The 144,179-nt window shown below is 41.3% G+C and overlaps 1 protein-coding gene across 1 annotated transcript; it reads left to right on the top strand.

The window, feature by feature from the left end:
• Positions 1-55,442: 55,442 nt before the first annotated feature.
• LOC128639185 (etoposide-induced protein 2.4 homolog) lies at positions 55,443-141,595 on the top strand. Its single transcript, XM_053691412.1, is given in 12 exon segments — positions 55,443-55,591; positions 86,857-87,006; positions 88,446-88,591; positions 90,759-90,819; positions 91,226-91,292; positions 103,105-103,229; positions 110,560-110,679; positions 112,839-112,950; positions 124,445-124,556; positions 136,404-136,446; positions 136,448-136,479; positions 136,880-141,595. Coding segments are annotated over 11 exon segments (1,023 nt in total). The 5' UTR covers positions 55,443-55,591; positions 86,857-86,964; the 3' UTR covers positions 137,043-141,595.
• Positions 141,596-144,179: the final 2,584 nt, after the last annotated feature.

The following is a 144,179-nucleotide window of genomic DNA, read 5'->3' as shown; positions in this document are numbered from 1 at the left end:
CGCTCTCTCCCCCCTCTCTTTTGCGCTCTCCCCCCTCTCTTTTGTGCTCTCTCCCCCCTCTCTTTTGCGCTCTCTCCCCTCTCTTTTGTGCTCTCTCCCCCCTCTTTTTTGCGCTCTCTCCCCCCTCTCTTTTGCGCTCTCTCCCCCCTCTCTTTTGCACTCTCTCCCCCCTCTCTTTTGCGCTCTCTCCCCCTCTCTTTTGCGCTCTCTCCCCCTCTCTTTTGCGCTCTCTCCCCCTCTCTTTTGTGCTCTCTCCCCCTCTCTTTTGCGCTCTCTCCCCCTCTCTTTTGCGCTCTCTCCCCTCTCTTTTGTGCTCTCTCCCCCTCTCTTTTGCGCTCTCTCCCCTCTCTTTTGTGCTCACTCCCCCTGTCTTTTGTGCTCTCCCCTCCTCTCTTTTGTGGTCTCTCCCCCTCTCTTTTGTGCTCTATCCCCCCTCTCTTGTGCTATCTCCTCCTCTCTTTTGTGCTCTCTCCCCCTTCTCTTTTGTGCTCTCTCTCCCCTCTCTTTTGTGCTCTCTCTCCCCTCTCTTTTGTGCTCTCTCCCCCCTCTATTTTGTGCTCTCTCCCCCCTCTATTTTGTGCTCTCTCCCCCTCTCTTTTGTGCTCTCCTCCCTCTCTTTTGCTGTCTCTCTCCCTCTCTTTATCCCCCCTCTTCTGCTCTAGTCTCTCTATCCCCCCTCTTTAGAGCTCTCCTGTCGGCCCTGGCATCTGGCCCGGCCAGGCCCCGTGTCATGCCTGGCCCCATCCGTGCCACGCCCAGCCCCGCCCATGTCACGTCTGGGCTCCGCCCATGTCACACCAGCCTTGCCACGCCCACTCCACCACATGCCAGATCAGTTGGAAGGCCAGGTGTGTTTGTCCTTGCACGCAGTCTCTACTGCGCATGACAGCTTCGTACAAACACACTTGGCCTTTTATTATATAGGATAGTTACATTGTAGCTAGCTTAGGGTTTATTTTTATTTTACAGGCAAGTTTGTATTTATTTTAACTAGGTAGAATAGCTATTAAATAGTTATTAACTATTTAATAACTACCTAGCTAAAATAAAGACAAAGTTACACTAACACCTAACACTACACTATAATTAAATTAATTCCCTAAATTAAATACAATTAAATAAAATTAGCTAAAGTACAAAAAAAAACAAAAAAAACCCCCACTAAATTACAGAAAATAATAAACAAATTACAAGATTTTGAAACTAATTACACCTAATCTAATCCCCCTAACAAAATAAAAAAGCCCCCCCAAATAAAAAAAGCCCTACCCTACTCTAAATTACAAATAGCCCTTAAAAGGGCCTTTTGCGGGGCATTGTCCAAAAGTAATCAGCTCTTTTACCTGTAAAAAAAAAATTACAAATCCCCCCCCCAACATTAAAACCCACCACCCACACAACCAACCCTACTCTAAAACCCACCCAATACCCCTTAAAAAAACCTAACACTAACCCCTTGAATATCACCTTAACGGGAGAAGTCTTCATCCAACCAGGCCGAAGTTCTCAACAAAGCCGGGAGAAGTCTTCATCCAAGCCGGGTGAAGTGGTCCTCCAGACGGGCAGAAGTCTTCATCCAGACGGCATCTTCTATCTTCATCCATCCGGCGCAGAGCGGGTCCATCTTCAAGACATACGACGCGGAGCATCCTCTTCATCCGACGGCTAACACTGAATGAAGGTTCCTTTAAATTACCTCATCCAAGATGGCGTCCCTTCCTGATAGAATTCTTTCAGCCAATCGGAATTAAAGTGAATGTAAATTTTGATGTTTAAGTGCCCGGTTTAGACCCAGGAAGAGGCTTTGAAACAGGTGGAGGAAGCTGGAGCTGCTGTGAAGATTAAAAAGTAAGTTTATTTTCACAACAGGAGTGAAATGAAAATATTGATGAATTAAAGTGCCTCTGTTTTTAATCAAAGTTTTAAAAACCGGGCACTTTAGCATCAAAATTTACATTCACTTTAAGGTAGAAAAAATCCTATTGGCTGATGCAATCAGCCAATAGGATTGAGCTGGCATTCTATTGGCTGTTCCAATCAGTCAATAGATTGCCAGCTCAATCCTATTGGCTGATTGGATCAGCCAATAGGATTTTTTTTACCTTAATTTCGATTGATAGAATTCTATCAGCCAATCGGAATTGAAGGGACGCCATCTTGGATGACATCATTTAAAGGAACTTTCATTCAGTGTTAGCCATCGGAAGAAGAGGATGCTCCGCGTCGGATGTCTTGAAGATGGACCCGCTCCGCATGGATGAAGATAGAAGATGCCGTCTGAATGAAGACTTCTGCCCGTCTGGAGGATCACTTCGTCTGGCTTGGATGAAGACTTCTCCCGGTAAGGTGATCTTCAAAAGGGTTAGTATTATTTTTTTAAGGGGGTATTGGGTGGGTTTTAGAGTAGGGTTGGTTGTGTGGGTGGTGGGTTTTAATGTTGGGGGGGGGGGGGATTTGTAATTTTTTTTTACAGGTAAAAGAGCCGATTACTTTGGGGCAATGCCCTGCAAAAGGCCCTTTTAATGGCTATTTGTAATTTAGTGTAGGGTAGGGCATTTTTTTTTATTTTAGGGGAGCTTTTTTATTTTGTTAGGGGAATTAGATTAGGTGTAATTAGTTTAAAAATCTTGAAATTTGTTTATTATATTCTGTAATTTAGTGTTGGGGGTTTTTTTTTGTTTTTTTTTGTACTTTAGCTAATTTTATTTCATTGTATTTAATTGTATTTAATTTAGAGAATTCATTTAATTATAGTGTAGTGTTAGGTGTAATTGCAACTAAGGTTAGGTTTTATTTTACAGGTACTTTTGTACAGGTGGCCCTCGTTTTACAACGGTTCAATTTACACCGTTTCAGAATAACAACCTTTTTTTCCAGTCATGTGACTGCAATTAAAAATCATTGAGAAGCAGTTCATTTATTAAAATAACCAGTAGGTGGAGCTGTCCGCTTGTGTTGCAGCAAAGCCAAGCAAGCTGAAATTAATCAGTTTAACCAGACCTGAGCTATCGAGCAGATTTCAAAGGAACAAGATCTTCCTGTCTATAACTCAGTCCAGATTGGAATGCATAGAAAGAACTGTTTGCAGAAAATTGCAAGTGAAGTCTGTGTTGTGTGATTATTTTATTAGGTTTATAATGCTGTTTAGCATTTAAAGTCTACATTTCAAAGCTTTTAAAATAATGTATTAGGTGTTACTTATGACAATTTTGAGAGGGGCCTGGAACCTCTCTCCCTCACTTCCCATTGACTTACATTATAAACTGGGTTTCAGTTTACAACGGTTTCGATTTACAACCATTCCTTCTGGAACCTAACCCCGGCGTAAACTGAGGGCTACCTGTATTTATTTTAGCTTGGTAGCTAGTAAATAACTATTAAACAACTATTCTACCTAGTTAAAATAAATACAAACTTGCCTGTAAAATAAAAATAAACCCTAAGCTAGCTACAATGTAACTATTAGTTATATTGTAGCTAGCTTAGGGTTTATTTTATAGGCAAGTATTTAGTTTTAAACAGGAATAATTTAGTTAATGATAGGAATATTTATTTTGATTTCTTTTAATTATATTTAAGTTAGGGGGTGTTAGGTTTAATAACTTTAATATAGTGGCGGCGACATTGGGGGCGGCAGATTAGGGGTTAATAAATGTAGGTAGGTGGCGGCGATGTAAGGACTGGCAGATTAGGGGTTAATAATATTCAACTGTTTGCGAGGCGGGAGTGCAGCGGTTTAGGGGTTAATATGTTTATTATTGGGGCGGCAGATTAGGGGTTAATAAGTGTAGGTAGGTGGCGGCGCCATTGGGGGTGGCAGAGTAGGGGTTAATAAGTATAATGTAGGTGTCGGCGATGTTGGGGGCAGCAGATTAGGGGTTCATAAGTATAATGTAGGTGGCGGTGGTGTCCGGAGTGGCAGATTAGGGGTTAATAATTATAATATAGGTGTCGGCGATGTCGGGAGCAGGAGATTAGGGGTTAATAAATGTAAGACTAGGGGTGTTTAGACTCGGGGTTCATGTTAGGGTGTTAGGTGTAGACATAAAATGTATTTCCCCCTAGGAATCAATGGGGCTGCGTTAAGGAGTTTTATTCTGCTTTTTTGCAGGTGTTAGACTTTTTCTCAGCCGTCTCTCCCTGTTGAATCCTATGGGGAAATTGTGCACGAGCACGTTACACCAGCTCACCGCTAACGTAAGCAGCGCTGGTTTTGGAGTGCGGTAATGAGCAAAATTTTGCTCAACGCTCACTTCTTGTCTGGTTTGTAAAAACCCGTAATACCAGCGCTGTCTGTAAGTGAGCGGTGAGCATAAATTGCTCGTTAGCCCCGCTCAGCCTCTAACGCAAAACTTGTAATCTAAGTGTTAGTTTTTTGCGATGTGGAGTGCTGGCAGTTTAGGGGTTAATAGGTTAATTTAGTGCCTGTGATGTGGGAGGCCAGAGGTTTAGTGGTTAATAACTATTTACTGGCTGGAATGTTGGGGAGTGGCGGAACAGGGGTTAATAGCTTTATTATAGTGTTTTGCGATGTTGGGGTGCGAGGGAATAGGGGTTAATAACTTTATTATAGTGGTGGCGATATCAGGGATTGTCGGAATAGGGGTTAATAATTTATTAGAGGCGGCGATGTCGGGAGTAGCAGATTAGGGGTTAATAAGTTTTAAATAGTGTTTGTGATGCGGGAGGGTGGCGGAATAGGGGTTAATAGGAAGTTTATGGGTGTTAGTGCGAGTTTTGTGAAACATTTTTGTGGCGCAAAACTCATAACTACTGCTTTCAGATAGCGGAATGTATTGTGTCGGTATAGGCTGGAACGCAACTTGTAATACCGGCGCTATAGAAATCTTACGCAAAAACGTCATTTGTTTTTGAGTTCGGGATTGACGTTGCATTACAGGCTAAAATGCTTGCGGTACAATTATACCGACAAGACTCGTAATGGCTGCGATATTGTTTTTAAGCTGAAATGGCCATTTTTTCAGAATTAAAACCGTAACGCAAAACTCGTAATCTAGGTGAATGTCTTCTATCCACGCATGTGCCCACTGCATACACACAGCATAGTGTCTTCTATTCACACATGTCCCCAGTGCATACTCACAGCATAAAGACTTCTATTCACACATGTCTATCTATGCTCAGTGCATACACACAGCATAAAGACTTCTATTCACACATGCCTATCTATGCCCAGTGCATACACACAGGATAATGTCTTCTATTCACAGTGAGTGATAACGTCTAAGTACAGCAAATATTCTAAACTGAAAACTATTGTAGCTCCACATGAAATGCATTCACAGAACCAACCTCGTTTGTTGCTGGGGTTTAGTATCACTGCCTAAAACTCACAACGATAGGGGCTACTGTTCTATGTACTGTGCCTATTTACTGTCTATGTACTGTCGCCGATCTTCAGTTCCAGGTTCGCCGGTCTTCAGTTCCAGGTTCGCCGGTCTTCAGCTCCGCCCTCCGCCGGATTGTTCCTAGAAGAAGAAAGAAGAAGAGGTCGCCGCTTGGAAGAAGACTTCACTGCATGGAACAGGACCTTCTCCACCGGACTTCAGGAATGGTGAGTATCAACCTGGAGGATAGACTTAGTTTTTTTTTTTTTTTTTTTTTTTTTTATTTAGATTAGGGTGGGCACTTTGAAAAAGAGCAAAATGCCCCTTTAAAAGGGCAATGCCCAAACAAATGCCCTTTTCAGGGCAATGGGTAGTTTAGGTATTTTAGTGTTAGGTTCTTTTATTTTGGGGGGTTTGGTGAGTGGGGGGGGGGGTTACTTTTAGGGGGGACTGTGTATTTTTAATGTAAAAGAGCTGTTTATATTGGGGCAATGCCCTGCAAAAAGCCCTTTTAAGGGCTACAGTTAGTTTAGCATTAGATTAGGGGGCGTTTTTATTTTGGGGGGGCTTTATTTTCATAGGGATTAGGTATAATTTTTGTAAATTTGATAATTTTCTATTTTCTGTAATCTAAGGATTTTTTTATTTTATGTAATTGTAGATTAAAGGGACAGTCTACACCAGAATTGTAATTTTATCTAGACTGTCCCTTTAATTTATATTTAGTTTTTTTGTTTTTAAAATAGTGTTATTTTTTTTTTATTTTAATAGTAACTTTAGTATTTTGTAATGTGGGTTCTTTAGGGAGTATTAGGTTAGGGGGCTTAGTAACATAGTAACATAGTAGATAAGGTTGAAAAAAGACTGAAGTTCATCGAGTTCAACCTATACAAATCTAAAATACTTACAAAAAGCTCCAGTTAAGCTTAAATAACCCCATTAAAATGTGACCCATTTAATACTAGCAATCATATCCATGAATTTTGTTTATATACAGAAATTTATCCAGACTATTTTTAAATGAATCTATGGTATTGGCATTCACTACCTCCTTTGGTAATGAGTTCCACAATTTTATTGCTCTTACAGTGAAAAAACGTTTCCGTTGCAGGAGATTAAATCTCCTTTCCTCCAACCTTAAATTATGACCTCTTGTCAGAAACAATTTTCTTGGAATAAAAAGAGCTTCTGCCATCTCTGTATATGGGCCTTGAATATATTTATATAAAGTAATCATGTCACCTCTCAAGCGCCTTTTTTCTAAAGAGAACAGACCCAGTTTGGCTAGCCTCTCCTCATAGGTTAATTTCTCCAATCCCCTTATTAGCTTTGTGGCCCTTCTCTGAACTTTTTCTAGTTCTGCAATATCTTTTTTAGCAATCGGTCCCCAGAACTGCACTCCAAACTCAAGGTGAGGTCTTACCAGGGCTTTATATAATGACAGAATTATGCTTTCCTCCCTTGAATCAATGCCTCTTTTAATACATGCTAGTATCTTATTAGCCTTTGAAGCCGCTGCCCTGCATTGTGCACTCATCTTTAGCTTGTTATCTATTACTACTCCCAAATCCCTTTCCTCCTGTGTTTGGCTAAGTCTTGTCCCATTTAAAAAATACGTAGCCTGCTTATTTTTACTTCCAAAATGTAGAACCTTACATTTTTCCGTATTAAATCTCATTTTCCATTCACTTGCCCATAGTTCTAATTTTAGCAAATCCCTTTGTAAAGAGAGTTCGTCCTGCTCTGACCTAATGACCTTACTTAACTTAGTATCATCTGCAAAAATAGAGATGTCGCTATTTAATCCTTGCTCCTAATTTAATTAGTAATTTAATTATTTGCGTTGTGGGCTTTGGCGGTTTAGGGGGTAATACTTTAATAGGTAGTTTGCGTTGTGGGTTAATGGCGGATTAGTGGTTAATAGTTTTATTAGGTAGTTTGCGATGCTGGGGTTGGCGGATATAGGGGTTAATACTTTGGCCTCCATTACATATGCAGCGTCGCCCGCAAAATCCTCCGCAGCCAGATTTTATGCGATTTTGGTATTACATATACTGCGTAGCATACAAGTTACACGCGTATATTTCACCCGTCACTCGCAATTATTACTCCCATAGGCTAACATAGAACCGTGTCGCAAATCGGTATCCAATATCCGGCGCAAGGACTTACGTGGCGAAAATGGAGAAATCTTACTCCATTTTTACCTCGCCATAAAAGGCAGCCGTAGCAGGCCTTGCGCCGAGTATGGGAGCACCGTAACTCCCGAAAATGCCTGCAAAAATAAACTAACACCTAACGCATGGGCAATGTCTATCTACCTGTCAACCGCAATCCCCCACCGCAATAACAAATAAAGTCTATTAAACCCTAAACTGCCATAGCCCACAACGCAATAAACCGAACCCCTAACCTAACCCCCCCTAAATAAACTAAAATTACCTAATTTACAAAATACTAAAGTTACTATTAAATAGAAAAAAAATTACACTACTTTTAAAATACAAATAAACCAAGTATAAAAATTAAGGGGCAGTCTAATCAAAATTCAGGAGTAGACTGTCCCTTTAAGCAAGAATTACAGAAAATAAAATTACAACATTTTAAATAATTTACACCTAATCCCTATGAAAATAAAAAAGCCCCCCAATATAAAAACACCCCCTAATCAAATCAACTACCAGTAGCCCTTAAAAGGACTTTTTGCAGGGCATTGCCCCAAGATAATCAGCTCTTTTGCAAAAAAATACACACAGCCCCCCCTACCAGTAAACCCCCCCCTCACCAAACCCGCCCCCAAAAAATGCTAACACTAAAAACACTAAACTACCCATTGCCCTGAAAAGGGCATTTGTTGGGCATTGCCCTTAAAAGGGCATTCAGCTCTTTTGCTGCCCACCCTATCTAAATAAAATAAATTCCCCCAAAAACCCTAAGTCTAACCCCCAAGTGGTCTTCACCTGTCCTGAAGTTCCGCGGAGAAGGTCCTGTTCCAGGCGGTGAAGTCTTCTTCCAAGCGGCGACCTCTTCTTTCTTCTTCCAGGAACCAGCCGGCGCGGAGCGCGGAGTTGAAGACCGGCGACGCTGGAACTGAAGACCGGAGACTCTGGAACTGAAGACCGGCGACCGCGGAGCCATGGAGCGTGGAGGATCCTCTTCATACGATCTCCGCCGTACATTGAATAGGAATTCAAGGTACGCGATTAAAAATGGCGTCCCTTGAATTCCTATTGGCTGATTTGAGCCTTCAAATTCAAATCAGCCAATCGGATAAGAGCTACTGAAATCCTATTGGATGTTCAAATCAGCCAATAGGATTTCAGTAGCTCTTATCCTATTGGCTGATTTGAACAGCCAATAGGATTTCAGTAGCTCTTATCCTATTGGCTGATTTGAACAGCCAATAGGATTTCAGTAGCTCTCATCCTATTGGCTGATTTGAACAGCCAATAGGATTTCAGTAGCTCTCATCCGATTGGCTGATTTGAATTTGAAGGCTCAAATCAGCCAATAGGAATTCAAGGGACGCCATTTTTAATCGCATACCTTGAATTCCTATTCAGTGTACGGCGGAGATCGTATAAAGAGGATCCTCCACGTTCCATGGCTCCGTGGTCGCCGGTCTTCAGTTCCAGAGTCGCCGGTCTTCAACTCCGCGCCGGCTGGTTCCTGGAAGAAGAAAGACGGAGGTCGCCGCTTGGAAGAAGACTTCACCGCCTGGAACAGGACCTTCTCCGCTGAACTTCAGGACAGGTGAGGACCACTTGGGGGTTAGACTTAGGGTTTTTTAAGGGTTTTTGGGGGGGATTTATTTTATTTAGATAGGGTGGGCAGCAAAAGAGCTTAATGCCCTTTTAAGGGCAATGCCCAACAAATGCCCTTTTCAGGGCAATGGGTAGTTTAGCGTTTTTAGTGTTAGTATTTTTTTGGGGGGGTTTGGTGGGTGGGTTTACTGGTAGGGGGCTGTGTGTATTTTTTTGCAAAAGAGCTGATTATCTTGGGGCAATGCCCTGCAAAAAGTCCTTTTAAGGGCTACTGGTAGTTGATTAGATTAGTGGGTGTTTTTATTTTGGGGGGCTTTTTTATTTTCATAGGGATTAGGTTTAATTTATTTAAAATTTTGTAATTTTATTTTTTATTTTCTGTAATTCTTGCTTAAAGGGATAGTCTACTCCTGAATTTTGATTAGACTGCCCCTTTAATTTATACTTAGTTTATTTGTATTTTAAAAGTAGTGTAATTTTTTTTATATTTAATAGTAACTTTAGTATTTTGTAAATTAGGTAATTTTAGTTTATTTAGGGGGGTTAGGTTAGTGGGGGTTAGGTGGGGTTAGATTTATTGCGTTGTGGGCTATGGCAGTTTAGGGGTTAATACTTGATTAGGTTTATTGCGTTGTGGGTTAATGGCGGATTAGGGGTGAATAGTTTTAATAGGTAGTTTGCGATGTTGGGGTTGGCGGATTTAGGGGTTAATAATTTAGTTATTACTTGCGGTGTGGGTTTAATGGCGGATATAGTGGTTAATAGTTTAAATAGGCATATTGCGTTGTGGGGGGTTGTCGGTCTAGGGGTTAATACATTTAATATTAGTAATGAGAGGGGGGGATTGCAGATATAGGGGTTTTATGTGTCAGGCTTATTTTTGGGAGGCGTGACTTTTACGGGAGATTTGTTATTTTCTTTACTTTTCTTAGGCGCCGGCAGTTTCTAAAGTGCCGTAAGTCACTGGTGACTCCAGAAATTTGTATTTATGCTCATTTTTGGACATCGCTAGTTTATCAGATTTACGGCACTTTATGAACTGCCGGCGGGGTTTATGTAATACCCCGATGTGGGAGGTGAAATTACGGACGGCGCAGGTTCCCACGCTTGCGCCGAAACCTGCGCCGTATATTTGATTGCGCCCTTTATTTGTAGTTGCGTTGTGGGTTTGATGGCAGATATAGGGGTTAATATATTTTATTAGTTATTGCGGTGGGGGTTGGCAGTTGACAGGTAGCTAGATATTGCGCATGCGTAAGATATTCATTTATTTTTGCAGGTAGTTCCAGGAGTTACGGTGCTCCCATACTCAGCGCAAGGTCTGCTGCGGTTGCCTTAGTATAGCGAGGATAAAATGGAGTAAGATTTCTCCATTTTCGCCACCTAAGTCCTTGCGCTGAAAATTGGATACCGATTTGTGATGCGGTCCAATGTTAGCTTATGGGAGTTAAAATTGCGGGAGACGGGTGAAATATAGGCGCGTAACTTGTATACTACACCGTATATGTAATACCAAAATCACGTAAAATCCGGCGTCGTTGGTTTTTGCCGGCGACGCCGCATGTGTAATGGGGCCCCACATCTGAGAATTAACCTGATTTATAGTGGTGAGACAAATGCATTATTAAAAGGGACATGAATCCCAAATGTCTCGTTCATGATTCAGATTAAAATTATATTCTTTAACAACTTTCCAATTTACTTCTACGATATAAATTTGCTTCATTTACCTAGTATCCTTTGTTGAAGAAGCAGCAGTGTACTACTGAGTATTAGCTGAACACCAGGTGAGCCAATAACATGAGCCATATATGTGCAGCCACCAATTAGCAGCTCCTGAGCCTACCTAGGTATCCCTTTCAACAAAGGATACCAAGAGACCAAAACAAAACAAAACTGGATAATAGAATTAAATTGGAAAGTTGTTTACAATGCCGTGCCCTATATGAATCATGAAAGTTTAATTTTGACTAGAGGACCCACAGCCAGCAGGACCCACCACAGACCAAAGCAGGACTCACAGCCAGCAGGACCCACCACAGACCAAAGCAGGACTCACAGCCAGCAGGACCCACCACAGACCAAAGCAGGACTCACAGCCAGCAGGACCTACCGCAGACCAAAGCAGGACTCACAGCCAGCAGGACCTACCGCAGACCAAAGCAGGACTCACAGCCAGCAGGACCTACCGCAGACCAAAGCAGGACTCACAGCCAGCAGGACCTACCGCAGACCAAAGCAGGACTCACAGCCAGCAGGACCCACCACAGGCCACAGCAAGACCCATAGCCAGCAGGACCCACCACAGACCAAAGCAGGACCCACGGCCAGCAGGACCTACCGCAGACCAAAGCAGGACCCACGGCCAGCAGGACCTACCGCAGACCAAAGCAGGACTCACAGCCAGCAGGACCCACCACAGGCCACAGCAGGACCCATAGCCAGCAGGACCCACCACAGACCAAAGCAGGACTCACAGCCAGCAGGACCCACGGCCAGCAGGACCCACGACCAGCAGGACCCACGGCCAGCAGGACCTACCGCAGACCAAAGCAGGACTCACAGTCGGCAGGACCCACGGCCAGCAGGACCCACCACAGGCCACAGCAGGACCCATAGCCAGCAGGACCCACCACAGGCCAAAGCAGGACCCACAGCCAGCAGGACCCACCACAGGCCAAAGCAGGACCCACAGCAGGCCAAAGCAGGACCCACAGCCAGCAGGACCCACCACAGGCCAAAGCAGGACCCACAGCCAGCAGGACCCACCACAGACCAAAGCAGGACCCACAGCCAGCAGGACCCACCACAGACCAAAGCAGGACCCACAGCCAGCAGGACCCACCACAGACCAAAGCAGGACCCACAGCCAGCAGGACCCACCACAGACCAAAGCAGGACTCACAGCCAGCAGGACCCACCACAGACCAAAGCAGGACTCACAGCCAGCAGGACCCACCACAGACCAAAGCAGGACTCACAGCCAGCAGGACCCACCACAGACCAAAGCAGGACTCACAGCCAGCAGGACCCACCACAGACCAAAGCAGGACTCACAGCCAGCAGGACCCACCACAGACCAAAGCAGGACCCACAGCCAGCAGGACCCACCACAGACCAAAGCAGGACCCACAGCCAGCAGGACCCACCACAGACCAAAGCAGGACCCACAGCCAGCAGGACCCACCACAGACCAAAGCAGGACTCACAGCCAGCAGGACCCACCACAGACCAAAGCAGGACTCACAGCCAGCAGGACCCACCACAGACCAAAGCAGGACTCACAGCCAGCAGGACCCACCACAGACCAAAGCAGGACCCATAGCCAGCAGGACCCACCACAGACCAAAGCAGGACCCACCACAGACCAAAGCAGGACTCACAGCCAGCAGGACCCACCACAGGCCACAGCAGGACCCATAGCCAGCAGGACCCACCACAGGCCAAAGCAGGACCCACCACAGGCCAAAGCAGGACCCACCACAGACCAAAGCAGGACTCACAGCCAGCAGGACCCACCACAGACCAAAGCAGGACTCACAGCCAGCAGGACCCACCACAGACCAAAGCAGGACTCACAGCCAGCAGGACCCACCACAGACCAAAGCAGGACTCACAGCCAGCAGGACCCACCACAGACCAAAGCAGGACTCACAGCCAGCAGGACCCACCACAGACCAAAGCAGGACTCACAGCCAGCAGGACCCACCACAGACCAAAGCAGGACTCACAGCCAGCAGGACCCACCACAGACCAAAGCAGGACTCACAGCCAGCAGGACCCACCACAGACCAAAGCAGGACTCACAGCCAGCAGGACCCACCAAAGACCAAAGCAGGACTCACAGCCAGCAGGACCTACCGCAGACCAAAGCAGAACTCACAGCCAGCAGGACCCACCACAGGCCACAGCAGGACTCACAGCCAGCAGGACCTACCGCAGACTAAAGCAGGACTCACAGCCAGCAGGACCCACCACAGACCAAAGCAGGACTCACAGCCAGCAGGACCCACGGCCAGCAGGACCCATAGCCAGCAGGACCCACCACAGACCAAAGCAGGACTCACAGCCAGCAAGACCCACGGCCAGCAGGACCTACCGCAGACCAAAGCAGGACTCACAGCCAGCAGGACCCACCAGGAATAACCTTTACTGAAGCCAACTGGGAACAGATAGTGCATGTTCACTTCCAATTCTTGGCATTAGGAAAAAAACTTTGTTTTCAAAGTCTAATAGCAGAAAAGGTTGCAAAATAATGAAAGTTTTTTGCAAAAGGTGTTTCACTGGACTTTATTTAAAATGTTGTATTGTAATCTCAAAGTGTTTACATTCCTTAAATGTGGGTCCGTGGAATGTGCCGGCCAGGGGATTTTTTTTCCAGGGGTTAAAGGAAAGCTTTTTGAGCAGTTTTTTCTGCAATGATTTTAAACCACTGATTTTTTTAAAAATGTTTTTTAACACATTCATTGCCTCTTTAAAAATATGGTGACCATGTAGGCTGGTAGAATTGAAGGTCTGTACACACCAGATTAACAACTAAATAAAAAATGTAATATTTCTTCTAAGCTACATAAGCCTACAGTTAGAGCGATCACACGTTACCTATTATTTCTCATGCTGCATGGAGTGTGCAGCCCTCACGTACACCTCAAGCCATGTTGCTTTCCTATTTAAATGACTGATCTCGTATTAACACCTTAAATGCTACAATCACCGGATGCCAATGAGACAAAAGAGGAGCCCTACATGTATTCTAACCTAATAAACAGTAAATAATATAATATATAAATGTACATAGCACTCACTGCATCTCACACCAGCGCTAAAACCCAGAGGTTGGCGCCATAGTGCTGGGTAATACGCAGGGCCGCCACTAGAGCAGTGTCTAGGGTGAAGGTGATCTATAAAGCAGCTGGGCTCGTATGCTTACGTGCTGGTTCAGGAGCAGCAATGCACTACTGATTGGTGGCTGCATATATATGCTTCTTGTCATTGTCTCACCTGATGTGTTTATCTAGCTCCCAGTAGAGCAATGCTGCCCCTGCAAGAAAAGATACCAAGAAAATGAAGCAAATTTGATCAAATAATAAAAGTCACCTGGAATATTTTTTTAAAACTGTTTGCTCTCTGAATCATGAAAAAACAACATTGGGTTTCATGACCCTTAAAGTTACAGATTAATAATACTGCAAGAAAGCAAATGCAATCAAAAGCTCCACAATGTCACGTTTAATAACTTAAAGGGACATAAAAAACAATTTATTTATTTTAAGATTCAGATAGAGCAGACATTTCTAACAACTTTACAATGTACTTTTATTATCAATGTTGTTTCATTTTCTTCTTTTCCTTTATTGAAGGAGCAGCAATGTGAGCCAGCTGAACATAGAATATCTATTGTCATATCTATTAGATATATATGTGCAGCTACCAATAAGCAGCTAGCTCCCAGATTCTAAGCTTACCTAGGTGTCTTTTTCAGCAAATGATACCAAGAGAACTAAGCAAATTAAATAAAAGTAAATTAGGAAGTCGTTTAATATGGTGTGCTCTATCTGAAGCATGACAGTAAAATGATGGTTTTCATGTCCCTTTAATAAAAATGCTTCAGTAAACCTGTTTTTAGCTAATTCCTCCTAGTAACCAAGAAATGAGTAACAGAAAAAACAGCACAGACACAGCTTATCTGAATGAACACAGAATGCTTTAAAAAGAGAACATTCTTCCATATTCCCATGCAGCCCTGGGGAACACAAACTCCCATTGCAGAACTGTATATAAATGTGCAGCCTATAGCAAGGGACTGTTACCTACATCACACAGTAAAGCAATGCATAGGTGACAAATACTGCTGCTGTTTTATTATTATTTTCCTATGTAGGAGACCCAGATAATATACAACATAAACTGAAATGGCTTCAGCTAAAATAAAAGCTGCACACTACACAGTATTAGCTGTACATGAGGATCTTACTGCAGCCCCACACACTTGCTGAGAGCACATTTATACTTACTGTTTAATAGAGGTGGCCACACATGCTTCTGGCAGCTCACACTGATGCAAGCAGCCTTTCCCCCTCCATTCATTGAGACTGCGCTGTGTTAGACACTAGGGAAAGCCTGCCCTAAACCCTTCCCCCTCAGCACATGGCCTGTCAGTGCCATACAGAGAAGGGCTGATCCACTGCTGTTTATGTGTGTACAGCTGCTCCCCCTGCTGGCCGCTATTAAAATTACAATAAAAAAAAGCTGGTTTTAACATGATTTAAAGGGACACTAAACTCAAATTTTTTCTTTCGTGATTCAGATAGAGCATGCAATTTTAAGTAACTTTATAATTTACTCCTATTATCAATGTTTCTTCGTTCTCTTGCTATCTTTATATGAAAAAGAAGGCATCTAAGCTTTTTTTCTTGGTTCAGAATCTGGACAGCAGTTTTTGATTGGTGGATGAATTTATCCACCAATCAGCAAGGACAACCTAGGTTGTTCACCAAAAATGGGCCAGCATCTAAACTTACATTCTTGCATTTCAAATAAATGTACCAAGAGAATAAAGAACATTTGATAATAGGAGTAAATTAGAAAGTTGCTTAAAATGGCATGCTCTATCTGAATCACGAAAGAAAAAAATTGGGTTCAGTGTCCCTTTAAGGTAGCCTGTGGGGCAATTGCCCCCTGGCACAGTCCGCCCCTGTCCATACCGCACAAAATCCAAGCGCTGCTTAGACGTGCTCGTGCACACTTTCCCAAACACTCCCCAAAGAGAGTGTTAGAAAGAAAACTAACACCTGTGATTGCGGAATAATAAGCTCCGTAACGCAGCCCCATTGATGTCTATGGGTAAAAAATGTTATTAACCCCTTTTCCGCCGCTCCCCGACATTGCCGCCACTAATTAAATGTATTAACCCCTATTCCGCCGCTCCCCGACATCGCCGCCACTATAATAAAGTTATTAACCCCTATTCCCCCACACCCCAACATCGCCCACATAAGAATAAAGATATTAAACCCTATTCCGCCGCTCCCCGACATCCCCGCGACTAAATAAAGTTATTAACCCCTAAACCTCTGGCCTCCCACATCAATGCCACTAAATAAACCCCTAAACCGACAGCCCCCCACATTGCAAAAAAAAATAAATTAAACTATTAACCCCTAATCCTAACAAACCCCTAACTTTAAATTAAAATTACAAGATCCCTATCTTAAAATAAATAAAAACTTACCTGCAAAATTAAAAAAAAATAAGTTTAAACTAACATTAATATTATATTAAAATTAAACTACTATCAATTAAATAAATTAAATTACACATTAAAAAAATCTAACACTACTAAAAAAAAAATCTACAATTACAAAAAATAAAAAATACTAAATGACAAAAAATAAAAAATACTAAAAATAACAAACGAAATTATCCATATACTGAATCTTCAATGCAAGGGAGCCTTTTCAAAATGGTGTCCCTTGCATTCCTGTTGGCTGATTTGATTTTTGAAATTCAAATCAGCCAATAGGATGAGCTACTGGAATTCTATTGGCTATTCAAATCAGGGCAAGAAAAAGAGCTGAATGCCCTTTTAAGGACAATGCCCATACAAATGCCCTTTTCAGGGCAATGGGAAGCTTAGGTTTTTTTTAGAGTTAGGTTTTTTTATTTTGGGGTGTTGGTTGGGTGGTGAGTTTTACTGTATTTTACTTTGTATTTTTTTTCAGGTAAAAGAGCTGATTTCTTTAGGGCAATGCCCTACAAAAGTCTCTTTTAAGGGCTATTGGTAGCTTATTGTAGGCTAGGTTTTTTTTATTTATTTTAGGGGGCTTTTTATTTTTATAGGGCTATTAGATTAAGTGTAATTGTTTTTATTTTGGATAATTTCGTTTGTTATTTTTCGTAATTTAGTGTTTGTTATTTTTATGTAATTTAGTATTTTTTATTTTTTGTAATTGTAGATTAATTTTTTTTTAGTAGTGTTAGGTTTTTTAATGTGTAACTTAATTTATTTAATTGATAGTTATTTTAATTTTAGTATAATAGTAATGTTAGTTTAATTTATAGGGATCTTGTAATTTTAATTTAAAGTTAGGGGGTTGTTAGGTTTAGGGGTTAATAGTTTAGATTTTTTGCAATGTGGGGGGCTGTCGGTTTAGGGGTTAATAGGTTTATTTAGTGACAGTGATGTGGGAGGCCAGATGTTTAGGGGTTAATAACTTTATTTAGTGGCGGCAATGTTGGGGAGCGGTGGAATAGGCGTTAATATCTTTATTATAGTGTGGGCATTGTTGGGGTGCGGGGGGCCTCGGTTTAGAGGTTAATAGGTAGTTTATGTACTTTGTAATATTTTAGTTCTGAGTTTTGTGTAACAGTTTTGTGGCGCAAAACTCATAACTTCTGGTCTCAGATTGTCAGTATAGGCTGGAACGCAAGCATTTTAGCCTCACCGCAAAACTTGTAATGGCAGCGCTATGGAAATCCCCCGCAAAAACTTTATTTTTTGAGTGCGGGACTGACGTTGCGTTACAGGCTAAATTACTTGCAGTACAGCTTTACCGACAAGACTTGTAATGGCTGCTTTGGATTTTTAAGCTGAAATGGCCATTTTTTCAGCGTTAAAACCCGAACGCAAAACTTGTAATCTAGGTGAATGATAGCTCTCTGCTATGTAAAAGTTTGCGATGGAGGATGGAGTACACTACACAGGAAGAAACCCGCGTACGTGTAAACTTATATTACGCCTAATACAAATACGCTGCTTTTCAGTGCACTGTACCTTATATGCGCTGGTATTTATGTATACATAGGTTTTCCTTCCAGAGCAATTAGTGTTTTGATAAAGGCTCAACATCTTTTGCAAGATAAAGTTGCAAAAAAACAGTAAGATCTATAGGGTGGAAATGTTTACAGAATTACGCTGGGATTTGGGAGATAATTTTAATACACTCCCATGGAACGGCCATATTCAGACGATTTTATGATAAAATAATCATTACTCTTTGTATTTAGTACTTATATGTATGCATTGATATGTGTTTTTGCAAAACCAGCACACTTAACTCATGATTTACACTGTGCATATTTATTCCGATATATTCCTGTGTAATATACATAAACATTTTACGTGTTTGATAAAATACGATTTTTGGTGAAGAATTTTTTTGCAATGTTTGGTGCAGCTTAAAGGGATATGAAACCCAAAATTTTTCTTTCATAATTGAGATAGAGCAGGAAATGTTAAGCAACTTTCTAATTTACTCCTATTATCAATTTTTCTTTGTTCTCTTGGTATGCTTTGTTGAATGAGCAGCAATGCATTTCTTGCTCTTGACTGAACACATGAGTGAGCCAATGACAATCGGTATATATATGCATCCACCAATCAGCAACTAGAACCTAGGTTCTTTGCTGCTCCTGATCTTTCATAGATAAACCTTTAAGCAAAGGATAACAAAAGAAGAAAGCAAATTAAGTAATCGAAGTAAATTTGAAAGGTGTTTAAAATTGGATTCTTTATCAGAATCGTGAAAGAAATTTTTTTGGGTTTCATGTGCCTTTAACAATTTCCCTGCGTATTTTTGTGTGAATGGTTCAATTCTTCATTTTGTATGATAACTAAATTTACAATTTTCACTAAGCACTTTTTTTACGCATCTCCTACCCATATGAAAATGTAGTATAGGCCCCTTAGCGAGACACACAGTTTTCAGGGTAAAAAGTGGCTTTAGATAATTCCACCAGCAAAATAGAAGTACTGGCAGCATTCTTATAGACTCTCACCAGCCCAGAGAGCTTTAGATAATTCCACCAGCGAAATAGAAGTACTGGAAGAATTCTTATAGACTCTCACCAGCCCAGAGAGCTTTAGATAATTCCACAAGGGAAATAGATGTACTGGGAGCATTCTTATAGAGTCTCACCAGCCCAGAGAGTTTTAGATAATTCCACCACGGAAGTAGAAGTACTGGTAGCATTCTTATAGAATCTCACCAGCCTAGAGACCTTTAGATAATTCCACCAGGGAATTAGAAGTACTGGCAGCATTCTTATAGAATCTCACCAGCCCAGAGACCTTTAGATAATTCCACCAGGAGAATATAAGTACTGTCACCATTCTTATAGAATTTTACCAGCCCAGAGACCTTTAGATAATTCCACCAGGGAAATAGAAGGGCTGGCAGCATTGTTATAGAATCTCATCAGTCCAGAGACCTTTAGATCATTTAGCCAATGGTTATTGCTATTAGGAGTTATTACTGAGAGGCGACGATAAGGCTTTATTAATGACACATAATAACAACAAGCATAGGGTATGAGGATAGTGTATTAGCGGCTTCTAAAAAGGTAACCGCTGCTGCTACATTTATGTGCAGTTGAGTTTGATCACTTGTGATTGTACTGTGGGGGTTGTCACTATGTAGCAGATTGGTCCCTATGAGCGTGTACACCACGTCCCCTTATTCCCAGCATTAACCTCTATGCCTCCAGCAGCAGCTGAACAAGTCTATAGTGTGATCCACTCACTAATGCTCACACACTGCTCCATATATAACGGAGTTGGGACTAGAGTAGACACACTCTGTGCCATCACTATGTAACCTTTCACCACATGTTATTGCTTTATCCAAATATCAAGTTCTTAAAATGAATGTAAACTTTCATGAATCAGTGCCCAGTTTTTAAAAATACTATTAAAAACAGGGGCACTTTCATTCATGAAACTTTACATTGCAGCGTAATTTTAAAAATACTTACCTTTTTATGCAGCAAAGCCAGATCGGCGATTTCCCACCCGCAGTTCCTCTGTACTTACGTCAGCAATGACGAAACCGGCTTCCTCCAATCATGGCGTGCACCCTAGAGCGTTCAATCTCGTGAGGCCACGCCATGATTGGAGGAAGCCGGTTTCATCATTGCTGTACTAAGTACAGCATGAGACGCAGGCGGGGGATCGGCAATCCGGCTTTGATGCAGAAAGAGGTAAGTATTTGTAAAAAACTGCTGCAATGTAAAGCACAGAACTACTGACCAGACCTATCAGATAATCTCACCAGACCTGAGAGCTTTATACCACCAGCCCCCAGCACCAAACTACTGACCAGACCTATTAGATAATCTCACCAGACCAGAGAGCTTTATATCACCGGCCCTCAGCACTAAACTACTGACCTGACCTATTAGATAATCTCACCATACCAGAGAGCTTTATATCACCGGCCCTCAGCACTAAACTACTGACCTGAACTATTAGGTAATCTCACCAGACCTGAGAACTTTATATCACCATCCCCCAGCACTAAACTACTAACCAGAGCTATTAGATAATCTCACCAGACCAGAGAGCTTTACATCACTGGCCCCAGCACTAAACTACTGACCAGACCTATTAGATAATCTCACCAGACCTGAGAGCTTTATATCACCGGCCCCCAGCACAAAACTACTGACCAGACCTATTAGATAATCTCACCAGACCTGAGAGCTTTATATCACCGGCCCCAGCACTAAACTACTGACCAGAGCTATTAGATAATCTCACCAGACCTGAGAGCTTTATATCACCGGCCCCAGCACTAAACTACTGACCAGAGCTATTAGATAATCTCACCAGACCTGAGAGCTTTATATCACCGGCCCCAGCACTAAACTACTGACCAGACCTATTAGATAATCTCACCAGACCTGAGAGCTTTATATCACCGGCCCCCAGCACAAAACTACTGACCAGACCTATTAGATAATCTCACCAGACCTGAGAGCTTTATATCACCGGCCCCAGCACTAAATTACTGACCAGACCTATTAGATAATCTCACCAGACCTGAGAGCCTTATATCAACAGCCCCCAGCACCAAACTACTGACCAGACCTATTAGATAATCTCACCAGACCTGAGAGCTTTATATCTCCGGCCCCCAGCACTAAACTACTGAACAGACCTATTAGATAATCTCACCAGACCTGAGAGCCTTATATCAACAGTCCCCAGCACCAAACTACTGACCAGACCTATTAGATAATCTCACTAGACTTGAGAACTTTATAACACCGGCCCCTAGCACCAAACTACTGACCAGACCTTTTAGATAATCTCAGCAGATCAGAGAGCTTTATATTACCGGGCCCCAGAACCAAACTACTGACCAGACCTATTAGATAATCTCATCAGACCAGAAAGCTTTATATCAACAGCCCCAGCAATAAACTACTTACCAGACCTATAAAATAATCTCACCAGACCTGAGAGCTTTATATCAGCAGCCCCCAGAACTAAACTACTGACCTGACCTATTAGAAAATCTCACTAGACCTGAGTGCTTTATATCACTGTGCCCCCCCAGCACAGAACTACTGACCAGACCAATTAGATAATCTCACCAGACCTGAGAGCTTTATATCACTGGCCCCCAGCACCAAACTACTGACCAGACCTATTAGATAATCTCACCAGACCAGAGAGCTTTATATCACCGGCTCCCAGCACTAAACTACTGACCAGACTGTTATGTTCTCTGTGTAGTCAGGATTAGAACATTCAGTTATGTGCTGTTACCTTGTGTCTGATGTGTCTTGCACATATCATGAAGACTCTGCAGCAGGTACTTTAGACAAACTTTTATTCAGCTACAACCACATGGCTTCTTCACTAACAGGTTCATCAGTAAAACTAACATGACTTCTGATGATGTCACAGAGACCCAGACAACACCAGAGGGTGTGGTGAGCTGAGCTTAAAGCTGCAGCACTTCTAACATATAATGATGAGACAAGGTTAGTGCAAAGATACAGTAAAAGCTGCAGTAATCTTAACATCCCCTTTTTTCTAAAAACAAAAAATATATAAAAAAAATAAAGAAACATAAAGAACAGACAGTGGATAATATTGTAACATACAACATACATACATGCATGTTTATCACTAAACCACTTGAACTTAGAACAGTTTATCTCTATAGTCTATGTGCACAAGATCTAGGTCATAGCCTAGATTTTAGTCACTTTTATGTTTTCTGCGATAAGTCCGCCTTCGGATTAGGTCATTGTCACGAAAACCTCAGGATTTAGCTAAGAACGGGTTAATTCTGTGTAGCTTGAACTCAAAACAGTTATTTGTTTTTCAAGAAGAATTGTGACTTGTGTTTTTTTTTAACTGCCAGGAGTCTCCTAAATAGCCCCACCAAATGTTATTGTGTATGCATTGAGTCATAAAGCCACTCAAGCTCTTAGTCCCAGAGATACACAAGATAAAGTTTATGGCTTAGGCTGTCAATAGAATGCATGACGCAAAACAGGCCCTTCATCACAAAACTGACCAGGTCACTGAAAGGACATTGGTATATTATGTACATATCTGTGTTAAAACTGTTATAACTTTAAAGGAAGGTAAATATGACAACCTATGACATATTTGATATCCAACCGATTCTCCCAATAAAACTAAAAGGTTCTAGATATGTAAATATAGAAATTGAGTTACCTAGCAGAACTTATAATGGATTGTATAATTTCAGGCAAGAAATTAGTCTATTGAAGGTCATAAAGACAGGAGGGTTTTCTTAGCCCGCCCAAGAGGGTGTGTTCAGGCAACTTGATCTGTGGAAAATGGTATAAGAATTTTATGTTTTAACAATAAGATTGTCATTCTTACAAGGGAGGCTGTGACAACACAGAGTAAGGACCCAATTGCTTCATGCCATCTCTCTGGTAACAGATTCCAAAGACTAGTACAGTGTAAGGTTTCTAATTTTCTTCTTTTTATTTTGAAAAAACTGTTTGCATGTGTAATTTTATTTGTAACAACTTGTTTATTAATAATGCATTGTGCATAATATTTTTGGCATAATAAATAATTCCTTTATTAAGTTTGGCCTTTGTCTAATAATTGAACCACGTTACTGAAAGAGACTGGAATATTAGAACTGTATAATTTAGGTAATTTTCTGCTAAAATGTATTTCTAGAGTTAATGTGTAAAGTCTGGGTTTTTTCTTAGGATTTTCCCTTTAATAAATTTTAAGTGGTGGCAGTATTGGAGCTATAGGTTCATAGTTTATTGTGGGTGGCATAGGGAGTGTGGTTAACCCTTGCACCCACTAAACTGAATCACAAGCTTGCCTGGTGTGGGTAGATTGTGACCTATAGGTGACAGAAAAAGGGGGCTGATAACCCTTTCTGTGCCAAATAAGTGACTGGTGCAGGGTTGAGTAACCTTGGTTCGTCACAGTCATTCCTTGCTGAATAATCTCTCACTGAATCCTCACATTACCATCTAGAAGGTGGCCTTCTGTGTCTAAAGGGCCGTAGAGTATTTGGTTCAGGAGAAATTGTCTGTGGAGAAGTACCCAAAGGTTGTTGATCACCTGTGATATTTTGTTGTTGGACAGAATCATTCTGAGGTTGATCTGTTTCAGTTGTGTTCATTGTATTTTCATCCTCAGAAGACTCAGGTGGGCACCACACTCCGTGCCAGATATCCTCACCATCTGAATCATTGGATATTTGTGTAGCTGGTGAGATCTATGTCTCATTTGTTCTACATGGGGGAAACTGTACCACCAGCTAGTAGTTGAACTTTAAACATTCTGTTGCCTATGCCTTGTATTATGACAGCTGGAATCCATTTATTTGGGCCACGGTAGTTTCTAACCCATACTCTGAAGTGTTCAACTCTTGTTTGGAATGTTCTGGTCTAACTTTATCCAGTTGAGTTCTCAGGCGTCTTCCAAACATTAACATTGCAGGTGATAGCCCAGTAGTGGCATGGGGAGTGTTTCGATAGTTAAACAAAAAGTTAGAACGGGAGTTTGGATTAAATTTTGATTTGTGAGAGACAGCTAAGTGGCGTATTAAAGTTTGTACAAATCTTTCAGCCTGTCCATTAGAGGCTGGAAAATATGGAGCTGTCTTACAGTGTTTGATGTTATTTGTAGCTAGAAATGTTTCAAATTCATGTGATATGAACTGGGGACCATTGTCTAAGACTAAAGTTTGTGGCAGTCCAAATCTTGCAAAAATATTGACATTTGAACTACTTTTGGCCACTTGGAATGAGCATCCATAGCCACCAAATACATTTGTCCATCCACTAGCCCTGCAAAATCAAAATGGATTCTTGTCCAAGGTTCATTTGGCCATGGCCAAGTTTTTTTTTTTTAGGTGTCCCTGCTGGGATTCCGCTGTGTCTGTGCACATGCATTGCAAGCAGCTACATAAGAAGCAATATCTGTATCCAATTTAGGCCACCAAAAATATTCTCGTGCTCTTTGCTTCATTTTTACTATACCCTGATGTGAGCTGTGTAGTAACTTTAATGCTAATGTTTGCAGTAAAGTCGGAATTATCACTCGTGACCCCCATAACAGACAGCCTGAGTCATGCACAATTTCCTTCTTCTTGTAAAATATGGCTGAAGGTCAGCGCAAACTGCTTTAGGCCACCCATGTTGAACAAAAGACTTAATTTCCTGTAAGGTAGAATCAGAGCATGTATAAGTAGCAATCACTTTGGAATTTAGATTTAAAGGCTGTGGAAGGGTTTCTATGATTTTAGAAGATGCTGTCATGTGATGTACCATTGATAATCTTGAAAACATATCCAAATAAGTATGATCACTGTGGCATCGATATTTAATGGAGTAGTTGTAAGCCGCCAGCTGAAGTGCATAGCGCTGAAGTCGAGCAGCTGTTGTGTTGGAGATACCCTTATGGTTTATGATCCGGGATCAGAGTAAAAGGTCTGTCATATATATAAATGTAGAATTTCACAGCCCAAATTATTGCTAAAGCTTCCTGATCAATCTGGGCATAATTTCTTTCAGATGGAGTTAGAGATCTGGATGCAAAAGACACAGGACGTTCAGAACCATCGGGCATAATGTGTGAAAGTACTGTGCCTAAACCATATGGTAAAGCATCACAGGCTAGTACCAAAGGCTTAAGGTCATAGTGGACAAGCAGTCTTTATTCCTGAAGAAGCTTAGATCGTTCAAATGATCGTGTACATAAGTCAGTCCAGGCCCACTGGTTTTTACTATCTAAAAGGCGGTGTAGTGGATATAGTAAATTAGCCAAATTTGGTAAAAATATGTGATAGTAATTGAGCAACCCCAAATAAGAACGTAGCTGAGATACATTAACAGGGGTGGGAGCATGGACCAGCACTTTCCCGTTTTCAGCAGTTGTGTGGAGACTAGTCTTGTCCACTACATGTGCACAATATTCTAAACTTTCACGGAAGAACTCACACTTTTCCATGTTAACTTTCAGTCCCAATTCCTGTAGGCGCTGTAAAACAGCTTCAACATTGGCTTTATGAGCAGCATAATTTTCACCAGTGATAAGCATGTCATCTAACATACAGTGGGTATGTGGAATACCTGCCAGGATCTCATCCATTATCCGTTGCCACACTGCAAGTGCTGGGGCAATGCCAAACACCATCCGCGTATACTGAAAAAGTCCTTTGTGAGTGTTGATAGTTAACAGGTGTCTGGAGTCTGGATGCACCTCTAACTGTAAGTACTCTTGATGCAAGTAAATTTTTATAAATTTTTCACCCCCTGCCAGAGAACTAAACAATTCTTCAATCCGTGATAAAGGATACTGATCCACAAGTAATTGAGGGTTAAGGCCTACTCTGAAATCTCTACAGATGCCAATGTCCCCATTTTTTTCTGACAGGAGCTATTGGGGAAGCCCATTCACTGCTAGAAATTGGAACAATAATCCCCTGATTTCGTAGTCTTTCTAGTTCTGCTTCAATTTTAGGTGTAAGTGCAAATGGTACAACTCTTGGTTTACAACATTTTGGAATAGTTTTTTCTTTTAAGTGAAGCTGAATCTGCTTGTCTTTCACTAAACCTAGGGTCCCATCAAATACAGTCTTATATTTGTGCTTTAGTGAATTAATCCAAGAAGAAATTGAATTGCCACTTTGGTCCAGTAGCCCAATGCTTGGATCCAGGATCTACCAAACAAAGGAGGTCCTCCTCTAGGTAAAATGTAGAGGCATAGCTTTTTAGTTATACCATTAAATGTCACTGTAGGTGATACACACCCAAATAGGCTTTATTATTTAAAGGGACAGTCTAGTCAAAATTAAACTTTCATGATTCAGATAGGGCATGCAATTTTAAACAACTTTCCAATTTACTTCTATTATCTAATTTGCTCAATTCTTTAGATATCCTTTGTTGAAGAAATGACAATGTACATGTGTGAGCCAATCACACAAGGCCTTTATGTGCAGCAACCAATCAGCAGCTACTGAGCATATCTAGATATGCTTTTCAGCAAGTGATATCAAGAGAATGAAGCAAATTAGATAATAGAAGTAAATTAGAAAGTTGTTTAAAATGACATGCTCTTTCTAAATCATGAAAGAAAAAAAATTGGGTTTCATGTCCCTTTAATTTGAATATGTTTGCATGGTGACAACTGTTGGAACAGTTGGTTGCCTTAGTCCTCCCAGGCGGTTCCAATTAGCAGCTGTGATAACAGAGACTGCTGCTCCTGTATCAACTTCCATAATGAGAGGTTTACCATCTATATTCACCTTTGCTTGCAGTTCTAGAATTTTATTTTCAAGGCTGTAGATCTGTAATGTGTATAATGGTATGTCTTCCTCTGAATCTGTGTGTGGTGTATTTTCTTGCACATGAAAAGCTGCATGTGACTTGCTGCCTTTATTACTTTTATTTCTGTCTAAGGAACTTCTGCACACTCTCTTTGTATGACCAATCTTCCCACACCCACAGCAGGTGTTGTTCCTAAACCTGAAGGCATTTGCAGTATGATTTGTGTCACCACATCTGTAACATGCTGTCTGTGGCCCTTGTCTAGCTGGATACTGTTTATTTAGGTGCATACTTGTATGAAAAACATATTTTTCCTAATCACAAACTGTCTGTGCTGGGGCCTGGAGCATTTGTGCATCTTTAGTAGCAAATTCCATGACTGTAGCTATCTCTATAGCACGCTTTAGTGTTAAATCATCCTCTGCTAGTAGTCTCTTTTGTACTGAACAGTCCATGAGTCCAATAACAAACATATCACGTAAAGCAGTGCTTAAATAATCCCCAAATCTGCAGCTACTTGCTAGTTGTTTTAAACTGATCACATAAGTTTTAATGTCCTCATGCTGCAATTGCTTGCGTGTATAAAACTTAAAGCGTTCTGCTATCTCCAGAGGCTTAGGTAGGTAGTGGTCAGATAACAGGCAGATCAGGTCAAACAGAGGTTTATCTGGTGAGAGAATGTCCCTTAATGTAGTGTAAGCTGCTGAGCCTATAGTTGTCAGAAACACACCCGCTTGCTTATCAGCTCCTATGTTATTTGCTGTACAATATAGCTCAAACTGTTCAACCCATGTGTCCCATCTTTCTGTGTCTGCTGCAAACACAGGTAAGGTGCCAATAAGTGCCATTATAGGGTCAGACCACAGATGCTCATTGATAGCTGTTATATTCTCTGTGTAGTCAGGATTAGAACATTCAGTTGTGTGCTGTTACCTTGTGTCTGATGTGTCTTGCACATATCATGAAGACTGCAGCAGGTACTTTAGACAAACTTTTATTCAGCTACAACCACATGGCTTCTTCACTCACAGGTTCATCAGTAAAACTAACATGGCTTCTGTTGATGTCACAGAGACCCAGACACACCCAGAGGGTGTGGTGAGCTGAGCTTAAAGCTGCAGCACTTCTAACATATAATGATGAGACAAGGTTAGTGCAAAGATACAGTAAAAGCTGCAGTAATCTTAACACAGACCTATTAGATAATCTCACCAGACCAGAGAGCTTTATATCACCGGCCTTTAGCACTAAACTACTGACTAGACTTATTAGATAATCTCTCTAGACCAGAGAGCTTTATATCGATAGCCCCCAGCAAAGAACTACTGACCAGACCTACTAGATAATATCACCAGACCTGAGCTTTATATCCCCAGCCACAGCACCAAACTACTGACCAGACCTATTAGATAATCTCACTAGACCAGAGAGCTTTATTGCCAGGGTTTTTTCCCTGTTGTGTTTGCCATGTGCTGCTGGCAGCCATTTTACTCACCTCTCTTCCTGACTATGGTGCATTGTGGGGAATGCTGCTCAATTCCTGCACTTCCTTTTATGGCCAAACTGGAGTGCATCATCCATGTGAGACAGGATGCAGTCTCAGAATTGTGATGTCATCACGTATTATTTAAAGGGCCTCTGTTCAGTATGCTTTGCCTTTGCGTTGTCTCAGAACAGTTTGTGAGAGTTCCTGTGTATTACCTGGCTGCCTGACGTCCTTCCTGGTTCCTGATCCCTTGCTTGTTCCTGACTCTGCTGTTTTCCTTGTTCTTGATTCCGGCTCGTCTGACTATTCGCTTTGGCTCCTGACTCGGCTCGTCTGACTACCAGCTCTGGTTTTGACTCCTGGCTTGTTATTTGACTTGTGGACTTTTTATTATTTTTTGCTATTAATAAAGGTGTGATTATTTTTGCACTTCTCGTCTCAGTCTGATTCCTGGCACCCTGACATTACGAAAAGGCCATGAATCCTGATGGTGCTAATAATCCACCTTTACCTGCCATCATTTCCAGGATGGATGTACAGGATCACAGCTTGGATCAATTTGCCTAGCCCTGCAAACCCTGCTGACTCGCACTGCACATTTGGACCAAAGTGTCCCGCAAGTTATGGCTGCTCCTGTTTCCGCTGCTGCACCTATGCCTACCAGGAGCATGTCCAGTTCTGCACCTCTACCTCAGCGATATGGAGGCGATCCTTTTCAGTGCAGAGGGTTTTTGAACCAGGTGGGCATTTACTTTGAGATGTTACCTCAGGCGTTTCCCTCTGACAGAGCTAAGGTGGGATTTTTCATCTCGTTACTCTCTGACACAGCTCTTGCCTGGGCTAATCCCTTGTGGGAGACTAATAAACCTGTGATTTCAAATTACCCTGAATTTGTGGCCTCCTTTCGAATGGTATTTGATGTTACGGCTCGCTCCTCCTCTGCTGCTAAACGACTCATGTCCATTCAGCAAGGTACAAGATCTGTTGCTCAGTATGCTATTGAGTTCCATACGCTTGCCGCAGAGGTAGGTTGGAACAATGAAGCCCTTGTTGCCGCCTTCTTTCATGGGCTCTCTGATGCGATTAAAGACGAAGTTGCTGCCAGAGATTTACCAGAGGATCTCGAGGCATTGGTGTCTTTTTTTATCCTAATTGACATCAGACTCAGAGAGAGGCCCTCTTTCTAGGAGCGCTTGCGGAAGCCTCCTGTTTAGTTGTCTCCTACGTGTTCGTTCCCACCCGTGCCTCCCTCTCCTCCCATGCCTCCTGGTCCAGAGTCACCAGGTACTGCAGAGCCGATGCAGCTGGGATTCACGCGCCTCTCCGTGGCGGAGAGGGCCTTTAGGAGGAGGGAGGGGCTCTGCCTCTATTGTGGGTTACAGGGCCACCTTTTGAAGTCTTGTCCTACACGGTCGGGAAACGCTCACACCTAAGGTCCTGTCGGGGGCAGACCTTGGGTGGTTTATCCTCATCCCCGGAACTGCTTAAGGAGAAACATTTGGTCACTGTTGTCCTTTCCTGGGTGGACTCCTCCATAGTCACCCAGGCTCTTGTTGACTCCGGTGCTGCGGGCTATTTCAGTGACAGTGCTTTTGTATCAAAGCACTCCATTCCTGTTTTGCCTCGATCCATTCCGCTTGCTATTGAGGCCATTGATGGTAGGCCCCTTCAGCCCGCACTCATTCCTCACAAAACTGCTCCGTTGTCCATGGCTGTTGGGGCTCTCCATTTTGAACCCTCCAGTTCCAGGTGATAAACTCTCCACATTTTCCGGTTGTTCTGAGTTATCCCTGGCTCCAAAAGCACAATCCAAGTCTCGACTGGCGCAGGTCCGAAATTTTGTCATGGTCCCCGCAATGTATTTCCACTTGTCTTCGGAAACCAGTTGAAGTCTTGTGCTCTTCTTCGGTATCTCAATTGCCAGAGGAGTACTGAGAGTTCCTAGACGTGTTTGACAAGGTGCGTGCTGGTACATTGCCTCCTCACCGGTCTTACGATTGTGCCATAGACCTGCAACCCGGAGAATTGTGCTATGGAGGAGTATGTTGCCGATGCTCTGTCGCGGGGGATCATCTGCAAATCCTGCTCTCCTGCATGGGCTGGCTTCTTCTTTGTGAAGAAAAAGGGTGGCGAGTTAAGACCATGTATCGATTATAGGGGTCTTAGTCGTCTTACCATAAGGAATGCTTACCCTATTCCGCTTATTACGGAACTCTTTGACCGCCTCAAGGGAGCTACGGTCTTTACTAAACTTGATTTGAGAGGAGTGTACAATCTCGTTAGGATTAAGGAGGGCCACGAATGGAAAACAGCATTTAACACCAGGAGCGGGCATTTTGAGTATCTTGTAATGCCCTTTGGCCTATGTAATGCTCCTGCTGTTTTTCAGGAATTTATTAATGATGTCCTACGAGATATGTTGCAACAGTTTGTTGTGGTGTACTTAGACGACATCCTCATACACTCACCCACACTTGAGGCTCATGGTTCTGATGTTACACGGGTTCTTCAGAGACTACGTGAGAACGGCCTGTTTTGTAAACTCGAGAAATGTGAGTTCCATCAGACTCAAGTAACCTTCCTAGGTTATGTTATCTCCGTTGCAGGGTTCTCCATGGATCCTGACAAGTTATCTGCAGTTCTGCAGTGGCCTCGCCCAGTTGGTCTTCGGTCTATTCAACGTTTTTTGGGGTTTGCCAATTACTATAGGAAGTTTATTAAAAACTTTTCTTCCTTGGTCAAACCTATCACAGACATGACCCGTAAAGAGAATGATCCACTCCATTGGTCACCTACTGCAATTAAGGCCTTTGATAGTCTTAAGACTGCCTTTGCTGCCACTCCAGTTCTGGCTCATCCTTACCCTGTCCTGCCTTTCATTCTTGAGGTCGATGCGTCTGAGACTGGAGTAGGTGCCCTCTTGTCTCAACGTCCTACGCCTGACGGTTCCTTGCATCCGTGTGGTTTCTTCTCTAAGAAATTGTCTCCAGCGGAGTGCAATTATGAAATTGGCGACAGGGAATTACTGGCCATAATTTTGGCACTTAAGGAATGGAGGCATCTTCTCGAGGGTACTAGCGTGCCAGTGCTCATTCTTACTGACCACAAGAATTTAACTTATCTATCTGAAGCAAAACGTTTGTTGCCCCGACAGGCCAGATGGGCGCTATTTTTGTCTTGGTTTAATTATGTGGTCTCCTACCTGCCTGGTAGTAAGAATGTTAGGGCTGATGCCCTCTCTCGACAATTTTCGCCTCTGTCCAAGGAGGAGTCTATACCTACTCCTGTTATACCTCCTGATCATATTTTGGCTACCATATGTACTACACGTTTTTCTCTGATCCGTTCCTGTGAAGCAGCCCCAGCTCTAAGTCTGCAGCTACGAGTCTGGAGGTATAAGAGCAGAGGAACGTTACCACATAGCCGCTTTCTTTAATCTGCTTGCCCCATATTCCAGTGTTGAATCACAGGTACAATTACCACTGTTGTTCATGTCTGATGCCTTTGCATGAACTTCGTTTGGAGACACTTTTAACGGACATATTTTGACAACCGGGCTGTGTTTTGGAAAGCATTGGAGGGACACGCCAACTTTGACATCCTTGGAATACAGAAGGAGGCTGACATGAGACGATAAGTCTTGGGTGTTTTTGTTGCATATATGCTGAATTTTAACTTTTATCTTGTGAGTGGCCATTTGTTGTGTGTGTTATATTAAAACTGTTATTACTCTGCATTTGAGTCTGCGCTCCTCTCTTCTCTATTTTCAGAGAAAAACGTGTTTTGCAATCAAGGTCTGTGGAATCACCTGTTCCAGAGGAGCTGCTGGAATCTTTTGCCTTATTCATATGAACAAGTATAAAGAACTTTCCTTGCATTTATATCACTGGACATTTTGCTATTTGTATTTATATTTTATACAATAACATTTGGTATGTTTTACATATGATATTCAATTTATAATTTCCAGGATCATTGCGCTGCTTTGGTGTGTGTGTGCAAACACTCCCCAATTCTTTGTTTTATACCATACGTACTAATTTGACTTCTCCCTTGGGGGAGGAGATCCTGGCCGCACAAACCAATGCACCTCCTGAGAAACCTAGTGATAAGTGTTTTATTCCTGAGAATCTTCGAACTAAACTTTTGCACACTTACCACTATCCTAAAGCCTCAGGTCACCCAGGCAAGAACCAAATGATTTGGTCTGTCAATCGACAATTCTGGTGGCCAGGTCTTCATTCTGATGTTGCTCCGTATGTTGCCTCCTGCTCAGTTTGTGCACAGAATAAGACTCCTCGACGTCTTCCTGTGGGTCTTCTTCAACCTATTGCTAATGGTGAGCGTCCTTGGACACATCTTTCCATGGACTTCATTGTCGAGCTCCCTGTTTCCAATGACAATACTGTTATCCTTATGGTGGTTGACCGTTTTTCTAAAATGTCACATTGCATTCCCTTGATGAAGCTGCCTACCACTCAGGAGCTTGCTTCAATTTTTGCCCGTGAGGTCTTCCGTTTACATGGGTTACCCAAGGAGATAGTGTCGGACCGGGGTAGCCAGTTTGTCTCCAGATTTTGGCGTTCCTTTTGTGCTCAAATGGGGATCCAGCTTTCCTTCTCCTCGGCATATCACCCTCAATCCAATGGGACTGCGGAACGGTCTAATCAAGCTCTGGAACAGTTCATCCGTTGCTATGTCTCAGATCACCACAATAATTGGTCTGAACTGTTACCTTGGGCAGAGTTTGTTCGTAATAGTGCTATTAATGCTTCCTCCAAGATATCCCCGTTCATGGCAAATTATGGGTTTCTTTTTTTTTTTTTTTTTTATTATTTATAATTCAACAGCAATTATGGGTTTCAACCATCCTTGTTGCCCGATTCATTCATGTCTCAGGGTATTCCGGCTTTGGAGGAGCATCTCCGGCAACTCCGTTCCACGTGGGTGCAGATTCAGGATTGCCTTCATCGTTCTATGCAGCGCCAAAAGTTCCAGGCTGATCGTAGGTGTCTGCCCACACCTTCCTACCAGGTTGGTGAGAGAGTTTGGCTGTCCTCCCGCAACTTGAACCTTCGTGTGCCTTCCAATAAATTGGCTCCCCGTTATGTTGGTCCTTTTTGAATACTCAGACGGGTTAATCCTGTGGCCTACGCTCTTGACCTTCCTCCTGCTATGCGCATCTCCAATGTTTTTCATGTCTCCCTCTTGAAACCATTGGTTTGTAATCGGTTTACCACTGTGTTGTCTCGTCCCCATCCTATCTTTTTTGACAACCATGAGGAGTATGAGGTCAGCAGCATTATTGACTCTCGTATGTCCAGGGGCTGTGTACAGTATTTGGTTCACTGGAGAGGCTACGGTCTGGAGGAGCGTTCTTGGGTTCCCTCCTCTGATGTTCATGCTCCCGCCCTCCTCCGTGCCTTCCATGCCCGTTTCCCCAATAAGCCTTTTGTCCTCCCGTGGGGGAGGGGTCGTTGAGGGGAGGGTACTGTCAGGGTTTTTTCCCTGTTGTGTTTGCCATGTGCTGCTGGCAGCCATTTTACTCACCTCTCTTCCCGACTATGGTGCATTTTGGGGGATGCTGCTCAATTCCTGCACTTCCTTTTATGGCCAAACTGGTGTGCATCATCCATGTGAGACAGGATGCAGTCTCAGAATTGTGATGTCATCACTTATTATTTAAAGGGCCTCTGTTCAGTATGCTTTGCCTTTGCGTTGTCTCAGAACAGTTTGTGAGAGTTCCTGTGTATTACCTGGCTGCCTGACGTCCTTCCTGGTTCCTGATCCCTGGCTTGTTCCTGACTCTGCTGTTTTCCTTGTTCCTGATTCCGGCTCGTCTGACTATTCACTTTGGCTCCTGATTTGGCTCGTCTGACTGCCAGCTCTGGTTTTGACTCCTGGCTTGTTATTTGACTTGTGGACTTTTTATTATTTTTTGCTATTAATAAAGGTGTGATTATTTTTGCACTTCTCGTCTCAGTCTGATTCCTGGCACCCTGACATTTATATCACCGGCCCTCAGCAAAGAACTACTGACCAGACCTATTAGATAATCTCACCAGATCAGAGAGCTTTATATCACCGGGCCCCAGCACCAAACTACTGACCAGACCTATTATATAATCTCACTAGACCAGAGAGCTTTATATAACCAGTCCCAGCACCAAACTACTGACCAGACCTAATAGATAATCTCACCAGACCAGAGAACCTCCAGAACTAAACTACTGACCTGACCTATTAGAAAATCTCACTAGACCTGAGAGCTTTATATCACTGGCCCCCAGCACAGACCTACTGACCAGACCTATTAGATACTCACACCAGACCAGAGAGCTTTATATCACCGGCCCCAGCACCAAACTACTGACCAGACCTATTAGATAATCTCAGCAGACGAGAGAGCTGGTATATAATGTGAAGGCAGCAATCGCAGCTCCCCACTCCCCAGAATTCTTAAAAATGTGTTTTTGGCGCGTGGGTTAAATGTAAGGCGCACACTATGGCTGTGGAGAAGTGCAGAGATGACTGCTACACTTCTCCCGGTAGAACCTTTGAGACAGCTGGAGTTTATTTCAAACTGGCGAACTCCCCTGCCAAACGGAGTAGTAAAGACAGCAGAAGCGGGGGTTGAGTTGTCAGCAATCAGCATATAGAAGACACAGCGAATAGCGGTATGTTTACTTGCAAGTTGCTATGTTTCAGGCTCCTGGTTTTATGGCTTCCCTTAGATAACGACACATTACTTAGCAAGTAATGCGATCTCCCATGTGTTTCCAGCAAGCATCTCATACTTCTAGTTTATCTGCTGAAAGAGTGGGGAAGGGGGAGCAGAGAATGGACTTAGATGATATATAGTGACATGTTTCATTGCATTGGAACTAACTGAAGTATAAATCCTGTCGCCTAGATTACGAGTTGTGCATTAACAGGGGTGCGTTGCTAACTTGCAGTTTATTGTCACTGTTCACTTTCCTACAGCGCTGGTATTACGGGTTTTTATCAACCCGGCGTTAACAGGCAAGAAGTGAGCGTAGAGCAAAATTGCGCTCCACACTGCACTCCAATACCAGCGCTGCTTAAGTCAGCGGTGAGCTGGTTGTACGTGCTTGCGCACGATTTCCCCATAGACATCAATGGGGAGAGCCGGCTGAGAAAAAGTCTAACACCTGCCAAAAAGCAGCATAAAACTCAGTAACGCAGCCCCATTGATTTCTATGGGGACACTACATTTATGTTTACACCTAACACGAACCCCGAGTCTAAACACCCCTAATCTTACATTTATTAACCCCTAATCTGCCGTCCCCGACATCGCTGATACTATAATAAACATATTTACCCCTACACCGCCGTACTTCCGCATCGCAAACACTATTTAAATATTATTAACCCCTAATCTTCCGCCCCTAACATCGCCGCCACCTACCTACATTTATTAGCCCCTAATCTGCCGGCCCCAACGTCGCTGCCACTATATTATATTTATTAACCCCTAAATCTAAGTCTAACCCTAACCCTAACACCGCCTAACTTAAATATAATTTAAATACTATTTAAAACTAAATACTTACCTATAAAATAAACCCTAAGCTAGCTACAATATAACTAATAGTTACATTGTATCTAGCTTAGGGTTTATTTTTATTATACAGGCAAGTTTGTATTTATTTTAACTAGGTAGAATAGTTAATAAATAGTTATTAACTATTTACTAACTACCTAGTTAAAATAAATACAAATTTACCTGTAAAATAAAACCTAACCTAAGTTACAATAACACCTAACACTACACTACAATTAAATAAATTTCCTACATTAAATACAATTAAATAAATTAAATAAAATTAGCTAAATTACAAAAAACAAACACTAAATTACAGAAAATAAAAAACAAATTACAAGATCCTTGAACTAATTACACCTAATCTAAGAGCCCTATGAAAATAAAAAAGCCCCCCCAAAATAAAAAAAAACCCTAGCCTAAACTAAACTACCAATAGCCCTTAAAAGGGCCTTTTGCGGGGCATTCCCCCAAAGAAATCAGCTCTTTTACCTGTAAAAAAAAATACAAACAACCACCCCAACAGTAAAACCCACCACCCACACAACCAACCCCCCAAATAAAAGCCTAACTAAAAAAATTAAGCTCCCCATTGCCCTGAAAAGGGCATTTGGATGGGCATTGCCCTTAAAAGGGCATTTAGCTCTATTGCAGCCCAAAGCCCTAACCTAGAAAATAAACCCACCCAATACACCCTTAAAAAATCCTAACACTAACCCCCGGAGATTCACTTACAGGGAGAAGTCTTCATCCAAGCGGCAAGATGTCCTCAACGAAGCCGGCAGAAGTGGTCCTCCAGACGGGCAGAAGTGGTCCTCCAGATGGGCAGAAGTCTTCATCCAGACAGCATCTTCTATCTTCATCCTTCCGACACAGAGCGGCTCCATCTTCAAGACATCCGACGCGGAGCATCCTCTTCCAACGACATTTTCTTGATGAATGAAGGTACCTTTAAATGACGTCATCCAAGATGGCGTCCCTTAGATTCCGATTAGCTGATAGAATTCTATTAGCCAATCGGAATTAAGGTTGAAAAAATCCTATTGGCTGATGCAATCAGCCAATAGGATTGAGATAGCATTCTACTGGCTGTTCCAATCAGCCAATAGAATGCGAGCTCAATCCTATTGGCTGATTGGATCAGCCAATAGGATTGAAGTTCAATCCTATTGGCTGATTGCATCAGCCAATAGGATTTTTTCAACCTTAATTCCGATTGGCTGATAGTGATGTCGCGAACCTAAAAATTTGGGTTCGCGGACAGCGAACGCGAACTTCCCCAAAAGGTTGCGAACCGGCGAACCGGGCGAACCTCCATTGACTTTAATGGGCAGCCGAATTTTTAAACCCACAGGGACTCTTTCTGGCCACAATAGTGATGGAAAAGTTGTTTCAAGGGGACTAACACCTGGACTGTGGCATGCCGGAGGGGGATCCATGGCAAAACTCCCATGGAAAATTACATAGTTGATGCAGAGTCTGGTTTTAAGCCATAAAGGGCATAAATCACCTAACATTCCTAAATTTTTTGGAATAACATGCTTTAAAACATCAGGTATGACAAGATGTGAGTGGTGGCACTGGGCAAGTGGGCACAGTATACGCTGTGAGCCTGACACAAAAAAGCAGACTGATGTTTCACAGTCCAAAAAGTTTTTTTTTTTTTTTAAATGTACACTTACACTACTATTAAACAAGATATGAGTGGTGGCACTGGGCAAGTGGGCACAGTATACGCTGTGAGCCTGACACAAAAAAGCAGACTGATGTTTCACAGTCCAAAAAGTTTTTTTTTTTTTTAAATGTACACTTACACTACTATTAAACAAGATATGAGTGGTGGCACTGGGCAAGTGGGCACAGTATACGCTGTGAGCCTGACACAAAAAAGCAGACTGATGTTTCACAGTCCAAAAAGTTTTTATTTTTTTAAATGTACACTTACACTACTATTAAACAAGATATGAGTGGTGGCACTGGGCAAGTGGGCCTGGCACACACGCTGGCAGGCAGGCAGGCAACTGCAATTAGATTACACTAGCAGACTGATGTTTCACAGTCAAAAAACGTTTTTTTTTTTTTAAATTTACACTACTGTTACACCAGATATGAGTGGTGGCACTGGGCAAGTGGGCCTGGCACACACGCTGGCAGGCAGGCAACTGCAATTAGATTACACTAGCAGACTGATGTTTCACAGTCAAAAAAGTTTTTTTTTTTATAAATTTACACTACTGTTACACCAGATATGAGTGGTGGCACTGGGCAAGTGGCTTGGCAGGCAGGCAACTGCAATTAGATTACACAGGGAAAAAAACAAAACAGACTGATGTTCTAGCCCTAAAAAGGGCTTTTTGGGGTGCTGTCCTTACAGCAGAGATCAGATGAGTCCTTCAGGACTGTAGTGGACACTGAATACACTAGATTAGCTATCAATTTCCCTATTAAATCAGCAGCAGCTACACTGTCCCTCCTCTCACTAAGAATGCAGCTTCCAAATGAATCTAAAATGGATGCTGTCCAGGAGGTAGGAGGGTCTGGGAGGGAGGGTCTGCTTCTGATTGGCTGGAATGTGCCTCCTGACTGTAAGGTACAGGGTCAAAGTATTACTCAATGATGACGAATGGGGGGCGGATCGAACATCGCATATGTTCGCCCGCCGCGGCGAACGCGAACATGCTATGTTCGCCGGGAACTATTCGCTGGCGAACTATTCACGACATCACTATTGGCTGATAGAATTCTATCAGCCAATCAGAATCTAAGGGACGCCATCTTGGATGACGTCATTTAAAGGTACCTTCATTCATCAAGAAGACATCGTTGGAAGAGGATGTTCCGCGGCGGATGTCTTGAAGATGGAGCCGCTCCGTGCCGGATGGATGAAGATAGAAGATGCCGTCTGGATGAAGACTTCTGCCCGTCTGGAGGTTACTTCTGCCCGTCTGGAGGACCACTTCTGCCGGCTTCGTTGAGGACATCTTGCTGCTTGGATGAAGACTTCGGGGGTTAGTGTTAGGATTTTTTAATGGTATATTTGGTGGGGGTTTTTTTTAGGTTAGGGCTTTGGGCTGCAATATTAGATTAGGTGTAATTAGTTTCAAGATCTTGTAATTTGTTTTTTATTTTCTGTAATTTAGTGTTTGTTTTTTTTTGGTAATTTAGCTAATTGTATTTAATTTATTTAATTGTATTTAATGTAGGGAATTTATTTAATTGTAGTGTAGCGTTATATGTTATTGTAACTTAGGTTAGGTTTTATTTTACAGGTAAATTTGTATTTATTTTAGCTATGTAGTTAGTAAATAGTTAACTATTTAGTAACTATTCTACCTAGTTAAAATAAATACAAACTTGCCTGTAAAATAAAATAAACCCTAAGCTAGCTACAATGTAACTATTAGTATATTGTAGCTAGCTTAGGGTTTATTTTATAGGTATTTAGTTTTAAATAGAAATAATTTAGGTAATGATAGGAATTTGTATTTAGATTTATTTAAATTATATTTAAGGTTGGGGTGTTAGGGTTACGGTTAGACTTAAGTTTAAAGGGTTAATAAATTTAGAATAGTTGCGGCGACGTTGGGGACGGCAGACTAGGGGTTAATAAGTATAATGTAGGTGGCGGCGATGTTGGGGGCAGCAGATTAGGGGTTAATAATATTTAACTAGTGTTTGCGTGGCGGGAGTGCGGCGGTTTAGGGGTTAATATGTTTATTATAGTGGCGGCGATGTCCGGAGCGGCAGATTAGGGGTTAATAATTTTATTTTAGTGTTTGCGATGCGGGAGGACCTCGGTTTAGGGGTTAATAGGTAGTTTATGATTCAAGGCCTGTGTTTGTGATAGATGTGTATTTTGAGATGAGTGGAGCCAAGAATGTGGGTGTTTGATGGTATTTACGTGAATGTGGATGTAGATGGGTATGTATGTATGTGCATGACTATGGGTGCTGTTGTGTAAGTAAATCTCTATAGATGCCTGTGTGCTTGCATGTAATGTTGAAATTAAACGACAGCGAGGCAATGAAATCTCAGGAGGGAAAAGATTGCAGTTTAGAATTGGGGGGAGGGCCCATTTTTATATTTTGCCCTAGGAGCTAGATTTTCTAGAAACTGCCCTGCTGGCAGAATGTAACAAGCAGACAGGACATTATAGGCAATATATCACAGACAGTATATCACAGACAGTATATCACAGGCAGGACATCACAGACATTACTTTATTTTTAAACCATTTTACTTTACCTTGAGACAGTCTATTGTGCAGTAGTTAAGCATTCTGCCATATGCAGGCACTGGCCGGTTCCTGGGGGCTGTCATGGGTGCAAGCAGGATGGTCAATAGGCTATAGAGGTAAGATGGTCCCTGGAGGCTCTGTGACAGGTGACATGTTATGACAGCGTTCAGTGAATCCTGCATCTTCCAAAAAACCCTGCTGACCGACAACCCAGACTGCCAATACCCAAGTACAGAGGAGGTAGGAGCACTGGCAAGAGGGCCTTGGAAATTGCACTTAACTCTCTATTCCACGGCTTCCATCAGTGACAGCTAGTGACAGGTTTAAAAAAGCCCTCACTAAATCACATGAAATGTCCTAACCAATCATACATAATGTTCTAACCAATCACATGCAGTTTACTAACCAATTATACACAATGTCCTAACCAACCACATGCAATGTCCTAACCAATCATACACAATGTCCTAACCAACCACATGCAATGTCCTAACCAATCATACACAATGTTATAACCAATCACATGCAGTATCCTAACAAATCATACACAATGTTCTAACCAATCACAGACAGTATCCTAACCAATCATACAAAATGTTCTTACCATTCACAGACAGTATACTAACCAATCATAAAAAATGTTCTAACCAATCACATGCAGTATCCTAACAAATAATACACAATGTTATAACCAATCATACACAATGTTCTTTGAATCCCAACCGCAGTCCTCAAGTACCCCCAACAGGCCTGGTTTTCATTATAGCTGAACCAGTGCACAGGTGAAGTAATCAGCTGATCAGTAACCTCACATTTTCTCACATTTCTCAGGACTGCGCCAGTTTAGGAGCTGTGGGCTGTAGAACCATTTTCTCACATTTCTCAGGACTGTGCCAGTTTAGGAGCTGTGTGCTGTAGAACCATTTCTCCCATTTCTCAGGACTGTGCCAGTTTAGGAGCTGTGGGCTCTAGAACCATTTTCTCCCATTTCTCAGGACTGTGCCAGTTTAGGAGCTGTGGGCTGTAGAACCATTTTCTCACATTTCTCAGGACTGTGCCAGTTTAGGAGCTGTGGGCTGTAGAACCATTTCTCCCATTTCTCAGGACTGTGCCAGTTTAGGAGCTGTGGGCTGTAGAACCATTTTCTCCCATTTCTCAGGACTGTTCCAGTTTAGGAGCTGTGTGCTGTAGAACCATTTCTCCCATTTCTCAGGACTGTGCCAGTTTAGGAGCTGTAGGCTGTAGAACCATTTCTCACATTTCTCAGGACTGTGCCAGTTTAGGAGCTGTGTGCTGTAGAACCATTTTCTCCCATTTCTCAGGACTGTGCCAGTTTAGGAGCTGTGTGCTGTAGAACCATTTTCTCCCATTTCTCAGGACTGTGCCAGTTTAGGAGCTGTGGGCTGTAGAACCATTTTCTCCCATTTCTCAGGACTGTGCCAGTTTAGGAGCTGTGTGCTGTAGAACCATTTTCTCACAATAATCAGGACTGTGCCAGTTTAGGAGCTGTGTGCTGTTGAACCATTTTCTCCCATTTCTCAGGACTGTGTCAGTTTAGGAGCTGTGGGCTGTAGAACCATTTCTCACATTTCTCAGGACTGTGCCAGTTTAGGAGCTTTGTGCTGAAGAACCATTTTCTCACATTTCTCAGGACTGTGCCAGTTTAGGAGCAGTGGGCTGTAGAACCATTTCTCACATTTCTCAGGACTGTGCCAGTTTAGGAGCTGTGGGCTGTAGAACCATTTTCTCACATTTCTGAGGCCTGTGCCAGTTTAGGAGCTGTGTGCTGTAGAACCATTTCTCACATTTCTCAGGACTGTGCCAGTTTAGGAGCTGTGGGCTGTAGAACCATTTCTCACATTTCTCAGGACTGTGCCAGTTTAGGAGCTGTGGGCTGAAGAACCATTTCTCACATTTCTCAGGACTGTGCCAGTTTAGGAGCTGTGGGCTGTAGAACCATTTCTCACATTTCTCAGGACTGTGCCAGTTTAGGAACTGTGGGCTGTAGAACCATTTTCTCCCATTTCTCAGGACTGTGCCAGTTTAGGAACTGTGGGCTGTAGAACCATTTCTCACATTTCTCAGGACTGTGCCAGTTTAGGAGCTGTGGGCTGTAGAACCATTTTCTCCCATTTCTCAGGACTGTGCCAGTTTAGGAGCTGTGGGCTGTAAAACCATTTTCTCCCATTTCTCAGGACTGTGCCAGTTTAGGAGCTGTGGGCTGTAGAACCATTTTCTCACATTTCTCAGGACTGTGCCAGTTTAGGAGCTGTGTGCTGTAGAACCATTTTCTCACAATAATCAGGACTGTGCCAGTTTAGGAGCTGTGGGCTGTAGAACCATTTTCTTACATTTCTCAGGACTGTGCCAGTTTAGGAGCTGTAGGCTGTAGAACAATTTCTCACATTTCTCAGGACTGTGCCAGTTTAGGAGCTGTGTGCTGTTGAACCATTTTCTCCCATTTCTCAGGACTGTGCCAGTTTAGGAGCTGTGGGCTGTAGAACTATTTTCTCCCATTTCTCTGGACTGTGCCAGTTTAGGAGCTGTGGGCTGTAGAACCATTTTCTCCCATTTCTCAGGACTGTGTTAGTTTAGGAGCTGTGTGCTGTAGAACCATTTCTCACATTTCTCAGGACTGTGCCAGTTTAGGAGCTGTGGGCTGAAGAACCATTTCTCACATTTCTCAGGACTGTGCCAGTTTAGGAGCTGTGGGCTGTAGAACCATTTCTCACATTTCTCAGGACTGTGCCAGTTTAGGAACTGTGGGCTGTAGAACCATTTTCTCACATTTCTCAGGACTGTGCCAGTTTAGGAGCTGTGTGCTGTAGAACCATTTTCTCACATTTCTCAGGACTGTGCCAGTTTACGAGCTGTGGGCTGTAGAACCATTTTCTTACATTTCTCATAACTGTGCCAGTTTAGGAGCTGTGTGCTGTAGAACCATTTCTCACATTTCTCAGGACTGTGTCAGTTTAGGAGCTGTGGGCTGTAGAACCATTTCTCACATTTCTCAGGACTGTGCCAGTTTAGGATCTGTGTGCTGAAGAACCATTTTCTCACATTTCTCAGGACTGTGCCGGTTTAGGAGCTGTGGGCTGAAGAACCATTTCTCACATTTCTCAGGACTGTGCCAGTTTAGGAGCTGTGGGCTGTAAAACCATTTTCTCCCATTTCTCAGGACTGTGCCAGTTTAGGAGCTGTGGGCTGTAGAACCATTTTCTCCCATTTCTCAGGACTGTGCCAGTTTAGGAGCTGTGGGCTGTAGAACCATTTTCTCACATTTCTCATGACTGTGCCAGTTTAGGAGCTGTGGGCTGTAGAACCATTTTCTCACATTTCTCAGGACTGTGCCAGTTTAGGAGCTGTGTGCTGTAGAACCATTTTCTCACAATAATCAGGACTGTGCCAGTTTAGGAGCTGTGGGCTGTAGAAGCATTTTCTTACATTTCTCAGGACTGTGCCAGTTTAGGAGCTGTGGGTTGTAGAACCATTTCTCACATTTCTCAGGACTGTGCCAGTTTAGGAGCTGTGGGCTGTAGAACCATTTCTCACATTTCTCAGGACTGTGCCAGTTTAGGAACTGTGGGCTGTAGAACCATTTTCTCCCATTTCTCAGGACTGTGCCAGTTTAGGAGCTGTGTGCTGTAGAACCATTTTCTCACATTTCTCAGGACTGTGCCAGTTTAGGAGCTGTGTGCTGTTGAACCATTTTCTCCCATTTCTCAGGACTGTGTCAGTTTAGGAGCTGTGTGCTGTTGAACCATTTTCTCCCATTTCTCAGGACTGCGCCAGTTTAGGAGCTGTGGGCTGTAGAACCATTTCTCACATTTCTCAGGACTGTGCCAGTTTAGGAGCTGTGGGCTGAAGAACCATTTCTCACATTTCTCAGGACTGTGCCAGTTTAGGAGCTGTGGGCTGTAGAACCATTTCTCACATTTCTCAGGACTGTGCCAGTTTAGGAACTGTGGGCTGTAGAACCATTTTCTCCCATTTCTCAGGACTGTGCCAGTTTAGGAGCTGTGTGCTGTAGAACCATTTTCTCACATTTCTCAGGACTGTGCCAGTTTAGGAGCTGTGTGCTGTAGAACCATTTTCTCACATTTCTCAGGACTGTGCCAGTTTACGAGCTGTGGGCTGTAGAACCATTTTCTTACATTTCTCATAACTGTGCCAGTTTAGGAGCTGTGTGCTGTAGAACCATTTCTCACATTTCTCAGGACTGTGTCAGTTTAGGAGCTGTGGGCTGTAGAACCATTTTCTCACATTTCTCAGGACTGTGCCAGTTTAGGATCTGTGTGCTGAAGAACCATTTTCTCACATTTCTCAGGACTGTGCCAGTTTAGGAGCTGTGGGCTGAAGAACCATTTCTCACATTTCTCAGGACTGTGCCAGTTTAGGAGCTGTGGGCTGTAAAACCATTTTCTCCCATTTCTCAGGACTGTGCCAGTTTAGGAGCTGTGGGCTGTAGAACCATTTTCTCCCATTTCTCAGGACTGTGCCAGTTTAGGAGCTGTGTGCTGTAGAACCATTTTCTCACATTTCTCATGACTGTGCCAGTTTAGGAGCTGTGGGCTGTAGAACCATTTTCTCACATTTCTCATGACTGTGCCAGTTTAGGAGCTGTGTGCTGTAGAACCATTTTCTCACATTTCTCATGACTGTGCCAGTTTAGGAGCTGTGGGCTGTAGAACCATTTTCTCACATTTCTCAGGACTGTGCCAGTTTAGGAGCTGTGTGCTGTAGAACCATTTTCTCACAATAATCAGGACTGTGCCAGTTTAGGAGCTGTGGGCTGTAGAACCATTTCTCACATTTCTCAGGACTGTGCCAGTTTAGGATCTGTGTGCTGTAGAACCATTTTCTCCCATTTCTCAGGACTGTGCCAGTTTAGGATCTGTGGGCTGTAGAACCATTTCTCACATTTCTCAGGACTGTGTTAGTTTAGGAGCTGTGTGCTGTAGAACCATTTTCTCACATTTCTCAGGACTGTGCCAGTTTAGGAGCAGTGTGCTGAAGAACCATTTCTCACATTTCTCAGGACTATGCCAGTTTAGGAACTGTGGGCTGTAGAACCATTTTCTCCCATTTCTCAGGACTGTGCCAGTTTAGGAGCTTTGGGCTCTAAAACCATTTTCTCACATTTCTCAGGACTGTGCCAGTTTAGGAGCTGTGGGCTGTAGAACCATTTCTCCCATTTCTCAGGACTGTGCCAGTTTAGGAGCTTTGTGCTGAAGAACCATTTTCTCACATTTCTCAGGACTGTGCCAGTTTAGGAGCTGTGGGCTGTAGAACCATTTCTCACATTTCTCAGGACTGTGCCAGTTTAGGAGCTGTGGGCTGTAGAACCATTTTCTCACATTTCTCAGGACTGTGCCAGTTTAGGAGCTGTGGGCTGTAAAACCATTTTCTCACATTTCTCAGGACTGTGCCAGTTTAGGAGCTGTGGGCTGTAGAACCATTTTCTCACATTTCTCAGGACTGTGCCAGTTTAGGAGCTGTGTGCTGTAGAACCATTTTCTCACAATAATCAGGACTGTGCCAGTTTAGGAGCTGTGGGCTGTAGAACCATTTTCTTACATTTCTCATAACTGTGCCAGTTTAGGAGCTCTGTGCTGTTGAACCATTTTCTCACATTTCTCAGGACTGTGCCAGTTTAGGAGCTGTGGGCTGTAAAACCATTTTCTCACATTTCTCAGGACTGTGCCAGTTTAGGAGCTGTGGGCTGTAGAACCATTTCTCACATTTCTCAGGACTGTGCCAGTTTAGGATCTGTGTGCTGTAGAACCATTTTCTCACATTTCTCAGGACTGTGCCAGTTTAGGAGCAGTGTGCTGAAGAACCATTTCTCACATTTCTCAGGACTGTGCCAGTTTAGGAGCTGTGGGCTGTAGAACCATTTCTCACATTTCTCAGGACTGTGCCAGTTTAGGAACTGTGGGCTGTAGAACCATTTTCTCACATTTCTCAGGACTGTGCCAGTTTAGGAGCTGTGTGCAGTAGAACCATTTTCTCACATTTCTCAGGACTGTGCCAGTTTAGGAGCTGTGGGCTGTAGAACCATTTTCTCACATTTCTCAGGCCTGTGCCAGTTTAGGAGCTGTGGGCTGTAGAACCATTTTCTCACATTTCTCAGGACTGTGCCAGTTTAGGAGCTGTGGGCTGTAGAACCATTTTCTCCCATTTCTCAGGACTGTGCCAGTTTAGGAGCTGTGGGCTGTAGAACCATTTCTCACATTTCTCAGGACTGTGCCAGTTTAGGAACTGTGGGCTGTAGAACCATTTTCTCCCATTTCTCAGGACTGTGCCAGTTTAGGAGCTGTGTGCTGTAGAACCATTTTCTCCCATTTCTCAGGACTGTGCCAGTTTAGGAGCTGTGGGCTGTAAAACCATTTTCTCCCATTTCTCAGGACTGTGCCAGTTTAGGAGCTGTGGGCTGTAGAACCATTTTCTCCCATTTCTCAGGAATGTGCCAGTTTAGGAGCTGTGGGCTGTAAAACCATTTTCTCACATTTCTCAAGACTGTGCCAGTTTAGGAGCTGTGGATTGTAGAACCATTTTCTCCCATTTTTCAGGACTGTGCCAGTTTAGGAGCTGTGTGCTGTAGAACCATTTTCTCACAATAATCAGGACTGTGCCAGTTTAGGAGCTGTGGGCTGTAGAACCATTTTCTTACATTTCTCATAACTGTGCCAGTTTAGGAGCTCTGTGCTGTTGAACCATTTTCTCACATTTCTCAGGACTGTGCCAGTTTAGGAGCTGTGGGCTGTAAAACCATTTTCTCACATTTCTCAGGACTGTGCCAGTTTAGGAGCTGTGGGCTGTAGAACCATTTCTCACATTTCTCAGGACTGTGCCAGTTTAGGATCTGTGTGCTGTAGAACCATTTTCTCACATTTCTCAGGACTGTGCCAGTTTAGGAGCAGTGTGCTGAAGAACCATTTCTCACATTTCTCAGGACTGTGCCAGTTTAGGAGCTGTGGGCTGTAGAAACCATTTCTCACATTTCTCAGGACTGTGCCAGTTTAGGAACTGTGGGCTGTAGAACCATTTTCTCACATTTCTCAGGACTGTGCCAGTTTAGGAGCTGTGTGCAGTAGAACCATTTTCTCACATTTCTCAGGACTGTGCCAGTTTAGGAGCTGTGGGCTGTAGAACCATTTTCTCACATTTCTCAGGCCTGTGCCAGTTTAGGAGCTGTGGGCTGTAGAACCATTTTCTCACATTTCTCAGGACTGTGCCAGTTTAGGAGCTGTGGGCTGTAGAACCATTTTCTCCCATTTCTCAGGACTGTGCCAGTTTAGGAGATGTGGGCTGTAGAACCATTTCTCACATTTCTCAGGACTGTGCCAGTTTAGGAACTGTGGGCTGTAGAACCATTTTCTCCCATTTCTCAGGACTGTGCCAGTTTAGGAGCTGTGTGCTGTAGAACCATTTTCTCCCATTTCTCAGGACTGTGCCAGTTTAGGAGCTGTGGGCTGTAAAACCATTTTCTCCCATTTCTCAGGACTGTGCCAGTTTAGGAGCTGTGGGCTGTAGAACCATTTTCTCCCATTTCTCAGGAATGTGCCAGTTTAGGAGCTGTGGGCTGTAAAACCATTTTCTCACATTTCTCAAGACTGTGCCAGTTTAGGAGCTGTGGATTGTAGAACCATTTTCTCCCATTTTTCAGGACTGTGCCAGTTTAGGAGCTGTGTGCTGTAGAACCATTTTCTCACAATAATCAGGACTGTGCCAGTTTAGGAGCTGTGGGCTGTAGAACCATTTTCTTACATTTCTCATAACTGTGCCAGTTTAGGAGCTGTGTGCTGTTGAACCATTTTCTCACATTTCTCAGGACTGTGTTAGTTTAGGAGCTGTGTGCTGTAGAACCATTTTCTCACATTTCTCAGGACTGTGCCAGTTTAGGAGCAGTGTGCTGAAGAACCATTTCTCACATTTCTCAGGACTATGCCAGTTTAGGAGCTGTGGGCTGTAGAACCATTTCTCACATTTCTCAGGACTGTGCCAGTTTAGGAACTGTGGGCTGTAGAACCATTTTCTCCCATTTCTCAGGACTGTGCCAGTTTAGGAGCTGTGGGCTCTAAAACCATTTTCTCAAATTTCTCAGGACTGTGCCAGTTTAGGAGCTGTGGGCTGTAGAACCATTTTCTCCCATTTCTCAGGACTGTGCCAGTTTAGGAGCTGTGGGCTGTAAAACCATTTTCTCACATTTCTCAGGCCTGTGCCAGTTTAGGAGCTGTGGGCTGTAGAACCATTTTCTCACATATCTCAGGACTGTGCCAGTTTAGGAGCTTTGTGCTGAAGAATCATTTTCTCACATTTCTCAGGACTGTGCCAGTTTAGGAGCTGTGGGCTGTAGAACCATTTTCTCCCATTTCTCAGGACTGTGCCAGTTTAGGAGCTGTGGGCTGTTGAACCATTTTCTTACATTCTCAGGACTGTGCCAGTTTAGGAGCTGTGTGCTGTAGAACCATTTTCTCACATTTCTCAGGACTGTGCCAGTTTAGGAGCTGTGTGCGGTAGAACCATTTTCTCACATTTCTCAGGACTGTGCCAGTTTAAGAGCTGTGTGCTGTAGAACTATTTTCTTACATTTCTCAGGACTGTGCCAGTTTAGGAGCTGTGGGCTGTAGAACCATTTTCTCACATTTCTCAGGACTGTGCCAGTTTAGGAGCTGTGGGCTGTAGAACCATTTCTCACATTTCTCAGGACTGTGCCAGTTTAGGAGCTGTGTGCTGTAGAACCATTTTCTCACATATCTCAGGACTGTGCCAGTTTAGGAGCTTTGTGCTGAAGAACCATTTTCTCACATTTCTCAGGAATGTGCCAGTTTAGGAGCTGTGGGCTGTAGAACCATTTTCTTACATTTCTCAGGACTGTGCCAGTTTAGGAGCTGTGTGCTGTAGAACCATTTTCTCACATTTCTCAGGACTGTGCCAGTTTAGGAGCTGTGTGCGGTAGAACCATTTTCTCACATTTCTCAGGACTGTGCCAGATTAAGAGCTGTGTGCTGTAGAACTATTTTCTTACATTTCTCAGGACTGTGCCAGTTTAGGAGCTGTGTGCTGTAGAACTATTTTCAAACATGTCTCAGGACTGTGCCAATTTAGAAGCTGTGGGCTGTAGAACTTTTTCTCACATTTCTCAGGACTGCGCCAGTTTAGGAGCTGTGGGCTGAAGAACCATTTCTCACATTTCTGAGGACTGTGCCAGTTTAGGAACTGTGGGCTGTAGAACCATTTCTCACATTTCTCAGGACTGTGCCAGTTTAGGAGCTGTGTGCGGTAGAACCATTTCTCAGGACTGTGCCAGTTTAGGAGCTGTGTGCTGTAGAACCATTTTCTCCCATTTCTCAGGACTGTGCCAGTTTAGGAGCTGCGTGTGGTAGAACCGTTTTCTCACATTTCTCAGGACTGGGCCAGTTTAGGAACTGTGGGCTGTAGAACCATTTTCTCCCATTTCTCAGGACTGTGCCAGTTTAGGAGCTGTGGGCTGTAAAACCATTTTCTCACATTTCTCAGGACTGTGCCAGTTTAGGAGCTGTGTGCTGTAGAACCATTTTCTCCTATTTCTCAGGACTGGGCCAGTTTAGGAGCTGTGGGCTGTAAAACCATTTTCTCACATTTCTCAAGACTGTGCCAGTTTAGGAGCTGTGGATTGTAGAACCATTTTCTCCCATTTTTCAGGACTGTGCCAGTTTAGGAGCTGTGTGCTGTAGAACCATTTTCTCACATTTCTCAGGACTGTGTTAGTTTAGGAGCTGTGTGCTGTAGAACCATTTTCTCACATTTCTCAGGACTGTGCCAGTTTAGGAGCAGTGTGCTGAAGAACCATTTCTCACATTTCTCAGGACTATGCCAGTTTAGGAGCTGTGGGCTGTAGAACCATTTCTCACATTTCTCAGGACTGTGCCAGTTTAGGAACTGTGGGCTGTAGAACCATTTTCTCCCATTTCTCAGGACTGTGCCAGTTTAGGAGCTGTGGGCTCTAAAACCATTTTCTCAAATTTCTCAGGACTGTGCCAGTTTAGGAGCTGTGGGCTGTAGAACCATTTTCTCCCATTTCTCAGGACTGTGCCAGTTTAGGAGCTGTGGGCTGTAAAACCATTTTCTCACATTTCTCAGGCCTGTGCCAGTTTAGGAGCTGTGGGCTGTAGAACCATTTTCTCACATATCTCAGGACTGTGCCAGTTTAGGAGCTTTGTGCTGAAGAACCATTTTCTCACATTTCTCAGGACTGTGCCAGTTTAGGAGCTGTGGGCTGTAGAACCATTTTCTCCCATTTCTCAGGACTGTGCCAGTTTAGGAGCTGTGGGCTGTTGAACCATTTTCTTACATTCTCAGGACTGTGCCAGTTTAGGAGCTGTGTGCTGTAGAACCATTTTCTCACATTTCTCAGGACTGTGCCAGTTTAGGAGCTGTGTGCGGTAGAACCATTTTCTCACATTTCTCAGGACTGTGCCAGTTTAAGAGCTGTGTGCTGTAGAACCATTTTCTTACATTTCTCAGGACTGTGCCAGTTTAGGAGCTGTGGGCTGTAGAACCATTTTCTCACATTTCTCAGGACTGTGCCAGTTTAGGAGCTGTGGGCTGTAGAACCATTTCTCACATTTCTCAGGACTGTGCCAGTTTAGGAGCTGTGTGCTGTAGAACCATTTTCTCACATATCTCAGGACTGTGCCAGTTTAGGAGCTTTGTGCTGAAGAACCATTTTCTCACATATCTCAGGACTGTGCCAGTTTAGGAGCTTTGTGCTGAAGAACCATTTTCTCACATTTCTCAGGAATGTGCCAGTTTAGGAGCTGTGGGCTGTAGAACCATTTTCTTACATTTCTCAGGACTGTGCCAGTTTAGGAGCTGTGTGCAGTAGAACCATTTTCTCACATTTCTCAGGACTGTGCCAGTTTAGGAGCTGTGTGCGGTAGAACCATTTTCTCACATTTCTCAGGACTGTGCCAGTTTAAGAGCTGTGTGCTGTAGAACTATTTTCTTACATTTCTCAGGACTGTGCCAGTTTAGGAGCTGTGTGCTGTAGAACTATTTTCAAACATGTCTCAGGACTGTGCCAATTTAGAAGCTGTGGGCTGTAGAACTTTTTCTCACATTTCTCAGGACTGCGCCAGTTTAGGAGCTGTGGGCTGAAGAACCATTTCTCACATTTCTGAGGACTGTGCCAGTTTAGGAAATGTGGGCTGTAGAACCATTTCTCACATTTCTCAGGACTGTGCCAGTTTAGGAGCTGTGTGCGGTAGAACCATTTCTCAGGACTGTGCCAGTTTAGGAGCTGTGTGCTGTAGAACCATTTTCTCCCATTTCTCAGGACTGTGCCAGTTTAGGAGCTGCGTGTGGTAGAACCGTTTTCTCACATTTCTCAGGACTGGGCCAGTTTAGGAACTGTGGGCTGTAGAACCATTTTCTCCCATTTCTCAGGACTGTGCCAGTTTAGGAGCTGTGGGCTGTAAAACCATTTTCTCACATTTCTCAGGACTGTGCCAGTTTAGGAGCTGTGTGCTGTAGAACCATTTTCTCCTATTTCTCAGGACTGGGCCAGTTTAGGAGCTGTGGGCTGTAAAACCATTTTCTCACATTTCTCAGGACTGTGCCAGTTTAGGAGCTGTGGGTTGTAGAACCATTTTCTCACATTTCTCAGGACTGTGCCAGTTTAGGAGCTGTGTGCTGTAGAACCATTTTCTCACATTTCTCAGGACTGTGCCAGTTTAGGAGCTGTGTGCTGTAGAATCATTTTCTCACATTTCTCAGGACTGTGCCAGTTTAGGAGCTGTGTGCTGTAGAACCATTTTCTCCCATTTCTCGGGACTGTGCCAGTTTACGAGCTGTGTGCTGTAGAACCATTTCTCACATTTCTCAGGACTGTGCCAGTTTAGGAGCTGTGTGCTGTAGAACCATTCTCTCACATTTCTCAGGACTGTGCTAGTTTAGGAGCTGTGGGTTGTAGAACCATTTTCTCACATTTCTCAGGACTGTGCCAGTTTAGGAGCTGTGGGCTGCACAACCATTTTCTCACATTTCTCAGTACTGTGCCAGTTTAGGAGCTGTGGGCTGTAAAACCATTTCTCACATTTCTCAGGCCTGTGCCAGGTTAGGAGCTGTGGGCTGTATAACCATTTCTCAGGCCTGTGCCAGTTTAGGAGCTGTGGGCTGTAGAACCATTTTCTCACATTTCTCAGGACTGTGCCAGTTTAGGAGCTGTGTGCTGTAGAACCATTTTCTCACATTTCTCAGGACTGTGCAAGTTTAGGAGCTGTGTGCTGTAGAACCATTTTCTCACATTTCTCAGGCCTGTGCCAGTTTAGGAACTGTGTGCGGTAGAACCATTTTCTCACATTTCTCAGGACTGTGCCAGTTTAGGAGCTGTGTGCTGTAGAACCATTTTCTCACATGTCTCAGGACTGTGCCAGCTGTGTGCTGCTCTTATTCCTAGTTATGTTCTAGTATCTCATACCCCCTAACTGTCCCGATTTTAGGGGTCTGTCCCCCTGTCCCGGGTTGCTAGCCATCTGTCCCGATTTGCCCCATGCATTAAAAAAAAAAGTTTTTTTTTTTATTATTCTATTGGGACCATACTCAGAAGCAGCTGGCTTTGCTCTCATAGGGTTAGATACCTGTTAGATTCCCTGTGGAAAAGGAATGGTGTGTGGGTTAAGCAGGAGTAAGAAGGCTGTATACACTCTGACCACGGGTAATGGTGACCTCTCTAACCTACCTCTGGTAGTTATGATGTCTAACCCCTGGTGATAATACTAGCATGCCTTCAGTTTTATACAATGAGCAGTGCTAATAAAAGGGTAACGAACAGTGGCAGCTGCAGCCTGCCAGCTAATGTGCTTGCCAACCCCAGGACCCCATACAATGAATTACAGATACCCATATATGATGTAGTGTGTGTGTCTATCTGTATCCATAACTGTGTGTGTGTATCTGTATGTATAAGTTTATGCTATGTAGTGTGTGTGTGTCTGCATGTATAAATGTAAGCTATGTAGTGTGTGTATGTGTATCTGCATGTATAAGTGTGTATCTGCATGTATAAGTGTATGCTATGTAGTGTGTGTGTGTTTGCATGTATAAGTGTATACTATGTGGTGTCTGTGTATCTGCATGTATAAATGTAAGCTATGTAGTGTGTGTATGTGTATCTGCATGTATAAGTGTATGCTATGTATTGTGTGTATGTGTATCTGCATGTATAAGTGTGTATCTGCATGTATAAGTGTATGCTATGTAGTGTGTGTGTGTTTGCATGTATAAGTGTATACTATGTAGTGTGTGTATGTGTATCTGCATGTATAAGTGTGTATCTGCATGTATAAGTGTATGCTATGTAGTGTGTGTGTATCTGCATGTATAAGTATATACTATGTAGTGTGTGTATGTGTATCTGCATGTATAAGTGTGTATCTGCATGTATAAGTGTATGCTATGTAGTGTGTGTGTATCTGCATGTATAAGTGTATACTATGTAGTGTGTGTATGTGTATCTGCATGTATAAGTGTGTATCTGCATGTATAAGTGTATGCTATGTAGTGTGTGTGTATCTGCATGTATAAGTGTATACTATGTAGTGTCTGTGTATCTGCATGTATAAGTGTATGCTATGTAGTGTGTGTGTGTTTGCATGTATAAGTGTATACTATGTAGTGTCTGTGTATCTGCATGTATAAGTGTATGCTGCATGTATAAGTGTATGCTATGTAGTGTGTGTGTATCTGCCTGTATAAGTGTATGCTACGTAGTGTGCGTGTGTATCTTCATGTGTAAGTGTAAGCTATGTAGTGTGCGTGTGTATCTTCATGTGTAAGTGTAAGCTATGTAGTGTGTGTGTGTATCTTTATGTGTAAGTGTATGCTATGTAGTGTGTGTGCATCTGCATGTATAAGTGTATACTATGTAGTTTAAAGAATTTATTATTAAATGTCCAATTAAGATAAAAATATTTAATGTCTTTGCAAAGGCTAATTAAATACAGAGCTCACATAGCTATACCAGTGGTTTGAGCTTGTGTTTGATTTGCTACCTAAGTGTATTAAAATACAGGTGGCCCTCGTTTTACAACGGTTCAATTTACACTGTTTCAGAATAACAACCTTTTTTTCCAGTCATGTGACTGCTATTGAAAAGCATTGAGAAGCAGTGCATTTATTAAAATAGCCAGTAGGTGGAGCTGTGCACTGGTGTTGCAGCAAAGCCAAGCAAGCTGAAATTAATCAGTTTAGCCAGACCAGAGCTATTGAGCAGATTTCAAAGGAACAAGATCTTCCTGTCTATAAATCAGTCCAGATTGCAATGCATAGAAAGAACTGTTTGTAGAAAAATGCAAGTGAAGTGTGTTGTGTGATTATTTTATTAGGTTTATAATGCTGTTTAGCATTTAAAGTCTTAATTTCAAAGCTTTAAAAATAATGTATTAGGTGTTACTTATGACACTTTTGAGAGGGGCCTGGAACCTATCTCCCTCACTTCCCATTGACTTACATTATAAACTGGGTTTCAATTTACAACGGTTTCAATTTACAACCATTCCTTCTGGAACCTAACCCCGGCGTAAACTGAGGACTACCTGTATTTGACTTTATTTAGAATTTTATTTAAATTACATTGGTCTTATGATTTTTTTAAGTCCCACCCACCACATTTCAATTTTTTTGCAGGGTGGGGGTCCCTCTTTTGAATTTTGAAATGTTGGGAGGTATGGTATCACACAGTTACACCTGGGACCCCACCATTATAAAAATGACTGTCCCAGGCTGCAAACCTATTTAAAGGGATAGTACACATTGTGTAATTACAAGACATTTCTGTTGTGTTACTATAGAATAACATAACAACCAAGTCCAAACTATACTTTTCACTGAAAATGTTTTTCAATAGTCAAGCTCCACAAACTATTAACCTTATTTAGAGGCACCAATGTGGTCTTTAGTTCACAGAAAACAATGCTAGCCACTGTCATTATGATAGTATGAAGTATGTTGGTTTTCACCAGTTAGAATTGCCATTGATTCATTTTCAGAGCTAAATTACATGAAAGGGGTCAAATAAATTGTGGAAATATATTGTATTACACATAACAACATTTTATATAAAAGCCTCAGGTGTTTACTGTCCCTTTATTCCTGAAACTATTTATATTTTATGAGTGTAAAGCTCAGTGCATCAGGCAGCCGGCCGGGGCTGTAACATGAGGAAATACCCAGCGGTTATATTACACACTCAGCTCACTGCACCACCACTCGGTGAGTTTTGTTTTCAGGGTAATAAATGCACTTCCTGTTCCTGCTCGGATTGTCATGTTTGTCCTCTTGTACTTGCCGTATTGCTGCATAAAAAGACTACAGCTCCCAGAAATCACAAGGACAAAAACAGCTCAGGCCTCTCCCTTTATGAAGCTGCATTCTGGTACTTGTAGTCTGTACTTGTTTTGTGCTTGAGTAGGACAGCAGGCAATGATACTACATCTCCCATCATGCACCGGGCTACATGGGCTGTCTGTGGCCTGATGTACATGGGCTGCCTATTGTAATGCTGTAAGGAGAGAGACCTAAACAAACAACCTGGGCAGGAGGTGGCAGCTCAGGGCAGTCAGGGGCTTCTTGCAGGTGAGAGTCCTGGCATGGCCTGCTGTGCTGTCACTTTAATACATATGTGTATACATATATATATATATATATATATATATATATATATATATATATGTGTCTGTATCTGTGTATGTGTATATATATATATATATATATATATATATATATATATGTGTGTCTGTATCTGTATATATATATATATATATATATATATATATATATATATATATATATATATATATATATATGTGTATGTATCTGTATAATTATGTATATGTGATCAGTATATATATGTATGTGCTGTATATGTATCTGTCTGTATATGTGATGTGTATGTATTTGTTTATATATTTGTGTATGTATCTGTATATATGTATGTGTTGTGTCTGTATCTGTGTGTATATATATATATATATATATATATATACGGTATATATGTGTGTGTGTATCTGTATATATGTATGTGCTGTGTATGTATCTGTATATATGTATGTGCTGTGTATGTATCTGTATATATGTATGTGCTGTGTATGTATCTATTTATATGTATGTGCTGTGTATGTATCTGTATATATGTATGTGCTGTGTATGTATCTATATGTATCTGTCTATATGTATGTGCTGTGTATGTATCTATTTATATGTATCTGTCTATATGTATGTGCTGTGTATGTATTTGTATGTATGTGTAATCTGTCTATATGTATGTGCTGTGTATGTATTTGTATATATGTATGTGCTGTGTATGTATCTATTTATATGTAGCTGTTTATATGTATGTGCTGTGTATGTATTTGTATGTATGTGTAATCTGTATATATGTATGTGCTGTGTATGTATCTGTATATATGTATGTGCTGTGTATGTATCTGTATATATGTATGTGCTGTGTATGTATCTATTTATATGTATCTGTTTATATGTATGTGCTGTGTATGTATTTGTATGTATGTGTAATCTGTATATATGTATGTGCTGTGTATGTATCTGTATATATGTATGTGCTGTGTATGTATCTGTATATATGTATGTGCTGTGTATGTATCTATATGTATGTGCTGTGTATGTATCTATATGTATGTGCTGTGTATGTATCTGTATATATGTATGTGCTGTGTATGTATCTGTATATATGTATGTGCTGTGTATGTATCTATATGTATGTGCTGTGTATGTATCTGTATATATGTATGTGCTGTGTATGTATCTATTTATATGTATCTGTTTATATGTATGTGCTGTGTATGTATTTGTATGTATGTGTAATCTGTATATATGTATGTGCTGTGTATGTATCTATATGTATGTGCTGTGTATGTATCTATATGTATGTGCTGTGTATGTATCTGTATATATGTATGTGCTGTGTATGTATCTATTTATATGTATGTGTTGTGTATGTATCTGTCTATATGTATGTGCTGTGTATGTATCTATTTATATGTATCTGTCTATATGTATGTGCTGTGTATGTATCTATTTATATGTATCTGTTTATATGTATGTGCTGTGTATGTATTTGTATGTATGTGTAATCTGTATATATGTATGTGCTGTGTATGTATCTATATGTATGTGCTGTGTATGTATCTGTATATATGTATGTGCTGTGTATGTATCTATTTATATGTATGTGCTGTGTATGTATCTGTCTATATGTATGTGCTGTGTATGTATTTGTATGTATGTGTAATCTGTATATATGTATGTGCTGTGTATGTATTTGTATGTATGTGTAATCTGTATATATGTATGTGCTGTGTATGTATTTGTATGTATGTGTAATCTGTATATATGTATGTGCTGTGTATGTGTAATCTGTATATATGTATGTGCTGTGTATGTATTTGTATGTATGTGTAATCTGTATATATGTATGTGCTGTGTATGTATTTGTATGTATGTGTAATCTGTATATATGTATGTGCTGTGTATGTATTTGTATGTATGTGTAATCTGTATATATGTATGTGCTGTGTATTTATCTGTATCATGAAAGTTTAACGTTGGCTTTACTGTCTCTTTAAACATTTTCACTGATAACTTTGAAAGTGCACTTGGCCTTTTGCCCCCTTCACTTGCACATGCTGTGAGTTCTGGTCATGTGACATGTTACCTTCTGTGCTTGGTCCTCAGGTGAGTAGTGTGCACAGTTTTAGGCTGCACGTGCATGCTGCTTACTGCTGTATTGGCAACAAGCTTTGTGCACTCCTATAGTGATTATTGTGTTTGTACCACATTTTATAAATCTGAGTATCATATCCAGCTAAACAACATCTATTAATAGTAACTAATAGGACAACCCCCTTCATCATCTGTGTTGCGCCGCTTTCTCTGTGCGTGTGGTTTAATGACGTCACAGGCAAAGTGTCAGAATATGTATCCTCAAAACAAGTAGGGTGATGTATGCATGCATGGTGTACGTTATGTGACAAGGTGATGGAGCGGACACTGGATCATATCTCGTTATGTGTGATCATTTCATCTGTGATCCAGAGATCACATCTCATTATGTGTGATCATTTCATCTGTGACCCAGAGATCAGATCTCATTAGGTGTGATCATTTCATCTGTGATCCAGAGATCAGATCTCATTATGTGTGATCATTTAATCTGTGATCCAGAGATCAGATCTCATTATGTGTGATCATTTAATCTGTGATCCAGAGATCACATCTCATTATGTGTGATCATTTCATCTGTGACCCAGAGATCAGATCTCATTAGGTGTGATCATTTCATCTGTGACCCAGAGATCAGATCTCATTAGGTGTGATTATTTAATCTGTGATCCAGAGATCATATCTCATTAGGTGTGATTATTTCATCTGTGACCCAGAGATCAGATCTCATTAGGTGTGATCATTTAATCTGTGATCCAGAGATCACATCTCATTATGTGTGATCATTTCATCTGTGACCCAGAGATTAGATCTCATTAGGTGTGATAATTTAATCTGTGATCCAGAGATCAGATCTCATTAGGTGTGATCATTTCATCTGTGATCCAGAGATCAGATCTCATTAGGTGTGATCATTTCATCTGTGACCCAGAGATCAGATCTCATTAGGTGTGATCATTTCATCTGTGACCCAGAGATCAGATCTCATTAGGTGTGATCATTTCATCTGTGACCCAGAGATTAGATCTCATTAGGTGTGATCATTTCATCTGTGACCCAGAGATCAGATCTCATAAGGTGTGATCATTTAATCTGTGATCCAGAGATCATATCTCGTTATGTGTGATCATTTCATCTGTGACCCAGAGATCAGATCTCATAAGGTGTGATCATTTAATCTGTGATCCAGAGATCATATCTCGTTATGTGTGATCATTTCATCTGTGACCCAGAGATCAGATCTCATAAGGTGTGATCATTTAATCTGTGATCCAGAGATCATATCTCATTAGGTGTGATCATTTCATCTGTGACCCAGAGATCAGATCTCATTAGGTGTGATCATTTCATCTGTGACCCAGAGATCAGATCTCATTAGGTGTGATCATTTCATCTGTGACCCAGAGATTAGATCTCATTAGGTGTGATCATTTCATCTGTGACCCAGAGATCAGATCTCATAAGGTGTGATCATTTCATCTGTGATCCAGAGATCATATCTCGTTATGTGTGATCATTTCATCTGTGACCCAGAGATCAGATCTCATAAGGTGTGATCATTTAATCTGTGATCCAGAGATCATATCTCGTTATGTGTGATCATTTCATCTGTGACCCAGAGATCAGATCTCATAAGGTGTGATCATTTCATCTGTGATCCAGAGATCATATCTCATTAGGTGTGATCATTTCATCTGTGACCCAGAGATCAGATCTCATTAGGTGTGATCATTTCATCTGTGACCCAGAGATCAGATCTCATTAGGTGTGATCATTTCATCTGTGACCCAGAGATCAGATCTCATTAGGTGTGATCATTTCATCTGTGACCCAGAGATCAGATCTCATTAGGTGTGATCATTTCATCTGTGACCCAGAGATCAGATCTCATTAGGTGTGATCATTTCATCTGTGACCCAGAGATTAGATCTCATTAGGTGTGATCATTTCATCTGTGATCCAGAGATCAGATCTCATTAGGTGTGATCATTTCATCTGTGATCCAGAGATCATATCTCATTAGGTGTGATCATTTCATCTGTGACCCAGAGATTAGATCTCATTAGGTGTGATCATTTCATCTGTGATCCAGAGATCAGATCTCATTAGGTGTGATCATTTCATCTGTGATCCAGAGATCATATCTCATTAGGTGTGATCATTTCATCTGTGACCCAGAGATCAGATCTCATTAGGTGTGATCATTTCATCTGTGACCCAGAGATCAGATCTCATTAGGTGTGATCATTTCATCTGTGACCCAGAGATTAGATCTCATTAGGTGTGATCATTTCATCTGTGACCCAGAGATCAGATCTCATAAGGTGTGATAATTTAATCTGTGATCCAGAGATCATATCTCGTTATGTGTGATCATTTCATCTGTGACCCAGAGATCAGATCTCATAAGGTGTGATCATTTAATCTGTGATCCAGAGATCATATCTCGTTATGTGTGATCATTTCATCTGTGACCAGAGATCAGATCTCATAAGGTGTGATCATTTAATCTGTGATCCAGAGATCAGATCTCATTAGGTGTGATCATTTCATCTGTGACCCAGAGATCAGATCTCATTAGGTGTGATCATTTCATCTGTGACCCAGAGATCAGATCTCATTAGGTGTGATCATTTCATCTGTGACCCAGAGATTAGATCTCATTAGGTGTGATCATTTCATCTGTGACACAGAGATCAGATCTCATTAGGTGTGATCATTTAATCTGTGATCCAGAGATCAGATCTCATTAGGTGTGATCATTTAATCTGTGATCCAGAGATCAGATCTCATTAGGTGTGATCATTTCATCTGTGACCCAGAGATTAGATCTCATAAGGTGTGATCATTTCATCTGTGATCCAGAGATCAGATCTCATTAGGTGTGATCATTTAATCTGTGATCCAGAGATCAGATCTCATTAGGTGTGATCATTTAATCTGTGATCCAGAGATCAGATCTCATTAGGTGTGATCATTTCATCTGTGACCCAGAGATTAGATCTCATTAGGTGTGATCATTTCATCTGTGACCCAGAGATCAGATCTCATAAGGTGTGATAATTTAATCTGTGATCCAGAGATCATATCTCGTTATGTGTGATCATTTCATCTGTGACCCAGAGATCAGATCTCATAAGGTGTGATCATTTAATCTGTGATCCAGAGATCATATCTCGTTATGTGTGATCATTTCATCTGTGACCAGAGATCAGATCTCATAAGGTGTGATCATTTAATCTGTGATCCAGAGATCAGATCTCATTAGGTGTGATCATTTCATCTGTGACCCAGAGATCAGATCTCATTAGGTGTGATCATTTCATCTGTGACCCAGAGATCAGATCTCATTAGGTGTGATCATTTCATCTGTGACCCAGAGATTAGATCTCATTAGGTGTGATCATTTCATCTGTGACACAGAGATCACATCTCATAAGGTGTGATCATTTCATCTGTGATCCAGAGATCAGATCTCATTAGGTGTGATCATTTAATCTGTGATCCAGAGATCAGATCTCATTAGGTGTGATCATTTAATCTGTGATCCAGAGATCAGATCTCATTAGGTGTGATCATTTCATCTGTGACCCAGAGATTAGATCTCATTAGGTGTGATCATTTCATCTGTGACCCAGAGATTAGATCTCATTAGGTGTGATCATTTCATCTGTGACCCAGAGATCAGATCTCATTAGGTGTGATCATTTCATCTGTGACCCAGAGATTAGATCTCATTAGGTGTGATCATTTCATCTGTGACCCAGAGATCAGATTTCATTAGGTGTGATCATTTAATCTGTGACCCAGAGATCAGATCTCATAAGGTGTGATCATTTAATATGTGACCCAAAGATCAGGCATCATTAAATGTGATAATTTAATCTGTGACCCAGAGATCAGCTCTCATTAGGGCCCCAATGATCGAAAGTGCTACAAGGCGAGCGAGCCTTTCGATATATTCCAAGCTCCTGACATAGCGTCATCGCAGAGAGGCGTTTTGCTATACATGCCATTGGTCGGCGATGCTTAGTAAAGGATCCCTTGAAATAGAACTGCCTTGTTCCTAACCACTAATCCTAATCCCCCAAACCGAATTTCCGGAAGCTTGGAACCCCTTTAAATAGAGGTACCTCTTCATCCCTATTGGCTGTTTTTAAATCAGTCAAACCCTATTTGCGGATTCAAATCGGCCAATTGCAAGAAAGTATTTAATTTTAAATTCTATTATCCATTTCTATTGTATGGGGGTTGATTAGGTGCTTATTGATAATTTGCATTTAGTAGGCCTTAATCACCTAACCCCCCCATACCTGTATGGGGGTTGATTAGGTTAGTGCAGCTTAGGGGTTAATAATGCATTTATCTACTATGTTTAAAATATGCTTTCTTATGTATGATGCATATTTTTTTAAGTATTGTATATAAATTAATATGTATTTTTTTATTGTAAACATAAATATATTTTTTTAAATTTATATTTATGTTACAATAGTCATTAGTATTACAATTTTATTATTACATATCAGGCAAGTTATGTAATACTATAATTATAATACAACTGTCTTTTATAACATAGATATATATTCTAAAATTATATTTATATTTAAAATAATAAACGCAACAAGCAAGAATATCTACATTGTAATTTATATACCATACTTAAAGGGACAGTCTACTCCAGAATTGTTATTGTTTAAAAAGATAGATAATCCCTTTATTACCCTCTCCCCAGTTTTGCATAACCAACACTGTTATACTAATACACATTATACTTCTGTGATTACCTTGTTTCTAAGCCTCTGCAGACTGCCCCCTTATTTCAGTTCTTTCGACAGACTTGCATGTTAATTATACTCAGGTAGATTACGAGTTATGCGCGCTATGGGGAATTTAACCAAAGCAACAAAAGTTGCGTTGTTTCACCCTCTATTGCGCAGCCATTACAAGTTTTGAAACAGGCGGCTTGTACGTGCGATATGGTTGCGTTGAGCTCCATACCGCACAAAATACAAGCGCTGTTTTGATGTGCTCGTGCACGCTTTCCCCATAGACATCAATGGGGAGAGCGGGTTCGAAAAAAACCTAACACCTGCGATCGCGGAATGAAAAGCTCCGTAACACAGCCCCATTGATGTCTATGGGGGAAAAAAAGAAACTTTTAAACCTAACACCCTAACAGAAACCATAAGTCTAAACTCCCCTAATCTACTGCCCCCAACATCTCTGATACCTACATAATGATAATCTGCCGCTCCCGATATCGCCGCCACCTAAATAAATCTATTAACCCCTAATCTGCCACTCCTGATATCACCACCACTATACTAAAGTATTAAACCTCTGGCCTCCCACATCACTAAATAAACCTATTAACCCCTAAACTGCCAGCCCCCCACATCGCAACAACCTAAATTAAACTATTAACCCCTAAACCTAACCCTAACCCTAACACCCCCTAACTTTAACGTAATTAAAATAGAGCTAAATTAAAGTTATAATTATTAAAGGGACACTGAACCCAAATTTTTTCTTTCGTGATTCAGATAGAACATGTGATTTTTAACAACTTTCTAATTTACTCCTATTATCAATTTTTCTTCGTTCTCTTGCTTTCTTTATTTGAAAAAGAAGGCATCTAAGCTATTTTTCTGGTTCAGAACCATGGAAAGCACCTGTTTATTGGTAGATGAATTTACCCACCAATCAGCAAGAACAACACAGTGTGTTCACCAAAAATGGGCCGGCATCTAAACTTACATTCTTGCATTTCAAATAAAGATACCAAGAGAATGAAAATAATTTGATAATAGGAATAAATTAGAAAGTTGCTTAAAATAGCATGCTCTTTCTGAATCACGATAGAAAAAAATTGGGTTCAGTGTCCCTTTAACTAAATAATACCTATTTAAAACTAAATACATACTTACCTGTAAAATAAAACCTAAGATAGCTAACTAATAGTTATATTGTAGCTAGCTTAGGTTTTATTTTTATTTCACAGGTAAGCTTGTATTTATTTTAACTAGGTAGACTAGTTAGTAAATAGTTATTAACTATTTACTAACTACCTAGTTAAAATAAATACAAACTTACTTGGGAAATAAAACCTAAGCTGCCTTACACTCTAACCTAACATTACAAAAAATAAAAAACACTAAAATTACAAAAAATAAAAAACCTACCATTACAAAAAATAACAAACTAAATTATCCAAAATAATAAAAATTATTCCTACTCGAATAATAAAAAAACATAATCTATAATAAACTACCAAGGGCCCTTAATTTAAAAGGGCTTTTTGTAGGGCATTGCCCTAAAGATAACAACAGCTCTTTTCCTACAAAAGAAAAACAAACACCCCCCTAACAGTATACAACCCCCCAAACCCACAAAATAAAAATAAAGTAAAACCTAATCTACCCATTGCCCTGAAAAGGGCATTTGTATGGGTATTGCCCTTAAAAGGGCATTCAGCTCTTTTTCCTGTCCTTAAAAGGGCATTCAGCTCTTTTATGAAATGCCCAACCCCTAATCTAAAAATAAAAACCCACCCCAAAATGAAATTTTTTTTTACACAAAATAACAAATTATCCAAAATAATAAAATTATTCCTATTCTAATACCCATTTAAAAAAAAAAAAAAACCACCCCAAAATAAAAGAAACCTAATCTAGAATGAACTACCAATAGCCCTTAAAGGGGCCTTTTGTAGGGCATTGCCCTAAAGATATCAGCTCTTTTTCTGAAAAAAATAAAAAGACCCACTAACATTACAGCCCCCCACCCCCCCAAACCCACAAAATAAAAAAAAATCTAAAAAACCTAATCTACCCATTGCACTGAAAATGGCATTTGTATGGGAATTGCCCTGAAAAGGGCATTCAGCTCCTTTGCTGCCCTTAAAAGGTCATTCAGCTCTTTTAAGAGTGCCCACCCTAATCTAAAAAAAAACCCACCCCAAAAAAACTTTAAAAAAAACCTAACACTAACCCCTCTTTAGGTACTCACAGTTGTTGAGGTCCCGCTTGAACCATCTTCATCCCGGCGGCTCCATCTTCATCCATCGCGGGACCGGCATCTTTTTCATCCCTACGGAGGCGGAGCGGCGATGCACGGAGGCGGAGGTCCGGGGGGAGGTCCATCGATCCGACGTGGAGGTCCTCTTCATGTGATCGTCCGCCACACTGATTCGAATCAGCCAATAGAATGAGAGCTGCTTAAAGGGACACTGAACCCAAAATTTTTCTTTCGTGATTCAGATAGAGCATGACATTTTAAGCAACTTTCTAATTTACTTCTATTATCAAATTTTCTTCATTCTCTTGGTATATTTATTTGAAATGCAAGAATGTAAGTTTAGATGCCGGCCCATTTTTGGTGAACAACCTGGGTTGTTCTTGCTGATTGGTGGATAAATTCATCCACCAATAAAAAAGTGCTGCTCAGAAGTCTGAACCAAAAAAAAAGCTTAGATATTATCTTTTTCAAATAAAGATAGCAAGAGAACGAAGAAAAATTGATAATAGGAGTAAATTAGAAAGTTGCTTAAACTTTCATGCTCTATCTGAATCATGAAAGAAGATTTGGGTTCAGTGTCCCTTTAAGCAGCTCTCATTGGGTTCAGTGTCCCTTTAAATACTATTGGCTGATTTGAACATCCAATAGGATTTTAGCAGGCCTAATTCCTATTGGCCGATTCAAAAAATTTCAGCCAATAGGAATGCAATGGTACCCCCAGTATAAAAGGGGTACCTTGCATTTCAATCCTCAGTGTGCGGCAGACGATCGCATGAAGAGGACCTCCATGTCGGATCGATGGACCTCCACCTTGGACCTTCGCCTGGACCTCCGCCTTGAACCTTCGCCTGAACCTCTGCCTCCGCGCATCGACTGCTCCGCCTCCGCAGGGATGAAAACGATGCCGGTCCCACGATGGATGAAGATGGAGCCGCCTGGATGAAGACCTCTCACCGCCTGGATGTCCGCACTTCAGGAACTGTAAGTGGATCTTCAGGGGTTAGTGTTAGGATTTTTTAAACTTTTTTGGGTGTTTTTTTTTTTTAGTTTAGGGTTTTAAGCTTTTCTTAAAAGAGCTAAATGCCCTTTTGAGGGCAATGCCCATACAAATGCCCTTTTCAGGGCAATGGGTAGTTTAGGTTTTTGTTAGTTTTTTTTATTTTGGGGGGTTGGTTTGGTGGTAGGTTTTACTGTTGGAGGGTCTTTGTGTTTTTTTACAGGCAAAAGAGCAGTTTAACTTTGGGCAATGCCCTACAAAATGCACTTTTAAGGGCTATTGGTAGTTTATTGTAGGCTATGGTTTTTTTTTAATTTTGGGTGGGCTTTTTTATTTTATAGGGCTATTAGATTAGGTGTAATTCTTTTTTATTTGTGATAATTTCATTTATTATTTTTTGAAATTTAGTATTTTTTATTTTTTGTAATTAGATATTTTGTAATTTTTATAGTAGTGTTAGGATTTTTTTTATGTGTATTTTAGTTTTCTTTAATTGGTAGTTAGTTTAATTTTAGTTTAATTGCTAGTTTAAACTTAGTTTTTTATTTTATTTGACAGTTAAGTTTTAATTTAATTTAAGATAGGGAAATTGTAATTTTAATATAACGTTAGGGGGCGTTAGGTTTAGGGGTTACTAGTTTACATTACTTTATTGCAATGTGGGGGGCTTTCGGTTTAGGGGTTAATAGTTTAATTTAGTATATTTCGTTGTGGGGGGCTTGCGGTTTAGGGTTTAATAGGTTTATTATAGTGGCAGCAGTGGTGGGGAGCGGCGGAATAGGTGTTAATATCTTTATATTTATATGTGGGCTATATTTATATGTGGGCAATGTTGGGGTGCAGGGGAATAGGGGTTGATAACTTTAGTATAGCAGCGTCGATGTCAGGGAGCGGCGGAATAGGGGTTAATAAATTGTATTAGTGGTGGCGATGTCGGGAGCGGCAGATTAGGGGTAAATACGTTTAATATAGTGTTTGCGATGCAGGAGGGCCTCGGTTTAGGGGTTAATAGGTAGTTTATGGGTGTTTGGTGTACTTTGTAACAGTTTAGTTATGAGTTTTATGTAACAGTTTTGTTGCATAAAACTCATAACTACTGCTCTCAGATTGGGAAACGGATCTTGTCGGTATAGGCTGGAACGCAAGCATTTTAGCCTCACCGCAAAACTCGTAATAGCTGCACTATGGAAGTCCCATGAAAAAAACTTAATTTTTACGAGTGCGGGACTGACGTTGCGTTACAGGCTAAAAGGCTTGCGTTACAGCTATACCGACAAGACTTGTAATAGCTTCTGGGCTGTTTTAACGCTGAAATTACAATTTTTTCAGCATTAAAACCGGAATGAAAAAACTTGTAATCTAGGTGACTGTCTTTAATAGCAAATAATAAACACAACAAGCAACATTACATTTTAATTTATATTAAACTATTTAAATAATATGCATTCTACATAACAATGCATCGTTTTAAATATTGAATATGTGTAGGGCCTTAGCTTCTACAGTTAGTATTAGGTTATGGCAATTTAGGGGACAATGTTTAAATGATATGCATATTGTTTAAAGCATTGTATATATCTATAGATTAAAATGTATTTAATGATGCTTTCTATTAATTTAAACATATATTTTCAATTATATATTTGTGTTTGAAGTAATAGCAAGCAACAATCCCTTTTAAGATATCTACAATACGTTAAATAATCTACATTGTACGTGCATATTTTGTCAAGGAGATGTGGTAAAACCTTGCTGGCCTCCTGGAATGCCAGACAAGAATTGAGTCCCGGCATATCTTAAAAGGGGGGTGCCAATCGAGCAGGGTTCAGGGGATCAAGTCGTCCTTTTAGTATGTTGTTGGCAATTTGATGAGGCACCTGGGGATACCACTTGTTTGGGGGTGCTACCTTCAAGGTGGAATGTTGTACACTTCAGTTCCGTTCCCTCATTTTTCACAGACGGTAGCACCCCCAAACAAATGGTATCTCTAGGTGGCTCATCGGATTGCCAACAACATACTAAAAGGGCAACTTGATCCCCTGCTCAATCGGCATCCCTTTAAGATGCGCTTAATTTCCGGTCTGGCGATCAGTTCCAGGAGCCCAGCTAGGCAGTCACGGTTTTGCCGGCCCTCCAGAGGTCAGCAGCAGGCATTTTAGTGCATCTCTGTGACGCATCATTTAACCCTTTGGCTGCTAAGCCATTTCCCACCTGGGTGCTAATATTTTCTTTTACAGACCCCCAAGACTTACACTGTTGGAAAGGTTAGGCGATTACCTTTCCAGCAGTGGGTCTTGGGGGTCTGTAGCTGCTTAGATGCCTTAGATACAGGCTTCTAAGCAGCATGCCCCCCCCTCCTATACTTAACATTGTTAAGTATAAATAAAGTTGTGCGGTGACGTCATCACGTAATTGCACGTGACGTCACCGCACATCACGTGAAGCCCCGGCGATGCTTGTTACTCTACAGGCACGATCGCCAGGGTAGCAGCAGTAAGGAGCCCCCAGATCTCCCTCAAGGTGGGAGAGTGCTCATGACGGCTCTGAGCTGTCATTAGCACCAGAGTGAGAAACTCTGTGACGGCTCAGAGCCGTCATTAGCACTCAAAGGGTTAAACATTGTTTATCATTTTAGTGCCATAGCTCCTATAGTTATAATGGGGAGGATTACTATTTAGTATAGTTTATTATATGCAAGGTATTTTTCTGACAGTAGGCAGAATTTAGGAGTTAGGTGGGGCATTCCAGGGAAGTGTAGGTTAGACATTACGTAAGTGTAAGCAGTATTAGGGACTTAGCTGGGTGTTCCATGGGAGTGTAGGTTAGGCGTGATGTAGGTGTAGGCGGTCAGAGAGAGTTAGCTGTGCAGTGCAGAGGACGACGTGTAGGTTAGCTCTGATATAGCGAGTTGGAGCAGTGGGAGTGTAGCTTAGATGTGACGTAGGTATAGGCATTCAGGGACAGTTAGTGGGGCGAGCTAGTGGGATTAGGCTGCACTTTGATTCTGACAAATTTTCACCAATGTGATATGTTCCGAAGTGCAGGTTGCGAGAAAGGTAGTGGCCATGTTTGTCTCATCAGCTGTCGATACTACATTGCCTGAGGTAGTTAGTGTAGGTGTAGTAAAACTTATATCCCGCCGCCAATATTTGGAAACAATTTTTAGTTTCAGTGAGCACACTGTCTGCACTGTGTAGGCCCACTTCAAATAGGGCCCCCATCTGGCCACAGCAAAATGTAGACTAGCGGCAATGCTGGTCGTGACATCACGCTCCCATTAACTTCTATGGGAGAGACATTGCCACTCGCTTGCACTGCTTGGCCACACTCCTTTTCTTTGAAAATCTTGATAGACCAACAGACTGCTAGGCCAGTTAAAACAGTCTCGTCGGTCTGTCAATGTTTTGAATATCGGGGCCTAGGTATAATCATTTAATGTGTGGCCCAGAAAACAGCTCTCATTAGGTGTGATAGTTTAAGGTGTGACCCAGAGATCAGCTCTCACTAGATATGATTGTTTAATCTGTGACCCATAGAATAGCTCTCATTAGGTGTGATCCAGAGATAAGATCTCATTAGGTGTGATTGTTTAATCTGTGACCCAGGGATCAGCTCTCATTAGGTGTGATTGTTTAAGGTGTGACCCAGATATCAGCTCTCATTAGATGTTATTGTTTAAGGTGTAAACCAGAGATCAGATCTCATTAGATGTGATAATTTAATCTGTGACCCAGGGATCAGCTCTCATTAGATGTGATTGTTTAATCTGTGACCCAGGGATCAGCTTTTATTTAGGTGTGATTGTTTACGGTGTGAACCAGAGAACAGATCTCAGTAGGTGTGATTGTTTGGTTACGGTGTGAACCAGAGAACAGCTCTCAGTAGGTGTGATTGTTTACGGTGTGAACCAGAGAACAGCTCTCGGTAGGTGTGATTGTTTACGGCGTGAACCAGAGAACAGCTCTCGGTAGGTGTGATTGTTTACGGTGTGAACCAGAGAACAGCTCTCGGTAGGTGTGATTGTTTACAGTGTGAACCAGAGATCAGCTCTCATTAGATGTGATTGTTTAAGGTGTGATCCAGAGATAAGATCTCAATAGGTGTGTTTGTTTAATCTGTGACCCAGAGAACAGATCTCATTAGATGTGATTGTTTAATCTGTGACCCAGGGATCATCTTTTATTAGATGTGATAGTTTAATCTGTGACCCAGGGATCAGCTCTCACTAGATGTGATTGTTTAAGGTGTGACCCAGAGATCAGCTCTCATTAGATGTGATTGTTTAATCTGTGACCCAGAGATCAGCTCTCATTAGATGTGATTGTTTAAGATGTGACCCAGAGAACAGCTCTCATTAGATGTGATTGTTTTAGGTGTGATCCAGAGAACAGCTCTCATTAGATGTGATTGTTTTAGGTGTGATCCAGAGAACAGCTCTCATTAGATGTGATTGTTTTAGGTGTGATCCAGAGAACAGCTCTCATTAGGTGTGATTGTTTAAGATGTGACCCAGAGAACAGCTCTCATTAGGTGGGATTGTTATAGGTGTGATCCAGAGAACAGCTCTCATTAGGTGTGATTGTTTTAGGTGTGATCCAGAGAACAGCTCTCATTAGATGTGATTGTTTTAGGTGTGATCCAGAGAACAGCTCTCATTAGATGTGATTGTTTTAGGTGTGATCCAGAGAACAGCTCTCATTAGGTGTGATTGTTTAAGATGTGACCCAGAGAACAGCTCTCATTAGGTGGGATTGTTATAGGTGTGATCCAGAGAACAGCTCTCATTAGGTGTGATTGTTTTAGGTGTGATCCAGAGAACAGCTCTCATTAGATGTGATTGTTTTAGGTGTGATCCAGAGAACAGCTCTCATTAGATGCGATTGTTTTAGGTGTGATCCAGAGAACAGCTCTCATTAGATGTGATTGTTTAATCTGTGACTCAGGCATCAGCTCTCATTAAATGTGATAGTTTAATCTGTGACCCAGGGATCAGCTCTCACTAGATGTGATTGTTTAAGGTGTGACCCAGAGATCAGCTCTCATTAGATGTGATTGTTTAATCTGTGACCCAGAGAACAGCTCTCATTAGATGTGATTGTTTAATCTGTGACCCAGGGATCATCTTTTATTAGATGTGATAGTTTAATCTGTGACCCAGGGATCAGCTCTCACTAGATGTGATTGTTTAAGGTGTGACCCAGAGATCAGCTCTCATTAGATGTGATTGTTTAATCTGTGACCCAGAGAACAGCTCTCATTAGATGTGATTGTTTAAGATGTGACCCAGAGAACAGCTCTCATTAGGTGTGATTGTTTTAGGTGTGATCCAGAGAACAGCTCTCATTAGGTGTGATTGTTTTAGGTGTGATCCAGAGAACAGCTCTCATTAGATGTGATTGTTTTAGGTGTGATCCAGAGAACAGCTCTCATTAGATGTGATTGTTTTAGGTGTGATCCAGAGAACAGCTCTCATTAGATGTGATTGTTTTAGGTGTGATCCAGAGAACAGCTCTCATTAGGTGGGATTGTTTAAGAAGTGACCCAGAGAACAGCTCTCATTAGGTGGGATTGTTTTAGGTGTGATCCAGAGAACAGCTCTCATTAGGTGTGATTGTTTTAGGTGTGATCCAGAGAACAGCTCTCATTAGATGGGATTGTTTTAGGTGTGATCCAGAGAACAGCTCTCATTAGATGCGAATGTTTTAGGTGTGATCCAGAGAACAGCTCTCATTAGATGTGATTGTTTAATCTGTGACTCAGGCATCAGCTCTCATTAAATGTGATTGTTTAATCTGTGACCCAGGGATCAGCTCTCACTAGATATGATTGTTTAAGGTGTGACCCAGGGATCAGCTCTCACTAGATGTGATTGTTTAAGGTGTGACCCAGGGATCAGCTCTCATTAGGTGTGATTGTTTAATCTGTGACCCAGGGATCAGCTCTCATTAGATGTGATTGTTTAATCTGTGACCCAGAGATCAGCTCTCATTAGATGTGATTGTTTAATCTGTGACCCAGAGATCAGCTCTCATTAGGTGTGATTGTTAAATCTGTGACCCAGAGATCAGCTCTCATTAGATGTGATTGTGTAATCTGTGACCCAGGGATCAGCTCTCATTAGATTTGATTGTTTAATCTGTGACCCAGAGATCAGCTCTCACTAGATGTGATTGTTTAAAGGGACACTGAACCCAAAATTTTTCTTTTGTGATTCAGATAGAGCATGAATTTTTAAGCAACTTTCTAATTTACTCCTATTATCAAATTTTCTTTATTCTCTTGGTATCTTTATTTGAAATACAAGAATCTAAGTTTAGATGCCGGCCCATTTTGGTGAACAACCTAGGTTGTCCTTGCTGACTGGTAGAAAAAATCCATCCACCAATCAGAACCAGAGAACAGCTCTCGGTAGGTGTGATTGTTTACGGTGTGAACCAGAGAACAGCTCTCGGTAGGTGTGATTGTTTACAGTGTGAACCAGAGATCAGCTCTCATTAGATGTGATTGTTTAAGGTGTGATCCAGAGATAAGATCTCAATAGGTGTGTTTGTTTAATCTGTGACCCAGAGAACAGATCTCATTAGATGTGATTGTTTAATCTGTGACCCAGGGATCATCTTTTATTAGATGTGATAGTTTAATCTGTGACCCAGGGATCAGCTCTCACTAGATGTGATTGTTTAAGGTGTGACCCAGAGATCAGCTCTCATTAGATGTGATTGTTTAATCTGTGACCCAGAGAACAGCTCTCATTAGATGTGATTGTTTAAGATGTGACCCAGAGAACAGCTCTCATTAGGTGTGATTGTTTTAGGTGTGATCCAGAGAACAGCTCTCATTAGATGTGATTGTTTTAGGTGTGATCCAGAGAACAGCTCTCATTAGATGTGATTGTTTTAGGTGTGATCCAGAGAACAGCTCTCATTAGATGTGATTGTTTTAGGTGTGATCCAGAGAACAGCTCTCATTAGGTGTGATTGTTTAAGATGTGACCCAGAGAACAGCTCTCATTAGGTGGGATTGTTTTAGTTGTGATCCAGAGAACAGCTCTCATTAGGTGTGATTGTTTTAGGTGTGATCCAGAGAACAGCTCTCATTAGATGTGATTGTTTTAGGTGTGATCCAGAGAACAGCTCTCGTTAGATGCGATTGTTTTAGGTGTGATCCAGAGAACAGCTCTCATTAGATGTGATTGTTTAATCTGTGACTCAGGCATCAGCTCTCATTAAATGTGATAGTTTAATCTGTGACCCAGGGATCAGCTCTCACTAGATGTGATTGTTTAAGGTGTGACCCAGAGATCAGCTCTCATTAGATGTGATTGTTTAATCTGTGGCCCAGAGAACAGCTCTCATTAGATGTGATTGTTTAATCTGTGACCCAGGGATCATCTTTTATTAGATGTGATAGTTTAATCTGTGACCCAGGGATCAGCTCTCACTAGATGTGATTGTTTAAGGTGTGACCCAGAGATCAGCTCTCATTAGATGTGATTGTTTAATCTGTGACCCAGAGAACAGCTCTCATTAGATGTGATTGTTTAAGATGTGACCCAGAGAACAGCTCTCATTAGGTGTGATTGTTTTAGGTGTGATCCAGAGAACAGCTCTCATTAGATGTGATTGTTTTAGGTGTGATCCAGAGATCAGCTCTCACTAGATGTGATTGTTTAAAGGGACACTGAACCCAAAATTTTTCTTTTGTGATTCAGATAGAGCATGAATTTTTAAGCAACTTTCTAATTTACTCCTATTATCAAATTTTCTTTATTCTCTTGGTATCTTTATTTGAAATACAAGAATCTAAGTTTAGATGCCGGCCCATTTTGGTGAACAACCTAGGTTGTCCTTGCTGACTGGTGGAAAAAATCCATCCACCAATCAAAGTGCTGTCCAGAGTTCTTAACCCAAATGCTTAGATGGCTTTTATTTCAAATAAAGATAGCAAGAGAACAAAGAAAAATTGATAATGGGAGTAAATTAGAAAGTTGATTAAAATTCAATGCTCTATCTGAATCACAAAAGAAAAAAATTGGGTTCAGTGTCCCTTTAAGGTGTGACCCAGAGATCAGCTCTCATTAGGTGTGATTGTTTAAGGTGTGACCTAGATATCGACTCTCATTAGATGTGGTTGTTTATGGTGTAAACCAGAGATCAGATCTCATTAGATGTGATAATTTAATCTGTGACCCAGGGATCAGCTCTCATTAGATGTCATTGTTTAAGGTGTGACCCAGGGATCAGCTCTCATTAGGTGTGATTGTTTACGGTGTGACCTAGATATCGACTCTCATTAGATGTGATTGTTTAAGGTGTAAACCAGAGATCAGATCTCATTAGATATGATAATTTAATCTGTGACCCAGGGATCAGCTCAAATTAGATGTCATTTTTTAATCTGTGACCCAGGGATCAGCTTTTATTTAGGTGTGATTGTTTAAGGTGTGACCCAGAGAACAGCTCTCATTAGATGTGATTGTTTAATCTGTGACCCAGAGATCAGCTCTTATTAGATGTGATTGTTTAATCTGTGACCCAGAGAACAGCTCTCATTAGATGTGATTGTTTAAGGTGTGATCCAGAGATCAGCTCTTATTAAATGTGATTGTTTAATATGTGACCCAGAGAACAGCTCTCATTAGATGTGATTGTTTAAGGTGTGACCTAGAGATCAGCTCTTATTAGATGTGATTGTTTAAGATGTGACCCAGAGAACAGCTCTCATTAGGTGTGATTGTTTAATCTGTGACCCAGAGAACAGCTCTCATTAGATGTGATTGTTTAATCTGTGACCCAGAGAACAGCTCTCATTAGGTGTGATTGTTTAAGGTGTGATCCAGAGATCAGCTCTCATTAGATGTAATTGTTTAATCTGTGACCCAGGGATCAGCTCTCATTAGATGCGATTGTTTTAGGTATGACCCAGAGATCAGCTCTCATTAGATGTGATTGTTTAAGGTGTGACCCAGAGAACAGCTCTCATTAGGTGTGATTGTTTAAGGTGTGACCCAGGGATCAGCTCTCATTAGATGTGATTGTTTAAGGTGTGACCCAGAGATCAGCTCTCATTAGATGTGATTGTTTAAGGTGTGACCCAGGGATCCACTCTCATTAAATGTGATTGTTTAAGGTGTGACCCAGGGATCAGCTCTCATTAGATGTGATTGTTTAAGGTGTGACCCAGAGATCAGCTCTCATTAGATGTGATTGTTTAAGGTGTGACCCAGAGATCAGCTCTCATTAGATGTGATTGTTTTAGGTGTGACCCAGAGATCAGCTCTCATTAGATGTGATTGTTTAAGGTGTGACCTAGAGATCAGCTCTTATTAGATGTGATTGTTTAAGATGTGACCCAGAGAACAGCTCTCATTAGATGTGATTGTTTAATATGTGACCCAGAGAACAGCTCTCATTAGGTGGGATTGTTTTAGGTGTGATCCAGAGAACAGCTCTCATTAGGTGTGATTGTTTTAGGTGTGATCCAGAGAACAGCTCTCATTAGATGTGATTGTTTTAGGTGTGATCCAGAGAACAGCTCTCATTAGATGTGATTGTTTAAGATGTGACCCAGAGAACAGCTCTCATTAGGTGTGATTGTTTAATCTGTGACCCAGAGAACAGCTCTCATTAGATGTGATTGTTTAAGGTGTGACCCAGATCAGCTCTCATTAGATGTTATTGTTTAATCTGTGACCCAGAGAACAGCTCTCATTAGATGTGATTGTTTAAGGTGTGACCCAGGGATCAGCTCTCATTAGATGTGATTGTTTAATCTGTGACCCAGAGAACAGCTCTCATTAGATGTGATTGTTTAAGGTGTGACCCAGGGATCAGCTCTCATTAGATGTGATTGTTTAAGGTGTGACCCAGAGATCAGCTCTCATTAGATGTGATTGTTTAAGGTGTGACCCAGAGATCAGCTCTCATTAGATGTGATTGTTTTAGGTGTGACCCAGAGATCAGCTCTCATTAGATGTGATTGTTTAAGGTGTGACCTAGAGATCAGCTCTTATTAGATGTGATTGTTTAAGATGTGACCCAGAGAACAGCTCTCATTAGATGTGATTGTTTAATATGTGACCCAGAGAACAGCTCTCATTAGGTGGGATTGTTTTAGGTGTGATCCAGAGAACAGCTCTCATTAGGTGTGATTGTTTTAGGTGTGATCCAGAGAACAGCTCTCATTAGATGTGATTGTTTTAGGTGTGATCCAGAGAACAGCTCTCATTAGATGTGATTGTTTAAGATGTGACCCAGAGAACAGCTCTCATTAGGTGTGATTGTTTAATCTGTGACCCAGAGAACAGCTCTCATTAGATGTGATTGTTTAAGGTGTGACCCAGATCAGCTCTCATTAGATGTTATTGTTTAATCTGTGACCCAGAGAACAGCTCTCATTAGATGTGATTGTTTAAGGTGTGACCCAGGGATCAGCTCTCATTAGATGTGATTGTTTAATCTGTGACCCAGAGAACAGCTCTCATTAGATGTGATTGTTTAAGGTGTGACCCAGGGATCAGCTCTCATTAGGTGTGATTGTTTAAGGTGTGACCCAGAGATCAGCTCTCATTAGATGTGATTGTTTAATCTGTGACCCAAAGAACAGCTCTTATTAGATGTGATTGTTTAAGGTGTGACCCAGAGATCAGCTCTCATTAGATGTGATTGTTTAATCTGTGACCCAGGGATCAGCTCTCACTAGATGTGATTGTTTAAGGTGTGACCCAGAGATCAGCTCTCATTAGGTGTGATTGTTTAATCTATGACCCAGATCAGCTCTCATTAGATATGATTGTTTTAGGTGTGACCTAGAGATTAGCTCTTATTAGATGTGATTGTTTAAGGTGTGACCCAGGGATCAGCTCTCATTAGATGTGATTGTTTAAGGTGTGACCCAGAGATCAGCTCTCATTAGATGTGATTGTTTAATCTGTGACCCAGAGATCAGCTCTCATTAGATGTGATTGTTTAAGGTGTGACCCAGAGATCAGCTCTCATTAGATTTGATTGTTTAATCTGTGACCCAGGGATCAGCTCTCACTAGATGTGATTGTTTTAGGTGTGACCCAGGGATCAGCTCTCACTAGATGTGATTGTTTTAGGTGTGACCCAAAGATCAGCTCTCATTAGATGTGATTGTTTAATCTGTGACCCAAAGAACAGCTCTCATTAGATGTGATTGTTTAAGGTGTGACCCAGGGATCAGGTCTCACTAGATGTGATGGTTTAAGGTGTGACCTAGAGATCAGCTCTCATTAGATGTGATTGTTTTAGGTGTGACCCAGAGATCAGCTCTCATTAGATGTGATTGTTTAAGGTGTGACCCAGGGATCAGCTCTCATTAGATGTGATTGTTTTAGGTGTGACTGAGGGATCAGCTCTCATTAGATGTGATTGTTTAAGGTGTGACCCAGGTATCAGCTCTCAGTAGATGTGATTGTTTAAGGTGTGACCCAGGGATCAGCTCTCACTAGATGTGATTGTTTAATCTGTGACCCAGAGATCAGCTCTCAATAGATGTGATGGTTTAAGGTGTGACCCAGGGATCAGCTCTCATTTGGTGTGATTGTTTAATCTGTGACACAGAGATCAGCACTCATTAGATTTGATTGTTAAATTTGTGACCCAGAGATCAGCTCTCATTAGGTGTGATTGTTTAATCTGTGACCCAGGGATCAGCTCTCATTAGATTTGATTGTTAAATCTGTGACCCAGGGATCAGCTCTCATTAGATGTGATTGTTTTAGGTGTGACCCAGAGATCAGCTCTCATTAGATGTGATTGTTTTAGGTGTGACCCAGAGATCAGCTCTCATTAGATGTGATTGTTTAAGATGTGACCCAGAGAACAGCTCTCATTAGGTGTGATTGTTTAATCTGTGACCCAGAGAACAGCTCTCATTAGATGTGATTGTTTAAGGTGTGACCCAGATCAGCTCTCATTAGATGTGATTGTTTAATCTGTGACCCAGAGAACAGCTCTCATTAGATGTGATTGTTTAAAGTGTGACCCAGGGATCAGCTCTCATTAGATGTGATTGTTTAATCTGTGACCCAGAGAACAGCTCTCATTAGATGTGATTGTTTAAGGTGTGACCCAGGGATCAGCTCTCATTAGGTGTGATTGTTTAAGGTGTGACCCAGAGATCAGCTCTCATTAGATGTGATTGTTTAATCTGTGACCCAGAGATCAGCTCTCATTAGATGTGATTGTTTAATCTGTGACCCAGAGATCAGCTCTCATTAGATGTGATTGTTTAAGGTGTGACCCAGAGATCAGCTCTCATTAGATGTGATTGTTTAATCTGTGACCCAGAGATCAGCTCTCATTAGATGTGATTGTTTAAGGTGTGACCCAGGGATCAGCTCTCACTAGATGTGATTGTTTTAGGTGTGACCCAGGGATCAGCTCTCACTAGATGTGATTGTTTTAGGTGTGACCCAGAGATCAGCTCTCATTAGATGTGATTGTTTAATCTGTGACCCAGAGAACAGCTCTCATTAGATGTGATTGTTTAATCTGTGACCCAGAGAACAGCTCTCATTAGATGTGATTGTTTAAGGTGTGACCCAGGGATCAGGTCTCACTAGATGTGATGGTTTAAGGTGTGACCTAGAGATCAGCTCTCATTAGATGTGATTGTTTTAGGTGTGACCCAGAGATCAGCTCTCATTAGATGTGATTGTTTAAGGTGTGACCCAGGGATCAGCTCTCATTAGATGTGATTGTTTTAGGTGTGACTGAGGGATCAGCTCTCATTAGATGTGATTGTTTAAGGTGTGACCCAGGTATCAGCTCTCAGTAGATGTGATTGTTTAAGGTGTGACCCAGGGATCAGCTTTCACTAGATGTGATTGTTTAAGGTGTGACCCAGGGATCAGCTCTCATTAGGTGTGATTGTTTAATCTGTGACCCAGAGATCAGCTCTCAATAGATGTGATGGTTTAAGGTGTGACCCAGGGATCAGCTCTCATTTGGTGTGATTGTTTAATCTGTGACACAGAGATCAGCACTCATTAGATTTGATTGTTTAATCTGTGACCCAGAGATCAGCTCTCATTAGGTGTGATTGTTTAATCTGTGACCCAGGGATCAGCTCTCATTAGATTTGATTGTTAAATCTGTGACCCAGGGATCAGCTCTCACTAGATGTGATTGTTGAAGGTGTGACCCAGGGATCAGCTCTCATTAGATTTGATTGTTAAATCTGTGACCCAGGGATCAGCTCTCACTAGATGTGATTGTTTTAGGTGTGACTGAGGGATCAGCTCTCATTAGATGTGATTGTTTAAGGTGTGACCCAGGGATCAGCTCTCAGTAGATGTGATTGTTTAAGGTGTGACCCAGGGATCAGCTCTCACTAGATGTGATTGTTTAAGGTGTGACACAGGGATCAGCTCTCATTAGGTGTGATTGTTTAATCTGTGACCCAGAGATCAGCTCTCAATAGATGTGATGGTTTAAGGTGTGACCCAGGGATCAGCTCTCATTTGGTGTGATTGTTTAATCTGTGACCCAGAGATCAGCACTCATTAGATTTGATTGTTTAATCTGTGACCCAGAGATCAGATGTCATTAGGTGTGATTGTTTAATCTGTGACCCAGGGATCAGCTCTCATTAGATTTGATTGTTAAATCTGTGACCCAGGGATCAGCTCTCACTAGATGTGATTGTTGAAGGTGTGACCCAGGGATCAGCTCTCATTAGATTTGATTGTTAAATCTGTGACCCAGGGATCAGCTCTCACTAGATGTGATGGTTTAAGGTGTGACCCAGGGATCAGCTCTCATTTGGTGTGATTGTTTAATCTGTGACCCAGGGATCAGCTCTCATTAGATTTGATTGTTAAATCTGTGACCCAGGGATCAGCTCTCACTAGATGTGATTGTTGAAGGTGTGACCCAGGGATCAGCTCTCATTAGGTGTGATTGTTAAATCTGTGACCCAGGGATCAGCTCTCACTAGATGTGATTGTTGAAGGTGTGACCCAGGGATCAGCTCTCATTAGGTGTGACTGTTTAATCTGTGACCCAGAGATCAGCTCTCAATAGGAGCAATAATCTAAAGGTCTCTGGCCTGGGGAGTGCTGCCAGTTTCCCTGGTGGAATTATATAAAGCCACTTTTTACCTAAAAACATTGTGTCTTGCTAAAGGGAGCACACTGTTTACTTTAATTTTGTTATTAGTGTATTGTCTCTGTGTTCTGTATTGTCAGCCACAATCACATTCAGTTTTAAGAACCCTTAATTGAAATCATCTTAAATGACGCACAGCGCATTATGCAGGTTACCATGGTAACCTCCGCTTGCTGTACCTGTAAAAGGCTTTAATTATTGGATACATCAAACTTCATATTCTGCTGCTATACATTATTTATATACATTAATTGAAGCACAAGAGTCCTGGTTTCTTTTATTTGTTCATTTAATGTGATAATTTATTCAAATTCTAATTGTGAAAAAACATTCTGTGGGTAAAAAGTACATTTATTAATGTGCTGCTAATTTACAAATCTCAGAATGCAGCATATATCAGCCGGTAGAAGTGCTGTGTAAACCAGCATCTACATCTGCCTAATTGTAGTGATGTGTCCAAGAATGCAAAACATGTTACTTCTACTTCATTGATAGGCATTTTTGAAAAAGTATCACATAGCTATATTCAGGAGACATATATTACATTTTAGGGTCTGTCTGTGACTTTCTGGCTCCCAAGATTTGTCAAGCCCTAGTGTAGGTTATAGCTTGTGTAGGTCTAGTGTAGGGACCCCTAAATGTATTCTCTGACTACATTAACAACCCCTCTATCTGCCTCATATTACTCATACTAGAGAGCATGCCAGAGAGCATACTTATACTAGAGAACATACCAGAGAACGTACATATACTAGAGAACACACCAGAGGACATACTTATACTAGAGAACATACCAGAGGACATACTTATACTAGAGAACATACCAGAGAACATACATATACTAGAGAACATACCAGAGAACGTACATATACTAGAGAACATACCAGAGAACGTACATATACTAGAGAACATACCAGAGGACATACATATACTAGAGAACATACCAGAGAACATACTTATACTAGAGAACATACCAGAGAACGTACATATACTAGAGAACATACCAGAGGACATACTTATACTAGAGAACATACCAGAGGACATACTTATACTAGAGAACATACCAGAGAACATACATATACTAGAGAACATACCAGAGAACGTACATATACTAGAGAACATACCAGAGAACGTACATATACTAGAGAACATACCAGAGGACATACATATACTAGAGAACATACCAGAGAATGTACATATACTAGAGAACATACCAGAGGAGATACTTATACTAGAGAACATACCAGAGGACATACTTATACTAGAGAACATACCAGAGAACATACATATACTATAGAACATACCAGAGAACATACATATACTAGAGAACATACATATACCAGAGAACATACATATACTATAGAACATACCAGAGAACATACATATACTATAGAACATACCAGAGAACATACATATACTATAGAACATACCAGAGGACATACTTATACTAGAGAGCATGCCAGAGAGCATACTTATACTAGAGAACATACCAGAGAACATACATATACTAGAGAGCATGCCAGAGAGCATACTTATACTAGAGAACATACCAGAGAACATACATATACTAGAGAGCATGCCAGAGAGCATACTTATACTAGAGAACATACCAGAGAACGTACATATACTAGAGAACATACCAGAGAACGTACATATACTAGAGAACATACCAGAGGACATACTTATACTAGAGAACATACCAGAGAACATACATATACTATAGAACATACCAGAGAACATACATATACTATAGAACATACCAGAGAACATACATATACTAGAGAACATACTAGAGAACATACATATACTAGAGAATCTACTAGAGAACATACCAGAGAACATGCTTATACTAGAGAACATACTTATACTAGAGAACATACTTATACCAGAGAACATACTTATACTAGAGAACATACCAGAGAACATACATATACTAGAGAACATACCAGAGAACATGCTTATACTAGAGAACATACTTATACTAGAGAACATACTTATACTAGAGAACATACCAGAGAACATACTTATACTAGAGAACATACCAGAGGACATACATATACTAGAGAACATACCAGAGGACATACATATACTAGAGAACATACCAGAGGACATGCATATACTAGAGAACATACCAGAGAACATACATATACTATAGAACATACCAGAGAACATACATATACTATAGAACATACCAGAGGACATACTTATACTAGAGAGCATGCCAGAGAGCATACTTATACTAGAGAACATGCCAGAGAGCATACTTATACTAGAGAACATACCAGAGAACATACATATACTAGAGAGCATGCCAGAGAGCATACTTATACTAGAGAACATACCAGAGAACGTACATATACTAGAGAACATACCAGAGAACGTACATATACTAGAGAACATACCAGAGGACATACTTATACTAGAGAACATACCAGAGAACATACATATACTATAGAACATACCAGAGAACATACATATACTAGAGAACATACCAGCGAACGTACATATACCAGAGAACATACATATACTATAGAACATACCAGAGAACATACATATACTAGAGAACATACCAGAGAACATACTTATACTAAAGAACATACCAGAGAATGTACATTTACTAGAGAACATACCAGAGAATATACTTATACTAGAGCACATGCCAGAGAACATACTTATACTAGAAAACATACCAGAGAATGTATATATACTAGAGAACATACATATACTAGATAACATACTGGAGAACGTGCATATGCTACAGGCGATACCAGAGAACATACTTATACTAGAAAACAAACCAGACAACATACTTATACTAGAGAACATACATATACTAGAGAATCTACTAGAGAACATACCAGAGAACATGCTTATACTAGAGAACATGCTTATACTAGAGAACATACTTATACTAGAGAACATACTTATACCAGAGAACATACTTATACTAGAGAACATACCAGAGAACATACATATACTAGAGAACATACCAGAGAACATACATATACTAGAGAACATACCAGAGAACATGCTTATACTAGAGAACATACTTATACTAGAGAACATACTTATACTAGAGAACATACCAGAGAACATACTTATACTAAAGAACATACCAGGGGACATACATATACTAGAGAACATACCAGAGGACATACATATACTAGAGAACATACCAGAGGACATACATATACTAGAGAACATACCAGAGAACATACATATACTATAGAACATACCAGAGAACATACATATACTATAGAACATACCAGAGGACATACTTATACTAGAGAGCATGCCAGAGAGCATACTTATACTAGAGAACATACCAGAGAACATACATATACTAGAGAGCATGCCAGAGAGCATACTTATACTAGAGAACATACCAGAGAACATACATATACTAGAGAGCATGCCAGAGAGCATACTTATACTAGAGAACATACCAGAGAACGTACATATACTAGAGAACATACCAGAGAACGTACATATACTAGAGAACATACCAGAGGACATACTTATACTAGAGAACATACCAGAGAACATACATATACTATAGAACATACCAGAGAACATACATATACTAGAGAACATACCAGCGAACGTACATATACCAGAGAACATACATATACTATAGAACATACCAGAGAACATACATATACTAGAGAACATACCAGAGAACATACTTATACTAAAGAACATACCAGAGAATGTACATTTACTAGAGAACATACCAGAGAATATACTTATACTAGAGCACATGCCAGAGAACATACTTATACTAGAAAACATACCAGAGAATGTATATATACTAGAGAACATACATATACTAGATAACATACTGGAGAACGTGCATATGCTACAGGCGATACCAGAGAACATACTTATACTAGAAAACAAACCAGACAACATACTTATACTAGAGAACATACATATACTAGAGAATCTACTAGAGAACATACCAGAGAACATGCTTATACTAGAGAACATACTTATACTAGAGAACATACTTATACCAGAGAACATACTTATACTAGAGAACATACCAGAGAACATACATATACTAGAGAACATACCAGAGAACATACATATACTAGAGAACATACCAGAGAACATGCTTATACTAGAGAACATACTTATACTAGAGAACATACTTATACTAGAGAACATACCAGAGAACATACTTATACTAGAGAACATACCAGAGGACATACATATACTAGAGAACATACCAGAGGACATACATATACTAGAGAACATACCAGAGGACATACATATACTAGAGAACATACCAGAGGACATACATATACTAGAGAACATACCAGAGGACATACATATACTAGAGAACATACCAGAGGACATACATATACTAGAGAACATACCAGAGGACATACATATACTAGAGAATCTACCAGAGAACATACCAGAGAACATGCTTATACTAGAGAACATACTTATACTAGAGAACATACCAGAGAACATACTTATACTAGAGAACAAACCAGACAACATACTTATACTAAAGAACATACCAGAGAACATACTTATACTAGAGAACATACCAGAGAACATACATATACTAAAGAACATACCAGAGAACATGCTTATACTAGAGAACATGCTTATACTAGAGAACATGCTTATACTAGAGAACATGCTTATACTAGAGAACATACTTATACTAGAGAACATACTTATACTAGATAACATACTGGAGAACGTGCATATGCTACAGGCGATACCAGAGAACATACTTATACTAGAAAACAAACCAGACAACATACTTATACTAGAGAACATACATATACTAGAGAATATACCAGAGAACATACATATACTAGAGAACATACCAGAGAACATACATATACTAGAGAACATACCAGAGAACATGCTTATACTAGAGAACATACTTATACTAGAGAACATACTTATACTAGAGAACATACCAGAGAACATACTTATACTAGAGAAGATACCAGAGAACATACATATACTAGAGAACATACCAGAGAACATACATATACTAGAGAACATACCAGAGAACATGCTTATACTAGAGAACATACATATACTAGAGAACATACCAGAGAACATGCTTATACTAGAGAATATACTTATACTAGAGAACAAACCAGACAACATACTTATACTAGAGAACATACCAGAGGACATACATATACTAGAGAACAAACCAGACAACATACTTATACTAGAGAACATACCAGAGAACGTGCATATACTAGAGAACATACCAGAGGACATACATATACTAGAGAACAAACCAGACAACATACTTATACTAGACAACATACCAGAGAACGTGCATATACTAGAGAACATACCAGAGGACATACATATACTAGAGAACAAACCAGACAACATACTTATACTAGAGAACATACCAGAGGACATACTTATACTAGAGAACATACCAGAGAACGTACATATACTAGAGAACATACCAGAGAACGTACATATACTAGAGAACATACCAGAGGACATACATATACTAGAGAACATACCAGACAACATACTTATACTAGAGAACATACCAGAGAACGTACATATACTAGAGAACATACCAGAGGACATACTTATACTAGAGAACATACCAGAGGACATACATATACTAGAGAACATACCAGAGGACATACATATACTAGAGAACATACCAGAGGACATACATATACTAGAGAACATACCAGAGGACATACATATACTAGAGAACATACCAGAGGACATACATATACTAGAGAACATACCAGAGGACATACATATACTAGAGAACATACCAGAGGACATACATATACTAGAGAACATACCAGAGGACATGCTTATACTAGAGAACATACCAGAGGACATGCTTATACTAGAGAACATACCAGAGAACGTACATATACTAGAGAACATACCAGAGGACATGCTTATACTAGAGAACATACCAGAGGACATGCTTATACTAGAGAACATACCAGAGGACATGCTTATACTAGAGAACATACCAGAGAACGTACATATACTAGAGAACATACCAGAGGACATGCTTATACTAGAGAACAAACCAGACAACATACTTATACTAGAGAACATACCAGACAACATACTTATACTAGAGAACATACCAGAGAACGTGCATATGCTAGAGATAACAGAGAACGTATATATGTTAGAGATAATACCGGAGAACGTGCAAATGCTGGAGACGATCCTGGAGAATGTGCATATGCTACAGACGATACCAGAGAACATGCATATGCTAGAGAAGATACCGGAGAACGTGCACGTCCTAGAGACAATACCAGAGAATGTGCACATGCTAGAGAAGATACCGGAGAGCGTGCACATGCTAGAGACCATACCAAAGAACGTGCATACTAGAGAAAATACCGGAGGAAGCGAACATGTTAGAGACGATACCGGAGAACGTGCGTATGCTAGAGACAATACCGGAGAACGTGCATATGCTAGAGAAGAAGAGGTTGAACATATAACTAACTCCAGAAGCAGAATACCAATGTACAGCTGGTCCTGAGCTAAACAGCCAGTAATGGCCGGCATATGTGCATAGCTGCAAGTCAATGGCTGTGTTTAGCGCAGGGGTGGATGACCAGTCTGTAGCTGACTTTAATTGTGTTTCACCATCTGTAGGGGCTAAGCGTATAGTTCAGTACAAGCAGTAGCAAGCACATTAGAGCATTTTATTAATAAAATATATTATTAATTCTAGCAGTCTGATTGCTTCACCTTTTTATCTGAACAATAAGTATGCATTTCAGGTAGATTTAGGAAATGCTATTTATTTCAGCCCTCGGTTATAACTGTCCTGTATCAGAAGTGCAGATAAGATCTCTAGTAAGACAAGTTATGTATCCCAGGCAAGTCAGCAGACCAAGTGCACAGCACTACAGCTAAGCATTCTGGGTAGTGAGCTGTGTATAAAGCACAAGAAACCGCCTTATCATAACTACTTAGTGCAGCTGCTGATGTAGCTTTGTTTCTTCTCTTAGGCTTTGTCGTGGTCCTGTGGGGTTCATGATGAGACCTAGTGGGCCTCTAGGCTTCCTTTCTCCGTGCAGTTGATAGTTTGGGAGTCGGCGAAGGTCCAGGAGTGGACAATGGCAGACAGTCTAAAGAGCTTTCTTCAGGATCTTGCTCGGGTGAGTTGCTCTGATGTTACTATCAGCGCCATTAATGAAAAGCATTGCCTTAATTTGCTTGTATTATCCGGGTCAGGTCTTCAGTGACATTCCTTCTACAGTAACACAGCAAGATAACTGTGTACTGCTGGTTTGCATTGTATCTTTACTGACTTTAGCTCCTTCAGTGGTGTCACCAGCAGCAGGTATATTCACAGTACAGCTTTCTGTGCGCCTCTGCATCTCACAGTACACCCGGCTCTTGCACATGTGACTCTCACCATAGCTTCACAACTGGCACAAACCACTTTCATGCAGGAGTGATAATGTACACTGTACTGTTAACGTTCTGTGGGGGACTTTAAAAATGCCTGGGACAAGCATAAGGCTATCCTACGAACTAGATAAGTTTATACTGTTAGGTAAGGTCAGGCAGACTTGCTGGGCCTATATGGCTCTTATCTGCCGTCAATATCTATGTTTCCCCATCTGAAGGAATGTGGTCCCCAGACAATCTTCTTAAGCCAGGATATAAATGCCCTGTTACTCTATACAAGACTTGCTCCCATCTGACGTTATGGCTGAGAAAAGTTTTCACTGTTTAGAGGGGACTTTTATACCCCAGTGTAGGAGGGGCTTATTGAGAGCAGTTGTGGGTGTATCTGCTGCCACTTTTCATCCAAATCGCTGAAATGAGCATGACCTCTTGTTGCAGGACAGAGAGACGAATGCTCACTGTGATACTATGTGCCACTATTAGATACTAATACACTGTAGAGGAGCAGCTAAAGAAGGATCATGTGTAACATAGGAAGAACGTTTATTGTTTACAGCCACAGATGTTACTCTCAGCCCTTATAAACTAATTCATATTAATGTTCTGTTCATATCATTCAGGGCTGATCCGTGTCTGATTGTAAAGACACAGTAAGCACCTTATATTATAGGGAAATAACTTTGCTATAGATTTTCATTATTTCCCCCCTTTTCATGTAATTTATTTCTGAAAATCATGTATTTTCTAGTTAGATTTGGGCCTAGCTTCTTTTAGTAGCTCACTACAATACAGTGCACTTTATACTAACATAATGACTGTGGTTAGCCTTGTTGTCAGCAGTCTCAAGCTTAGCTTGGCTCCTCCAGATAAGGCATGGGGTCGGTGGAGTTTGGCTTTTGAAAAACAATTGCAGCAAGCAAGATATTAGATGTAACACGACAGAAATTTCCTTTAATGTATTTACTGTGCCTTTAGATTTATATAATCATTGATGTCAGATCCTTATGTTCACCTAGGACAAATAAAAGTTCCAGCAGTCACAATAGTCTCTTATAGAATTAAGTACAGGGGAGATTTAGAAGCCAGACGACTTCTTCCTCTGCCGTGGTTGTTAGAGGCTGCTTATTAATGTCTGTGCAGTCTGGTGAGAGGTTTGTGAGTGTGTTGTGCATTTATCTAACAGGGCATCAAGGACTCCATCTGGGGAATATGCACAATATCAAAGCTGGACGCTCGTATTCAGCAGAAGAGGGAGGAGCAAAGGAAGCGGAGAGCCAGTAGTGTCCTCGCACAGAGGAGAGCTCAGAGCGAAGAGAAGAAGCCCGAGAAGTGAGTATGTTAGTGTCTGACCCAGCAAAGAGAGAGGAACCATGTAGCAGAGGGGGTGCTAGGGTCACTAGAGGTTAATGTCATCTGGAGCTTAGGACGTCTCTTCATGAGTTTCCTTCCCATGCTGGTCATGTTGCACTGATTATCACCGGTAGGGCCCCTACAGTGTCAGTTAATTTACTATATTTATAACTCGCATTACATATCGCTCCTGTAGCTGTCCCACTGAGGGAAATAGTCACCCACCAGTAAGGACCCTAGAAAAAGGAAACCCAGCACGGGGCCACTAACAGGTCTTGGCTTCAGGATCTCCCTTCTCAGCTATATGTGCAGTTATCTGGTTAAGCTGCAGGGAGATCATGAAACCTCAGCTACGTTTAGCTTTTACCTTTCTATAGACATAAACTCACATTTCATGGTTCAGGTAGAACATACAGCTTTAAACAACCTTCCAATTTACTTCTATTATCACATTTACTTCATTCTCTTTGTGTCCTTTGTTGAAGGAGCATCAATGCATTACTGGGAGCTAGCTGAGCACATCAGGTGAGCCAATGACAAAAGCCACCAATCAGCAGCTAGCTCCCAGTATTTTACTGCTCCTGAGTCTCTCTAGGGTGTGCAGCTTTTGAGGCTATGCGGAGCAGGAGCATGAGGGAGCTGCTGACACACATTTAGGAAGCAGAAACTGCTTCTTTTTCTTTTACCGCAACCTCAGAAGTGGCGAAATCAATTGCCCCAACACTCGCTCGTGCAGGGTGATTGACAAGCCCTGCTCTAGCGCGATTGGTTCCCCCGGAGCGGGGGCACATTGTAATGTTACAGTTTGCCGTGTGATGAAACGTCACAAGCGGATAGGTTCACTACTTGCATATCTATCAGCCTGCAGGGATAGTAAATTTTGCTCTTGGTATACTTTTCAACAAAGGTTCCCAAGAGTATGAAGCAAGTTGGATAATAGAAGTACATTTTAAAGTTGTTTAAAAATGTGTGTTCTATCTGAGTAATAAAAGAAATATGTGATTATGTCCCTTTTAAGGTCTATTTCTCAGCTCTGTAAGTTTATTGTATAACATTTTCGCTGTGAAGAAGAGGCAGGTTATTTCTGCCGACACACAAATTCACTGCTCATATATGGATATCGAGGATACTTGAGGGTTAGGGTACAAATTGGCTACTGTTTTGTGCTTATTTTTCACATATATTTCATACACACCTAATTATTTTAGAACAGCTTAGTATGTAAATCTTTCTCTTATAACAAACATTTTTTAAAGAAATAATTGTTTAATTCCAAATAGAAATGAATATGATATTTTCCTGATTTAGCTTTGATTAAAGGGACATGAGACCCAACACTTTTCTTTCATGATTCAGACAGAGAATACAATTTTACATAACTTTCCAAATTACTTCTATTATCTAATTTGCTTCATTCTTTTTATATCCTTTGTTAAAAGCATGACTAGGTAGGTTTAGGAGCTCAGGAGCTGCAACACTCTACTGGGAGCTAGATGCTGATTGGTGGCCGCACATATATACCTCCTAATATTTGCTTATCTGATGTGTTCAGCTAGCTCCCAGTAGTGCATTGCTGCTTTTTCACAAAGAACACCAAGAGAATGAAGCAAATTGCATAATAGAAGTAAATTGGAAAGTTGTTTAAAATTGTATGTTCTGTCTGAATCATGAAAGAAACGTTGATGATAAAGTGCCCGTTTTTTAAAAAATTCGATTAAAAACAGGGGCACTTTAATTCATAAAAATTTACATTTCACTTGTGTTGTGAAAATACTTACCTTTTAATCTTGACAGCCGCTCCAGCTTCCTCCGCCCGTCGCAAAGCCTCTTCCTGGGTCTAAAATGAGGAATCCAGCTTCCTCCAATCACGGCGTTGAATCAGACACTGATTCCCCCGGGGGGGAAGCCGTGATTGGAGGATGACCAATCCGACCGCGGGAAGCTGGAGCCGCTGTCAGGATTAAAAGGTAACTATTTTCACAACACGCGTGAAATGTAAATTTTGATGAATTAAAGTGCCCCTGTTTTTAATCGAAATTTTAAAAAACGGACAGTTTATCATCACAATTTACATTCACTTTAATATGCTGGAACTGTAGCGTTTTTACTTTACTTTGGTCATAACTATAACCATCTCTGTCTCCAGTGAGCCGCGCATTGTAACCCGGATTTTCCAGTGTTGTGCGTGGAATGGAGGCGTATTCTGGGTATGTCATTTTATTGCCTTTTTATACTCGTATTTTAGTCTATGATGGAGCTGGTGTAGAATCTGTACTGAATATTATTTGCAGATTATGAGCCCTTCTAGGAAACAAAAGGATGATCAGTTTTTATACTTGTTGCTGACAGAGGATAATATTATTAGTTTTTATGCCATTCGCTATAATCGTCAGGTGAGCGATTTGCGTGTCATGTGCCTTTAATCATGGCGTAAGCAGTGTCTGAGGGTTTTTAGCTGTCTGAGAGCTCATACAGCTGGTAGGAATCAAAGCCCTTGTAGCATGTGCAGACCGGCTACATTGTGTGTAGAAACGTGTTATTTGTTTTACATTTGCTGTTAATGCTATTAACGTTGCACAATCTAATCCTTTCTCCTCCTCTTGTTTTCTTAAGTTGAGTCTTTTCTTGTTCTACCGAATGTTTATCCCATTGCTACAAACGGTTACAGCAAGGATAATCGGTAAGTCAGTACCTGAAAACACATGTAGAGAGCTTGTTGTTGCGAGTGTTGTGACAGCGCTATGTGTGAATGAAGATTTGTAGCCTGCCCCAAGGCAGAACATACAGTGATCTGAGATGTCATCGCAGAAAGAACAGGACACACACAGGAACTGTTACTACTTTAACTTTGTGGCACTGCTCCACATTAGGCTGTTCTCTTCAAAAAGAGCTTTGCTCTGGTAGCACTGTGTAAGTTTTCCTTAACACAGCGCATCCACAGCAAAGTGCTGTTTGAAGTGAAAAGTCAAATTTGCAGTATTGACTGGCTCTGCAGTACTGACTGGCTCTGCAGTGATGACTGGCTCTGCAGTACTGACTGGCTCTGCAGTACTGACTGGCTCTGCAGTATTGACTGGCTCTGCAGTATTGACTGGCTCTGCAGTGATGACTGGCTCTGCAGTACTGACTGGCTCTGCAGTACTGACTGGCTCTGCAGTGATGACTGGCTCTGCAGTGATGACTGGCTCTGCAATGATGACTGGCTCTGCAGTATTGACTGGCTCTGCAGTACTGACTGGCTCTGCAGTGATGACTGGCTCTGCAGTACTGACTGGCTCTGCAGTGATGACTGGCTCTGCAGTGATGACTGGCTCTGCAGTACTGACTGGCTCTGCAGTATTGACTGGCTCTGCAGTATTGACTGGCTCTGCAGTGATGACTGGCTCTGCAGTACTGACTGGCTCTGCAGTACTGACTGGCTCTGCAGTGATGACTGGCTCTGCAGTACTGACTGGCTCTGCAGTACTGACTGGCTCTGCAGTATTGACTGGCTCTGCAGTATTGACTGGCTCTGCAGTGATGACTGGCTCTGCAGTACTGACTGGCTCTGCAGTACTGACTGGCTCTGCAGTGATGACTGGCTCTGCAGTGATGACTGGCTCTGCAATGATGACTGGCTCTGCAGTATTGACTGGCTCTGCAGTACTGACTGGCTCTGCAGTGATGACTGGCTCTGCAGTACTGACTGGCTCTGCAGTGATGACTGGCTCTGCAGTGATGACTGGCTCTGCAGTACTGACTGGCTCTGCAGTATTGACTGGCTCTGCAGTATTGACTGGCTCTGCAGTACTGACTGGCTCTGCAGTGATGACTGGCTCTGCAGTGATGACTGGCTCTGCAGTACTGAGTGGCTCTACAGTACTGACTGGCTCTGCAGTATTGACTGGCTCTGCAGTACTGACTGGCTCTGCAGTATTGACTGGCTCTGCAGTATTGACTGGCTCTGCAGTACTGACTGGCTCTGCAGTATTGACTGGCTCTGCAGTACTGACTGGCTCTGCAGTATTGACTGGCTCTGCAGTATTGACTGGCTCTGCAGTACTGACTGGCTCTGCAGTATTGACTGGCTCTGCAGTACTGACTGGCTCTGCAGTGATGACTGGCTCTGCAGTGATGACTGGCTCTGCAGTATTGACTGGCTCTGCAGTACTGACTGGCTCTACAGTACTGACTGGCTCTGCAGTGATGACTGGCTCTACAGTATTGACTGGCTCTGCAGTACTGACTGGCTCTGCAGTGTTGACTGGCTCTGCAGTATTGACTGGCTCTGTAGTGATGACTGGCTCTGCAGTATTGACTGGCTCTGCAGTGATGACTGGCTCTGCAGTACTGACTGGCTCTGCAGTGTTGACTGACTCTCAGCTCCCTAACTTTTCCCAGTCTGCAAAGCTGTGTTTTCTGAATGACATTCTTATGAGCAATGCACCTTTTTATTACTACATTTCTATGTTAGATCAAGAGAAAAGGAAACAAATGTATTCAAGAGACATTTTACAATTATTATTTTTTTGTCTGCAGCTAATTTGCAATTAAATTTTCAACTGCTGCAATATATTATAAAACTTTTGCAATTATTCTCCAGTATTGCTGTCTAATTTAAAATTTTATTTTATTTAAAAATAACCTGCAGAAAAAATTTCCATTAAATAAATCTCATCGCAGAAAGTAAAAAAAAGTTCTGCCTCTGGGGTAGCCTGTTTTTATGACCAGTACAGTAAAGGGTCGCCATTAAGTCTGCTCACATTTTCTGTAATGCGGCAGACAGAAATCATTCGCTTTAGTCCTCATAACAACATGAATAGCTTGGTCATTTCTTAAGCCTTTTGTAGTTTGTTTTTTATTACAGAACATTAAAAACAGCTGCAGCAATGTCAGCAAGATGTTACTAATACACAATGTTAGCAAGATGTCACTAATACACAATGTTAGCAAGACGTCACTAATACACAATGTTAGCAAGACGTCACTAATACACAATGTCAGCAAGACGTCACTAATACACAATGTCAGCAAGACGTCACTAATACACAATGTCAGCAAGATGTCACTAATACACAATGTCAGCAAGACGTCACTAATACACAATGTCAGCAAGACGTCACTAATACACAATGTCAGCAAGATGTTACTAATACACAATGTCAGCAAGACGTCACTAATACACAATGTCAGCAAGATGTCACTAATACACAATGTCAGCAAGATGTTACTAATACACAATGTCAGCAAGACGTCACTAATACACAATGTCAGCAAGACGTCACTAATACACAATGTCAGCAAGATGTCACTAATACACAATGTTAGCAAGACGTCACTAATACACAGTGTCAGCAAGATGTCACTAATACACAATGTTAGCAAGATGTCACTAATACACAATGTTAGCAAGACGTCACTAATACACAATGTTAGCAAGACGTCACTAATACACAATGTTAGCAAGACGTCACTAATACACAATGTCAGCAAGACGTCACTAATACACAATGTTAGCAAGATGTCACTAATACACAATGTTAGCAAGACGTCACTAATACACAATGTCAGCAAGACGTCACTAATACACAATGTCAGCAAGACGTCACTACTACACAATGTCAGCAAGACGTCACTAATACACAATGTTAGCAAGACGTCACTAATACACAGTGTCAGCAAGACGTCACTAATACACAGTGTCAGCAAGACGTCACTAATACACAATGTTAGCAAGACGTCACTAATACACAATGTTAGCAAGACGTCACTAATACACAGTGTCAGCAAGACGTCACTAATACACAATGTCAGCAAGACGTCACTAATACACAATGTTAGCAAGACGTCACTAATACACAGTGTCAGCAAGACGTCACTAATACACAGTGTCAGCAAGACGTCACTAATACACAATGTTAGCAAGACGTCACTAATACACAGTGTCAGCAAGACGTCACTAATACACAATGTTAGCAAGACGTCACTAATACCCAGTGTCAGCAAGACGTCACTAATACACAATGTTAGCAAGACGTCACGAATACCCAGTGTCAGCAAGACGTCACTAATACACAATGTCAGCAAGACGTCACTAATACACAATGTCAGCAAGACGTCACTAATACACAATGTCAGCAAGACGTCACTAATACACAATGTTAGCAAGACATCACTAATACCCAGTGTCAGCAAGACGTCACTAATACACAATGTCAGCAAGACGTCACTAATACACAATGTCAGCAAGACGTCACTAATACACAATGTCAGCAAGACGTCACTAATACACAGTGTCAGCAAGACGTCACTAATACACAATGTTAGCAAGACGTAACTAATACACAATGTTAGCAAGACGTCACTAATACACAATGTCAGCAAGACGTCACTAATACACAATGTTAGCAAGACGTCACTAATACACAATGTTAGCAAGACGTCACTAATACACAGTGTCAGCAAGATGTCACTAATACACAATGTCAGCAAGACGTCACTAATACACAATGTTAGCAAGACGTCACTAATACACAGTGTCAGCAAGACGTCACTAATACACAATGTTAGCAAGACGTCACTAATACCCAGTGTCAGCAAGACGTCACTAATACACAATGTTAGCAAGACGCCACTAATACCCAGTGTCAGCAAGACGTCACTAATACACAATGTCAGCAAGACGTCACTAATACACAATGTCAGCAAGACGTCACTAATACACAATGTCAGCAAGACGTCACTAATACACAATGTCAGCAAGACGTCACTAATACACAATGTTAGCAAGACGTCACTAATACCCAGTGTCAGCAAGACGTCACTAATACACAATGTCAGCAAGACGTCACTAATACACAATGTCAGCAAGACGTCACTAATACACAATGTCAGCAAGACGTCACTAATACACAATGTTAGCAAGACGTCACTAATACACAATGTTAGCAAGATGTCACTAATACACAATGTTAGCAAGACGTCACTAATACACAATGTTAGCAAGACGTCACTAATACACAATGTTAGCAAGACGTCACTAATACACAATGTTAGCAAGACGTCACTAATACACAATGTTAGCAAGACGTCACTAATACACAATGTCAGCAAGATGTCACTAATACACAATGTTAGCAAGACGTCACTAATACACAATGTTAGCAAGACGTCACTAATACACAATGTTAGCAAGACGTCACTAATACACAATGTCAGCAAGATGTCACTAATACACAATGTCAGCAAGATGTCACTAATACACAATGTCAGCAAGATGTCACTAATACACAATGTTAGCAAGACGTCACTAATACACAATGTTAGCAAGACGTCACTAATACACAATGTTAGCAAGACGTCACTAATACACAATGTCAGCAAGACGTCACTAATACACAATGTTAGCAAGATGTCACTAATACACAATGTTAGCAAGACGTCACTAATACACAATGTCAGCAAGACGTCACTAATACACAATGTCAGCAAGACGTCACTACTACACAATGTCAGCAAGACGTCACTAATACACAATGTTAGCAAGACGTCACTAATACACAGTGTCAGCAAGACGTCACTAATACACAGTGTCAGCAAGACGTCACTAATACACAATGTTAGCAAGACGTCACTAATACACAATGTTAGCAAGACGTCACTAATACACAATGTTAGCAAGACGTCACTAATACACAGTGTCAGCAAGACGTCACTAATACACAATGTCAGCAAGACGTCACTAATACACAATGTTAGCAAGACGTCACTAATACACAGTGTCAGCAAGACGTCACTAATACACAATGTTAGCAAGACGTCACTAATACCCAGTGTCAGCAAGACGTCACTAATACACAATGTTAGCAAGACGTCACTAATACCCAGTGTCAGCAAGACGTCACTAATACACAATGTCAGCAAGACGTCACTAATACACAATGTCAGCAAGACGTCACTAATACACAATGTTAGCAAGACGTCACTAATACACAGTGTCAGCAAGACGTCACTAATACACAGTGTCAGCAAGACGTCACTAATACACAATGTTAGCAAGACGTCACTAATACACAATGTCAGCAAGACGTCACTAATACACAATGTCAGCAAGACGTCACTAATACACAATGTCAGCAAGACGTCACTAATACACAATGTCAGCAAGACGTCACTAATACACAATGTTAGCAAGACATCACTAATACCCAGTGTCAGCAAGACGTCACTAATACACAATGTCAGCAAGACGTCACTAATACACAATGTTAGCAAGACATCACTAATACACAATGTTAGCAAGACGTCACTAATACACAATGTCAGCAAGACGTCACTAATACACAATGTCAGCAAGACGTCACTAATACACAATGTCAGCAAGACGTCACTAATACACAGTGTCAGCAAGACGTCACTAATACACAATGTTAGCAAGACGTAACTAATACACAATGTTAGCAAGACGTCACTAATACACAATGTCAGCAAGACGTCACTAATACACAATGTTAGCAAGACGTCACTAATACACAATGTTAGCAAGACGTCACTAATACACAGTGTCAGCAAGATGTCACTAATACACAATGTCAGCAAGACGTCACTAATACACAATGTTAGCAAGACGTCACTAATACACAGTGTCAGCAAGACGTCACTAATACACAATGTTAGCAAGACGTCACTAATACCCAGTGTCAGCAAGACGTCACTAATACACAATGTTAGCAAGACGTCACTAATACCCAGTGTCAGCAAGACGTCACTAATACACAATGTCAGCAAGACGTCACTAATACACAATGTCAGCAAGACGTCACTAATACACAATGTCAGCAAGACGTCACTAATACACAATGTCAGCAAGACGTCACTAATACACAATGTCAGCAAGACGTCACTAATACACAATGTTAGCAAGACGTCACTAATACCCAGTGTCAGCAAGACGTCACTAATACACAATGTCAGCAAGACGTCACTAATACACAATGTCAGCAAGATGTCACTAATACACAATGTTAGCAAGACGTCACTAATACACAATGTTAGCAAGACGTCACTAATACACAATGTTAGCAAGACGTCACTAATACACAATGTTAGCAAGACGTCACTAATACACAATGTTAGCAAGACGTCACTAATACACAATGTCAGCAAGATGTCACTAATACACAATGTTAGCAAGACGTCACTAATACACAATGTTAGCAAGACGTCACTAATACACAATGTTAGCAAGATGTCACTAATACACAATGTCAGCAAGATGTCACTAATACACAATGTCAGCAAGATGTCACTAATACACAATGTCAGCAAGATGTCACTAATACACAATGTTAGCAAGACGTCACTAATACACAATGTCAGCAAGACGTCACTAATACACAATGTCAGCAAGACGTCACTAATACACAATGTTAGCAAGACGTCACTAATACACAATGTTAGCAAGACGTCACTAATACACAATGTTAGCAAGACGTCACTAATACACAATGTTAGCAAGACGTCACTAATACACAATGTTAGCAAGACGTCACTAATACACAATGTTAGCAAGACGTCACTAATACACAGTTTGTTACTAACTGATAAACAGGTGATTTATTAAGTGAGTACAGGTATCTCAGTCACACTGATTACAGCTGCAGTAATGTCAGCAAGACGTCACTAATACACAGTTTGTTACTAATTGATAAACAGGTGATTAATTGAGTACAGGTATCTCAGTCACACTGATTACAGCTGCAGTAATGTCAGCAAGACGTCACTAATACACAGTTTGTTACTAATTGATAAACAGGTGATTAATTGAGTACAGGTATCTCAGTCTCACTGATTACAGCTGCAGTAATATGAGCAGGATGTCACTAATACACAGTTTGTTACTAATTGATAAACAGGTGATTAAGTGAGTACAGGTATCTCAGTCTCACTGATTACAGCTGCAGTAATGTCAGCAAGACGTCACTAATACACAGTTTGTTACTAATTGATAAACAGGTGATTAATTGAGTACAGGTATCTCAGTCACACTGATTACAGCTGCCGTAATATGAGCAGGATGTCACTAATACACAGTTTGTTACTAATTGATGAACAGGTGATTTATTAAGTGAGTACAGGTATCTCAGTCACACTGATTACAGCTGCAGTAATGTTAGCAAGACGTCACTAATACACAGTTTGTTACTAATTGATAAACAGGTGATTAAGTGAGTACAGGTATCTCAGTCTCACTGATTACAGCTGCAGTAATGTTAGCAAGACGTCACTAATACACAGTTTGTTACTAATTGATGAACAGGTGATTTATTAAGTGAGTACAGGTATCTCAGTCACTGATTACAGCTGCAGTAATATGAGCAGGATGTCACTAATACACAGGTTGTTACTAATTGATAAACAGGTGATTTATTAAGTGAGTACAGGTATCTCAGTCTCACTGATTACAGCTGCAGTAATATGAGCAGGATGTCACTAATACACAGTTTGTTGCTAATTGATGAATATATGAGTTATAAAGTGAGTACAGGTATCTCAGTCACACTGATTACAGCTGCAGTAATGTCAGCAATATGTCTCTAATACACAGTTTGTTACTAATTGATGAACAGGTGATTTATTAAGTGAGTACAGGTATCTCAGTCACACTGATTAGTCACAGCTGCAGTAATATGAGCAGGATGTCACTAATACACAGTTTGTTACTAATTGATGAACAGGTGATTTATTAAGTGAGTACAGGTATCTCAGTCACACTGATTACAGCTGCAGTAATATGAGCAGGATGTCACTAATACACAGTTTGTTGCTAATTGATAAATAGGTGATTAATTGAGTACAGGTATCTCAGTCACACTGATTACAGCTGCAGTAATATGAGCAGGATGTCACTAATACACAGTTTGTTGCTAATTGATGGATATATGAGTTATAAAGTGAGTACAGGTATCTCAGTCTCACTGATTACAGCTGCAGTAATGTCAGCAAGACGTCACTAATACACAATGTTAGCAAGACGTCACTAATACACAGTTTGTTGCTAATTGATAAACAGGTGATTTATTAAGTGAGTACAGGTATCTCAGTCACACTGATTACAGCTGCAGTAATGTCAGCAAGACGTCACTAATACACAATGTTAGCAAGACGTCACTAATACCCAGTGTCAGCAAGACGTCACTAATACACAATGTCAGCAAGACGTCACTAATACACAATGTCAGCAAGATGTCACTAATACACAATGTTAGCAAGACGTCACTAATACACAATGTTAGCAAGACGTCACTAATACACAATGTTAGCAAGACGTCACTAATACACAATGTTAGCAAGACGTCACTAATACACAATGTTAGCAAGACGTCACTAATACACAATGTCAGCAAGATGTCACTAATACACAATGTTAGCAAGACGTCACTAATACACAATGTTAGCAAGACGTCACTAATACACAATGTTAGCAAGATGTCACTAATACACAATGTCAGCAAGATGTCACTAATACACAATGTCAGCAAGATGTCACTAATACACAATGTCAGCAAGATGTCACTAATACACAATGTTAGCAAGACGTCACTAATACACAATGTCAGCAAGACGTCACTAATACACAATGTCAGCAAGACGTCACTAATACACAATGTTAGCAAGACGTCACTAATACACAATGTTAGCAAGACGTCACTAATACACAATGTTAGCAAGACGTCACTAATACACAATGTTAGCAAGACGTCACTAATACACAATGTTAGCAAGACGTCACTAATACACAATGTTAGCAAGACGTCACTAATACACAGTTTGTTACTAACTGATAAACAGGTGATTTATTAAGTGAGTACAGGTATCTCAGTCACACTGATTACAGCTGCAGTAATGTCAGCAAGACGTCACTAATACACAGTTTGTTACTAATTGATAAACAGGTGATTAATTGAGTACAGGTATCTCAGTCACACTGATTACAGCTGCAGTAATGTCAGCAAGACGTCACTAATACACAGTTTGTTACTAATTGATAAACAGGTGATTAATTGAGTACAGGTATCTCAGTCTCACTGATTACAGCTGCAGTAATATGAGCAGGATGTCACTAATACACAGTTTGTTACTAATTGATAAACAGGTGATTAAGTGAGTACAGGTATCTCAGTCTCACTGATTACAGCTGCAGTAATGTCAGCAAGACGTCACTAATACACAGTTTGTTACTAATTGATAAACAGGTGATTAATTGAGTACAGGTATCTCAGTCACACTGATTACAGCTGCCGTAATATGAGCAGGATGTCACTAATACACAGTTTGTTACTAATTGATGAACAGGTGATTTATTAAGTGAGTACAGGTATCTCAGTCACACTGATTACAGCTGCAGTAATGTTAGCAAGACGTCACTAATACACAGTTTGTTACTAATTGATAAACAGGTGATTAAGTGAGTACAGGTATCTCAGTCTCACTGATTACAGCTGCAGTAATGTTAGCAAGACGTCACTAATACACAGTTTGTTACTAATTGATGAACAGGTGATTTATTAAGTGAGTACAGGTATCTCAGTCACTGATTACAGCTGCAGTAATATGAGCAGGATGTCACTAATACACAGGTTGTTACTAATTGATAAACAGGTGATTTATTAAGTGAGTACAGGTATCTCAGTCTCACTGATTACAGCTGCAGTAATATGAGCAGGATGTCACTAATACACAGTTTGTTGCTAATTGATGAATATATGAGTTATAAAGTGAGTACAGGTATCTCAGTCACACTGATTACAGCTGCAGTAATGTCAGCAATATGTCTCTAATACACAGTTTGTTACTAATTGATGAACAGGTGATTTATTAAGTGAGTACAGGTATCTCAGTCACACTGATTAGTCACAGCTGCAGTAATATGAGCAGGATGTCACTAATACACAGTTTGTTACTAATTGATGAACAGGTGATTTATTAAGTGAGTACAGGTATCTCAGTCACACTGATTACAGCTGCAGTAATATGAGCAGGATGTCACTAATACACAGTTTGTTGCTAATTGATAAATAGGTGATTAATTGAGTACAGGTATCTCAGTCACACTGATTACAGCTGCAGTAATATGAGCAGGATGTCACTAATACACAGTTTGTTGCTAATTGATGGATATATGAGTTATAAAGTGAGTACAGGTATCTCAGTCTCACTGATTACAGCTGCAGTAATGTCAGCAAGACGTCACTAATACACAATGTTAGCAAGACGTCACTAATACACAGTTTGTTGCTAATTGATAAACAGGTGATTTATTAAGTGAGTACAGGTATCTCAGTCACACTGATTACAGCTGCAGTAATGTCAGCAAGACGTCACTAATACACAATGTTAGCAAGACGTCACTAATACACAGTTTGTTGCTAATTGATAAACAGGTGATTTATTAAGTGAGTACAGGTATCTCAGTCACTGATTACAGCTGCAGTAATATGAGCAGGATGTCACTAATACACAATGTTAGCAAGACGTCACTAATACACAATGTTAGCAAGACGTCACTAATACACAGTTTGTTGCTAATTGATGAATATATGAGTTATAAAGTGAGTACAGGTATCTCAGTCACTGATTACAGCTGCAGTAATATGAGCAGGATGTCACTAATACACAGTTTGTTGCTAATTGATAAACAGGTGATTTATTAAGTGAGTACAGGTATCTCAGTCACACTGATTACAGCTGCAGTAATATGAGCAGGATGTCACTAATACACAGTTTGTTACTAATTGATAAACAGGTGATTAATTGAGTACAGGTATCTCAGTCACTGATTACAGCTGCAGTAATATGAGCAGGATGTCACTAATACACAGTTTGTTGCTAATTGATGAATATATGAGTTATAAAGTGAGTACAGGTATCTCAGTCACACTGATTGTGGCGCTCACAACGTACCCCAGGGCTGCAGTATAGGTGATTGTGCTGCTTATTAGCAACCTGTGCTCTGTGATACAGTCAGATAGAATATCTATTTCCTGATCACAGGAACTGCTTATACCAGGGACAACATATGCCAAAGAATAGACTGATCACAATGACCAAGCATGACCATAAAGGGACATAAATCTATACATTTTCAGATAGAGGATACCGTTTAAAAAAAGGTTCCAGTTCACCTTTATTATCAAATTTATTTTTGTAATCCTTTGTTGAAGAGCATACCTAGGTAGCCAACCAGTATGCACCTGGAGCACAAGAAGGTAGCAGTTTTGCAGGAATACTTTTGAGCACTAGATGGCAGCAGTGCTTGCACCATGTACAAGATTGTTAAAAGCATTGTTGCAAAACTACTGCTATGCATGCTCCTTAGATAGCTTTCCTGGTTTTTAACAAAGGATACATAGAGAACGTAATACATTTGATAATAGAAGTAAATTGTAAAAATTGACAGACTGAAGATGGGCTCCCTCAGCATAAACTGTGACCTGTTATTGTGTTGTCCTCAGGTGACCCGTCCTTACATGGCGATGTCTGGTCCTGGCTGGAGTTTATCCTCACTTCTGTTTTCAGCGCACTATGGGTCCTCCCACTCTTTGTGCTTAGTAAGGTTGTTAACGCCATCTGGTTCCAGGTAGGTCCTGCCGCATGCCCCTGATGTTTATGTATCTAGCGGAAAAGCAGGGCTACATTATAGGTTAATTGATGTAAATGTCTCCGCTCTGGTGAGATCATCTAAAGTCCCATCAGCACTGTGAGAAAGAAATTATAGCCCGAGAACGGTTGTATCTCGCTGTGCAGGAGACACATACAGTATAATGGTAAAAAAAATAACGATTTTGGGATGTGCCGGCGAGTTTTCAGGCCCTGTGTGAGATAAATTTAGTAATAGACTTTATTATAACAAAAACATATTAAAAATCATAAGAGAATAGATTCTAAAATAATAGTTTATAGTGTGTTTGTACAGTGTGTGTGTTTAGTGTATATGCTAAGTGTGTAGTGTATAGTGTGTATGTTTAGTGTGTAGTGTATAATTTGTAGTGTGTATATGCTAAGTGTATAATGTGTAGTGTGTGTATAGTGTGTATGTTTAGTGTATATGCTAAGTGTGTAGTGTATAGTGTGTATGTTTAGTGTATAATTTGTAGTGTGTATGTTTAGTGTATAGTGTGTATGTTTAGTGTGTGTTTAGTGTATATGCTAAGTGTGTGTAGTGTATAATTTGTAGTGTGTATGTTTAGTGTATAGTGTGTATGTTTAGTGTTTGTTTAGTGTATATGCTAAGTGTGTAGTGTATAATTTGTAGTGTGTATGTTTAGTGTATAGTGTGTTTGTTTAGTGTATATGCTAAGTGTGTAGTGTATGTTTAGTGTATAGTGTGTATGTTTAGTGTATATGCTAAGTGTGTAGTGTATAATTTGTAGTGTGTATGTTTAGTGTATAGTGTGTATGTTTAGTGTTTGTTTAGTGTATATGCTAAGTGTGTAGTGTATAATTTGTAGTGTGTATGTTTAGTGTATAGTGTGTATGTTTAGTGTGTGTTTAGTGTATATGCTAAGTGTGTAGTGTATAATTTGTAGTGTGTATGTTTAGTGTGTAGTGTATAATTTGTAGTGTATGTTTAGTGTATATGCTAAGTGTGTATGTTTAGTGTGTAGTGTATAATTTGTAGTGTATGTTTAGTGTATATGCTAAGTGTGTATGTTTAGTGTGTAGTGTATAATTTGTAGTGTGTGTATGTTTATTGTATAGTGTGTATGTTTAGACATGTAGTGCATGATGATCAAAAGCTGATGACTTAACAAGTCTCGTCAGTACTGTGAGGTCCCTAAGTAATTTTACACCTATAGTGTCGCACACCGTGCTGCTAACACAATACCCTGCGCACTCACCTGCTGCTTATAAAGCAAACTGATAATTGTATATTCATGTCTCAGGACACCTATAGTCCCGCACACCGTGCCGCTAACACAATACCCTGCGCACTAACCTGCTGCTTATAAAGCAAACTGATAATAGTACATTCATGTCCCAGGACACCTATAGTGCCGCACACCGTGCCGCTAACACAATACCCTGCGCACTCACCTGCTGCTTATAAAGCAAACTGATAATTGTACATTCATGTCTCAGGACACCTATAGTCCCGCACACCGTGCCGCTAACACCCTGCGCACTCACCTGCTGCTTATAAAGCAAACTGATAATTGTACATTCATGTCCCAGGACACCTATAGTGTCGCACACCGTGCCGCTAACACAATACCCTGCACACTCACCTGCTGCTTATAAAGCAAACTGATAATTGTACATTCATGTCCCAGGACACCTATAGTGTCGCACACCGTGCCGCTAACACAATACCCTGCACACTCACCTGCTGCTTATAAAGCAAACTGATAATTGTACATTCATGTCCCAGGACACCTATAGTGTCGCACACCGTACAGCTTACAGAATATCCTGCGCACTCACCTGCTGCTTATAAAGCAAACTGATAATTGTACATTCATGTCTCAGGACACCTATAGTGCCGCACACCGTACCGCTAACACAATACCCTGCACACTCACCTGCTGCTTATAAAGCAAACTGATTATTGTATATTCATGTCTCAGGACACCTATAGTGTCGCACACCGTGCCGCTAACACAATACCCTGCGCACTCACCTGCTGTTTATAAAGCAAACTGATAATTGTACATTCATGTCTCAGGACACCTATAGTGCCGCACACCGTGCCGCTAACACAATACCCTGCGCACTCACCTGCTGCTTATAAAGCAAACTGATAATTGTACATTCATGTCCCAGGACACCTATAGTGTCGCACACCGTGCCGCTAACACAATACCCTGCGCACTCACCTGCTGCTTGTAAAGCAAACTGATAATTGTATATTCATGTCTCAGGACACCTATAGTGTCGCACACCGTGCCGCTAACACAATACCCTGCGCACTCACCTGCTGCTTGTAAAGCAAACTGATAATTGTATATTCATGTCTCAGGACACCTATAGTGTCGCACACCGTACCGCTAACACAACACCCTGCGCACTCACCTGCTGTTTATAAAGCAAACTGATAATTGTACATTCATGTCTCAGGACACCTATAGTGTCGCACACCGTGCCACTAACACAATACCCTGCGCACTAACCTGTTGCTTATAAAGCAAACTGATAATTGTACATTCATGTCTCAGGACACCTATAGTGTCGCACACCGTACCGCTAACACAATACCCTGCGCACTCACCTGCTGCTTATAAAGCAAACTGATAATTGTACATTCATGTCTCAGGACACCTATAGTGTCGCACACCGTACCGCTAACACAATACCCTGCGCACTCACCTGCTGCTTATAAAGCAAACTGATAATTGTATATTCATGTCCCAGGACACCTATAGTGTCGCACACCGTACCGCTAACACAATACCCTGCGCACTCACCTGCTGCTTATAAAGCAAACTGATAATTGTATATTCATGTCTCAGGACACCTTTAGTGTCGCACACCGTACCGCTAACACAACACCCTGCGCACTCACCTGCTTTTTTTAAAGCAAACGGATAATTGTACATTCATGTCTCAGGACACCTATAGTGTCGCACACCGTGCCGCTAACACAATACCCTGCGCACTCACCTGCTGCTTGTAAAGCAAACTGATAATTGTACATTCATGTCTCAGGACACCTATAGTGTTGCACACTGTGCCGCTAACACAATACCCTGCGCACTCACCTGCTGCTTATAAAGCAAACTGATAATTGTATATTCATGTCTCAGGACACCTATAGTGTCGCACACTGTGCCGCTAACACAATACCCTGCGCACTCACCTGCTGCTTATAAAGCAAACTGATAATTGTATATTCATGTCTCAGGACACCTATAGTGTCGCACACCGTGCCGCTAACACAATACCCTGCACACTCACCTGCTGCTTTTAAAGCAAACTGATAATTGTATATTCATGTCTCAGGACACCTATAGTGTCGCACACTGTGCCGCTAACACAATACCCTGCGCACTCACCTGCTGCTTGTAAAGCAAACTGATAATTGTACATTCATGTCCCAGGACACCTATAGTGTCGCACACCGTGCCGCTAACACAATACCCTGCGCACTCACCTGCTGCTTATAAAGCAAACTGATAATTGTACATTCATGTCCCAGGACACCTATAGTGTCGCACACCGTGCCGCTAACACAATACCCTGCGCACTCACCTGCTGCTTATAAAGCAAACTGATAATTGTACATTCATGTCCCAGGACACCTATAGTGTCGCACACCGTGCCGCTAACACAATACCCTGCGCACTCACCTGCTGCTTATAAAGCAAACTGATAATTGTACATTCATGTCTCAGGACACCTATAGTGTCGCACACCGTGCCGCTAACACAATACCCTGCGCACTCACCTGCTGCTTATAAAGCAAACTGATAATTGTATATTCATGTCTCAGGACACCTATAGTGTCGCACACCGTGCCGCTAACACAACACCCTGCGCACTAACCTGTTGCTTATAAAGCAAACTGATAATTGTATATTCATGTCTCAGGACACCTATAGTGTCGCACACCGTGCCGCTAACACAACACCCTGCGCACTCACCTGCTGCTTATAAAGCAAACTGATAATTGTACATTCATGTCCCAGGACACCTATAGTGTCGCACACCGTGCCGCTAACACAATACCCTGCGCACTCACCTGCTGCTTATAAAGCAAACTGATAATAGTACATTCATGTCCCAGGACACCTATAGTGTCGCACACCGTGCCGCTAACACAATACCCTGCGCACTCACCTGCTGCTTATAAAGCAAACTGATAATTGTACATTCATGTCCCAGGACACCTATAGTGTCGCACACTGTGCCGCTAACACAATACCCTGCACACTCACCTGCTGCTTATAAAGCAAACTGATAATAGTACATTCATGTCCCAGGACACCTATAGTGTCGCACACTGTGCCGCTAACACAATACCCTGCACACTCACCTGCTGCTTATAAAGCAAACTGATAATTGTACATTCATGTCCCAGGACACCTATAGTGTCGCACACCGTACCGCTAACACAATACCCTGCACACTCACCTGCTGCTTATAAAGCAAACTGATAATTGTACATTCATGTCCCAGGACACCTATAGTGTCGCACACCGTACCGCTAACACAATACCCTGCACACTCACCTGCTGCTTATAAAGCAAACTGATAATTGTACATTCATGTCCCAGGACACCTATAGTGTCGCACACCGTACAGCTTACCGAATATCCTGCGCACTCACCTGCTGCTTATAAAGCAAACTGATAATTGTATATTCATGTCCCAGGACACCTATAGTGCCGCACACCGTTCCGCTAACACAATACCCTGCGCACTCACCTGCTGCTTATAAAGCAAACTGATAATTGCACATTCATGTCCCAGGACACCTATAGTGTCGTACACCGTACAGCTTACAGAATATCCTGCGCACTCACCTGCTGCTTATAAAGCAAACTGATAATTGTATATTCATGTCCCAGGACACCTATAGTGCCGCACACCGTTCCGCTAACACAATACCCTGCGCACTCACCTGCTGCTTATAAAGCAAACTGATAATTGTACATTCATGTCTCAGGACACCTATAGTGCCGCACACCGTTCCGCTAACACAATACCCTGCGCACTCACCTGCTGCTTATAAAGCAAACTGATAATTGTATATTCATGTCTCAGGACACCTATAGTGTCGCACACCGTGCCGCTAACACAATACCCTGCACACTCACCTGCTGCTTATAAAGCAAACTGATAATTGTATATTCATGTCTCAGGACACCTATAGTGTCGCACACCGTGCCGCTAACACAATACCCTGCGCACTCACCTGCTGCTTATAAAGCAAACTGATTATTGTACATTCATGTCTCAGGACACCTATAGTGCCGCACACCGGGCCGCTAACACAATACCCTGCGCACTCACCTGCTGCTTATAAAGCAAACTGATAATTGTACATTCATGTCTCAGGACACCTATAGTGCCGCACACCGTTCCGCTAACACAATACCCTGCGCACTCACCTGCTGCTTATAAAGCAAACTGATAATTGTATATTCATGTCCCAGGACACCTATAGTGTCGCACACCGTGCCGCTAACACAATACCCTGCACACTCACCTGCTGCTTATAAAGCAAACTGATAATTGTATATTCATGTCTCAGGACACCTATAGTGTCGCACACCGTGCCGCTAACACAATACCCTGCGCACTCACCTGCTGCTTATAAAGCAAACTGATAATTGTATATTCATGTCTCAGGACACCTATAGTGTCGCACACCGTGCCGCTAACACAATACCCTGCGCACTCACCTGCTGCTTATAAAGCAAACTGATTATTGTACATTCATGTCTCAGGACACCTATAGTGCCGCACACCGGGCCGCTAACACCCTGCGCACTCACCTGCTGCTTATAAAGCAAACTGATTATTGTACATTCATGTCCCAGGACACCTATAGTGCCGCACACCGTGCCGCTAACACAATACCCTGCGCACTCACCTGCTGCTTATAAAGCAAACTGATTATTGTACATTCATATCTCAGGACACCTATAGTGCCGCACACCGGGCCGCTAACACCCTGCGCACTCACCTGCCGATAATTGTGCACAGATAAATGGCTCCATATACAGAGCTGCACACATAAATAGTTAAAGGGACATAAAACACAAAAAAATTATTTCATGATTCAGCTAGAACATACCATTTTAAATAACTTTCCAATTTACTTATCACATTGTCTTTGTTTTCTTGTTATCCTTTGTTGAAAAGCAGGAATGTAAGCTCAGGTCTGTGCATGTGTCTGCAGCACTATATGCCAGCAATTTCGCTGTTATGTAGTGCTTCTAGCATGTGCATGCTACCTATTAAAAACGTGCATTCAGATCTTTCATGCAGATCCATATGCGGAAGTAAGCAGCGGCTCGTGCCCTTCAGATATTTTCGTAGCCGGATTGATTCCTGTAAAAGATCCCCACTCTAAGATCTGTGGGGATCTTTTACAAAATCAATTAAGCTATGAAAAGATCCGTAGGGCACGAGCTGCTGCTTACTTCCACATTTTGATCCTCACGAAAGATCCAAATTCACATCCCAACTACCTATCTAGATATCTCTTCAGCAAGGAATAACATGAAAACGAAGCACATTTGATAATAGAAATAAATTGGACACTAATTGTATGATCTGGCTTTCATGTCCCTTTAAAGGGGCAATAAACTCAGTCTTGCTTTGTTGTATCTAAAGAGGAAATGTTCCAGTAGTGGGAAAAAAATATTTTTTGTTTTTATGCTTGTGAGGTGTGTCACTGTCTACCAATAAAGCAGCAGAGTTCTGCTTATCAGATAATAACAACCAGCCAGACACGCACTTCTTTTTTAAAAATAAACAGCTTTAATTGTTTTTCAAAAAATAAATATATTTTTAATGTTGGAACAATTCTCTTCCAATGCATTGTGGGTACGTTAAGCATTTGCTGTACCTTTTAAAGCAGGAAATGTATATTTATGAATATCTAGGGTCAGATTGCTCACTGGCTGATGAGACAAATACTACAGTATTATTGATGGGAATAGGCCTACCTCAACAAAACTCTGTCTTAAAAACACTGTAATATATTTGAAACATCTTATTTTAAATTAAAAGGAAAAGACTTTGTTTAATGCCTGTTTGTCTACATGTTTTAAAATACACAACGATTAAGTTCTGTACCAGAGCACTGATGACTTCATATTTACTTAGTGCAAATGTTTGAAAATATATCATGTGAGCGTTGAAAAGGTTACTGATGATCATAAAAAAATTAACTCTTTGTCTGCCAGAAATGGAAGCCAAATGTTTAAACCTCAGCAATGACCAGCTGCTTTATATTTCAGGACATTGCAGATTTGGCTTTTGAGATGTCCGGTAGGAAATCCCAACCTTTCCCCAGTGTTAGTAAAATTATAGCGGACATGTTGTTTAACCTGTTGCTACAAGCGCTCTTCCTAATTCAGGTAAATCTTGTTCTCTCCTTCTCGTGGCTACGTGTTTGCCAGTTGTTAGTTTCTCTGTCTTGTGCTCAGTATATTTGTCAATAGGAAAAATACAATTTTATTCCCCAATAACCCTTTGTCTGCGCAGAGCTTCTGCACCATTTCTTGTGTCTCTCTCACACATCATGCACTTTGTGTTATGGCGCGGTCGGGCCGGGCTGTGACTATACATCTGGCCCGATGCGCTGTGTGAATAAAACAGACCCGCTCAGCAGAGAGCAGAGAGCGGGTCTGTAAAACAGCCGGGTTTTTTTTAAATTAAAAGGGAATATTACGTTTTATACAGATCAGGATAATATAATGTTATATAATTCTGTACTATGTGCAGAATTATATAACATTATTTTTGAGGTTTACTGTCCCTTTAAGCTTTAAAAGCACCTGACGAACAAGGCACTTTTAAAGCTTGATACCTCATATTGATTGAGGTAACATAAAGTAAGTGGACACCCAAAAGGGGATTAACTTAGAGGATCTACACACATCTACTTAAAGGAGAACTATCTCTTTGGGATAATCTTTTTTTATATATATTTCTATTGTGACTAAGGAGACTGCACCTTTATTCTATGTCTCAATAAGGGTCTCAAACGTCTAAGCTCACACACTATTGTGTTCATCATTTTTTTGTAATATTAGCACATTGTATTTACCAGCACTTTCTATTCCCTTGTTTGTTATATTACTGAGGAAAGAGATATCTGAGGAATATCTCTTTGTTTTTAGAATTAGCTGTAGGTTTATGTGTGCAAGAGTGCAATAACACCCTCTAATATTTAAGGGATTGTTTGTATATGTATATATATATATATATATATATATATATATATATATATATATATATATATATATATATATATATATATATACATATACAGAGATATATATATAACGGTTCGGCACATTGCTGTGCCTTTGTCAAATGTCAAACAGGTACAAAACTGGAATGTAATTAAAATCTATATATTAATTAAAAAAACTCATATCTACCAAAAGGGCACCTACCATTTGTGTATTGAGGAGGAAACATTTCTGCATGGCTTTAAATATAGAATTTCTACAGCATTGTCAAATAATCATAAATACACTGCTGCATATTGCTAAATAAAAAAAAAAAAGATTGACCCCTGGCCCCACCATACAACAACTAGTACTACCACACTGAAGTTACAATCCGAAATTGCACAAAGAAATAAACATTTACTAAGCAAGTCATACCTACTCTGCAAATGAGTGATCTGCCGTCTGACTCAGGCACACACTGTACAAACAAAGTGCCAAGTCTGTCTCACACTGTGCATAGTGGTTTAGTGCACACTCAGAAATCCTCTCAAATGCTAATACTTTACTCCTTGTAATAACATTTCCCATGCTCAATAGCATTCTGCTGTAGTACCCTCTGGTGGCTGACAAAATAAAAAAAAATAAAAAAATAACAGTTGTTCTTGCCTCATAGGGCCCCCTGGCCCATTGGGCCCCTGCCAGGAGTCACCCCCTGATGGCGGCCCTGTATGTATATATATATATATATATATATATATATATATATATATATATATATATATATATATATATATATATATATATATATATATAAATATATATAGATATATATAGATATAGATATATAGATATATATATACACACACACAATAAGAAAAGTCCTACTCAACTTATATATATAATAAGCAAAGTACCCCACCACGTATATATATATATATATATATATATATATGTTGCAATGGCATAAGGGGTTAAAGAAAAATCTAATTTACTTCTATTATTAAACTTGCTTCATTCTCCTGGTATCCTTTATTGAAGGAGCAGCAATGCACAACTAGGAGCTAGCTGAACACAGGTGAGCCAGTGACAAGCGGCATATATGTGCAGCTACCAATCAGCAGCTAGCTGCCAGTAGAGAATTGCTGTCCTGAACCTACCTAGGTATGCCTTTCAGCTAAGGTTACCAAGAGAATGAAGCATTGGCATATGAAGGGGCAAGTGCTGTGCTGCTTACACTAGTTTACAGTCTGTTTTCAGTGATGCTGAAAACACAAGTTTAAATGAACTAAATAATTAATTTTACAGTAGAATAAACCTTCCCTTCTTCTGCTCCTCAGGGGATGTTTGTCAGCCTCTTCCCTATTGATATCATCGGACAGCTCATTAGTTTGCTGCACATGTCGCTGCTCTACTCTCTGTACTGTTTTGAGTATCGTTGGTTCAACAAAGGTAAATAATTCTAATACTTTTTCACCGTACACTTCCTTTAGTGACCAGGGAGCAGATTGCGTTTGCATGATAGGTCTTATAGTTTAGTTAAATCCACTATCTTACTCACTGCCGTGTTTGTCTCTCATACCTACTTCATGTCATGCCAGTCTGTCTGCTTGTACAACAGGACGTGAGCTGCTATCATGTCTGTCTGCTTGTACAACAGGATGTGAGCTGATGTCATGTCAGTCTGTCTGCTTGTACAATAGGATGTGAGCTGATGTCATGTCAGTCTGTCTGCTTGTACAACAGGATGTGAGCTGATGTCATGTCAGTCTGTCTGCTTGTACAATAGGATGTGAGCTGATGTCATGTCAGTCTGTCTGCTTGTACAACAGGATGTGAGCTGATGTCATGTCAGTCTGTCTGCTTGTACAATAGGATGTGAGCTGATGTCATGTCAGTCTGTCTGCTTGTACAATAGGATGTGAGCTGATGTCATGTCTGTCTGTCTGCTTGTACAATAGGATGTGAGCTGATGTCATGTCTGTCTGTCTGCTTGTACAATAGGATGTGAGCTGATGTCATGTCAGTCTGTCTGCTTGTACAACAGGATGTGAGCTGATGTCATGTCTGTCTGTCTGCTTGTACAACAGGATGTGAGCTGATGTCATGTCAGTCTGTCTGCTTGTACAACAGGATGTGAGCTGATGTCATGTCAGTCTGTCTGCTTGTACAACAGGATGTGAGCTGATGTCATGTCAGTCTGTCTGCTTGTACAACAGGATGTGAGCTGCTATCATGCCAGTCTGTCTGCTTGTACAACAGGATGTGAGCTGATGTCATTTCTGTCTGCTTGTACAACAGGATGTGAGCTGATGTCATGTCTGTCTGTCTGCTTGTACAACAGGATGTGAGCTGATGTCATGTCTGTCTGCTTGTACAACAGGATGTGAGCTGCTATCATGCCAGTCTGTCTGCTTGTACAACAGGATGTGAGCTGATGTCATTTCTGTCTGCTTGTACAACAGGATGTGAGCTGATGTCATGTCTGTCTGTCTGCTTGTACAACAGGATGTGAGCTGATGTCATGTCTGTCTGTCTGCTTGTACAACAGGATGTGAGCTGATGTCATGTCTGTCTGTCTGCTTGTACAACAGGATGTGAGCTGATGTCATGTCTGTCTGTCTGCTTGTACAACAGGATGTGAGCTGATGTCATGTCTGTCTGTCTGCTTGTACAACAGGATGTGAGCTGCTATCATCCCAGTCTGTCTGCTTGTACAACAGGATGTGAGCTGATGTCATGTCTGTCTGCTTGTACAACAGGATGTGAGCTGATGTCATGTCTGTCTGCTTGTACAACAGGATGTGAGCTGATGTCATGTCAGTCTGTCTGCTTGTACAACAGGATGTGAGCTGATGTCATGTCAGTCTGTCTGCTTGTACAACCGGATGTGAGCTGATGTCATGTCAGTCTGTCTGCTTGTACAACCGGATGTGAGCTGATGTCATGTCAGTCTGTCTGCTTGTACAACAGGATGTGAGCTGATGTCATGTCTGTCTGTCTGCTTGTACAATAGGATGTGAGCTGATGTCATGTCAGTCTGTCTGCTTGTACAACAGGATGTGAGCTGATGTCATGTCAGTCTGTCTGCTTGTACAATAGGATGTGAGCTGATGTCATGTCAGTCTGTCTGCTTGTACAACAGGATGTGAGCTGATGTCATGTCAGTCTGTCTGCTTGTACAACAGGATGTGAGCTGATGTCATGTCAGTCTGTCTGCTTGTACAACAGGATGTGAGCTGCTATCATCCCAGTCTGTCTGCTTGTACAACAGAATGTGAGCTGATGTCATGTCTGTCTGCTTGTACAACAGGATGTGAGCTGATGTCATTTCTGTCTGCTTGTACAACATGATATAAGCTGATGTCATGTCTGTCTGCTTGTACAACAGAATGTGAGCTGATGTCATGTCTGTCTGCTTGTACAACAGGATGTGAGCTGATCTCATGTCTCTCTGCTTGTACAATAGGATGTGAGCTGATGTCATGTCTGTCTGCTTGTACAACAGGATGTGAGCTGATGTCACGTCTGCCTGCTTGTACAACAGGATGTGAGCTGATGTCACGTCTGTCTGCTTGTACAACAGGATGTGAGCTGATGTCACGTCTGTCTGCTTGTACAACAGGATGTGAGCTGATGTAATGTCTGTCTGCTTGTACAACAGGATGTGAGCTGATGTCACGTCTGCCTGCTTATACAACAGGATGTGAGCTGATGTCACGTCTGTCTGCTTGTACAACAGGATGTGAGCTGATGTCACGTCTGTCTGCTTGTACAACAGGATGTGAGCTGATGTCACGTCTGTCTGCTTGTACAACAGGATGTGAGCTGATGTAATGTCTGTCTGCTTGTACAACAGGATGTGAGCTGATGTCATGTCTGTCTGCTTGTACAACAGGATGTGAGCTGATGTCATGTCAGTCTGTCTGCTTGTACAACAGGATGTGAGCTGATGTCATGTCTGTCTGCTTGTACAACAGGATGTGAGCTGCTGTCATGTCAGTCTGTCTGCTTGTACAACAGGACGTGAGCTGCTGTTATATCTGTCTGCTTGTACAACAGGATGTGAGCTGCTGTCATGTCAGTCTGTCTGCTTGTACAACAGGATGTGAGCTGCTGTCATGTCTGTCTGCTTGTACAACAGGATGTGAGCTGATGTCATGTCAGTCTGCTTGTACAACAGGATGTGAGCTGCTATCATCCCAGTCTGTCTGCTTGTACAACAGGATGTGAGCTGATGTCATGTCTGTCTGCTTGTACAACAGGATGTGAGCTGATGTCATGTCTGTCTGCTTGTACAACAGGATGTGAGCTGATGTCATGTCAGTCTGTCTGCTTGTACAACAGGATGTGAGCTGATGTCATGTCAGTCTGTCTGCTTGTACAACCGGATGTGAGCTGATGTCATGTCAGTCTGTCTGCTTGTACAACCGGATGTGAGCTGATGTCATGTCAGTCTGTCTGCTTGTACAACAGGATGTGAGCTGATGTCATGTCTGTCTGTCTGCTTGTACAATAGGATGTGAGCTGATGTCATGTCAGTCTGTCTGCTTGTACAACAGGATGTGAGCTGATGTCATGTCAGTCTGTCTGCTTGTACAACAGGATGTGAGCTGATGTCATGTCAGTCTGTCTGCTTGTACAATAGGATGTGAGCTGATGTCATGTCAGTCTGTCTGCTTGTACAACAGGATGTGAGCTGATGTCATGTCAGTCTGTCTGCTTGTACAACAGGATGTGAGCTGATGTCATGTCAGTCTGTCTGCTTGTACAACAGGATGTGAGCTGCTATCATCCCAGTCTGTCTGCTTGTACAACAGAATGTGAGCTGATGTCATGTCTGTCTGCTTGTACAACAGGATGTGAGCTGATGTCATTTCTGTCTGCTTGTACAACATGATATAAGCTGATGTCATGTCTGTCTGCTTGTACAACAGAATGTGAGCTGCTGTCATTTCTGTCTGCTTGTACAACATGATATAAGCTGATGTCATGTCTGTCTGCTTGTACAACAGAATGTGAGCTGATGTCATGTCTGTCTGCTTGTACAACAGGATGTGAGCTGATCTCATGTCTCTCTGCTTGTACAATAGGATGTGAGCTGATGTCATGTCTGTCTGCTTGTACAACAGGATGTGAGCTGATGTCACGTCTGCCTGCTTGTACAACAGGATGTGAGCTGATGTCACGTCTGTCTGCTTGTACAACAGGATGTGAGCTGATGTCACGTCTGTCTGCTTGTACAACAGGATGTGAGCTGATGTAATGTCTGTCTGCTTGTACAACAGGATGTGAGCTGATGTCACGTCTGCCTGCTTGTACAACAGGATGTGAGCTGATGTCACGTCTGTCTGCTTGTACAACAGGATGTGAGCTGATGTCACGTCTGTCTGCTTGTACAACAGGATGTGAGCTGATGTCACGTCTGTCTGCTTGTACAACAGGATGTGAGCTGATGTAATGTCTGTCTGCTTGTACAACAGGATGTGAGCTGATGTCATGTCTGTCTGCTTGTACAATAGAATGTGAGCTGATGTCATGTCTGTCTGCTTGTACAACAGGATGTGAGCTGATGTCATGTCTGTCTGCTTGTACAACAGGATGTGAGCTGATGTCATGTCAGTCTGTCTGCTTGTACAACAGGATGTGAGCTGCTGTCATGTCAGTCTGTCTGCTTGTACAACAGGACGTGAGCTGCTGTTATATCTGTCTGCTTGTACAACAGGATGTGAGCTGCTGTCATGTCTGTCTGCTTGTACAACAGGATGTGAGCTGATGTCATGTCAGTCTGCTTGTACAACAGGATGTGAGCTGCTATCATCCCAGTCTGTCTGCTTGTACAATAGGATGTGAACTGATGTCATGTCTGTCTGCTTGTACAACATGATATAAGCTGATGTCACGTCTGTCTGTCTGCTTGTACAATAGGATGTGAACTGATGTCATGTCTGTCTGCTTGTACAACAGGATGTGAGCTGATGTCATGTCTGTCTGCTTGTACAACATGATATAAGCTGATGTCACGTCTGTCTGTCTGCTTGTACAACAGGATGTGAGCTGATGTCATGTCAGTCTGTCTGCTTGTACAATAGGATGTGAACTGATGTCATGTCTGTCTGCTTGTACAACAGGATGTGAGCTGATGTCATGTCTGTCTGCTTGTACAACATGATATAAGCTGATGTCACGTCTGTCTGTCTGCTTGTACAACAGGATGTGAGCTGATCTCATGTCTGTCTGCTTGTACAATAGGATGTGAACTGATGTCATGTCTGTCTGCTTGTACAACAGGATGTGAGCTGATCTCATGTCTGTCTGCTTGTACAACATGATATAAGCTGATGTCACGTCTGTCTGTCTGCTTGTACAACAGGATGTGAGCTGAAGTCATGTCTGTCTGCTTGTACAACAGGATGTGAGCTGCTATCATCCCAGTCTGTCTGCTTGTACAACAGGATGTGAGCTGATGTCATGTCTGTCTGCTTGTACAACATGATATAAGCTGATGTCACGTCTGCCTGCTTGTACAATAGGATGTGAGCTGATGTCATGTCGGTCTGCTTGTACAACAGGATGTGAGCTGATGTCATGTCTGTCTGCTTGTACAACATGATATAAGCTGATGTCACGTCTGTCTGTCTGCTTGTACAACAGGATGTGAGCTGCTGGTATATCTGTCTGCTTGTACAACAGGATGTGAGCTGATGTAATGTCTGTCTGCTTGTACAACAGGATGTGAGCTGATCTCATGTCTGTCTGCTTGTACAACAGGATGTGAGCTGATGTCATGTCTGTCTGCTTGTACAACAGGATGTGAGCTGCTGTCATGTCTGTCTGCTTGTACAACAGGATGTGAGCTGATGTCATGTCAGTCTGTCTGCTTGTACAACAGGATGTGAGCTGCTGTCATGTCTGTCTGCTTGTACAACAGGATGTGAGCTGATGTCATGTCAGTCTGTCTGCTTGTACAACAGGATGTGAGCTGATGTCATGTCAGTCTGTCTGCTTGTACAACAGGATGTGAGCTGCTGTCATGTCTGTCTGGTTGTACAACAGGATGTGAGCTGATGTCATGTCAGTCTGTCTGCTTGTACAACAGGATGTGAGCTGATGTCATGTCAGTCTGTCTGCTTGTACAACAGGATGTGAGCTGCTATAATGCCAGTCTGTCTGCTTGTACAACAGGACGTGAGCTGCTATAATGCCAGTCTGTCTGCTTGTACAACAGGACGTGAGCTGATGTCATGTCTGTCTGCTTGTACTACAGGACGTGAGCTGCTGTTATATCTGTGTGCTTGTACTACAGGACATGAGCTGCTGTTATATCTGTCTGCTTGTACTACAGGACGTGAGCTGTTGTTATATCTGTCTGCTTGTACTACAGGACGTGAGCTGTTGTTATATCTGTCTGCTTGTACAACAGGACGTGAGCTGCTGTTATATTTGTCTGCTTGTACAACAGGACGTGAGCTGTTGTTATATCTGTCTGCTTGTACTACAGGACGTGAGCTGTTGTTATATCTGTCTGCTTGTACTACAGGACGTGAGCTGCTGTTATATCTGTCTGCTTGTACTACAGGACGTGAGCTGCTGTTATATCTGTCTGCTTGTACTACAGGACGTGAGCTGCTGTTATATCTGTCTGCTTGTACAACAGGATGTGAGCTGTTGTTATATCTGTCTGCTTGTACTACAGGACGTGAGCTGATGTCACGTCATGTCTGTTTGCTTGTACAACAGGATATGAGCTGCTGTTATATCTGTCTGCTTGTACTACAGGACGTGAGCTGTTGTTATATCTGTCTGCTTGTACAACAGGACGTGAGCTGCTGTTATATCTGTCTGCTTGTACTACAGGACGTGAGCTGCTGTTATATCTGTCTGCTTGTACAACAGGATGTGAGCTGTTGTTATATCTGTCTGCTTGTACAACAGGACGTGAGCTGCTGTTATATCTGTCTGCTTGTACAACAGGACGTGAGCTGTTGTTATATCTGTCTGCTTGTACTACAGGACGTGAGCTGCTGTTATATCTGTCTGCTTGTACAACAGGACGTGAGCTGCTGTTATATCTGTCTGCTTGTACTACAGGACGTGAGCTGTTGTTATATCTGTCTGCTTGTACTACAGGACGTGAGCTGTTGTTATATCTGTCTGCTTGTACAACAGGATGTGAGCTGTTGTTATATCTGTCTGCTTGTACTACAGGACGTGAGCTGTTGTTATATCTGTCTGCTTGTACAACAGGATGTGAGCTGATGTCACGTCATGTCTGTCTGCTTGTACAACAGGACGTGAGCTGTTGTTATATCTGTCTGCTTGTACTACAGGACGTGAGCTGCTGTTATATCTGTCTGCTTGTACTACAGGACGTGAGCTGTTGTTATATCTCTCTGCTTGTACTACAGGACGTGAGCTGTTGTTATATCTCTCTGCTTGTACTACAGGACGTGAGCTGCTGTTATATCTGTCTGCTTTTACTACAGGACGTGAGCTGCTGTTATATCTCTCTGCTTGTACTACAGGACGTGAGCTGTTGTTATATCTGCTTGTACTACAGGACGTGAGCTGCTGTTATATCTGTCTGCTTGTACTACAGGATGTGAGCTGTTGTTATATCTGTCTGCTTGTACTACAGGACGTGAGCTGCTGTTATATCTGTCTGCTTGTACAACAGGATGTGAGCTGTTGTTATATCTGTCTGCTTGTACTACAGGACGTGAGCTGTTGTTATATCTGTCTGCTTGTACTACAGGACGTGAGCTGCTGTTATATCTGTCTGCTTGTACAACAGGACGTGAGCTGATGTCACGTCATGTCTGTCTGCTTGTACAACAGGACGTGAGCTGTTGTTATATCTGTCTGCTTGTACTACAGGACGTGAGCTGCTGTTATATCTGTCTGCTTGTACTACAGGACGTGAGCTGTTGTTATATCTGTCTGCTTGTACAACAGGACGTGAGCTGCTGTTATATCTGTCTGCTTGTACTACAGGACGTGAGCTGCTGTTATTATCTGTCTGCTTGTACAACAGGACGTGAGCTGCTGTTATATGTGTCTGCTTGTACAACAGGACGTGAGCTGCTGTTATATCTGTCTGCTTGTACTACAGGACGTGAGCTGTTGTTATATCTGTCTGCTTGTACAACAGGACGTGAGCTGCTGTTATATCTGTCTGCTTGTACTACAGGACTTGAGCTGTTGTTATATCTGTCTGCTTGTACTACAGGACGTGAGCTGATGTTATATCTGTCTGCTTGTACTACAGGACGTGAGCTGATGTCACGTCATGTCTGTTTGCTTGTACAACAGGATATGAGCTGTTTTTATATCTGTCTGCTTGTACAACAGGATGTGAGCTGCTATAATGCCAGTCTGTCTGCTTGTACAACAGGACGTGAGCTGCTGTTATATCTGTCTGCTTGTACTACAGGACGTGAGCTGTTGTTATATCTGTCTGCTTGTACTACAGGACGTGAGCTGCTGTTATATCTGTCTGCTTGTACTACAGGATGTGAGCTGTTGTTATATCTGTCTGCTTGTACTACAGGATGTGAGCTGTTGTTATATCTGTCTGCTTGTACTACAGGATGTGAGCTGATGTTATATCTGTCTGCTTGTACTACAGGATGTGAGCTGTTGCTATATCTGTCTGCTTGTACTACAGGATGTGAGCTGTTGTTATATCTGTCTGCTTGTACAACAGGACGTGAGCTGCTGTTATATCTGTCTGCTTGTACTACAGGACGTGAGCTGCTGTTATATCTGTCTGCTTGTACAACAGGACGTGAGCTGCTGTTATATTTGTCTGCTTGTACAACAGGACGTGAGCTGCTGTTATATCTGTCTGCTTGTACTACAGGACGTGAGCTGCTGTTATATCTGTCTGCTTGTACTACAGGACGTGAGCTGCTGTTATATCTGTCTGCTTGTACTACAGGACGTGAGCTGTTGTTATATCTGTCTGCTTGTACAACAGGACGTGAGCTGCTGTTATATCTGTCTGCTTGTACAACAGGACGTGAGCTGTTGTTATATCTGTCTGCTTGTACAACAGGATGTGAGCTGATGTCATGTCTGTCTGCTTGTACAACAGGACGTGAGCTGCTGTTATATCTGTCTGCTTGTACTACAGGACGTGAGCTGTTTTTATATCTGTCTGCTTTTACTACAGGACGTGAGCTGCTGTTATATCTGTCTGCTTGTACTACAGGACGTGAGCTGCTGTTATATCTCTCTGCTTGTACTACAGGACATGAGCTGCTGTTATATCTGTCTGCTTGTACTACAGGACGTGAGCTGCTGTTATATCTCTCTGCTTGTACTACAGGACGTGAGCTGTTGTTATATCTGTCTGCTTGTACTACAGGACGTGAGCTGTTGTTATATCTGTCTGCTTGTACTACAGGATGTGAGCTGTTGTTATATCTGTCTGCTTGTACAACAGGATGTGAGCTGCTGTTATATCTGTCTGCTTGTACAACAGGATGTGAGCTGCTATAATGCCAGTCTGTCTGCTTGTACTACAGGACGTGAGCTGTTGTTATATCTGTCTGCTTGTACTACAGGACGTGAGCTGTTGTTATATCTGTCTGCTTGTACTACAGGACGTGAGCTGTTGTTATATCTGTCTGCTTGTACAACAGGACGTGAGCTGCTGTTATATCTGTCTGCTTGTACTACAGGACGTGAGCTGCTGTTATATCTGTCTGCTTGTACAACAGGACGTGAGCTGCTGTTATATCTGTCTGCTTGTACTACAGGACGTGAGCTGCTGTTATATCTGTCTGCTTGTACAACAGGATGTGAGCTGTTGTTATATCTGTCTGCTTGTACTACAGGACGTGAGCTGTTGTTATATCTGTCTGCTTGTACAACAGGATGTGAGCTGCTATAATGCCAGTCTGTCTGCTTGTACTACAGGACGTGAGCTGTTTTTATATCTGTCTGCTTGTACTACAGGATATGAGCTGTTTTTATATCTGTCTGCTTGTACTACAGGACGTGAGCTGTTGTTATATCTGTCTGCTTGTACTACAGGACGTGAGCTGCTGTTATATCTGTCTGCTTGTACTACAGGACGTGAGCTGCTGTTATATCTGTCTGCTTGTACTACAGGACGTGAGCTGTTGTTATATCTGTCTGCTTGTACTACAGGACGTGAGCTGATGTCTTGTCTGTCTGTCTGCTTGTACAACAGGATGTGAGCCGATGTCATGTCTGTCTGTCTGCTTGTACAACAGGATGTGAGCTGATGTCATGTCTGTCTGTCTGCTTGTACAACAGGATGTGAGCTGCTATAATGCCAGTCTGTCTGCTTGTACAACAGGATGTGAGCTGATGTAATGTCTGTCTGCTTGTACAACAGGATGTGAGCTGATGTCATGTCTGTCTGCTTGTACAACAGGATGTGAGCTGATGTCACGTCTGTCTGCTTGTACAACAGGATGTGAGCTGATGTCATGTCTGTCTGCTTGTACTACAGGACATGAGCTGCTGTTATATCTGTCTGCTTGTACAACAGGACGTGAGCTGCTGTTATATCTGTCTGCTTGTACAACAGGACGTGAGCTGCTGTTATATCTGTCTGCTTGTACAACAGGACGTGAGCTGCTGTTATATCTGTCTGCTTGTACAACAGGACGTGAGCTGTTGTTATATCTGTCTGCTTGTACTACAGGACGTGAGCTGCTGTTATATCTGTCTGCTTGTACAACAGGACGTGAGCTGTTGTTATATCTGTCTGCTTGTACTACAGGACGTGAGCTGCTGTTATATCTGTCTGCTTGTACAACAGGACGTGAGCTGTTGTTATATCTGTCTGCTTGTACTACAGGACGTGAGCTGATGTCACGTCATGTCTGTTTGCTTGTACAACAGGATATGAGCTGCTGTTATATCTGTCTGCTTGTACTACAGGACGTGAGCTGATGTTATATCTGTCTGCTTGTACTACAGGACGTGAGCTGTTGTTATATCTGTCTGCTTGTACAACAGGACGTGAGTTGTTGTTATATCTGTCTGCTTGTACAACAGGACGTGAGCTGCTGTTATATCTGTCTGCTTGTACTACAGGACGTGAGCTGATGTCATGTCTGTTTGCTTGTACTACAGGACGTGAGCTGTTGTTATATCTGTCTGCTTGTACAACAGGATATGAGCTGTTTTTATATCTGTCTGCTTGTACTACAGGATATGAGCTGTTTTTATATCTGTCTGCTTGTACAACAGGATATGAGCTGTTTTTATATCTGTCTGCTTGTACTACAGGATATGAGCTGCTGTTATATATGTCTGCTTGTACAACAGGACGTGAGCTGATGTCACGTCATGTCTGTTTGCTTGTACAACAGGATATGAGCTGTTTTTATATCTGTCTGCTTGTACGACAGGACGTGAGCTGTTTTTATATCTGTCTGCTTGTACGACAGGACGTGAGCTGCTGTTATATCTGTCTGCTTGTACAACAGGACGTGAGCTGCTGTTATATCTGTCTGCTTGTACTACAGGACGTGAGCTGTTGTTATATCTGTCTGCTTGTACTACAGGACGTGAGCTGTTGTTATATCTGTCTGCTTGTACTACAGGACGTGAGCTGTTGTTATATCTGTCTGCTTGTACTACAGGATGTGAGCTGATGTCACGTCATGTCTGTTTGCTTGTACAACAGGATATGAGCTGCTGTCACGTCTGGTTCCATTTTTAGTTGAGACAGACTTAATTGCTGAATATTATATCTCAAACGTATATATTGTACTTTATGGGAAACCACAGTAAACAAAACAAGTAGCAGCAAATATTCAGTACATTTGTATCATCGTTGTTGTTGGAATCTGTCTGTATCATGTTGGCAATATATGTGATTTTCTGTCATGCTAAACTGTGCATATACTACTCATGGCTACAGTGATTAGTGATATGAGATTGTGACTGTTCTTCCTCTTAGGAATTGAGATGCATCAGCGACTGTCTAACATTGAAAGGAACTGGCCGTATTACTTTGGGTTCGGTTTGCCTCTTGCGTTTCTGACAGCCATGCAGTCATCTTATATCATCAGGTAATATATTTGCTCCTGCCACTGAGTACTGTGCTGATTGCAGAATAATAACTCAGCGTCTGGCAAGTAATTTGCTGACTCTAAGTCCTGCAATTCTACTTACCTGTCAGTTTTGTTTTTAAATTGCTGACCAGCTTTTTGTAGAGCATAACTAACAAAATAATATAGATTTCAGGATTCCCAATACTTAAATTTCAGTCCTCCATTTTGCTTGCAATGTATTTAAATAGCTTCAAATTGATCAAATTCACATTTTCGAACTGTTTAATTCAGCAGCTGTGATGTCACACAATTACTGAATTAATAAATTGTGTTAAAGTTTTCATATAGATGTTTATGAGAGCTTGAAAAAATCAAGGAAATAAAACCACAAAAATATAGTCTGACTCTCTCAGTATGTTACATATTTAATAAATTGTTTAGGATGGCCGATATGTCACCATAGCGATGCTGCCAAGTGCAGTAAATAACATACACTCTGGTGAGTAAAAACATTAATACAAAGTCATACATGCAGAGAGTATGTTTGACATAAAGGGCACTGAGGTTAAAGGGGCAGATTTATTAGGAGCAATTTATGGGAGCTCAGTGAGGTGAGGGAGTTGTGAGCAATCTCTACCAGAGGGTGGTGCACTATATACAGCAGTATAGCCCCATTAACACGTCAGCAGACCAAAGTCAGATATATCACTTAACTATAAGGGCCACTAATATCACAATTAAGTTAAGTTAATTGGTTAAGATAGAGGAGAAATTTCAAAAAACAACTTTCCAATATACTTTAATTATCAAAATGTGCACTTATTTTTTAAACGCTGACTTTCTGAAACATCAGCTCTTACTGAGCATGTGGAAAAGTGCACAGTATATACATATATGCATTTCTTTCCAATTGCATGGAGAGTTCACGATTCAATTCAATCATTGTTGGGAAATTAAACGTCTGGCCACCAGGAGGAGGCAAAGTCACCCCAGCAAAGCGTAAGTATCCCTCTCACTTCCCATACTCCCCAGTCATTCTTTGCCTCTGTAACCAGGAGGAAGCGAATATAGTGCTCTGAATAAAGATGAATCTAAGTCCTTTAATGGTATTTTCCCTTCAAGATTGGACTGGGGTTAATGCTGTGTCCATGTAAATCTCTTTACTAAGAGTTTTGGTAGCTGTTAGCTGATGGATGTCACAGGGAATTTCTCTGTCCTCCTCCAGCAATCTGTGCTAACACCCCCTTCTGGCAACCAGGGTTAGTTACTCTGCTTTCCTTCTACTTCAGTCCCTGTCAGAAGTCTGGATGAAGCTGTCAGACCTGAAAGTGCTGTGTCTGCTACACAGCAGTGACCCTGGAGGGTAAGTGCCTTTTTAATTATTTTATAGGACACTGAGAAGATGGGACTTACTAGACTTTTGCAACCGTTAGGTATTTTATTTGATAAGGAAATAAAAGAACTTAAAAGGGATCTTTTTTTTTTTTTTTTTTTTTCCTTTGTTACTGTTGGGTTAGCTGTTTTCTCATGGTGGAGAAGGACAGTATGAACAATTTTTAAGATTCAACCTTATTTATTGCAAATAAATGCCTTTACTGGGAAGAGCAAACGGTTTTCCCTCCTGCACAACCTTGTTCCATATGTTTGTCTTCTATCTTGCAAGCCAGACCCCAGGGAAATAAATCTCTGACATCCTTGTCAGGAATAGTTAACCCCTCAATGCCTTCTACCTCAAAACTATAAAAGGCAATTTAGAAAATAAAAGTAAAAAAATTTCCTACCTCTCAGCACTCTGTTGTCCTTGACATGCCTCAACTTTCTCCTCAGTTCCCTTCCCTAGTAGTTGCACCGGCAGTGCCCTGTGGCTCAGCTCAGTCTGTTTCTTTTTTACCAGGATACTTTTTCTGCTGTGCTGAGTTCCTTACCTATTGCACGTAAGAGGAAGAAAGACAAAACAGGTTTCCTTTGAATCAGGAATCTCGTCTCACCAAGGCTGCTTTAGTCAGTTTATCTCATATATCTGAGGATGACCATTCCTCAGCTGCCTCTGAAGGTAAAATCTCTGATTCTGACTCTGCTTCAGACAGTCCAGTAGAATCAGAGGAAGTTAATTTTAGGTTTAAGCTGGAACACCCTCCCTTATTACTTAAGGAGGTGCTAGCTACCTTGGATATCCTGGAGCCCAAACCATCTGAAACTCCTAAAATCCCTAAGTTGGACAGAGTTTATGATGTCAGGCATAAGACTGTGGACATTTTTCCAGTCCCGGCTTGCATATCAGACATCGTCTCTAAGGAATGGGAAAGACTGGGGATTCTTTTTTCTCCAACTCCTATATTTAAAAAAGATGTTTCAAGTTTCTGACTCTATATATTGGAGTTATGAAATACAATTCCTAAGGTGGACAGAGCTATCTCCACCCTTGCCAAGAGAACTACTATACCTTTAGAGGATAGTACTTCATTTAAGGACCCCATGGATCGGAAGTTGGAGGGAAGGAAAATCTTCCAGCATCTTAGTCTGCTATGGCAGCCGGTTGCGGGTATAGCAGCAGTAGCTGGAGCTGCCATGTATTGGTGTAACTCCTTATCTGAGCTGATTTTGCAGGAGACTACCTTGGTGGAGATTCAGGATCGGATTAAGACTTTTACAGATAGACAATTCCATTATTTGTGATGCTAATATGCAAATTGTCCATCTGAGTGCAAGTCCTCAGGTCTGGCAGTTATATCGCGCAGAGCCTTGTGGCTAAAGTCCTGGTCAACGGATATGGTTTCTAAATCAAGGCTTCTTTCCTTACCTTTTAAGGGGGAAGTCTTTATTTAGTCCTGGTCTTGATTCAATTATCTCTACGGTTACTGGAGAAAAAAAGGGGCCATCCTTCCACAGGATAAGAAGACTAGATCAAAGCGTCATCAGTCTTCTAATCTTCATTCCTTTTGCAACTAGAAGGGACAGAAATCCTCGGTCTCCAATAAATCAGATCAGCCCAAGAGTTCCTGGAAGCCTAACCAGGCTTGGAACAAAAACAAACAGTCCAAAAGACCTTTCACTGAGAATAAGACAGCTTGAAGGGGTGGCCCCCGATCCGGGATTGGGTCAGTAGGGAAGCAGACTATCTTTCTGGGGTGCTTGGGTTCGCAATGTCCCATATCCTTGGGCAGTGGACATTGTCTCCCAAGGATACAAGATAGTTTTAAATTGTGCCCCCCAAAGGGCAGATTTCTCATATCAAGGACTCTTAAATTGTGTTAAGGACCTCTTTTCCTTGGAAGTGATCACCCTGGTCCCTCCTGCAGAACAGGGATTAGGGTTTTATTCAAAACTTTTCAAGTTCCCAAGAAGGAGAGAACCTCCCGTCCTATTCTGGATCTAAAATTCTTTCAATTCCTGGGGTTTGCCTTTCTAGACAAACACTTTCAATTTGTAGCCCTTCCCTTTGGTATAGCTACAGCTCCCAGAATCTTTACAAAGGTACTGGGGGCTCTTTTAGTGGTTGCCAGGTCTCAGGGAATCGCTGTGGCCCGTACCTTGACAATATCTTGGTTCAGGATTCATCTTTTCATTTGGCAAAAATCTCACACGGACTCTCTGTTGTTTCTTCTTTGCTCTTACGGGTAGAAGATAATCCTGGACAAGAGTTCCCTGATTCCCAATAACAGGGTCTGTTTTTTGGGGACAATCATAGATTCCGTCTCTATGAAGATCTTCCTGACAGATTTGAGTCCAGACTTCTCTCTGCCTGTCTCTCCCTTCAGTCCTCGGCACGCCCTTGAGTGGCGCAGTTTATGGAAGTAATTGGCCTCATGATGGGTTCATGGACATTATTCCTTTTTGCTCGCTTCCATCTGAGACCTCTCCAACTATGTATGCGCAGACACTGGAATGGCGATCTTTCAGATCTGTCTCAGCGAATCGTCCTAAACAACCACACAAGAGAATCTCTCTCTTGGTGGCTCTGTCAGGATCATGTGTCCCAAGGCATGTGCTTTTTGAGACCATTGTGGGATATTGTGACTACAGATGCCAGCCTCTCAGGCTGGGGAGCTGTTTTGGGTTCCTTAAGACCTCAGGGATCCTGGCTGCCAAAGAAATCGGTCCTCAACATTCTGGAGCTGAGAACATTCTACGATGCTCTGGGATGTTGCCTCAACTGAGTTCTGTCTGATTTCACAGATTCCAATCAGACAACATAACTTCTGTGGCTTACATCAATCATCAGAAAGGAACAAGGAGTTTCCTGGCGATGAAGGAAGTCTCTGGCATCCTTCAGTGAGTCTCTTAAATTTCATATTTTGGCCATTCATATCCTTAAGAGTGGACAACTGAGAAGCAGACTATCTGAGCAGACAGGCGTTCCATCCAGGGGAGTGGGCTCTTCATCCACGGCATCTCGCCTCAATACCAAGCTGCCCAGATACAGGTCCAGATCGAGGGACCCTCAGGCAGTGCTGGTGGATGCACTAGCAGTTCCGTGGGAGTTCAGTTTGATATATCTGTTCTCTCTGCTTGCCCTTCTTCCCAGGGTCATAGCCTGCATCAAGCAGGAGTGGACCTCAGTGATCCTAATTGCTCCAGCTTGGCCGTGCAGGACTTGGTTTGCGGATCTGGTGAAGATGTCGTCCTTCCCTCCGTGGAGGTTGCCGCTGAGGAAGGACCTACTACTTCAAGGTCCATTCCTTAATCAAAATCTAGATTCTCTGAGGCTGACTGCGTGGAGATTTAACTCTTAGTCCTGTCTGAGAGGTTTTTCAGCCAGTGACTCGCCGGATGTATTATAAGGTCTGGCTCACATATCTCTCTTGGTGCGAGTCTCAAGGTTGTCCTTGGCACAAGGGACGAGTTCCTCGAATTCTTTTGTTTCTCCAAGAGATTTTGGAAAATGGTTTGTCTGCTAGTACTTTAAAAGGACAGATCTCTGCCCTTTTAGTCTTTTGTTCAGGTCCTGGTTAGAATCAGGCCTGTGTTTAAGCCTGTTGCTCCTCCCTGGAGCCTTAATCTACTTCTTCGTATTCTGCAGCAGACTCTGGTTGAGCCTATGCATTCTGTTGATATTAAACTTTTATCTTGGAAAGTTTTGTGTTTGTTTGCTATTTCTTCTTCTTGTAGAGTTTCAGAATTGTCGGCCTTGCAGTGTGACCCTCCTTATCTTATTTTCCATGCGGATAAGGCTGTTGTCAGTACTGACCGCAATATTAATCAGGAGATTGTAGTTCCATCCTTCTGTCCTAATCCTTCTTCTCAAAAGGAAGGTTTGCTTCACAACCTGGATGTGGTTTTTGCTCTAAAGTTCTAAATCCAGGCTACCAGGGAGCTTAGACAATCTTCTTCATTGTTTTTTAATGTATTACGGTAGGGTGCAAGGGCCTAAGGGCCACTGCAACTACTCTTTCCTTTTGGCTGAGGAGTGTCATTCGTTTGGCATATGAAACAGGCTGAACAGCAGCCCTCCTGAGGAGGGATTACGGCTCACTCTACCCGTGCTGTTTCTTCTTCCTGGGCTTTTAAGAACAAAGCTTCCATGGAACAAATCTGTAATGCGGCTACTTGGTCCTTTTTGCATACCTTTTTCAAAATTTTACAAAATGTTAAAAGTTTGATGTTTGTGCCTCAGCTGAGACTTATTTTGGGAGAAATGTGCTTCAAGTGGTGGGTGCCTTCAGTTTAGGTCCGCCTGCCTTTAGTTCTCCTTCCCTGTCCATTCTGTGTCCTTTCTGGCTTGGGTATTGGTTTCTCAACAGTAATTGAGTGGAATTGTGGACTCTCCATGCCATTGGAAAGAAAACAAAATTTATGTTTACCTGATAAATTATTTTATTTCCTGGCATGAAGAGTCCACGACCCACCCTTATCTAATTTTTTTAAGACACCATTTTATTTTAATAATCTTCAGGCACCTCTACCCCTTGTGTTCCTCTTTCCTTATTCCCTTGGCTGAATGACTTGGGAGTATGGGAAGTGGGAGGGGTGTGTCTTTGCCTCTTCCTGGTGGCCAGGAGTTGAATTCCCCAACAGTAATTGAATGGAATCGTGGACTCTCCATGCCAGGAAAAAAAAAATCATTTATCAGGAAAGCATACATTTTGTTTTTGTGATTGGCTGAAGGCTGTCACATGATACAGTTATATGGCACGCTTTCTGAGGCTCCAGCTCCTACTGAGCATGTGCAAAATTGCACAGTATACTACATATATGCATTTTGTAATTGCCTGAAGGCTGTCACATGATACAGTTATATGTACGCTTTCTGAGGCTTCAGCTCTTACTGAGCATCTGCCAAAGTGCACAGTATATACGTATATACATTTTGTGATTGCTATGGGCTGTCAAATGCTACAAGGGAAGGAACATTTGTATTAACTTTTCCAGGAAATATTCTACTGCTTATTTCAAAGTACGCGCTATTGTATTGTATTTTTTATTGTGGATTTGTCAGTTATATTGTACTTAGTGGCTAGGGATGCACCGAAATTTCGGCCGCAGAAAGTTTCGGCCGAAAATGGCATTTTTGGCTATTTCGTTTTTCGTTTTTTTTTGCCTGTTATTTTCGGTAAAATTATTGTATAGCATGTTTCAAATTTGATGCTAGCCTAGAGCTGCTGTTTAAGTTTATTACTTGACTTTCTAATCTGCATATAATGAGTTTTCCTAGGACTATACTTTATTTGGATAATTGGTAAAAAAAAAAACCTGTTAAATATGATTGTTACATAGAACTAAATGAAGAATAATACAGTATATTGATATTTATAATTGTTTTAAGTAGGGATGCACCAAAATTTTGGTCGCCAGAAACATATGGGCCAAAAATGGCATTATTGTTTGCCTGTTTTTTTTTTTTTTCTTGGTAAAATTATTGTGTAGCATTTAGTGTGTTACTTTCAATAAAAGGGTGGGCTTTTTTATTGGCTCTAATTCTAATTATGCAAAAAAAAATAACAATAAAAATAGGTTAATTTGAAAAAATACATTTTCGGTATCAGTTTCGGTTTTCCGGCCAAATTCATCACCCGGATTTTCGGGATTTCGGTTTTTCGGTCCAGGAATTTTCATTTCGGTGCATCACTATTAGTGGCCCTTTACCCATCTACCCAGAGAGATCTCACAACTGTTTTCTGTGGCAGCCTCTGGTCACATGTGTGAGAATGGCGTCAGATGTCTGGTTTATCAACCTTTTAAGATTAATTGGCACAGCCAATAAACACAGCATTTAGCAAGCCCATGGTTTCAGCTTTTTTATTTGTGAACTGATTACTTATGAACGCAGTTGAGAAAACCACAATACAGCTGAATTCCATGCTATTACCCAAGGGCGTTTTGAGAAGTCTGGACACATTATCTATATCTCCAATCAGCTATAATCTACCCAGTGACTCACCTGCTGACGCATTGGGTAGCCCAGAACCTGGGAGGAGGGGGTTATATTCCCACCCTGACGGAGCATTTTACCCCATACAGAGGACAACAAGATCCTTGACGGAGGCTGGAGGTTTTACTCACCTGAACCGGGAACGTATTTCCGGCTTCTGTCGCTTACACACTTCTTTCACTGAGGACTAGCAGCGGAGGTACGTTAAGCAAACTAGCTCACTTGGAGAACTGTTACAATTCAGAGTGAACTGAAACTTTTCTAACACTAGATACTTTGTTTCCAGATAACGCCAGGCGCATAAGGATTGCGCTACGTTCTATTTCTTGATCCAATTAATCAGGATTATTATTTTTTTCCTATTGGATGACACTCCCGCAGATGAACCTTTCAATAGAATTGGCCTTTGTGGGCACTTTCTTTGCTGGGACTTTTTAGTTTAACACTTCCAATACACAGTAGAGTTTTTAACTCAGAAACTATTTCATGAAACTAATCCAATAAGTGATGACCTATCTTTGTGCAACTCCTTAAAGGGACATTAAACCCAAAATATTTAATTCATTATTCAGGCTAGAGAATACAATTTAAAACAAGTTTTCCAATTTGCTTCTATTATCAAATTTTCTTCCTTCTCGTGATATTTTTTGTTTTGAAGAGATACCTAGGTAGGTAGCGTGCATGTGTCTGAAGCACTACATGACCAGGAAATAGTGCTGCATCTAGTGCTCTTGCTAATGTATAACATTGTTGCAAAACCGCTGCCATATAGTGCTGCAGACACATGCACACTTCTAAGCTTACATCCTTGCTTTTCAACAAAGGATAACAAGAAAACAAAGAACATGTTCTATCTGAAAATGTGGGTTTTATGTCCCTTTTAAGTCACTTATACCTTCAATATATTTATATGATTTGTGCACACTGACTTATTTTCAATCTTGCATATACCTGTTTATAGCAATAAACATCGCGTTTTGATCCTACCGTTCCATTGCGTGCTTACTGCCTTTAAGAACTTCTTCATGAAAAATACCAACTTTGAGTATCTTTACTCCGGCCCTGTCAGCTCAGTGCGGCAATCTCAGCGTATTTTCGGTTACTTGGACGGTTAATTTGCGCTGCACCAAATCAACTGCTACGCATATCTGTGAAGGCTTTACAGGGCTAGAGGCACAAAAGTGCCAGACGTGATTTCAGACTGGTTTCTTGATGCTTCTGGTAGATCACGATGGTGTGGGTGCTGAGGACATCCCTTTGGGGTCTCATCTCTCTCACTTCATGTAATACCTAAGTAGGTGTGATTTTCAGACTCCTGGGGCAGTAGATATAGTAACACTTGGTTACTTTTTTTGGAGTTCCAAAAAAACAAAGTCCTCAGTCTCAGCTCCACAGTATTGCAAGAAGTGGTGAAAGTAGTAGTGTTATATTATATGGATGCTAAAAGCTCAAGCCACTCAAAGAAGTTCATCTTTCAAAGGATTGGCGCTTTATTCCAAGAAGTTTCTGGGACACCAGTTCTGAACTTAAGAGCTCTCTTAATTCCTCAAACTACACATCCCACAAGGTTTGGTTTTTTTGTTTCCATAGACCTGCAAGACACACACATTTCCATATTCTGGTGGCTCCTCCACACAGAAAGGTATCTGATGATCAGCATTACCAGTTTGTGGCTCTTCCGTTTGGTGTATCACAAAGACCTTCACAAAAGTGGTTAGGGCCATTAATTACAGAAATTCTGCAAACAAGGGATTTTCCTTCTGCACTACTTGGACAACATTATTATAGTGGTTGTTTCAGAGCAGGAAAACAATCCAACTCAAGCCAGCTCAGGAGGTTGTGTTTCTAGGGACCTATTTCAACACAAGAAGAAAATTGTTTTTTTCCTCAAAAAAGATTAATCAGTTAAGATTGTTTCTTTTAAAGGCCTGGAAATGCAAAGTACTGACCACAAGGTAATGGATAAAGTTGATCGTCAAGCTCAGATCTACCATTCACATGGTCAGATGGGCTCAGTGTAATGTCAGAACATTCCAATATCACTTTCTCAAACACTGGACAAGGGGAATTATAATTGGCACAAAAGATATCCTTTTCAATGTCTCTGAAACACCGGTCTGAATGGTACTTGCAGGTCCAGAATCTGTCTGAGCATTGCTCTGTCTCAACCCCAGTGCATAGTAGTTACTACAGATTTCAGCAGAAAAGGCTGAGGAACAGCCTGTAGACATATGTTCAGTGAGTCTATAATCAGAAAGAATCTGGTCTGCCAGCAAATATCTTATTGTCTGAGAGGAGTATGTCAGGCCCTGCAGGCTTTTCAATAACTACTTCAAGGTCATCTGGTAAAGATATTTTTAGACAACATAACAGCAGTTTCATACATCAAATATCAAGGGGGAACATGGAGTCTGCCTCCTTGGCTTCTGTCATGGATTCTGTGTATTCTCAGTAAAGTTCTAAGTCCTCCCTCCATATCCTCACATGCTGCATATAGCGTCATGGCTGCCTGAGTGGTCACGGTTTAGCAAACTTAACATTCCTCCTTCAGTTATTCACACTTTTCTACAGGCCAGGAAGCTGTTTATTTCAAAAGCATAGAAATTTGGGGGTTTCAATTTGGAAGCTGGAGAGAAAATTAAATGAAAGATTTTACATTTTTCCCATCTGCTGCAGTTTCTCCATAATGGATATTAGCAACGTTTATCTACATCCACTTTAAAAGTGCATGTTTCATCTATTTTGGCAGTTTCTGGAATTAAATAGGCTCAAGATCCTATAATGATCCCAGTTCTTTCAAGCTTTATTATATGACCAGAGGTTAAAACTTCATTGTCCTGTCTGGGACTAGATCTTTGGTGCTAAATGCTTTAATGGAAATCTCTTTGATCCTTTGAAATCTGCATTTCTTATGTTGCATAACAATGAAAACATGTTTTGTCGCCAATAACTTCAGAAAGACAAGTGTTGCATGCTCTATCAGTGGGAGAGCCCTTTAGGATTTTTTATCCGGATAAAGTGGCTCCTTAGGGACAGTTCCAGAACGTTTGCTGAAGATGTTCTCAGAATTTAATTCTACTGAAAGATATTGTCTTAACCTAAGATTTTCACTGTATAATGAAGGTAACAGGTTGAACTCACTTCCGATTCTACCCGATGTTCAGGACAACATTCTACATGGGTGGTTTCCACATCCTGCACATTTCAAAATGATGCTACTATCTCTGACATCTGCCAGGCAGCAGTTTGGAAAAAAACCCCACATACATTTGTGTCACATTACAATTGTGATGTTTTTACAGTCTTCTTCTGCCACGTTTGTCAGGAAACGTCTCAGCTCTGTTGGAGCATTAATTAACGCTCCTGATCGAGCGTTAACAGTGCTAGAAGTTCGGGTTTTTTGCACTCGTATTATGAGTTGAAAGTAAACTGTTTTTCGCTCAAACTCTAACCCAATGAGCGCAAAAAGCCAAACTTAGAATTATTGCACTGTGTGGGATTACTGACCTGGCCAGGCAAGCAGTTTGTTTTGTCTCTCCACTTACAGGCTTTTTTATCTTTATCGATATATGTTTTATTTAAGCTGAGTGTTTTGACATATTGCTTTATATTGTACTCGTTATGTATGTTCACAGTGGGGTGACTTTTTTTTTATTGTTTTATAATAAAGGTGTATATATGTGTCTATGTTAAAGCAATTTGCCTGCCTCTTGTTTCCTAACACCTGAGATCTCATATCTCTGCGCCTAGCATAACTTTTGTGTAAAATATTTTTATGTGAATAATTTTGATTTAGACCATGTTATTATGAGTGTAAATGTAGTTTAGTAATGCAGGACGTGGTAATCATTCAAGTGATCTTGTTTGCTTTCAATTCGTAATACCAGCGCAAATACCCATGATAACCTCCTTATCACTCACCACGTAGACGTTTGCGCTCCTTCGTAATCTGGCCCCTAAATAAATCATTGCTTGCATAATGTATCTAGAGGAAATAGGATAATTTGTACATGTATTTTTAAAAATTATATTTAGTTGTGTAAAATTGAATAAAATAAGGGTAACGTAAATGTCATAAAGCAGTTGGCGCCGTCGCCTATTGTAACTTAGTTTATCTTTTCTGCTGTTGGAAAACTAAACTTAATATCATCTTATTTCAGCCTCTGTAATTATTTCAGCCTCTCTAACGTTCATCGGGGAGACTTGAAAACCAGGAGTCTTTTAACCATTTTTTCATTGTCGGACTCCGGGGACTTTGAAAATGACATATTGACCAAATATTTAACCAGTGGTAATCATCATGGAAGGGAAACGGTTTATGGTTCTTGTTTTACATAGATAACAGAAATGTTTACTTAATATGGCCCTAATATTTAGAGTCTGAGCGTAATTGAAGCAGTTATTAACCTTCTGCCATGACATAAGCTGAGCTATTAGAAGACTTTGAGATTTGGAGTTGTATTGCAGCTGTATAATCCGGGTTCTTTCTCACCCAGCGGCTGTCTGTTTTCCATCCTTTTTCCGCTGTTCATCATCAGCTGCTAATGAAGCTAAGACACCAGGAAAAGCATAGTAAAGTACCAGTTGTGTTTTACATCTATTTGTTGTGTACACAGACTCACTTTTGACTTTAATATAAAATGAGTAGATACATTTCTAATAGTGCCAGTTGTTTAAGACCTTTCAGGATTTCTTGTATTGGCATTATGTGGGTCACATTTCTAATAGAGGCTCCATATAACATTTCTGGCATAGTGTGTGAATGAAAGCAAAGAGGTTGGCTGTGATATACTTTTTGTCTTCTTTCGTCCTCACCAAAACTTAGCATCCAGGTGAATATCTCAAATCTAAATTTAAACTGATACAAAGCACTTGAAAAATACAGCCAATCATTTTGTGTTGTCCATTTTAATTAGTTAAACTGTTGTCTTATTCTGTGATGTTGCTAAAGCTTGTTAATTTTTTTTGCCAGCCATTTCCAACTGCGGCTGTTTTCTTTGGTGGTCTTCCTCAGCAACAGGCTCTTTCACAAGACGGTCTACCTTCAGTCATCTCTGAGCAGCTCCACGTCCTCTGAGAAGCTGCCCAGCCCACACGCCTCACCTGCCAAACAGAAGTTCTCTCTGGGGTACTGAGCTGGAACCAAAGGAATCTGTCCGGCCTCCAGTTACTGCACACGCCATGGTTTTAGTTTTCTCTGAAGGGCAGAGCCCATTTTGCCATTGGATTAGATGTCTTGCATTAGTTTATTTTTTCCTTTTTAGTTGTCAAAACCTTGAACCCTGAGAATCCGACCCTTGTTCCATATATACAGTTGTTTATTTGGTCATGCTGCCTGGCACATGTTGGAATACAAATAGAAGGTGCACAATTAATCTGTATACAGCTTCTTTATGTGTGGGAGTTGGGCAGAGTGGACAAGGCCTCCATTGTAAGCCATTTTTATGTAGAGGACAGCCAGTCTTTGGCTAATTAGAATCCCATGAAGAAATCAATGGTACATACCCTTTATCAACGTAAATGAGCTATTTAATATTGCAGACCTGCCATAGTATAGGGATGGTGCTGGTTTTTTCTTTCCTATACAGTGTTGAAATGGCAACCCTGCTTGGGCTGTAACATAGCTTTTCTGTATATGTCAGAGAGCAAAGGAACTGTATTAAAATATACATGCAATAATAGTGCATACAGTGATTTAGGAATCAGTTTATCCCATTGTTTTTAATCCCTTAAATTGCATTTGTTTTGGCCCCCTCTACGGTACATAAATACACAAGAACGGATGGTGGATTTTGTATTCCCTCTTGTTCTCCTGTTCTACATTACCATAGCTCTATGTATTTATATCAGAAATCTGCTTGTCTTCTAGTTTCTTTGTCTGTTTCCTGTGTTGGGAGTCAAAAGCAGCTAAAGAATAAGTGTAGACACCACAGATGGTAAAGACATGGCGTACAGAGCGAGCACAAGGGCTGTCTGATTGGTAGAACAGCAGCGTAGGCTACATCCTGCATTAGTACAAACTTGTTTTATACTTTGCTGCCTGTACATACACATAAAAATGTCTTTGCTGTCTAATCGAGCAATTTGCTTATTTGAGATAAAGGATGAACAAGACAAACACACACAATGCTGCTCTTTAATAAACAACTGATGTTCTTTGTTGGCTCAGACAGTGCTGGCTGCAAATTAATATTCAATGTTATTACAATAGATCAAGTAGAAGATGTTTCTGCACCCAGTGCGCAAGCTGTAGTTCTTATTAGCTCACAAATTGCTCATATTTAATGACTTCTCTATCACATATGTTTCTGCTGACTGGTTCCAAGGACAGTATTATGGGATAAAATCCAATTCTAAACCTTCTCTGTGTACTCCATGTATGCAGAGTCATTGGAACTGACTAATAGTTACTAACAAATTCATACCCTGATTGCTCACAAATAATGGGCAAGATTACATATGCGGCGGCGCCCACAAAAGCCGGCGGCTATGGTTTTTATGCGGTTTTGGTATCACATATGCCGCATATAAATGCGGCGCGTATATTTCACCCGTCGCCCGCAATTTTTACTCCCATAAGCTAACATAGAACCGTGTCGCAAATCGGTATCACATATTTAGCACAAGAACTTACGCTGTGAAAATGGAGAATTTTACTACATTTTCACCTCGCCACACATAGGCAGGTGCAGCTGAAAATGTGAGCACCGTAACTCCTGTAACTGCCTGAAAATATTAACTAACACCAAACGCAAGCGCAATATATATCTACCTGTCAACTGCCAACCCCCACCGCAATAACTAATAAAGCATATTAACCCCTAATCCGCCATTAACCCACACCGCAATAAATGTAATAAATGTTTTAACCCCTAATCCGCCATTAACCCACAACGCAATAAACATAATAAAAATATTAACCCCTAATCTGCCATTAACCCACAACGCAATAAACCTAATAAAACTATCAACTCCTAATCCGCCATTAACCCACACAACGCAATAAACCTAATAAATCTATTAACCCCTTATCCGCCAAACCCACACTACACAAATAACTAATTAAATTACTGGGCCCCGTAACCTAACACCCCCTAAATTAACCTCAATTACCTAAATTAAAAAGTAAAATTAAAATTAAAAGCTAACATTATTTAAAAATAAATAAAATTAAATTAATCAAAGATTACAAAAAATAAGTCTAACATTACATAAAATAATAAACCAAATTATCAAAAATAAAAAATAAACCTAATCCCTATGAAAATAAAAAAGCCCCCTCAAAATTAAAACACCCCCTAACTACCAATAGCCCTTAAAGGGGCCTTTTGTAGGTCATTGCCCTAAATTAAACAGCTTTTTTACCTTAAAAAATACTAAGTCCCCCCTCTAACAGTCAAACCCACCACCCAACAAACCCCCCAAAATAAAACAAAAAACCTAACACTAAAAAAATCCTAAACTACCCATTGCCCCTAAAGGGGCATTTGTATGAGCAAAAAAACAAAAATCCTAACTCTAACCCACAAATAGGTACTCGCCGTTCCTAAAGTCCGGCGGAGAAGTTCCTGTTCCAGGCGGTGAAGTCTTCTTCTAAGCATCCGACATCATCCAGGACCAAGCCGGCGCGGAGCAGGACTGGCGATCGCGGAGCCAGGGAGTGAGGAGGATCCTCTTCGTACGATTGTCGCTGTACACTGAATAGTGAATTCAAGGTACGCGTTTAAATATGAGGTCCCTTGCATTCCTATTGGCTGATTATTCAAATCAGCCAATAGGATGAGAGCTACTGAAATCCTATTGGTGATCGTATGAAGAGGATCCTCCACGCTCCATGGCTCAGCGGTCGCCAGTCCTGCTCCGCGCTCATCTCTGCTCCGCGCTGGCTTGGTTCTGGATGAAGAAGGAAGTGGTCCCCGCTTAGAAGAAGATGTCGGTCGCTTGGAAGAAGACTTCACTGCCTGGAACAGGACCTTTTCCACCAGACTTCAGGAATGGTGAGTACCTATTTAGGGGTTAGAGTTAGGATTTTTTTTTTTTAAGATTAGGGTTTTAATGGGCAATCATAAAAGAGCTGAATGCCCTTTTAAGGGCAGTAAAATAACTGAATGCCCTTTTAAGGGCAATACCCATATAAATGCCCCTTTAGGGGCAATGGGTATCTTAGGTTTTTAGTGTTAGGCTTATTTATTTTGGGGGGTTTGGTAGGTGGTGGGTTTTACTGTTAGGGGATGACTTAGAATTTTTTTGAAATGCAAAAGATCTGTTTAACTTGGGGCTATTGGTAGTTTAGCATTAGATTTGGGGGCTTTTTTATTTTCATAGGGATTAGGTTTAATTTTTTTATTTTGGATAATTTTGTTTATTATTTTCTGTAATGTTAGACTTTTTTATTTTTGGTAATTTAGGGAGCTTAGTAATTAAATTAGTTATTTGCGTTGTGGGGGGTTGGTGGATTAAGGATTAATAGTTTTATTAGGATTATTGCTTTGTGTGGGTTTGGCGGATTAGGGGTTAAAAGATTTATAAGGTTTGTTGCGATGTAGGTTAATGGCGGATTAGGGGTTAATAATTTTAATAGGTACTTTGCGATGTGGGTTAATGGCGGATTAGAGGTTAATAAATTTATTAGGTAGTTTGCGATGTTGGCGGATTTAGGGTTTAATACTTTTACTAGGTAGATCGCAATGTGGGTGAATGGCGGATTAGGGGTTAATAGTTTAATTAGGCATATTGCGTTGTGGAGGGTTGTTGGTTTAGGGGTTAATACATTTATTATTAGTTGCAATGTGGGGGGATTGCGGATATTGGAATTTTTACGTGTCGGGTTAGACTTTTTAAGGGAGATTTGATATATTTTTATTTTCTTAAGCGCCGGCAGTTTCTAAAGTGCCGTAAGTCACTGGCAACTCCAGAAATGTGTATTTACACACATTTCTGGACATCGCTAGTTTTTCCGACTTACGGCACTTTATGAACTGCCGGCGCCAAATATGTGATTTCCCCCGATGTGCTAGGTGAAATTACGGACGGCATGGGTTTCAGCAGCTACACTGAAGCTTGCACCGCATATGTATTATTGCCCAATATGTTCAATCTATCTAGGAACATATTAAATTTCATTCATTTTACCTCTCCAATACCAATTGCTTGAGTGTACAGCACACAACTAGTTTAACATTTACATACCTATCTAAAGACATAAGTAACGATATGCCTATGTGCATATTTACAATAGCATTTAGACATTATACCCAGGATAGGGACATCTGTGCCAGCCCAGAACTATAAGACTAGGCTCTTCCATTAAATATGCGCAGCAATAACCCTCCATATGTCCTCTGCAAAGAAAGATTCAGTGCCAGAGCATCCTGTACACAGTGCGGCTAAATGTATTTTAGAAGAGAAAAATGACTGACTTTGTGTTTAAATGACTGAGCTCTAAACAACACTGCTCTGGGACAAATGGGCGATTCCTGTTTTTATGTGATGCTTTATCTTGTCTTTGAGACTTCTGTACAAAAACCTTTACAAGTTGTTTGGACTTTATCACTTTGTGACTTAAAACAAATGCACAGTTTTTATGTGAATGGCATTTTATATATGTGTAAATGATGTGACGGTACCGTATCTGTGCTCTTTCTGGGAACGATATGCAGTTTACCATTAAAATGACACTAACATGGTATTTTATTGATATTACTGTGGTCACTTGGTGCAAACTGTTTGCTTGCGATGTATGAGAAGAAAGCGATAGCTTTGCACACAAGATTACTTATGCACAAAGTTGTACCAGAATCATTGTACCCAGTTAGCTGAGTGTAGGGATCCTGAAATCCTGCAATGCGTGGGGCTCATGAGGACCCTATCCATAGACCATTTCTCTTGCAAGGTGTATCCAGTCCACGGCTTCATCCTTTACTTGTTTGATATTCTCATTCCCTACAGGAAGTGGCAAAGAGAGCACACAGCAGAGCTGTCCATATAGCTCCCCCCCTAGCTCCGCCCCCCAGTCAGTCTCTTTGCCGGCTCTGGCAGCATGGCCTCTCTACGGGAGGGTAAAGTGAATGTGGTGTTAGATTTGTAGTTTTATATCTTCAATCAAGAGTTTGTTATTTTTAAATCGTGCCGGTTTGTACTATTTACTCTATAGCAGAAATGTGTTGAAGAATTCTGCTGAGAGGAAAATGATTTTAGCATGTTGTAACTAAAATCCACTGCTGTTCCCACACAGGACTGAGGAGTACCAGAAAACTTCAGTTGGGGGGAACAGTTTGCAGGCTTAACTGCAATAAGGTATGTTCAGTCATCTTTTTCTAGACAAGATTTAGTTAATGCTAGAAGACTGACAAGAATCCCCATGTGGGAAGGTAAGCTATGTTCTGAGACTCAGTATAGAATTAATGGCTTACTTAACAGGGCTCAATAGACTGGTGGACACTGTTACAGGGCAATCGATTGTTTATTGGAGTAAATACTCATTGTAGACACTTTTTAAGCACTTTTGTGTGTTTATTATGGGGTTATTTTCCACATGGCATATGGCTTAGTCACCTAATTATGATTTTGAAGGCCCCACAACTCCGGAGTGGAGGGGGAGAGGGCCTAATTTTGCGCCTCAGTTGCGCAGTTAGTATTAACAGACAGTTCATGCTGCTTCACATGGAGGGTCCAGAGATTGTTTGAGGACTTCAAAGAAGCTTGTTTTCCCCAAATCTAATCCCTAAGGGCAGGTAGGGCCACGGCAGTAAGCTGTGGCAAGGTGCTGTAGTTCATAAACCGGTTGCCGGCTTTAGGCTGCTCCGGTTTGGGCATTAAGGGGTTGTTTGGGCTGAAAATTGCTGTGCAATCATATCAAAGCATTAGGCTCATACAGTGAAAATTTCAAAGAGATTGGTTCATTTTTCACGGTTTTGTAAAATTGTGTGCACTTTTTATTTCTTAAAGGCACAGTAATGTTTTTTTTTCAAATTGTAATTTTTATTTGAATAAAGTGTTTTCATTCCTGCTTGTGTATAATAATAGTCTGTTAAACATGTCTGACACTAAGGAAAGGCCTTGCTCTATGTGTTCAGAAGCCATGGTGGAACCCCCTCTAAAATTGTGTTCCAAGTGCACTAATGTGTCTATACACTTTAAAGATCATATTGTGTAACTTAAAGAGGTAGCCCTAGATGATTCTTTGACGGAAGGTAACAAGGATAGTCCGCCTTCCTCTCCCCATGTGTCGTCACCAGTCACGCCCGCGCAAGCGATGCCTAGTACCTCTAGTGCATTGGCCTCTATTACATTACAACAATTAGCGACAGTCATGATAATTCCCTTGCGACATTTCTATCCAAACTGCCAGTTTTTCCTACAAAGCGTGATAGCTCTGTTTTAAGAACAGATTATGAGCAGTCAGAAGCTTTGGGAGGTTTATCTGATGTACCCTCACAACACTCTGAAGTGGCGGTGAGGGATTTGATGTCTGAAGGAGAAATTTCTGACTCAGGAAAAGTTTCTCAGCGGGCAGAATCAGATTCATTAGCGTTTAAATTTAAACTGGAACACCTCCGCGTATTGCTTAGGGAGGTATTAGCAACTCTGGATGATTGTGATCCTATGGTGGTCCCAGAGAAATTGTGTAAAAATGGACAAGTACCTAGAGGTCCCTGTTTACACTGATGCGTTTCCGATCCCTAAAAGGGTTGCGGATATTGTTACTAGGGAGTGGGATAGACCAGGTGTCCCTTTTGTCCCCCCCCCCCCCCCTATTTTTAAGAAAATGTTCCCCATAACTGACCCCAGACGGGACTCGTGGCAGACGGTCCCTAAGGTAGAGGGGGCTGTTTCTACACTTGCTAAGCGCACAACCATACCAATTGAAGACAGTTGTGCTTTTAAAGATCCTATGGATAAAAAGTTAGAAGGTTTACTTAAGAAATTTTTTGTTCAACAAGGTTTACTTCTCCAACCTATTGCCTGCATTATTCCTGTAAACTACTGCAGCGGCTTTCTGGTTTGAGGCGCTGGAGGAGTCGCTCCAGACGGAGACCTCATATGACGAAATTATGGATAGAATTAAGGCTCTAAAGCTGGCTAATTCTTTTATCACAGATGCCGCTTTGCAATTAGCTAAGTTAGCGGCAAAAAATTCAGGTTTCGCCATTGTGGTGCGCAGAGCGCTTTGGCTCAAGTCATGGTCGGCCAATGTGTCGTCAAAATCCAAATTATTAAATATCCCTTTCAAAGGAAAGACCCTTTTCGGGCCATAATTGAAAGAGATTATT

This window comes from Bombina bombina, chromosome 8 (genome assembly GCF_027579735.1).
Source record: "Bombina bombina isolate aBomBom1 chromosome 8, aBomBom1.pri, whole genome shotgun sequence".
Lineage (NCBI taxonomy): Eukaryota > Metazoa > Chordata > Amphibia > Anura > Bombinatoridae > Bombina > Bombina bombina.
Note: the sequence above shows the minus strand (reverse complement) of the source record. Positions and strands in the feature narration are given on the sequence as shown.